At 37.2% G+C, this 107500-nt stretch overlaps 3 protein-coding genes across 5 annotated transcripts in view; all 3 read right to left on the minus strand.

Annotated features, from left to right (window-relative positions):
* LOC115226192 (adhesion G-protein coupled receptor G2) overlaps positions 1-9359 on the minus strand; it is a 25649-nt gene extending 16290 nt beyond the window's left edge. Inside the window, exon 1 of the mRNA XM_029797202.2 lies at positions 9264-9359. Within this exon, the coding sequence (XP_029653062.2) occupies positions 9264-9359 (96 nt within the window). The remainder of the gene's footprint in view (positions 1-9263) is intronic.
* An 18955-nt stretch (positions 9360-28314) lies between these two features.
* LOC115226193 (E3 ubiquitin-protein ligase MIB2-like) lies at positions 28315-43705 on the minus strand. Of its 3 annotated transcripts, XM_036514951.1 has the most exons (7): positions 43574-43705; positions 39189-39398; positions 36878-37089; positions 35393-35535; positions 32335-32406; positions 31738-31819; positions 29091-29226 (listed from the first exon to the last, which is right to left on the minus strand). In XM_036514951.1, exons 2-6 carry the CDS (start codon positions 39360-39362, stop codon positions 31785-31787), a joined length of 636 nt encoding a protein of 211 aa, XP_036370844.1. In that variant the 5' UTR covers positions 39363-39398; positions 43574-43705; the 3' UTR covers positions 29091-29226; positions 31738-31784. The 3 variants fall into 3 exon arrangements, with proteins under 3 accessions (XP_036370842.1, XP_036370843.1, XP_036370844.1); XM_036514949.1 differs by lacking the exon at positions 31738-31819 and having other exon boundaries at positions 28315-29226; XM_036514950.1 differs by lacking the exons at positions 31738-31819; positions 32335-32406 and having other exon boundaries at positions 28315-29226.
* Positions 43299-90893, minus strand: LOC115226190 (serine/threonine-protein phosphatase 6 regulatory ankyrin repeat subunit B-like). Its single transcript, XM_036514945.1, has 16 exons — positions 90757-90893; positions 80327-80427; positions 77539-77690; positions 75298-75454; positions 70784-70975; positions 70481-70681; positions 70010-70378; positions 68339-68989; positions 67047-68236; positions 66152-66188; positions 58228-58437; positions 55953-56164; positions 54974-55113; positions 53398-53466; positions 45129-45200; positions 43299-43732 (listed from the first exon to the last, which is right to left on the minus strand). Exons 2-16 carry the CDS (start codon positions 80408-80410, stop codon positions 43539-43541), a joined length of 3930 nt encoding a protein of 1309 aa, XP_036370838.1. The 5' UTR covers positions 80411-80427; positions 90757-90893; the 3' UTR covers positions 43299-43538.
* Positions 90894-107500: the final 16607 nt, after the last annotated feature.

Below are 107500 nucleotides of genomic sequence, written 5' to 3' on the forward strand. Positions count from 1 at the left end.
GTGGTGGAGGTTGATGGGCACCCTGCTCCCTCTCCCTGCTTCACGTTTGCCCAACCGTTTTAAAGCTTTTCCATCCACTCAAAGTCACTTCTACGCGGCGGAGTGCTGTCCTAGTATTGTTCTGAAAGCCTACAATGAATTTCAGCCCCTGGAACAGCTTCGGTCTTGGAAATTCAGTCACTGATCCCTGATTTTTCTTTGGGCACACTGCAAGCCATGTTTACTCTGTAACACAAGAAAGAAAACTGGAGCGATGAAAGTCACTCCTCAGTTAGGTAACTACATGAGTACAACCTTTTGTTTAGCACACGAGAGCATAAGGCAGTCCAACCACAGAAAGTTTTAGTAGATGAAGATAATTTCAAACTTTCCTTAGTAGATGAGTACGGGTGTGTATGCATATACACAGAGAACGAGAGAGAGGATGAGAGAGAGAGAGACAGAGACAGAGTAAAGGAGAGAGGGAGGGCGAGTGAATATATATATATTCATATATAAAGTCACACACATACATATCCAAACCACAGTTGCTAACCGTGAACTAAAGAATTACCTTTTCCAGCTTATCGTACTTCGATACTGGATACATTCACAAACATCTGCGCCAATAAAAATCACTGCAGTTCCTAAAGTTGTATTTTATACATTCTCCAAACAACCTTGAAGCTCACTGTCTTCCTGAACTTCTATTTTACGTATATATATATATATATATACGTTTAAATATTTGTTGTGCAAGATTTTTTATGTGAAGTCGTGTGTTGAAACAGATATTGTTATATTTCGGAATGGTCATATTGCCAGTTTAGCCAATAAAAACACACGCACTATATATTTGGTGTTATTTTGCTTCAGTGATATTTATTTTTTACATTAATCTTAATCTTATTTCGGCCAAAGTTCTTTCGTCACACTCCTGTGACCGCATCAGTGGTCCTTTGTTTTCTTCTCACTTACTTGTGTCTCTACTTACTAACCGTCAGCCATTTTATATTTCTATTGTATGTCTTCATCTGCGCATGTTTATATCTCTATGTGCGTCTATGTTTATTTAGTGTGTGTGTGGGGGGATGCCTGTAATATTTGTATCTTCTGGTTATATACATCTTGTAATTTGTATTTTGTTTTTGTTGTTGTTGCTTTTGTTCTAATTTTGTTCATGTGTTTACATCCACCCATTATTATCATTACATATGCTTGTATGTATGTATAACAACAATATTAGTAATAATAATAATAAATCTAATGGAAAAAAAAAAAAAGGAATATACATATACATATATATATATATACATACACATACATATACATATATATATATATACATATACACACACATATATACACATATACATATACATATATATACACATATACATATATATAGATATTCATTTCTATTTCTTTAATTACCTGTGTATTTATTATGTTTGCAGGATCCACTATTGTCATATGTTGTGGTGTGCGCTATTGCTCCATTCTAGTTTTCTATTCAGGCTAGGTTTATTTTCTATTATATGTGTAGCTTCTGTAATTTGTCTAATTGTTGCATCTGTTCCATGTGTGGACAATATCTTAATCTCTATGTTATTGATTGATCCCCCGTGTTCTTGTTCGGCGTGTTGGTACAGAATCGATGAGCTTTTACCTTCCTTGAGTTGTCTCCAATGTACATTCACCCGCTCACCAATGCTTCTTGCAGTTTCCCCTACGTATGTTACTGTCTTGTTACTGCATCGTCCCTCTATACATCTTATACTATAGACCACATTTCTGGCTTTACAGTTCGTTTGTGGGCTAAATCTACATACAGTGCAATAGTTATCCGTACAGAGAGTTCTACTAAAAGGATAGCTTCTACCAATTATAGATCTGATAGGGTTGCCTGGCTTTTCAACAACCTTAATTCTTAGTTTAAGTTTATCTAGGGTCCTTCTAAAGCGGTACGCTAGTTCACCTCCAGGGGTGGTGTCAACGAACATGACACTCTGGTATTTATGGCTATCATACCAAGAGTTGGCCTTCCCTATTTTCTTTTTTGTCCTTCTATAGTGTTCCATGACTTGTTCCTATAGAGTGGGCAAATCCCATTCCTATCATTACATAATATATTATCAAATTTCTTCATGGCTCCTTTGTATACTCTGATCCTTTCTTTATGGCTGTAACCTGAGAACTGCATGCGGTGAATGAAGTACTGTATGTGTCTTTTTAATTCTGTAGGCTCGCACATGCGTGACACATTTCTCATTATTCTGACGAGGTCTGCCATCAAAATATTGAATTTGGCATTGCCCGCAATGGCTGAGTTCCGGTGGATCAGGTATTTTGAGGCCATAGGTTTTGCATAGTATGAATGAAGGATTTGGTTTTTTTTTCACAATTTCTAGCCAGAGTTCAGTGTCTATTACTGGTAGTCTATGGTTGGGGTGTTTAGTGGGGTAATCTATTGTGACCTTAATACTCTGGTGGATGGAGTTAGCTATTTGCTGGATGCTCTCCATAGTATTAGTTTCTATTACTATATCAACAGTACTCTCTTGTGGGGGTGCCTTTACTACTATATTGATATCATCAACATAGCGAGAGTACATGTTTACGAGTATGGATTTCTGCAGTAGGCATTCTTTAAGCCTTCTGTCTCACCATACCATGAAGAGGTTGGCCACATCACCAGCGATACACACACACTAAATAAACATAGACGCACATAGAGATATAAACATGCGCAGATGAAGACATACAATAGAAATATAAAATGGCTGACGGTTAGTAAGGAGAGACACAAGTAAGTGAGAAGAAAACAAAGGACCACTGATGCGGTCACAGGAGTGTGACGAAAGAACTTTGGCCGAAATAAGATTAAGATTAATGTAAAAAATAAATATCACTGAAGCAAAATAACACCAAATATATAGTGCGTGTGTTTTTATTGGCTAAACTGGCAATATGACCATTCCGAAATATAACAATATATATATATATATAATATATATATATATATATATATATATATATATATATATATATATATATATATATATATATATATATATATTATATATATATATATGTATCTAATGTAGGATAAATTTTTTTTCGAAAAAATATTTTTTCGAAAAGAATTTTATGAATGGCCAGCATATTAAAAAATACCTTTAACGGTTGAATTTATAAACAATTCATAAATGAGGGCAGAGGAAAAAATTTCTAATGTCAAATATGCCGAAAAATTGGACATATTGTTCATTAACCATATTTGTTTTTCACAATACGCACGCTACTCGACAAAAGGTCGACAGAAATTTCTAAAAAATTCCATTATTACCATATCGGACCGATTTCAGAGTTAGCTACTAAGAGACCTCTCTTCGTCAGTGATACATGTGGCAAAAGAAATAAATGCGATACTTACTCATACCCATGGAAGAAGCAAATACTAAGTCATGAGCACAACTAAGTACCCCAAATACATCCAAAATAGAAATACTCCAGCCCATTCGAGACACGTGCGATTTGAACTGGGGTTCTCACAGAGTGAGCTAGTCCGGAAGTGAACGCTTAAATTTATATCTAATGTAGGATAAAATTTTTTCGAAAAAAATATTTTTTAGAAAAGAATTTTATCAATGGCCAGCATATTAAAAAATACCTTTAACGGTTAAATTTATAATCCATTCATAAATAAGGGCAAACGAAAAAATTTCTAATGCCAGATATGCCGAAAAATTGGACATAGTGTCCATTAACCATATAATTTTTTCACAATACGCACGCTATTCGAAAAAAGGTCGACAGAAATTTCTAAAAAAATTCCATTATTACCATATCTGACCGATTTCAGACACACATATAAGTACATACGTATTATATGTGTTTAGGAGAGAGGATCAGTGCATTAGTTTGTATCATTATAATTTTAAATATAATTATAATAATAATACGTAGACTTATTTATATTACATAGAAGCGTGAAATGTTTATTCGTAATTTTTCCTTATATATATGTATATATATATGTGTGTGTGTGTATATATATATATATATGTGTGTGTGTGTGTGTGCGTGTGTGTATGTGGGTATCCCGGAACGGGCTGCGTGTTGTGTTCTTGAGCAAGGCACTTTATTTCACGTTGCTCCAGTTCACTCAGCTGTAGAAATGAGTTGCGACGTCACTGGTGCCAAGCTGTATCGACCTTTGTCTTTCCCTTGGATAACACTGGTGGCGTGGAGAGGGGAGGCTGGTATGCATGGGCGACTGCTGGTCTTCCATAAACAACCTTGCCCGGACTTGTGTCTAGGAGGTTAACTTTCTAGGTGCAATCCCATGGTCATTCATGACCGAAGGGGGTCTTATATATTATATATATATATATATATATATATATATATATATATATATATATATATATATAGATATAGATATATATATATATATATATCTGTGTGTGTGTGTGTATGTATTATACTGTCCGGTAATTAACGGGCTTTAAATTTTATATTTTATGTTTTTTCATTATGTTTCCAGGTTCAAGAACTGGTAATGAAACAGAGGATAGAGCAGCAGAAACTTACTTCTGAGTGAAATCGAAAAAGAACCTCCAAGAATCGTCTTTGATTATATATTATGCCATATTTTCTCCATATATAATATAAAATAATATTTTCCCCATATATAATATAAAATGATATTTTCTCCATATATAATATAAAATAATAAAATAATATAAAATAATATTTTCTCCATATATAATATAAAATGATATTTTCTCCATATCTATATATATAAAACTCAACTTGTGTGTCTGTGTGTGTATCTGTGTGTGTGTCTGTGTGTTTAACTTCCCGGCACATCGCCTCCTAGCCAACAAATTGTAGAACCACCAAAAATGGGTCACTTAAAGTTTAGGCGAATGAAAATTGAACTGCGCTATTTCTGTTCCGAAATTCATCTCGGAAGTGCAAAAATCGATAATGTGTTTGTTTAGAGCTTATCCCAATGCATTGAATAGTGAACTTTACTCAGTCAGCTGTTTGACGTGAACTGTGTTCACCATGCGTGAAAGCATGCGTAAATTGCATGAAAAATAAAAAATCAAGATATAAAAATGAATCGCCGTAAACATTGTAGAAATTCGGCAAAGAAATGAATTTTCGGGATGTAGGGTTTTTTCGTATTAATCGTTTGGACTTTGTGAACACATACCTATTGTTTTCATAACATTTTTAACGCTTTGAATTAAATGTGACCATTTTGCGTTGAGTCTGCAGTTTGAATCACTTTAACCAAATTTTAGCAGGCCAGATTTTTGATCATCACGATACATCACCAGTGACTCCCTGAAATCCACGTTGAGAAATACTGATCTAAAAGAATAATTCAACAATGCAAAAATTTATGAAACCCTTCTACGTACTTCCTATTGAGGAAATGGAATGCATAAGCGCAAAAATAGGGGGCATTAAATGCTTGATTTTAAAACCAAAATAATTCAATTTTGATTGAACTTCATCCAAGTTTAGCTTAATTCGCTCGTGCATAGAACGCACGAGCGCACGAGCCGGGCAATAGTGCTAGTATGATATAAAATAATATTTTCTCCCTATATTATATAAAATATTTTGTCTTTGTAAAGTCACTATAATTGTACCTTTCAATACAACACTATGCATGCATGAGACTGTATAATCCACCATAATGTAATTTCCACAAGTTTCAGGGCCTCACTATGGCTTGAAACAGAAAATATTGCATGATTTGAAATTATATTGATATTCTATCTTCTTGCCAATTTAATGTAATCAATGTAAGCTTTAAAATTGTTAAATAAAGGATTAAATCTGATCTGTTGTTACCGTTCGTTTTCTAGATGAAATACTGTAATCCCGCAGACTAAGATCAAATACCACCGGAAGAGGCATTGATTCCATTTGTTATTTTAAACATTCCACTAAAATGTTAAAACTTACAAAATGTATCATGTTGATTAGATTTACGATCATATATCTAATTAGTATTATCAGGTCATTCAACTGTCATTGTTCAAGTAATCAACATTTCACAAACAGCTACATTCCAATCAAAGCACCGGACGTAGATTCGTCTTCTTCACGTTCATGTCTACTTTCACTCCATCAATGTTACACTAACACGAGACTGCGCACGCCTCAATGTCTTCATTGAAGTATTTTCTTAGTTATATTATCTACATGATATTCAGGCCCATTAGGCAGCAGTCTCTCTCGGTATCCAACAAATTCCAACACCCGGGGATAGAAGACACCCCACTAAACGAGATGCCAGTCTGTTGCAAGTCTAACCCCTGGTTGTTGCTGGTATTTCTTCTCAGATGAGTCCAGTGGAAGTGTTTTCTAGTGGACAGAACTCTCCGAGCCAATAGTCCATGTGTCTATTTCTGTGTGCGTGTGTGTGTATGTATATATGTGTGTGCTTTTTAGCCTCTTCTGTTTTCCGGATCATTTGTCGCTCTCTTGCCAGCCGGAACACCGCTACGCCCTTCTTTTATGCTCTGCTTGTTGCTGTTAAAAGATATGTAGCCGTGTATCGTAACAGCTCAGTCATTTCTACTGCTTATTACATGGCCTGTGGTTTTAGATGTCTTGGTACATTTACTGAACTAAGGAATTATCTTTTACTTTCCTTCTAATTAGATGGTCGCACCATTTCACCCTCTTCCATCTGACTACTTCAGTTCTGGTTTATTTCATGTAAATAACGTTTCTTATACAAATTACGCCACTCTCATAATAATATCTCTTTAGTTTTAAATACATCTTAATAACCTCTTACTTATGTGTTTCTAGACCCTGATTAGAGAAACAAAAATGTGCAACCTATCAATGTATCGCTGGCTGATGTCCTACAAGCTCCAGATCCTGTTTCTTAAACCTTTCAAATGCTAGCGTGACCTGTCTTTTCTAACCTGTCTGTCTAGTGTGACGGATACTACACAGCTCTCTTTGACATGTTCAACATAAGAACCATTCAGTGTGATTATTTCCTTTGCTTTGTGTAATTATTTTATATGTAATGCTATTCGTTTTCATAGCCCATTTTCCCCATTTTTCGCCTGAGACCATCAATATTAGGTTTGCTTCCCAACCACATAATTCCGTTTTTTTTTCTTGGTCTCAACGTGTGACATGGCACTTTGGGCAATTTTCACCATACTGAGAAAAAAGTACTAGGGTCAATTCGTTCGACTAAAACTTATTCCAGGGGCCCTCCACCTCCTCCAGCATGGCTGCAGTCTCATGACTGAAATAAAGGAAAAAGTTTTAAAATTTATATTTCCTCTCTTCGTTATTATCTGTGAACACATATTTTCTCTATTCTCCTTTCAGTGAAGAAAACAGATCTGTCTCCATGACATTTCTCCTTCACTCACTCTCTGTCTCTTTTGCTACTTCTCTCTCTCTCCTCTCTCTTATAGCTTTGCCTCTCCCATACACTTCCCTCATCACTCCATGCTTCTCTCTCTCTCTCTCATATCACATGTTGCTTCCCTGCGCGTGGAGAATTAAGCCAGCAAAGACGTTCAACATTTTTATAATTGTTTTTCATCTCCGCTGTTTCGTTTAACATATTTTCTCTCTTCATTGTGAACCACAAACATAATCATTCTTCATTATTTTTCATCCCATAACTTACTTCTTCATCTGTTTCTCTCTGCCTTTCGGTCCTGATATGGCCCCTCCTCCATACCGTTGCCCACAAATTCCAATATAATACTAGCACTATGACGAACAACCTGGTTATGAAACTAACTCCGCAGGTTCACAATGTTCAAAAACATATCTACAGACATCTACACATCTGTTCCATACATCAGTACGTAACACTTAACCTATAATGGGTGCTTGTCACACGTAGTTGCAGTACTTACAATCTTGTGAAAATATGACATACAACAGACAATTTGTAATACGTCCAGGCTGACAATCAAGCTTTAATACGTGACTGCACGAAAATGTTGAATTCTATACAAACACATGGAACTAGTGGAACTAGTAGATTATAAACCGTAACGGTTAGCACAAGGTTTATCGAAGAATAAAATTCTGGATTAGTTACATCCACATCTTGGCTATGGGCTCCAAGAAGGGATGTGCTGTTCCCTTGCATATTCCGCTATAATGCCTAGACGAATAGTAAAATTCTGACCAATAGCAATATTCTGAACATATGGACGTGGTAGATGTGTAGCGAGACCAATTTCTATTATTGTATATTTGAAAACATTAAGTTAGTTTCTGAAGGCTCACCACGCTACTCTGTTGAGATTGGTTAAAATAACTATCATAAAAGTCATTGGACATTTATTGAACCATGTGTTGTGACTAGCTGAGTGTTGCGCGGGCGCTGGATCGAAGGTCTAATAACGTTACGCGTTATATATTTCTGGAGCCTCATTTCTTTTCATAAATTGGTGCCATAAATTATTTACGAGTCAGAGAGGTGAGAGTCATTCATCGAGGCGAAGTATGCGGATCCTGCCGTTTTCAGCATTAAGTTGTTTGCTCCATCTAATTTTTGAGAGCGGTCGAGTTTACTTTTATTATTCTCGTTTGGGAGAGCAGTCGAGTTTATTTCAGATATTCTCATTCTAAAAATCATCTCTGGCTCATCGTTGAGAGGATGTTGGTATTGTCTCGGCGGAGGTTTGCACCTTTTAAGTGCTCTACTTATTGTTGTTGTTGTTGCTGCTGCTGCTGCTGCTGCTGATGATGATGCTGATGATATACAAGGTAATTCAGTAAACTGAAAATATCATTTCACTCACCTATTCGATTGATTATTTACAGAGTAATTCAGTTAACTGAAAGTATCTTTTCAGTTATCCATTCGGATGTTTAATTTAAAGAGTTTACAGGTTTATCCGTGATCCATCCTTACCTCATTCGTTACTGTTGTGGAAGGATTCCGACAACTCCCATATGATTAAAAGTGAATTGTCACATTTACTAGGAATAAAGAACTGTCGAGTTATCAGGAGTTGATTGGTAAGCAGTTCGCTGTGAGCCGTGTTACCTCGTATAACAGGAAGCCTCGTGCGTTCGTGTAAATACTTCGTTAAATTATTTATCAAACTTACAAGGACATAAAAGTTACTTATAAAGGAAATATACTTACACCATGCCTCACGTTTTTGACAGTATCCGCGGAAGGAAGAGACTTGTGGATGACATGAATTACATATTATGAAGCACAGAAACAAAAAGCCGATGAATCTAAGACTTACAGGAAATTCAAAATTAAGTCCTGTAACGCTCGAGTGCACATTAGGATACATGATGAAGATCATACCATAATTCAGCACATTGGTGAAGATCCTCATTGTTCATGTGCTTCAAGATCCATGTATCATATTCAGGTGGGGTTATTCAGTGTTCCGCAGTTGTTTGCATTACCCCACCCAAAAATAAACTTACACCCGCCTTTTTTATAAGCTAAATGAATTACTCCAAAGACTGAGTCCTGAAGATGTTATGAGGGATTTTGAAAAAGGTCATAGCATTGTATCTGTTTCCTACTACTTCCATCTCATGCTGTCTTTTTCATCTGTCACAAAATATATAGAGAAAACATGTGAATTTGGCTTGAAGGAAAGATACCATCATGATAATGAGTTTAGCATTAAAATCAGATGGTTTTAAGCGTTGCTAATTCTTCGTCTCGATGATGAGATTGACGGAGTCGAAAATCTTGTAGATGACGATGATCTTCCGCAAGAACTTGTGACCTACTTTGGATTATCGTACCTAAGATGAGTGCAAAGTAAAGGAATCAGACCACAAAGGACTTCTCCCTTGTTTTCCATTGGTAGTTGGAATGTCCGCTTTAAAACAGAATCGGATATGCCTCGCACTAATAACCTTTTAGAGGGATTTCACAACGCCCTACAAATTTCCTTAATTTGTTCACATCCGAATATATGGAGATAATTACTGCATTGAAAAGGGAAGAACACTTGGCACAGCTGAGAAAGGTTGAATTTGATGGAGGTGGGATCTGCAAGACCAAACAAAAATAAAAAGAAAGGATATAAGCAAACGGATAAGTATTGAGCGACATAGTCCCGAAAATAAGATGGCTTTTGTACGAGCAATAGCCCCTAACCTTCATTTTTATTGAAACTTTTAGTTTTCCTTGACTAATTATTTTATCCTTATTCAACGTTTTATTTTTTCTAATATCGGGAGTGAAACTGACTGGTAATCAAATTACCGGAGTCAAAATACCGGGGGTGAAGTTATCAGGATTCAAATTACCTATCGCCTACTCAGTCGATGTCTGAGGGATACGGGTTCGAGTGCAACTATTTCCCTTCTCATTAGGGTACCCAGTCTTTCTCTGCTATCTCTACAGCTTTACTGGGTTTGAAATGTCCTTTCTTATCTGCAAGGTATTGCGTTTGAAATGGTTTAGTATGTTACCATTTATTTATGCAGAAGAGATAAGATTACATGACAGGGAGTAGTTTTAATGGGAGAAAAACATATTCGCAAAATACATAAATTCCTACGTCTCTTATTAAGAGAGACTAATGAGTGTTTCTCTCGATGCCACAGGGAATGTTAACCATCTTCTAAATTTATGTCCCAGATTCCAGATACAGTTTTGAAGAATCACATGAATACTTTGATCACCTATAAACAAAAAGAAACTTGTTACTATGGAATTGCTTCAACGTAACCATTGGAGACCTCCGCTTCAATGAAGAAGCAGGCTGAAGCAAGAACTGACCAAATGCTATAGAAAGATAAAGCTTTAGCAAGCCAAAAGAGAAGCGAGCATAATTACTACGTTTGTGTGCAATAAGGGGTCTCATGATAACAAACACTGTGTACGGAAAAGGATGTCTGGAAGCTAAATCAATATATATAATATCCTTCAATTCATTACTTTGAACAACGATCGTCAAGTTTGCTTTGGCAATTCTAAAGATATTTTGGTGTCACGAATTGTGTCACCAAAACAGATCAAATAACCTTTAAAGTTCAATACCTGAACTTCAAGTCTTACTATCCAACATATACAAAACGCAATATCCAATACAACCTAGCCGAAAAAATGTGTACGTTTGTGGAGGATGTGAGAATCAGAGACAAAAGCCTAACAAAACTAAAAGAATCTCTACCCAAGCAAAAATATCCGTCTCTACTCATAGAAAATGGTATACAGCTTGATATAGTAATACCCATACAAGAACTTAGGGCCACCCGAGGAAGAGGAAAACGAGAACAGATCATACCAGTTATAGTGGCACACAACCCATGTTACCGGAATACCTTAAGCATTGCAAATCAAACTTGCCGATAATTATTCAAAGTAATGAATTAGAAGATATAATCACGGATGGAGTAATGGCTCTAAGTAAAAGACAGTCGAAAGACTTGAAACATTTAATAAAGGCAAAGTGTGATCTTAGCAACAATACGAATCATTCATTGTGTCTAAATACAATGATAATCGATGTGGGACATGTCAGTTCATACATATCGGTCAATATAGGAACTAAAAATAAACGGAAGAATATTTGCAAATGTAACTATGAACTGCAAAAGCAGAAATTTAATTTACTGCATCAAATGCCAGAATTCTGAAGAGATATAGGTTGGCCAGACTTGGAATGCACTAGCGGAACGTTCACGTGTGCCCCAACAGTAAATTAGAGATACTGATGTCGGCCAGATGATCCCTTTAACCGACCACTGGCAACTTGTGGTCTAAACAACTGAAGACAAGTCGAGAGAAAAGTTAGAGAAAAAATTTTATTGATAAACTGAAACTCATTTTAAATGGACAAAACTAATAATAGTTATAGTAACGGTGATGACTGGAATGATGATGATGATGATGATGATGATGATAATAATAATAATAATAATGATAATAATAATAATGATAATAATAATAATAATGATAATAATAATGATAATAATAATAATAATAATAATAATAATATAATAATAAATACTATTAATGCTACCACCACCACCACCAACAACAACAACAACAATACCACCACTTCTACCAGCTCAACCACTAACAAGAATAAGGAAAATGATGGTGATTATGATACTAGTGTTAACCATGTGAACATTGAATCGGTTGAAGTGTAAACTATTTGGGAAACTTTTGGAAAGGTTCCATTAAAGTTAAGAATCCTTGACGTGCCCACCAAACCGTGACATATAAGCTGCACACCAATTGGTTAAGATATTTCTTTGAAAGAAGTGAGGTATATGCTAACCAGGTTGGCGCAATCACCAAACCGTGACATCTAAGTCAAATACTGATTGGTCAAAATACATTTCCTAAGATTCAGCCTGCTGGAGCCCATCTAAAGTTCTTTAGAGGACAAATCTAACCATTTCCCTGCAGTTGTCAATTCTGGGACGTGACTGTCCTTACTACTAGATAAACCTGAAGACTGCGTAACGCATGAAAGCACTAGTTTTATTACGATAAATATATAATATTCTCAAGTAAAGTTGATATTCTATTATTATAAGATTGTAAAATTGTGAAAATTGTAAATATTGAAACGCGAACATCGGACTGGGTTGTAATTGCATTGATTAATATATATACGTGTGTGTGTGTGTGTGTGTGTGTGTGTGTGTGTGTGTGTGTGTGTGTAAGTACACTGGCGAAAGAGTTTATAGTTTCGTGCTTTTTGTTACTTCAACAAGCGTATTTATAAAATATACTGTGTAACTTTCAGGATCTGATTAAGCGTTATTAGAAGGTGCCTGTCTTAGAGGTTAGTGTATTCCGCTAGGGATCGAAGGGTCACGAGTTCGATTCCCGGTGGCGTGTTGTATCCTTGAGCAAGACAGTTTATTTGACGTTCCCCCAGTCAACTCAGCTTCCAAAAATGAGTATTACCTGCATTTCCAGATGGCGAGCTGGCTGAAATGTTCACATGCCACGCGAAACGCCCAGCGGTATTTCTTCTGTCTTCATGTTCTGAGTTCAAATTCCGCCGAGGTTGACTTTACCTTTCATACCTTCGGGGTCGATAAATTAAGTACCAGTGAAACTCCGGGGTCGATGTAATCGACTTAGTACCCCTCACCACAAAATCCAGGCCTTGTGCCTATAGTAAAAAAGGGATCTGTTTAAGCGTTAAATATATTTAAAAAGTCAAGGAAAATAAGAAAAAAATAATGTGGAGAGGGAGAGGATATTAGTTTTCTTGATTATTCGTGTTTCGTTTCTTCTTTCTTCAAGTTTTTTTGTCGTGTTTTATATTATTTTCTTACTGTCCAGCATTCTTGCTTCTCAAAATATATTTAAAGCATAAACAGAGGCTGAAAGGTTACTTTCTAATAAATGGCACATTTTGTAAATATGCCTGGTCATGTATGATAAAATCTTGGAACTACTAGTAGCTCTTTCGGTTGTGTATTTAAATGGATATTTATCTCTCACTTGACGAGGGACTTTTTCTGCTGATTCTTCCTCTGTTGGATCTGTAAACTATATACATATTTATATACTCTTCTTTTCTTTTACTTGTTTCAGTCATTTGGCTGCGGCCATTCTGGAGCACAGCCTTAAAGAGTTTAGGGCGTATGTTTTAAAGTCTACTATTTGTTCTATCGGTGCCATTTGCCGAAACACTAAGCTACACGCAAACACTGGTTGGCAAGTGGTGTTAGGGAAACAATCACTGACATAAAGAGACCCCGAAACGTATATATATATATATATATATATATATATATATATATATAAAGTTAATCCAAACAAGAAAGCACAAAAATCAACAACGTGAGGACGTGGAACAAATATAGTATTATTGGATGCTCAGGAAAGAAGGAAAGAAGGAGGATTTAACGTTTCGAGCGGATCTCTTCGTCGGAAACATAGGAGAAGGAAAGATCCAGAGAAGAGAAGACATAGGAAAAAAAATCGCCAACGGTACACACGAGGTCACATTTTGAAAGACCGGAAGGAAAAGGGTGAAGAAAGATGTTTTCAAAGACAGAAAGAGTAGTATTTTCAAAGACAGCAGAACGGTAGAGGGGAATGCGTGTGTAAGTGTGGATATGTGCATGCGCGGAGTTCTGCGTGTGCGTGTGCGTGTGTGTGTATATGTGTGCAATCATGACACGTGTGTGTGTGTGTGTGCGTGTGCGTGTGTATGTGTGTGTGGTTGTGGCAGTAAACAAAGGGCTAGTAGTAGGGCTAGTAGAATAAGGAGTGGTGTTATTTGTCCCTGCCACAGGTCAGTACTGTTACTTTGAAGTATGTGCGTGTGTGCGTGTATGTATATGTATCATGTGTGTGTTTTGTTTGTAGTGTGTGTGTATGCGTAGAGTTTGGGTGTGTGGTGAATAACTGTGCTTTACTTAGTGTATGTGTGCGTGTGTGCTTGTACGTGTCTATGTGTGTATACATGTATGTATAATTGTGTGCCGTTTGTATGGGATGTATGTGTGGGTTCATTTGTGTGTATGTATGTATATATGTACGTGCGTGTAGTTGTGTGTGCGTGTACATGTGCGTTTGTATGTGTGTGTGTAAGCGTATATGGATGTATATGCGTGTATCCGTGGGGTTGTGAGTTTTGTGTGTGAGTATTGTTTGTTGGAGGTATATGTGGGCATATGTGCTGGTGTGTGTGTATGTACGTGTGTATGTGAGTGTGCGTGTATTGTGTGCGTATGTACGTGCGTGTGACCGTGGAGATGTGTGTCAGGTTGTGTTCATTTTAATGTGTGTACGCGCGTGTGCTTGAGTATGTGAGTGTATGTGGCTATGTGTACGTTTATGTGTGTGTGTCTAAAGGTTTGTGTGTCTGTGTATGCTGGATGGGATAGGTTAGGTTTCTGTGCATTCTTGTGCGTGTGTGTTCGTTTGTGTACGTGTGTGTGTGTGCACGGTCATATGTGTGTGTACGCGTGTGGGTGTGTGGGTGGGTGTATTTTTGTGTGTGTGTGTGTGTGTATATGTGTGGAAGTATGTGTGCGTATATGTGCATGTATGCTGTATGTGTGTGGTGTGTTGCAAGTATGTGTGTGTTCGTGAATACGTGAGTATGCGTGTGTATGTATTTCTGTATAAGGACAATTATTTATAAAAACAATAAAATAATAAAAAAAACAATAAATAACATAAAAGACGTAATAGCACGTAAGGAAAGGAATGAAAAAAAAGGAAGAAATAAGAAATTAAAAAAGTTGCTTGTTGCGGGAGGTGGAGCGCAGTCACTAAGAGGAGGAGGCTGTGTTGAGTCCGTTCGGGGTATTAGTCTCTCTCTCTCTCTCTCTCTATATATATATATATATATAATTGCCAGCAAGCGGATACGGCACGCGAAACCGTATCCCTCAGATACCGGCTGAGTGCTCTACCATTAAGGTAAGCGGTCCATCTCTATATATTACAAAGTAAATAAGAATGTGAAGCTTGAATTAAAAGAGATTTCTACAACTAGTAATTCTAACCCGATTCATTCTTTAAAATTATCATATCGTACGAAGCCAAAAAAAATGATAGATGTTAAGATACTTTTTTACCTTCCCTTTTGCGAGTTTTGGATGCTGAAGTTTGTTTGAATGGTTGTGATGCCAGTAAGAAAGAAAGAAAGAAAGTGGAAGGGTCATGGCGGCTTATATAGATTTTTCAATAGAGGATTGTATATAGTGTGTGGTGAACCTGTTTACAGTACGAAGTGGATCCTACATATATATATTGGCGCATGGACTTTTGGTTCGGTGTGTTGTGTCTACGAGAAAGACACTTCCAGTGCACTCATCTGAAAAGAAGTACCACCAATAACCGAGGGTTAAACTTGCGACAGACTGGCATCTCGTTCGGTGGGGTTTCTTGTATCGTCGTGACTTGAAATACATTGGATACCGAGATATTCTGGGGCCTAATGAGCCTGTGGATCAGGCAGAGAATTTAACTTAGAAAATACATCAATGTAGACATACAGACATGCGCAGTCAAGTGTTTGTGTTACGTCTATCGAATGAAAGTAGACATGAATGTGAAAAACCAGAAATACTCAGTTCTTTGATTGGAATGTAGCGTTTGTGAAATGTTCATTACTGGATTAAGTTCATTGCTGGAATAATGACAGTTGCAAGACCTGATAAAGCTAATTAGATAAATGATTATAAAACTAATCAGCAAGATACATCTTGTATATTTTCAACTTTTTTGTGAAATGTTTAAAATAACTGATAAAATCAGTCTCTCCAGGCGGTATTTGAACTCAGACTGCAGTATTACAGTATTTCATCTAAAACAAAAACGAAAGTAGCAACACGTCATATTTAACCCTTTATTTAAAAAATTTAAAGCTTACATTGATGACATTAAATTGGCAATAAGAAAAAAATATTAATATACTTTCAAATCAATTAACATTTTCTATTTTCCTCTGTTTCAAGCAATAGTGGGGCCATGAAACTTGTTTAGATTACATTTATTGAAGATTATACAGTCTCTCGGTTGCCAAGTGTTGTATAAGAAGTTACAGATATAGTTTCTTTACCAGGAAATATATGTAATACTATATATATGAAAAAGATATTATTTTAACATGTAAAATATTATCAAACATGACTCTTGGAGGCTCTGTTTCGATTTCTACTTATATGTTTGTTTCTGTTGCTTTGTCCATTATTTCATTAACAGAACTTGAACCTGGAAGCACAATGAGAAAACTATATAAGATATTATATTGCTAAACTTGTCTATATCGTTAAACGTGTCTATAACGGTTGGCTTTTAGTTCTTTTGCATTAATTCTGTCGCATATCTTATTCTGGCGTTCATATCTTCTAGAATTCTTTTGCTCCCTATACCTAATTCAATATTTGCAACGTTGAAATGTCTGTATTTCGGACCTGCAACATTTGCTGCAAATACACGTGAAAGGTCGTTAATAATGTTATATGTACATGTTGGATTAGATTTAGATACATTTTAGTTATGTCGTTCCGGAAAAGCTTTTAGGTGATACCTTTGTATATTACCCAAAGATTTCACTACCAAAATATATAAGATGTCTTTGTCATTCGTACTGATTAAGTGTATGAATGTAGTTAGTAGTAACATCAAATTTCCAATGGCTGAGAATTAACATCACGCTTTGAAACTCGGGGTTCCTACGAATTTGAAACAAAATACTTTGACTCATACAGATATGAGAATATATAACTAGAAACATATATATGTATCCTTATATATATATGTATGTGTGTGTGTGTGTATGTATGTATATATATATATATATATATATATATATATATATATATATATATATATATAGTGTATGTGTGTGTTTGTATATATATATATATAAGTTTACCCACTTCTTTCTTTCTGTCTCTCTCTCTGTATATTCATTCATACGCACACATAATTATCCGCACTTTCGCCAAAACTCTCCTCATTTCGCTGCACCACCTTCTGAGCCCCTGTGCTAAAAATGTGGTTCTCTTGTAGTTACGTAACCGAGAGTTGACTGTGATCGCTCCGGTTTTTTTTCTGGCTGAGTGCACCAAAGAAGAACAGTGATCAGTGATTAGATTTGTCTAGTCTGAAGGTGTGACAGGGGCTGGAATCCGTTGCAGGCTTTCATCACAATACTTGTATAAAACTCTGTCGCGCAGAAGTGTGAATGAGTGGATTGTGAATGAGTGGATTGTGAAGTTTAAAAATGTGTGAAAAACAGTTTGACATTTTGCCATTTTAAATACATCAAAATGCATCCAAATTTCTTCATTTGTCTACTCACCCGTGTATGTATGTATGTATATATGTATGTATGTATGTAGGTATGTCTGTATGTATGTATGTATGTATGTATGTATGTATATATGTATGTATGTATATATGTATGTATGTATGTATGTATGTATGTATGTATCTATCTATCTATCTATCTATCTATCTATCTATCTATCTGTTTGTTTGTCTGTCTATCTGTCTGTGTCTCTGTCTCTATCTACCTATTATGAATGAATGAAAAGAAAGCTATCGCACTTACTTCTGCCGGCGGTAATTTTCCATTGATTTATTCTCTTTCTTTCATTTACAAACTCCCCGATTATATTTCTGGTATCTTTCTTGTATATACAATAGAATATGAAGATAAACATTCCTTGAAGTGTATTGAATATAGTAAAAAGATACTCAAACACGTTTGCTGCTTCCCTAACATCGAAGAAAGCAAAGACCAATGTGAGTCCAAGCCAAAACAGCAAACTAACCAGGCCCAGAACACGTACTTTACTTCTTTTCTGCTCAGATCCCTTATTACTTTGCATCATTATAAGGTGCCAGATAACGAGAGAAGGCATGATAATGTTGAAGATGAGACTGATCGCAACAGGAGCCAGGAAAGCAGCATAGAAAGATGGTGCGGACAACCAACAGCTACAAAGAAAATAGAAAGGCAATAAAAGAAAGAAAGTTGTCAAATGTTCAGTTAATAAAATGAAGTATCACACAAGGATTTAAGTGGAGTGATTTCGATCCAAAGAAAACGAAAAAAATTTCTCATGTTTGCGACAAATTATGTACGTTAATGAGTAGAAAATAATTATTGTACGTTTCGATATCCAGACACACAGAAACAAAGACATACACGCACACACACATACATTTATATATGCATTTACACACACACACACACACACACACACACACATACAAACACACACAGACACAGACACACACACACATATATATATATATATATATATATATATATATATATATATATATATATACGTTTAAATATTTGTTGTGCAAGATTTTTTATGTGAAGTCGTGTGTTGAAACAGATATTGTTATATTTCGGAATGGTCATTTTGCCAGTTTAGCCAATAAAAACACACGCACTATATATTTGGTGTTACTTTGCTTCAGTGTTATTTATTTTTTACATTAATTTTAATCTTGTTTCGGCGAGAGTTCTTTCGTCACACTCCTGTGACCGCATCAGTGGTCCTTTGTTTTTTTTGTTTTGTTTTCTTCTTTCTTATTTGTGTCTCTCCTTACTAACCGTCAGCCATTTTGTATTTCTATTGTATGTCTTCATTTGCGCATGCTTATATCTCTATGTTCGTCTATGTTTATTTAGTGTGTGTATGTGCGGGGATGCCTGTAATATTTGTATCTTCTGTTTGTATGTGTGTATGTGTGTGTATGTGCGGGGATGCCTGTATATTTGTATCTTCTGTTTATATATGTTCATGTAATTTGTATTTTGTTTTTTGTTTTTGTTGTTTTTGTTTATTCTTATTTTGTTCTTGTGTTTACATCCACTTACTATTATCATTACATATGCTTGCGTGTATAACAACAATACTAGTAATAATAATAATAAATCAAATCGAAAAAAATATATGAAAAAAAATAATAAAAATTTAAAAAAATTATAAATAAATAAAAATTTATAAAAAAAAAACATATATATATATATATATATATATAGTTATTTATTTCTATTAATTTATTTATCGGTGTATTTATTATGTTTTCAGGATCCTCTATCGTCATATGTTGTGGTATGAGTTAGTTTTCTATTCAGGCTAGGTTTATTTTCTATTATGTGTGTAGCTTCTGTAATTTGTCTAATTGTTGCATCTGATCTATGTGTGGATAATATTTATTACTATGTTATTGATTGATTCCCCCGTGTTCCTGTTCGGCGTGTTGGTACAGAATCGATGAGCTTTTACATTCCTTGAGTTGTCTCCAATGCCCATTTACCCGGTCTCCTATGCTTCTTGCCGTTTCCCCTATGTATGTCGTTGTCTTGTTACTGCATCGTCCCTCTATACATCTTATACTATAGACTACATTTCTGACTTTATAGTTTGTTTGTGGGCTAAATCTACATACAGTACAGTACTTATCCGTACAGGGGGTTCTACTAAAAGGATAGGTTCTACCAATTATAGATTTGATATGGTTGCCTGGCTTTTCAACAACCTTAATTCTTAGTTTAAGTTTGTCTAGAGGCCTTCTAAAACGGTACGCCAGTTCACCTCCAGGGGTGGTGTCAACGAACATGACACTCTGGTATTTATGGCTATCATACCAAGAGTTGGCCTTCCCTATTTTCTTTTTTTGTCCTTTCTATAGTGTTCCATGACTTGTTCCTATAGAGTGGGCAAATCCCATTCCTATCATTACATAATATATTATCAAATTTCTTAATGGCTCCTTTGTATACACTGATCCTTTCTTTATGGCTGTAACCTGAGAACTGCATGCGGTGAATGAAATATTGTATGTGTCTCTTTAACTCTGTAGGCTCGCACATGCATGACACATTTCTCATTATTCTGACGAGGTCTGCCGTCAAAATATTGAATTTGGCATTGTCCGCAATGGCTGAGTTCCGGTGGATCAAGTATTTTGAGGCCATAGGTTTGGCATAGTATGAATGAAGGATTTGGGTTTTATTATTCACAATTTCTGGCCAGAGTTCTGTGTCTAGTACCGGTAGTCTATGGTTGGGGGTGTTTAGTGGGGTAGTCTATTGTGACCTTAATACTCTGGTTGATGGAGTTAGCTATTTGCTGGATGCTCTCCATAGTATTAGTTTATATTACTATATCAACATTACTCTCTTGTGGGGGTGCCTTTACCATTATGTTGATATCATCAACATAGCGAGAGTACATGTTTACGAGTATGGGGTTCTGTGTTAGGCTGTACTGTATGTAGCTTTAGCCCACAAGCAAACTGTAAAGCCAGAAATGTAGTCTATAGTATAATATGTATAGAGGGACGATGCAGTAACAAGACAACGACATACGTAGGGGAAACGGCAAGAAGCATAGGAGAGCGGGTAAATGAGCATTGGAGACAACTCAAGGAAGGTAAAAGCTGATCGATTCTGTACCAACACGCCGAACAGGAACACGGGGGATCAATCAATAACATAGGAATAAAAATATTATCCACACATAGATCAGATACAACAATTAGAAAAATTACAGAAGCTACACTCATAATAGAAAATAAACCTAGCCTGAATAGAAAACTAGAATAGACCACTAACACACACCACAACATATGACGATAGGGGATCCTGAAAACATAATAAATACACAGATAAATAAACTAATGGAAATAAATAACTATATATATATATATATATATATATATATTTTTTTATAAATTTTTTTATCGATTTATAATTTTTTTTAAATTTATTTTTTATTTTTTATTTATTTTTTATTTTTTATATATTCTTAGATTCGATTTATTATTATTACTAGTATTGTTGTTATACATACAAGCATATGTAATAATAATAATAAGTGGATGTAAACACACGAACAAAATAAGAATAAACAAAAACAACAAAAACAAAATACAAAATAAAAATTACATGAACATATATAAACAGAAGATACAAATATTACAGGCATCCACCCACATACACACATTAAATAAACATAGACGCACATAGAGATATAAGCATGCGCAAATGAAGACATACAATAGAAATACAAAATGACTGAGACACAAATAAGAAAGAAGAAAAAAACCAAAAAAACAAACAAAGGACCACTGATGCGGTGACAGGAGTGTGACGAAAGAACTCTGGCCGAAACAAGATTAAAATTAATGTAAAAAATAAATAACACTGAAACAAAATAAAACCATATATATAGTGCGTGTGTTTTTATTGGCTAAACTGGCAAAATGACCATTCCGAAAAATAACAATATATATATATATATATAGCCAGATAACCGAAGAGATGGTGTTGTGGATTTCCACTTCGGCATCTGAAACTCAGAGTTTTATCTTGACTACCGAGTAATGTAACATATTGTATAGATAAATTTCCTCTATTTACATAATATTGAGGTCTCTATCTTTCTTTTGTTATCTTACCGTTTTATCAATAAATCACCTCCCGGACGACGTTATTCTCAACTAAGAGCTAATACGACCTTTTTGGGATTATCGCATAACATCGGTCGAGGACTCTCACAAACAAAAGAATCTAATATGGACGCATATCACATAGATTATTCTATGAAAAATATACCGATCCCATCAAAGGATCTTTACTCTAAGAAACTTCTGCAGAAAATTACTGATGTAATTAAGCGTATGAGATGGAAGGCTTTCTTTTTTGACACAAAAGCGAACACCAAGGACAACATTTTCTATCAAATAAAATCCAAAAAATTCCCTCCCAGGATTAAAGGCTTGGAAGATTTCGAAGCGGACCTGCTGAAAATCATGAGCAAAATAAAATTTCGTAAGTCTTTTAACGATTTCCAACATAAATTGAAAAAAGATATTAATCATATAAAAAGCTCCAAGAAAAAAGCACTTTTTTCGAATAAAACCAAGAACTTATACCTGGTAGATAACAGCAAATACACACAACTCTTACACAACAGCATCATTAATAATTACACTAAGGCTAGGGCACAGACATATAACGAAATTAATAAAGAAGCTAGCGTCATCGCCGCTAAACTTAAATTAGATAAAAAAAATAGAAGCCCTCCCCCAAAAAGAGGCCTTTATTACTAGTAAAGATCACAAAGAAAACTTCCTTTCCAACCCTAAATGTAGGCTTATCAACCCAGCCAAGTCAGAACTAGGGATTATTAGCAAAGAAATTTTAGATAAAATAAATACGAAAATTAAGACCGATACTAGGCTAGTGCAATGGTCCAATAGTATAGAAGTCGTAGACTGGTTTAAAGCTATTAAGAATAAGAAAAAAGCGAGGTTTACACAATTCGATATTGTTGATTTTTATGCCTCTATCTCTAAAGAACTGCTAGATAAAGCCCTAATCTTCGCTAGTGACTTCATAGAAATTAGTACCAATGATAAGGATATAATCTTCCATGCTAGAAAGACATTACTTTTCAGTGAGAATGCAAAGTGGGTAAAAAACACCGACACGGAGGGCGCTTTCGATGTGAGCATGGGTTCATATGATGGGGCAGGCATCTGTGATCTAATTGGACTCTTTCTCCTAGATACCTTCGGTAAGACATTCCCTAACGTACATTTCGCCATCTACAAAGATGATGCCCTCGCCTTAACAGCTAATACAAATGGACCAGCACAAGATCGTTTTAGGAAGGATATTATCCAGTTAATGAAACACTTCGGACTTAGTATAACTATAGACACTAACCTGACGGTTGTCAATTTCTTAGACGTTTCCTTAGATCTTAATAATAATAGACTTAATAGACTAAGTTATATTAATGTAGGTTCATGCCATCCCCCTATAGTATTCAAAAATTTAGTTAAAAATATTAGTAAGAGGATTTCTAGCCTCTCATCTAATGAGGACATCTTCAATAGCATTGCCCCAGTTTATAATAAAGCTTTAAAAGATAGTGGTTTTGGCGAAAAAATAAAATATACACCTATCACTAGCCCAACAGTAAGGAAAAGGAATAATAGAAATAGGAAGGTCATCTGGTTTACGCCCCCTTACTCACCCGAGGTGGCCTTCAATATAGGTAAATATTTCCTAGCACTGATAGATAGACATTTTCCAGTTAACCATGCTTATAGGAAACTCTTCAATAGACATAATTTAAAAATTAGTTTTAGTTCAACTACCAATTTTAAAAACATAATCAATCATAACATACAAAAACCACAAGAAGAAAACAGCTGTTCATGCAGGAATAAAGAATTGTGCCCGCTAAATGGAGCTTGCATGTCCAAGACCATCATATATGAAGCTACCGTAAACTCTATAACCACTAAAGACACCGTTTCAACGAAGAAATACGTGGGCCTTACAGAGGGTAATTTCAAGGCCAGGTTCAATAACCACACTTTGAGCTTTAGGCACTGGAACAAAAGAAAAGCGACACAATTATCCAATCATATTTGGTTTTTAAGAGATAAAGGTGTCGATTATAACATACAATGGAAGATTTTGGCCAGACGTAAGCCCTATACTAACGGCAGCGGAAGGTGCGGTTTATGCGACATGGAGAGATGGCTTATCTGGAAAAGCAGCTTAGACCCTACCACATGTCTAAATACAAGGACAGAGCTTTTCGGATCATGCCCACATGTGACTAAATTTCTGTTACGTTTTTGGTCCCCTAAAGAAAACGGATAGAACATGCTTTCTGTGTTATGTCCCAAGAAGAATTTATATATTTTTATATTTTTATATATTTTTATATATATATATTTTTATGTATTTTTATATAATTTTTATGACGAAAAATGCGAGCGATGTATAAGTACGCAGGCAAAGCAGAGTTATAACAGAGTAATTTCCCTTCATTTTTAACGGTATTTTTTCATAACGTTTTCAAATAGCCAGATAACCGAAGAGATGGTGTTGTGGATTTCCACTTCGGCATCTGAAACTCAGAGTTTTATCTTGACTACCGAGTAATGTAACATATTGTATAGATATATATATATATCAGCTGAACGGACGCGCTCGAAAGGTAAATATATTTTTAAAAAATAGTTTAAGTAGTAAGCCTAGTTGATGGCAAAGTGCATGTCATTAGTGTTTATATATACTATTAATTTTTCTATCAGTAATTGAAACAGCACAAAGCCTTTTCAAGGCCAATGTCAGCTCCCTCGTTGGTCAGTGTGTATTAAACACACGCTAGTTCTTTTTTGTTCCCTGATCGAACAGGAATACGAATCACTACTACTACTACTACTACTACTACTACTACTACTACTACTACTACTACTACTACTACTAGTGATGCAGCACTACAGCAACTACAATAATATCATCAACAGCACAGGAAGCAACTACAACCTGACAGCCAACCTATCCCTCTCATATCCTGTGGTTAGAGAACAAATCCAAGCTGGTGACAAAAGCAACAGCGATAAGATCACTTGCCGTGGCTACAGAAGTAAGGACAAAAAGTACGATCTTGGTTTTCTTACGCTGAATCTTCACCGAGGAAATTACAAGTGAGCAATGGACTCTCTGAGAAGTCTTTTGGCATGATAGAAAGAGTAGTTACATCTCTTTCAAATCGCACTTAACATCGCAGAGAAAAGAAAAGATCAGATAGTGGGATTCTTTATGTGGATGTCCATGTGAACAGTGCGGGCAATTGGTGCCACCTATGCCTTGCATACGCTGGTGTAACATTTCGTTTAAGGGAGGCTTGTAGCAAATTACACAGGGCTAACTTGGTGTCCAAAAACCTTGGCCAGCAATCACGTTACAGCTGGTGTTGTATCTGGGGTAGCCCTTTACATGAAAATCTCAAATAAACACAGCCACGGAGACAACTGTAAAAAATTATTACCATTCTTTGCTATAACGATAACAATTTCAAACCCAAGTAACGGTACGAACGGGAAAACTACCCTAGATGTCCAAGACACCAGATCTACTGCACCCAACAGGGTACGCTCAGAGGGCAATGAGGTGGAAGACCAGACTCCACCCTGTCGTTGTCCTTTTAATAACTGCAAACAAGACCTGCCAGAGTATGCTTTTAATGCAAAGAGACTCAACAAAATTTGGACTTAACAAAAACGGACAGGTACAAAGTAGCAAGAAAGTGGTATGAATGCAAGCCAGAGGATATGACAAAGAATAATAATTTACAGACTACTATGGGGTCTATTCATAAAGACTTGCCATACTACTGAGCCAGAACATTAGAGAGGATTTTAAAGAAGATGAAAGAATTGTAACTGTGTAAGATGATAGATTTTGCAATACTAAATGTTGGTAGAATTGATATCAAAGAGATCGAGTAAACAGAGATATCCGAAACTAATCAAAGATCTGAAGAAATTGTGAAAGACTATTGACAGTTGTTCCTGAGATTATTGATGTTCTGGTTTCGACACCCAAACTGCTTTCTAAGAAAGCGATGGTTACTGGAATGAATTGGCATCGTGTATTCTTCAAAAATGTAAAGATTTGACGAGACTTATCATAAACGCTTTAATAAGACAGGTGTGTGTCCCACACTTTCACAATTTCTTCAGATCTTTGATTAGTTTCGGATACCTCTGTTTACTCGCTCTCTTTGATATCAATTCTACCAACATTTAGTATTGCAAAATCTATCATCTTTCACTGTTACAATTCTTTCATCTTCTTTAAAATCCTCTCAACTGCTGCTCCTACTGCAGTCATTAGAAGGTGACGCCATCCCACTGTTCACCTTCTTTGTATGATCCTACTTAGTATAATGTTTGCTTACAGTAGTCTCCATACACTAAACCAAATATTAGGAGAATTATGACAGATCAGAGAACAACTACAAAATAAATAAACAAAATAAATGGCATAACTGAAATTGATTATTGGGGTTGCTTTGAAATACGCTGCCACAAGCACCGCATCATTCGCATGATGCAGAAAATATGCTACAACGTTGCTTCATCGATCATTTTTTATGTGCATTGTAGAGGTAGTCAATAATGAAGTGGAATGGATGAAGGAAGGTGGTGAGGTATTTTCATATATATCCATTAAAAATTTTAGTTTAATGTGTTTAAAGTTTAAAGTTGTACAGATTTTCTGGTTGCATGGAGAAACTAAATGAATTAAATGAATTGGTTGCAGCAGTTGGTCTTAGGAATAAATTCAAGTTGTGAGGACCAAACGAGGTTATGAGAGTGCCAGAAGTTCCAGAATTTCTCTGACATAGGAATTTCTCCCTGTAGAAAGTGTTGACGTGCTTATAAGGATGTCGCAGAAAAATACCTCTTGCTATCAGTGGGATATGTTTTATACGCTTTATACGCACCTTTGACAAGTTGTGGTGCACCTGAGCACGGTATACATTGATTTCATTATTATTATTATTATCATCTGTTGTAGAATATTTACATTGCTTATAATGGACATGTGATGCGTATGAATGAGGACAGCTGCATAAAGAAGAGCTGATCATTGAAAGTGGATGGTACCTGTGGAAGAGGGAGACCCAAGAAGACACGGCATCAAGTGATTAGGACTGATCTCAGGAAGCTGGCCCTCACAGAGGAAATGATAATGGACCAAGATGTCTGGCGATATGAATTCCTTGAGAAGACCCACCCACATCAGCAAAACTGAGTTCTGGAAGCGCTGTGTAGAGAACTTCTCCCACATTCTGCCACAACGAACCACACTTCATCTCTACATCGCTTCCTCACATTTCTACTTCATGCTCTATGCTTACCTCCCACTCCCCAATCTTGTCCCCTTGACCTGGTGCCACTTTACCATTGCCCTCTGCTTGACCCTGACCTGTGCGTTCTACCCACATGCCATGTCTCTATTATTGCCATCTGCCAGCCTCCGACCTGGGTGTTCCACACGTAACAAGAAAACGTGTCCTTCACCCAACCTCAACAAACCAATTTACATCTCTTTCTAGCATTCCTCCTTCATTCACTATGCCTAGCTCTCTCTCTCTCTCTCCTTGCCAAGCTCTCTCTCTCTCTATCTCTCCCCTTGCCTAGCTCTCTCTCTCTCCTTGCTTAGCCCTCACTCCCCTGTTCTCTCCTCACCCCCCGTGTTTCTATGCATCGTTGCCATCCAGTAGATCTTTCTTACTTTATATATACCCAGGTCCTTCACCACTTACTTGCTCTTCCTTCACAATATCCGGTCACTTGTATTATGGCATTTGAACCTCAAACCTATGCCCTGGCACTTGCTGCTATTTATATTTCTCTCTCTTCCTTCACTCAACCATCTCATTTATACTCTGAACTCCGTTCCTTGTGAGCATGACCAGCATTTTGCCATCATCTCCACCCTGCTGCCTCCCCACCCCACACACTCTCTCTCTTTCTCTCTCTCTCTCTCTCTCTCTCTCTCCTGCACTTCCCTAAGGTTGAGCAACTGTGTATTTTCTTTGTGATAGCACACCTCTTTCTGTCTTCATTCGTGATCTTTCTCTCTCCGGCTGGGTAACCTTGTACTTCCTCTTCAGCAAGATGCCTATATCTGTCTCATTATAACCTTTTCATCATCACCTCCTCTCCTTTTAGATGTTTTTTGTCATGCATGTCACCCTCTCAATGCAGGTGCCACTTAAAAAATCACCAAGTCCACACTGTAAAGTGGTTGGTGTTCGGAAGGGTATCCAGCTGTAAAAACCTTGCCAAAACTGACCTCACCTGTGCTTGCGCCACATAAAAAGCACTGAGTTCACTCTGCTGAGTGGTTGGTGCTGTGAAGGACATTCAGCTGTAAAAACCTTGCCAAAACCGACCTCACCTTTTAATTAATAAGTTACTGTTATCACTTTAGTTAGAATAAGTTTATAAGAAATTTGATACAAAATAATTTGTTTTAACATAAATAATTTTTAATTACATATTAATTTCAGAATAAAGAGTTTTGATCTAATTTGAATATTTTTTAAATATTTAATTTCAGAACAACTCTTATCACAGAAAACTACAATTCCAAACCCTGTTTCATTTCGCTTGATTTTGCAAAGGAGAGTTTCCTCTCGCATGATTTTATTGACAAAAAGAAGTCCTTCTCAGAGGTTTCGTGTGTTTTACTTAGGATGTCATCTGAGTTGATGATGTTAAAGTCTTGGAATTTAATTGCAAATTGAAATGCAATAAAAGTTCAGTTGTATGAAATATTGTAGGGAAAAAAGGGTTCATTCCCATTATCCGATGTTATTTGGAAAGAAGGTGTCATTGTGGCTTTTCTACAGTCACATGGAATTAAAATAAACAAATGTTGTGTCATTATTTCCAACAAGACAAGAGTTTTTAACACAGTTTTATTTTTGGATTTTAAAATTTTGGATTTATTTTTAAGTGTATAATCACCTCCAATAAAGGGATTTCTTTGTGGTAGATAATCTGCTAGAAGTAGTAGTCAAATCCACCACAATTCACACTTTGTCACCTTAAAGAAGAATACACTGGACAATGTTTTTCTGGCTCCTCTACATGAAGGATAAAGACAGGATGGCCATGGCTGGAATGCGTTTGATCATAGATCACTGTTTGGTTGACATGAGACTAAACATTTCCATGGGAATTCACTGAGTCTAGATATGTTAATGCCTCTTTACAATGACGTGACTTAAGAGCATTTCTGAGTGTTTCGAATGGGTGTTTCTTTGAATCACATCCCTTGAACCAATAGTGGAGCATCTGGAAAATCTGTTCTTTAGTATTTTTTGGATAGTCATTGATGATAAAGTCCAGCTCAGTTTGTGGAACTCCTAATTCCCTTCCTGCAAAACATACAAAAATAATAAATAATTGCAACAACATTAAGAATAAAATAAGAGATGCATATTGCAGATTGTAATAACTATAACAACAATATTATATCGGGAGAGAAATTTGAAAATAGGTCAGAAAAATGAAAAATATTAGACATTGTTCTCTATTTCTAGGAATGATGATTAAAAGATAACAAAGAAATTGAAATAAAGGATTGAAATTGAGAAAATTGTGTTTTAAAAGAATTGAAAATTACATTTGAGAGAATTTCTGGTAAAGAGATGGCAGGGAAAATGGTTGTGTGGGTAATAGCGTATGAGACCCTAAAGAATCAATTAATATCACCCAAAGAGTCACATTATCTCATCCATCTATTCATATTCTCTACCCTCTATTCATAAAAGGGTTGTGGGGGTAGAGTCGCCAGGGAACCCCCTTCAAAGTTACTTTCATCTTACTGTCCAGTTGGATTCTCAAGCTTGACCAATTAAGACTTTAGATATTATCCAACAATCTCATTCTTGGTCTATTCCTTGGTCTCCGGTCAAGTGGCTCAGCTTAAAGAATCCGTCTTGCAATTCTTTCTTGTGACAGTCTAATCTCATGTCCATAGAACTGGAATTGTGACCCCTCAATGCAGGGAAATAGTGGCTCAACCTGGAGAGACTCCCAAATCTCTGAGCCGTGCGCCTCCTTTTGAGTAACAGAGACCATTTAAAGGAATCCCATTTCAGCTGCTTTGAATCATCACCTGATCAATACCTGGAATAGTCATCAGTGATGTCTCTCCTACTTCTCCTACACTCACTAATTAACAATTAAAACATATCAACATTTAGAAATAACTTTAACTATCAATACCAGTAATATTAGGTACACCTGGACCAATTAAAATACAAATAAGCATGACACCAGAATGGCCTTAATTTCACAAAATACAAAATATAATACTGTTAGGTACACAACACATATTTTAAAAGACACCAACTTAACCATTTTGGGTTCATGACTCGTAATAAAGATTTCTTTTACTGGACCAATGCCACAATTTACAGAGAAGTCCGATAATGGAGAGGTTTTGGAGTAAAGCTAACAATGAGAAGAGTTTTAGTTTTGTAGGAAAGAAGACGGGGTCACCACCATCTACACCATACACATGTAGACGCTTAGGGCCTGAAGGAATCACTGCATCTACCAACCTCTACATCATCTGGTGAAGTTACCATATTTCATAAGCAGGTAGAAGGGGTTAATAGGGATTCTATACTGTGCATTCAATGCACACAATGGGTGATGTGGGGTCAGAGGCAAGTTGATGGAGAGGAAGGAGTTTGTGAGTAGTAGATATACAGGAATAGTTAGTTGTAAGAACAACTGTGAAAGGCATGGACGATAGTTTCTGTTACCTAGGTGACATAATTGGGAGTGGGGGAAACTATTCTGAAAGTAAGGTGATTAGAGAAAAAACTGAGGTGGCAAAATATACAGGGAGCTGTTATCCCTACTGACAAATAAAGAATTCTCTTTCTGAATGAAGGGTAGATTGTATGATGTATATTTGTAAAGTGCAGCGATGCATTGAATGTGGAGGATGTATGAAAACTGGCAAGAAATGAGGTGAGAATACTTCACGAGAAGTGTAATGTTAGTGTATTGGAATGCTGGAGAACAGATGAGCTGGAAGAAAAACTGGGTCTCAGTAGAATCAGAGATAGGGCACAAGAGAAGAAATGGCACAGTCATGGGAAGAGTATGGAAGATGAAAATTGGATAAAGAAGTGCCAGAATATCCAAATGGAAGAAAACAAGAGGTTAAACGTGACAAAGATTCACAGCAATTGTGGGAGAAGTCATCTAACACAAGTGTGGAGGAATGGACTTAAGATGATGATAATGAATATTATTAGGGTGTTTATTTTACCCCAGTATATGGCCGGTACATTTTGTATGACTCCCAGGGATATAAGAAATCGACATTGTCATAGATGATGTCTTCTCTAAATTCAGTCAGCTGACTGAGAGGATATTATGTTGACATCCTATGTCAGGGGTCAACTGCTCAATACCCCAGGTAAATACATCTCACTATAGGACAGTCTACTTAGATGTACACAGGTGCCATGGGCAGGTACAAGACATTGCTATAAATAATGGGAAGTTTGTATAAATCATACTTTCTGTTCTTACCCATTCACACAAAGAGAAATGGAATATTGTGATGTTCATGATTTCTAAATGATATTTGTATTGTAAAGGGTGAGGAAAAAATTTCAAATAAGAAATGAAATCAAGTTAAGTTTACAATATTTTAACATGTACAAGGAACCAATTTTTGTTAAAAATTAGGTTAAAAAAGTATGGGAGTTTCTTATACATGGATAGCATTATAATCCCTTACAAAACCTTTATGCCAAATTTTAAGCCCCAAAATTTAAAACAAGGTAATAGTTTTATAATTTGTGTTTTGTTTCATAATTTGTGTTTTGTTTCATAATTTGTGTTTTGTTTCATTAACTTACCTCGCGGAGTTCAACCCACACGCAAAAACATTCAAAGATGGGGCCTGTCAATTTAGAGACAAGGCAATAGGCTGACCTGGGGCTATAACAAAAGTAAAAAAAAACTGGTCAGGAGAGGGGCTACAACATGTCGCGCAAAAGGCACACTCTTGGGTTAACGACGTTGCATTTGATAATGAGATCCTCTTCTCCTAAGAGAAAGAATGATGCCACACCCGGAACACTTTTCTTTTGAAGACGTCTGCCAGATTAAAGCAGATATCTGCCACAACCATGACAAAAACAACCTACCAGTGAACATAGTAAAAATCTAAAAAAACGAAACCATTGACATTAACTCACCTGTTTGTATATAAACAACAACATATTTTAGATCCCTATTTTAAAAGAGAATATTAAATCTTTTGTGTCTTCAAATTAATCCATTTTACCAACCATGCAAACCTCGATTTTATGAAGTTTCTTCAATAGAATTACTTTGCAGTTAAACTTTCAATTGGAAATTAAAAGAATGGAAACTGTTCTCAATCATTCTAACAAACAGAAGCTCAAGTGAAGGCAAATTTTGTAAAAATCAATTAGGTATTAAATGCTCACCAACAAATTCCCAGTCCCTCCCTAACTTCGTTGCCACCTTATTGAGATGCATCACCTCCAGTTTTACAGACTCTGAAAATAAGATATTTCCAAATTTTACTCATCATACTTTAATTTCTCTTTCTCTATCAATGGTCGATATTTTGTCATTATTATTCACATCATCAACAGTCAACTGGTGGTCACTATGGTGTTCAACAGCATTTTTATAATTTCCATAGTGACCCCATCTAATGACACAATGTTAAGGTCCACACCAGAATGGACTAAACTTCATTTCCCTATTAAGATATCCTCCGTAATCAAATAATCTAGTAATTATCACTTCATGCCACTGTTCTCTTCTTCGTTTTGTCTTTCTTCTCTTATATCTGTGCCGAATCAATGGCCTTGTTCTCACGTCTCTTGACTTCACTAACCAGCATTCTTCTTGCTGCTTAATTCCAATGTCAACCAAATTAGTTCTTCAAAGACCTTACCACACACACATGACACACTACTTCAAGTAGGATAAACACAGACCTGATCTCTTTGTTGAAGGTTGTTGGTTGTAATCTTTTATGACCACATCACACTTCACCAGAATGTTCTCTGACTCTAGAAATATCTGAAGACATTACAATTCTAGTCAGCTTCTCTGATAATTCTACCTAGGTAGAGCAGAAGACGATGACAGGTGTCTTAAAACCCCCAGTACACATGCACAAAACCTCATCAACTACTTATATCAGTTGATCCTCGAGTTATTGCACTGAAAGTACTAGAAATGGTTCAGGAGAAATGAGACTCAAAACATTATAAGCAAGATGAGGATATATACCAAGCTGCAAGCACCAGATCTTGTATTTGTCCAGTGCTTTTGACTTAACTATTGCTTTTAACCCATTCTCAGTTCGTGCCATGGTCCATAGCATATTCCTAAACTTCTTATAGGTTTGTCTTTAACTTTTGGAATCGTTTCTACTACTACTTTGAACTTCACTTGCTTCTCATGTCCTTTGACAAATGAATGCATTAATTAATTGCCTTAAACCTCCTCCTTGAGCAAGTGATTCGTCCATACAGTCTACCCACAACTATTTGCATATCCTCTTCGTCTCATGTTAGAATTCTAATACCATCCACCATTGCCATCTTAGGTGATTCCATTTGAGACATTTCTTCTGGGAAATCTGCTAATCTAAGTAACATCTCCGTAACAGACCCAAGCCAGATGACTGATATTTGGCAAGCAACAGCAATTCCAACTTCAAGATGATGCCAGTCTGTTGTGAAACATTCTGATGTCTGCCACATCTTGAAATTGTTACAAAAGCCCCTCATTAGATCGTCAACCTTCTCCAGTGTATAAAAGAAGTCCACTGCTTCCATCAACAATTTCTTTGGTAGAGACCCATGAGTGCTTGCCAGATCAATTTATACAACATTGAAATTTTCTTGACGATATGACAAAGGTTTTACTGCTTGGGCCACAGTAAAATGCTCCCAAGGCCTTTCAAAAATGTGGTTGGTGTTAGGAAGGGCATGCCACCAGTGAAAAGCTGGACTGTTTTAAGTGAGAGATATTCTTCAGCCAACGAATAAGAGCTGACCAGGACAGTGACCACCCATCTAAAACATGAGAGTATGGAAAACATGATTAATAATGAGTACAATATCATTGATTGTATTGAATCTTGTAGCCAAAATCTGTCTTGAAGAAAGCGAGAGAGAGAGAGAGAGAGAGAGAGACTTTGATTATCTCAGTAGCAAACCAAACTCTTGTACTTGGATAAGAACAATGGATGTATTAAAAGATTTAGTATCGAAAGAAAGAAAGACATGGAAATTGCTTTTGGAACACTTTTCATCTTAAGTCTGTGAGAATATGACATCTGGCTGAACAACAACAAAAGTAAACTCTTAGAAAATTTAAAACAAACAAAAACCTTGTCAGTACTCGTTCGTTTACCCTTAAACAGCAACATATTTTATTTCCCTATTCCAAAAGACAATATTAACTCTATTTTGTCTAAACTCATTTCTCCATATTACCAAACTCAGAAGATATGTGATGAGATTTCAGTAATATTTTTAAGATTATTAATTTACATAAGAATGATCATAAATATGGAATGCAAATGTTATTCAAGCCATGTAGCAAGTGTTGATTACATGTGGTTACAAACAAGGAGTTGTGTGTTCAAATCACATTAGGAATTCCTATTTTATTCCTCTTTGTATATTTTATACGTGAACATAAATACTTTGTTTATATGTAAACATATGTTCACAGTTCAATAAAATTAATTTAACGATCAATATATTAAATTTTTTTAGTTATCACAACAATATATGTCCTAACCTGAGACATTCCGGGTACGTACCCTAACAAGAGATGACATCTCTGATCAAACAATGGACTAATATTATTGTTTAGCATTTTCATAACATGAAAAATCATGAAGAATTCCTGGAGGATAACTTTGCAAAATATGTTGAAACTATCGATGCCATCTTTCACCAAATAAACATTCACAGCAACACAAAACAATTCATTAAGCAAAACAATTCATTAAGCAAAACAATTAATTAAGCAATCAAAGCCTCTAATGTTGTTCTTTAATCGCTCAGTTGAGATTTTCTCATTGAATCTCCTATTTTACAAAAATCATTCTGATGTTCTTGTTAGTAACACTGTCTTTATCAGATACTGATAAATACTGATAAATCATTAATCCCCTCTAATCACTCGCAATTGACTGTAAAAACATGATATTTACTGAGGGAATCTGGCAGCATCATTAATATTTCTGTTAATCGCCGTTTAACTTGCTGTATCACTCATTAGTCTTATCTTGCAAACAGTATCATCTTGAAGTGCAGCAAGCCTTGTATTTGGACGAAGACAAAGTTTGGTGGATGTGGTGCTTGATAAAGTATCACAAAGAAAAGACACTTTTATTATAAATCTGCTACATTTATGACAGGTGTGACTCTACATAGTAACATGAAGTATATTATTCAACAGCATAAAGTCAATGAGACAAACAGACAGATCATCAAATAGTATTCTTACCGAATCCACGTTTGTCAACTATAACTTGTTGACACTTGGGACAATTTTTAGGCTCATTTTCTGAACAGCAATCTTTGCATGTAACAGTGTGCTCACATGGTTGAAACGTCACTGTAGCTTCACTAGATTTACACAACAGACATCTGTTGAACAAAACATAGAGGCATATCACTGATGATATTCATTTATAACGAATATTGCATTGAGTACATGTTTAGTGTACAGAATATTATGAGACACAGTAAAAGTACATAAAAATATCTTCGTTAAACAATTACGTAAATGCAAATGTCTGTGTATATGAACTCTATGCTCACACGTGTCTGTGTGTGTGTGTGTGTGGCATTAACATACATATTGTTAAATATATGTCTTGACTCTGGTACATCACAAAAAATTGCTTTACACACAACGAGCTACATATATTCCAGAAACATACTCCAATTCTTGTAGAGGGACAATTTCTTCTGAACAAAACCTAATCTGTTTAACAAGTTCTCTAAACGTAGACAATTCCTTTTGAATTGTATGGATGGACAGATAGGATACAATTGCCCTAGCTTCTTGTATTTGTGAACAATTTGTTACAAACCAGTCCACAGTTCTATAATAAAACAATACCCCAAGCAACATGCCTGATATGCACATACCAGACCTGAGGATAGTTTTGAAGACTGATGAGTTGAATGCAATAAATGTCAGCTAATCCCTTGATGATCCCAGTCTAAGAAAAAGGTAAAAAATTGTTCTATGATGGATGGGATATAGAAAACAGCCCAACTACCAAACTGGTCCTTTCAGTGCCTGACCTGTGTGTCTTTTCCAACCATGGCTGTCAAACAAAAACAACCCATTCACAGGGAAATTGCGGATATCTGACGTAACATATATACAAACAAAAACACCTTACAGAATTGCACAAATGCTCTGCATCCAAACCCGCCCCTAGTTAAAGCTGAATCCAGGTTTATAGAGAAGGCCATGTTATCTGCCATACATGATGTAATAATGTTTTTGGTGCATCTCAAGAAATCATTGATTTACAAACATTTTCTCTACAACTTGTCCACATCAAATGTGTTCCTCCAAAAACATGTTCTCTGCTTCATTAGATTGGATCAAAACCAAAATTAGTTAGATTAACCTTTTACTGAGGCATGTGCATACTGTCTAGCTTCTAATGAGGCAGAGTGTGACGAATATTTTGTTGAATCTATTTGTACGGGGGAAGTGCTTATTTACTAAGCTAAGAAACATCTTACTCGGGTTTTAACACTTAAAGAGAAATTGCAGAGTGTGGTATAACAATCAACACAACCAATCATGTGAATTTAATCAAAATAGAGTTCTTTGATTGTATTTTCTATTTCTTGTTCTTCTTACAGTTGTTGTGTGATCTTTGGTCAAAACACAGAATAACGTATTGGGAAAATTAAAACCAAGCAAAATATATGAACATGATTATGTACAGAAGGGAAAACTCACTGGTCAATCGTGACATTTTCAGTAAATACTTTCACCGGAGGTGGGAAAAGTCTTTTAATTTTTTCCTTTAAATTTGTATCCTTGATAAGATCCAGCGGCATCACATTCTGTTCGTTTCTGTGGTAAAAATTGCTTCCATTGTCGGCCAGATAACAAGCCACTGCTAGACCTGAAGGCTTGCCTCCTTTGCTAAGCTGGAGCTTCTTGTAGTACTACAAATGGTGAAATATATGAAGGACAAGTGCATTATTACACAAATATAAACGAAATCATAGCATCAAGTCAAATACAAGAAATATAATGGAAACTATGAATGTTAAAAATAACAGAGAACACACAGACTTATCCAAATATACCAACAATGTTTCCATAATTAATAAAGAAACATCTTTGGATGATGAAGGTGAAGTAAAAAAGTAAGAATTGGTGTCACGGTTGAGGAAACACACCAACACATTCTATTTGATAAACTGTTGAAACTGTTAGTCTGACAGTCAATTCCAGTAATGGAGAGAGAAGGGCATTTGACTGCCAGAATAGCTTCTTCGTATCAAAGTGGACATTTCCACAACACAAAGATGACCATCAACTGTCTGAAATACAGTCACAAATCTGTAGAGACCGTTACCCATGTGGGAATCAGTGAGTTGCTATAAGTGCGCAAAATTTTACAGTAAATACTGTTAGATCTACTGATGGTTAGATGTTGATGTATCTGTATTTTCACACACACACACACACACACACACACACACACACACACACACACACATGTATGTGAATGAAAGTAAGTGAACAAATGACAGAGGGGCACTCAAACAATTCATTGGAAGTTACATGTGTGGATCAAAACAGTTTGGATCATTAAACTATTTTGATCCATATATATATACATATATATATATATATATATTTATTATATAGAAGGAGCTTCTACAGGACTAGAACTGTTTCATTCAAGAGAAATCTTCAGGAAGCTCCTGAAGATTTCTCTTGAATGAAACAGTTCTAGTCCTGTAGAAGCTCCTTCTATATAATAAATTAATTTTACTCTACTATGTATTGAGTACCTTATTTACTGTGGTTAACCCCGAATCAACCCGGGACCTACATATATATATATATATATATATATTCAAACATATAAGGGATGGCCATAATAGGACATCCGACTCACTAGAAAGAGGAGTTAAACTCCAAACCACTAATATCGGGTAAACGTTTTTATTTCTCTTTCCATTTCAGAATTACAACTGTTAGTGTCTTGGAGTTTAACTGCTCTTTCTAGTGAGTCGGATGTCCTATTATGGCCATCCCTTATATGTTTGAATGTACATTATATAGTCTATTGACTATTTTTTCTTTCTCACTTGACCGCAGGTAGCGGATAATTTTTCTAGAATTTTTTGCTACCCTAAAATTTATTAATTAATAAAAATAAATGAATATATATATATATATATATGTGTGTGTGTGTGTGTGTGTGTGTGTATGTACATATATACTTATATATGTATATATATTATATACTCCATTACTCTTTTACTCTTTTTACTCTTTTACTTGTTTCAGTCATTTGACTGCGGCCATGTTGGAGCACCGCCTTTAGTCGAGCAAATCGACACCTGGACTTTTTCTTTGTAAGCCCAGTACTTATTCTATCCGTCCCTTTTGCCGAACCGCTAAGTGACGGGGACGTAAACATACGAGCATCGGTTGTCAATCAATGCTAGGGGGACAAACACCGACAGACAAATCACACACACACACACACACACACACACCACACACACACACACATATATATATATATATTATATATATATATACATATATACGACAGGCTTCTTTCAGTTTCCGTCTACCAAATTCACTCACAAGGCATTGGTCGGCCCTGGGCTATAGCAGAAGACACTTGCCCAAGATGTCAGGCAGTGGGACTGGACCCGGAACCATGTGGTTGGTTAGCAAGCTACTTACCACACAGCCACTATGTATATATATATATGTATGTATGTATGTATGTATATATGTACGTACGTATGTATGTATATTGCTTTATTGTATCCATTCTCTAGTGTTCTAACATTCAATATTGTTATGACATGTCCACAAGAAGCCAGAGGATAAATGTTGTGTACAAGAAGTAAGACAGGGAGCTGTTTTTTCAGAATCCCTCATAGAATGAAATGAATGTATTTATCATGGCACTTGCATTCTAAAGGTTGTCATCATGTCTCTCTGTTTCTTTTTCTATCTCTTATAAATAAATCCACACGTATATATATTTACAAATAATTCTAAAACTTACCTTATCGAAGACAGTTAAGGATTCATCCTCAGAATGGAACTCCTCTTTCCTCACCGCAAGGTGAAGACAATTGTTTCCGATATCATCGACCACATTTACGTCTGCTCCTTTAGAAATGAATTCCTGCATTATTCTGAAGTTGCCGCTAGAGACAGCTTGAAGAAATGGTGTCATATTATCACAGTTTGTTATGTTCAATTTCACCGAATCCTTTGTGGAAGTAAAAATAGAGAATGAAAATTTACATGAAAACCAGGGTGGCTATCAATGTGTCATTACTGCCTTCTACTGGGTACTTGATCAAACCGATCACGTACATTTCATGTTTGTTAGTTAAGTTAGCCTTGCATAAGGTCCCTATATAACTTGCTATGAGTGTGTTTAAGAGACATGATAAATCTATTTAGATGTCATAAACAGATTGGTTCAGCCTAATCTATGTTTGTCCCTCGCTATAGTAAGTTTTAAGGGAGTTAAACTGCACTGAGCACAAGATTAATGGATTAAGCTTGGGAAAGAACTATACGACTTTTTCTATACATTTGATGTTAATATATTAATAAGGGGCTCAGAATAGTTATATGTATATATATAGTTATATATATATATATACATATATGTCAAGAAAATCGCACAGATATACACATGGTGTGTGTGTCTTGTTAGTTCATGGGCTGGTTGCATTTTAGGTGTAAGAGAATATATTCTCAATGCGTCTGGCATTTGAAACACCTGAACGTAAGTCATAAGCAATCAAGGCAACTCACACCATATGTATGTATGTATCTGTGGTATAGCTTTAAAGAGATTTGTTATGCCATGGTGGAATAATGTGAGAAGGTACAAAGTAAACTACAAAAGGAAAAGAGTGGACTGGGTGCCCCAGCACGAGTGCTTTTTCGTGGCACCAGCACCAGCAGGGTGACCAAATAACTTGTAAGACAAAGACTACTCAGCTGAAGGAAGGAATGAAACTGTGTACCAGGCAGGAGGTTTGACCATGATAGGTGGGAGTAGAGATAGTTCTCTTATTATAGAGGAAATACTTGGCTGCCCCAGTAGGACAAGGAAGGAAAAGGGAAGATGGGAGTTATGGAGAAAATAGAGAGACAGAATGAAAGAGGAAGAGAAATAGATGGTGGTGCAGATGCATTGGGGCCTACACTAGGTGAATGGTGGGAAAGTGGAGTATAAGTATTACAAATGAGATAGAGGTTGATGTAGCATAAGAGTGTGAGGGAAGATGATTAGAGATGGGGAGGAGGGGACTGTAGCAAATGATGGAGGGAGAAACTGGAGTGGCTGGGGAGGTGGGGGTATTGGTAGATAATGTGGGAGTATTGAGTGCAGATAGGCATGTGAGGTAGAGTGGAGGGGCCTGCAGCAGGTGATGCTCACGGGTGGTGGGATGGGAAGTTGTTGGGAGGATGGGTCGTGAAGGTGTTTGGAGATTGTATGTAAGATAATTTCTCGTAACTTTGTTCCACATCTTCCTGGATCAACCTCGCCCACAGTTTCGCTCCACAATAAGAGATCAGCGATTTTTATGCAACCGTCCTCATTCATACACATCACATGACCGTACCAACGCAGTCTTCTCTCTTGCACACAACGTCTGAGACCTCTTATACCCAAGTTTTCTCTTAAATCTTTTACACTTTGTAGTATACATGCACATACATACATGCATGCATACATACATACATACATACATATATACATACATACATACATACATGCATGCATGCATACATGCATGCATGCATAGATACATACATACATACATACATACATACATACATACATACATACATACATGTATATACATTTATATACACAAACACACATACAAATGATATCTCTTAAGGTATCGTAGCCAGTTGAAAACAGCGAGAGAAGTTTTAATTACAAGAGAACAAATTAATTCGTTTTAAATATGCAAACAATTCTTCAAATTAGTTTCTGACATTAATATATTCCTCACTCATCAAATCTCAACAATTCTTCATTTTATTATATTTTTCATTGATGGAGAAGAACAATTGCTTGTTTGGTTCCTGTTCTTCAACTGGGTTTGGTACCAGATGGCATTCCATCTCAGCTATAATGAGATGGGATTTTTTTACACACAGGTTGACAATTGCAATATATTTACCTATGCTGGTGTATTTAATGGGTTTGAGGAGAAATATATTCATGTGAGTGTTTGTGTGTTTATTTGTGTGTGTGTAATATATATATATTACGTCTTCTACCTTTCCAGATGGTGGATTTTAACCTACTCAACTCTCTGCCCCATCATGTCTTCTATGTCTGTGTCAATTTTCAGCTGGATCTGACCACTGCTCTGGTCGCCAACCTCTGACGTAGCAAAATGTGCACACAATTTTGACCCAAAGACTCTTATATATATATAGATAGCAGAGAAACCCGGTCTTGCTTGGAATTAAAATAGTTTATCATTGTTTTATTTGTTTCGGTATAATAACTCGATTTCATTCGGGTCTACGCGGGCCCCACTTTAAAAGATGAGGAATTTTGCCCTAGAGGCCACACCTTTCAATTGAGCAAAAGTCAACGTTGCCATGCTAGCTCCCCAGGACTTTTAAGATAGGTGTGCAAATTTGCAGCTCAATCCGACCATATTTAGTAACATTTTTGCCTGTATAACTGCTTGTGAGCCAACGGCTGCCCTTTCCACAAATATGTAGTAGACCTACAGAGGTACCCGGCCTTGCTTGGGATTAAAATGGCATAATTTTTCATTGTTATACTTGTTTGGTTAATATAAGCCGATTTCATTCGGGTCTAATCGTGCCACATTTTAAAAGATGAGAAATTTTGTCCTAGAGGTCACGCCTTTCATTTGAGGGAAACAGTAGTTGCCATGCAAACTCGCCAGCACTTTTAACATAGGTGTGCATATTTTCAGCTCAACTGACCACATAATGCACACATAATATATATATATATATATATATGTGTGTGTGTGTGTGTGTGTGTATGCATGCGTGTGTGAGTGTGTGTGTGTGTGTGTTTCTGTGTGTACGCATTACATATACAAATGTATACAAATTATATATGTATCTATATATATATATATATCGTTTCAGCTCAGAGCTGCGCCCATATATATATATTTATATATACATACACACATACACATATAAATTAACCCAATAAATATCTGATTCATAATATTCGTTCTCATGATTGAGTGGTGGTTGTGGCGATAATAATTCTCTCTATGAATGCAGACAGAGTAGAGAGAGGGAGATAGGAGAAAGAGTGACAGAGCTGGTGAAGGTGGCGGGAGAAAGAGAGTGGAGCTGTCAAACTTCTTTATAGAGATAAAGTGGATGTAAGGGAGGAAAAAGAGAGAGAGGGACGGAGGAAAACAGGCAGATATGAGAAAGAGAGAAACGACAATTCATAATATTTGTTCTCAAGATTGTGTGGTGGTTGTGGTGATAAAACTTTCTATGAATGCAGACAGACGTACAGAGAGAGAGAGAGAGAGAGAGAGAGAGAATGGGGTAGGAGAAAGGGTGACAGAGCTGGCGAGTGTTGGGGGAAAGATAGTGTAAGGTGTCAAACGTCGTTATAGAGAGGAATTGGAGGTAAGGGGGGAAAGAAAGAGAGGCGGAGGAAGAAGGCAAAAATGGAAAAGAGAGAAACGTCAAAAACTTGTCAAAATGTGGGTGTTTTGCCCTAGTAACCACAGCTTTTGAGATAGGGATTTCTATCCTAGTCCTCTCACATCCTCGCCTTGTTTTACACGTCCCTGAGGATTTTGGAGTGAATTTGACCGCATGTAGTGCCACTTAACCCGTTCCAAAACCAAAACCAGACAAACAAACTTATCACATTTCAGCTTTATAAATAGAGCAGATATATATATATATATATATATATATATATATATATATATATATATATATACAGGGAGAGAGAGAGAGTGAGAGACAGAGAGCAGTCATTCTACTCTAAGCTAGAAATGAAGGGAGATACCTATGAATATACCAAAGTGTATTAAAATTGTCTTAGAAGAGCAGAAGTGTTTAGGGGGTTATTTAGGCATACAACAACAACAGCAACAACAACAACAAATGAACAGTTCAAAATTTAACTTTATTTCAAAAGTTAATCTCTAACAACAGGGGAGCCATACCAGTAAAGGGATTTCTTTGTGGTGAATAGATCTACTAGAAGTAGTAGCCAAATCCACTACAATTCACACCTTATCTCCGTTAAGAAGAATACATTGGACAATGCGTTTCTGAGCTATCCACATTAAAGATAAAGACTGGAAAGCATTTGATCCTAGGTGTCTATTTGGTTGCTCTGAGACTAAGAGCAACATCGAAGTGCATCGTAACACTCACATTTTGTCAAAGCTTTTCTCAAAATTTCAAGTGTACATTCCTGTGGATCACTACTTATAAACCACTCAAATAGCATCTGGAGGCCTTGTCTTTCCATACTTTGACTAAAATCATGCTTAATACAATCCAATGTCCACGATGGAATGTTTAATTCTCTTCCTGCAAAAGATATAAATAAAAAGAGAAATGATTGCAACAGCATTAACAGTAACATGAAAGATGTGTACTGCAGGTTTTAATAAATATAACAAATAAACTACATCAACAGAGAAATAATTAAAAAACATAGTAAAGAAATATGAAGATATAAGAATTTTGACAAAGAAATATAGAGAGACAGACTGCAGCATGTACAATAGACCATTGCACGTGAGTGAAGTGTAGTCCTGAACATGATGAAGACATGATATGTCTGTTTCTATGAAGCCTTGGCTTACATCTCATATCATTCAGGAAACTACATGTGTGATGGGTCTGCTTGATCAAGGTTGAGATGAGGCTACAAAACAACAACATGGAACAGTACTTGGACATTCACACACAGACCTCCGCTCAGAACTTTCTCACAGCAGAATTAACACACACACACACACCAAATTAGTAGCTTTACTGTCCATATCCACCTTAACCGTTTCTACTCTGGTCATTCCTGGGATATACACCAGCAGAGGCAAATTTCAGAAAGACATATCTGCCATGGTCTGTCTATGTCCACTATGACCACCGACATTGTGTAGAGGTATAAAACAACAGACTGGACATCAGAAGATGTGTCACATTGAAGGCTCACTGCCATCCTGCAACCCACACAACAGACCACTGCATGGTGGAGTGCCAGTGTATGGTCTTTAACACGGTGAAAGAAAGGAATACATGAAGTGCTAGGTCTGTGGTTTTCATGCTGGACTGTAATCCTCTTCTCCAATATCATTATCTTCCACGGAAGGGCTGAAGGGGAACTCTATACCAATAACCTACAACACACACATATTTGCATTTAGAGGGAGATTTGTCTCAAATCACATCCGTCCAGTAAAATCTGGGATTAAGACCACCACATCCTCGTCCCGTCTGGAAGTGAACTGTGAAACAATGACGTATGTGATTGCTTCAGCTGCTAGACATCACAGCTAAATAAACCTTAAGATGTTAAAACAAACATATTTGATAATATGCTCTGAAGAACAAATTACAGTTATCACATCTAGAGGGCCTTTCATCTTAAGTCTGCGAGATTAAAGCAGATATCTACTTAAACAACAACAGTGCCCTTTCAGTAAACTTAGTCAAAATGTAAAACAAACTAAAACATTGTCTTTTACTCAACTGTTGACCCTTAAACAATAACATATTTTAATTCCTGGGTTCTAAAAGATACTAACTCTTTTGTGTCTTCTAATTTATCCATTCCACTGACCATGCTAGACTTGGTTGATATTTTATGAAAGTTCAGTAGTATTGACATCTTTAATAGAATCATTTTACAGCTAATCTATCAAAAGCCAGAGTGAAAGGAAAGTTTATACAAATTAGTTAAATATTATTCTAAACTCACCAACTGGCTGCCATCCAAATGCTAATTTCTTTGACACCCTCGCAAGAAGTTTTCCACTAAGAATTTGAGGATCTGAAATAAATATTCCAAGTTTTAGACTTTATAGTTAAATTTCTTTGTTAATAATCAATATTTTATTATTGTGAGACATTTCTATCATTTGTAGTATCCACTATGGGTTTGGTCAACATTTTATACTTTCTACTGTGGTACCATGTAATAACTCATACATTTTGGTCCACAACAAAACAGACTAACCTCTCTAATTTTCCTGTCTCTATTAACACATCATACATAATCTCACAACGTTGTAATTATTTCACTTATTATTTGATAATAGTTTTTCTTGTTTGTTGTTAACACAACTTTTCGGCTGATATAGTCTCCAGCCTTCTCCAGGTTTCCTGGAGAAATTTCAAATCTGGTTCTCATTCCTAAGGTATCTTTTTATTTAAATATCATTATTATTATTATTATATTATTATTATTATTATTATTATTATTATTATTATTATTATTATTATTATTCAGTAGTTTTATTTTTATAGCGTGCTTTCACTTCACTACCGAGCGCAGCTCTGTGTGCCTTGGGTATGTGCTGTGATTTGTTGTGATACTCTGATGGTTATTGTATGGAACGTGTTCTGCGTAGGATGTGTGCAGTGCCTAGTAGTGCAATTTTCTGTATGTTATATGTGTTTTTAAGTCCTGGTGTTTTTGTTATGTATTTGTCTGAATACTTTTTTATCATGCCTAATGCACCTACTATGATAGGAATTGTTTCTGTTTTTAGATTCAACATTCTGGTTACCTCTATTTTCAGGTCTTTGTATTTTGAAAGTTTCTCCATTTCTTTTAGAGACACGTTGTCATCTGCCGGTATTGATACATCAATTAGAAAGCATTTTTTTCTTCATGATCTCTGACAACTATATCTGGTCTGTTGGCCTTAATTTCTCTCTCTCTGTGTATCGGCATATCCCAGAGTATGGTTGCTTTCTCGATTACTCTCACCTTTTCTGGTGTGGGCCTATACCATCATTTTTCTGTTGTTATTCCATAATGTTGGCATAGCTTCCAGTGTATGTAGGTTCCAACTCTGTCATGTCTGTGAATATATTCCTTCTTAGCCAGGACTGGGCAGCCAGAGATAATATGATTTATTGTTTCTTGTCCATCTCCACATATTCTGCAGTTACTTGTTATATTTCTTTTCATTACATGTTTTTGGTAATTTCTGGTGGGGAGGCTTTGGTCTTGTGCTGCAATTAAAATCCTTCTGAACTGCTTTGAGTCCTGAGCTTCTCAACCATTGCTGGGATTTTTCTTTGTCTATTTCTTTTGCGTTTAGTTTAGTCCAGTATTTACCATGAAGGGGCTTTTCTTGCCATCGTTTTATCATGGTTCGTTGCTGTTCTATTTTTAGTTTGGATTTCATTTGTTTTATAGCTTTTGTTGTTTCTTCATATTCTTCCCCTTCTTCTTCATATTTATTAGGTGGTATGATTTCTTATTTGCATTTGTCAGCTTCCTTAAATACTGGGAACAGTTTTTTGTTTTGCTCGTGTTTTGCAGCTATTTCTATCACTTTTCCTTGCTTCTGAAGTAGATATTTTTGCAGTCGTATGGTGGTTATTTTATAGTAGTTTTCCAGCTGTATAAGGCCTCTACCACCTTCTATACGTTGTATATATAGTCTTTCTATGTCAGATTCTGGGTGATGCATCCTAGATCCTGTCATTATTATCTTGTTTTCCTATCTATTTTGGTCAGTTCATTTAGTGTCCAGTTAAGCATAATGTAGCTGTAACTTATAACTGGGACGGCTAAAGTGTTAATACCTATTATCTTGTATTTAGTATTGAGCTCTGTTATTAGTATTGATCTAACTCGTCTATAATATTCTTTTTTTATTTTCTCTTTTATTTGTGTGTGTTGTGTCTTATCTAGTTCATGGATTCCTAAGTATTTGTAAGTTTGGCTTTGGTCTAATTCTTTTATTTCATTGGTTTTATCTAGTGTGATGTTGCTACTCTTAACTAGCTTTCCTCTTTTCAGGGTTACTTTGGCGCATTTTTCTAATCCAAATTTCATATCTATTTCTTTGGTAAACCCATGAACTGTCTTTAATAGTGTTTCCAGCTGTTTGTCATTTGCAGCGTATAGTTTTAGGTCATCCATATATAAAAGGTGGCTGATCGTTTTGCCGTAACATTTATATCCGCATCCAGTTCTATTTAGCATATCAGATAGAGGTGACAGTGCCAAGCAGAAAAGGAGTGGAGAGAGCGTGTCTCCCAGGAATATTCCTCTTCTAATGGGGATGGCTTTGGTTTTCATGAGTCCCTCTTTTGTTTGGAGCTGTAGCACTGTTTGCCATTTATTGATAGAATGCCCTATGAATTTTATAATTGTTGGTTATTATTATTATTATATTATTATTATTATTATTATTATTATTATTATTATTATTATTATTATTATTATAACTATTATTATTATTATTATCATTATTATTATTATTATTATTATTATTATTATTATTATTATTATTATTATAATGCCCACGGGCATATGGCATAGTGGTGGTTAAGAGCAAGGGCTACTAACCCCAAGACTCCAAGTTCAGTTTCAGGCAGTGACCTAAATATTAATAATAATAGTAATAATAATAGTTATAATAATAATAATAATAATAATAATAATAATAATAATAATTATAATAATAATAAAAATTAAATTATAATAAAAATTAAATAATAATAATAATAATAATAATAATAATAATAATAATAATAATATAATAATAATATAATAATATAATAATAATAATATTAATAATAATAATAATAATAATAATAATAATAATAATAATAATAATAATAATAATAATAATAATGATGATGATGATGATGATGATAATAATAGTAACATCGAAAAATACTTTAGGAATGAGAACCTAGGGTTTGAAATTTTCCTAAGACACCTGATGAAGGCTGGAGGGTATATCAGCCGAAACGTTGTGTTAACAACAAAGAAGATGTAAATAATGTATATAATTCCTCATCTCTCAAATATAGAACTGTACATGAGAATTATTGTCAAGTATTTAAAAGGATATGATTTTTAAGTTATTAGAGAAAGAAATTAATTATAGATGGTTAGCTTCACCACAAGACAATCAAAATAGCATCAAAGGGCAATAGTGGAGCAAAGAATGATAGAAACACATGAGAATTATAACAAATATTTACCAGGGTACTGTCAATTTGGATAGGTGCTCCCTCAAATGGGTCAACATTTGGCAGACTCTCCTCCTCACCATTCATTCTCCACATTCAGCAGTATTTCATAATGGCATCTCCAAGCCTCTTTCTTTGCAGACTCATTAAATGCAGACACATTTCTCTCCTAAGACATCACAATTTTCTTTCACACACTGTTTTGCAATCCAAAACTCTTTAGTTCTTTGATCCTTATGATGCTGAACATTGGCAAACTTCTTCTTTTCTGCATCTCCCTTGGCTCTATATACCTGAATCCTAGCTTCACCGTTTGGCTATCTGATACAGTTCTCTGCTGCCCCACACTTCCTGGCCTTTGAAGCCTGTTTCTTTGCTCTAACGGCCATGTTTACAGTATTGCTCCACCACCACGTTACCCTAAGTCTGGATGGCACTTTGCATCAGCCACAGATTTGGTCTGTTGCGCTCAGCAAGCTGTCTCGCAGGAATTCCCGGTTGCCCTCTGTGTCACAAGTTTGTAACTTCACCTTCTCATCAAATTTCTCAAATAGGATGTTCCTAAATCTCTGACCATATGAAGGGTCGTTAAGCTTCCAAATCCTTCTTTTCCAGATTGGACTGCTTCTTGGCATCCAATCTAAAATGCGCTAATGACTAGTCTATGCTGGGCCGGGGGGAGTGCATTCTTCACCTGGGAGAGTCATTGTATTTAAGAGCAAACGGGAATTCCTGCCTGACAGCTTGCTGAGTGCAACAGACCAAATCTGTGGCTGATGCAAAGTGCCATCCAGACTTAGGGTAACGTGGTGGTGGAGCAATACTGTAAACATGGCCGTTAGAGCAAAGAAACAGGCTTCAAAGGCCAGGAAGTGTGGGGCAGCAGAGAACTGTATCAGATAGCCAAACGGTGAAGCTAGGATTCGGGTATATAGAGAGTCATCTGATTGATAAATTATCCGTTAGCTGGCTGGCTTCCCGAAGTTGGTGTTCCAGATCAAAAGGTTATTTGCATCACAGAACTCCAGTAGCCTTGTTCCCTCTTTGTTTCGGGAACCAATTCCATGGCCCCCGTGAACACTATGGAAGATACCAGATTGCTATCCACATGCCAATTGAAATCCTCAGCCACGAAGATGAGATCAATGTCACTCGTCTTTGAGGTAGTCTACAGAAGAATATCATAAATGTGATCCTTCTATTCATTTGGTAGGACTGCTTGTGGGGCCTAGGCAGAGATAATTGTAGCTATCCCATTCTGAAAGACTAGCCTGAGCTTAAGTACTCTTTCGCACACCCTGACTGCCTCTATGAACTTATCTACCCATTTCTCTACAGGAGGTATGCCCACAACCCCTATTCCATCACTGTTACCTTCCCAGAGGAGTTTATATCTATGTGTGTTGCCTTTGAAGACCCTGACTGAAACTTCTATTGTTCTTTGCTTCACTATTACACTTTGCTGCTTTTTTTGATTTTCTTGTGGTGAAGCTAGCCATTTCTTCCATTTCTTGTTCGTGATGTGTCCAAGTCTGCAAAGAAAGCGGCTTGGAGATGCCATTATGAAGGACTGCTGAACGTGGAGAATGAATGGAAGGAGGAGAGTCTGTCAAATATTGACTCAGTTGAGGGACCATCAATCCCAAATCAACAGTACACTGGTAGATAAAGCAACTAAAGTTATGAAGACAGGGAAAGCTGCTCCCCCACCAGGTATCGTTGCTGAGATGCTTAAAACATCTGACAGTGTGGGTTATAGCGTAGTCTCTTGTATTGTAATACAAATGGTTCATGAAGGAATCATACCCAATGACTGGTGTAGCAACACCATAGTCAACTGCTACAAAGGTAAAGGTGAGGTTTTAGGTAGAAATAACCACAAGGGTATCACATTGTTGGATAAGGGGTTGAAAGTTACAGAGAGAGTCATAGCCCAACTAATTAGGAAGAAAGTTAGTCTAGATAAGATGCAGTTTGGCTTTGTGCCATGGAGAAGCGCCACTGATGCTATATTTCTGGTAAGACAACTGCAGGAGAAATATTTAGCCAAAGATAAACCTCTGTGCTTGGGTTTTGTTGATTTTAAGAAAGCCATCGACACCGTCCCTTGATTCCTCATCTAGTGGTCAACAAGGAAACAAGAGATAGATGAGTGGTTGGTGAGAGCCGCACACACCTTGTACACGGATACTACCAGTAAGATGAGGGTGGACAACGGGTACAGTGAAGAATTGAGGGCACAGGTAGGGGTTAACCAAAGATCAGTACTTAGCCCCCTCTTGTTCATCATAGTCCCCAGGCAATAACAGAGGAATTCAAGACAGGCTGCCTCTGGGAGCTTCTCTATGATGAAGACCTTGCTCTTAAAGATGAATCACTACCTGAATTAGAGAAGTTCCTGGTATAGAATCAAAGGACCTTAGAGTTAAGCTAGAAAACAACCAACGTCATAGTAAGTAGGAGAGCAGAAAAATCACAAATCCCTTCAAGTAGATGGCCCTATTCAATCTGTAGAAAAGGTGCAGGTAGAAACCTCATAAGATGAACCCAGGGTAAGCTTTGAACACATAGAAAGTGCAGCAACATCAGAGGAAGGTAGATTAAAAGAAGGTGCACAGGTACAATAAACACTGAAAATGCACAGAATATTGACTCCATCAACTGCTAGGGGAACAAGCTAGAGGTTGTAGATAGCTTCCATTATCTAGACAACCAAGTTAGTAGTGGAGGTGGATGCTAAATGAGTGTAGCTGTGAGAATAAGATTAGGCTGGGCAAAGTTCAGAGAGCTCTTACCCCTGCTGGAAATAAAGGGCTTCTCTCTCAGAGTGAAAGGCAGATTATTTAATGCCTGTGTATGAACAGCCATGCTGCATGGCAGTGAAATATGGTCTGTGACAGCCGGGGACATGCATATGCTTGAGAGAAAGGAAGCCAGTATGCTTCACTGGATGTGCAATGTCAGTGTGCATACAAGACAGAGTGTAAACATCTTGAGAGAAAAGTTAGTCATAAGAGGAATCAGATGTGGTGTGGAGGAGAGACGACTGTGCTAGTATGGTCATGTCATACATATGGACGAGGACAGCTGTGTAAAGAATGCCCATCTCTAACTGTGGAGAGAACTGTGGAGACATAGGACAAAGTGGTGAAGCATGATTTTTGAACTTTGAGCCTCAAAGTGTTGGGCCTCACGGAGGCACAGTGGCTGAGCTCCTTTCGAGTATTTGGGCTCACAGAGGCAAAGTGGCTGAGGTCTTTTCAAGCACTGGAGCTCACAGTGGCAAAGTGGCTGAGTTCGAGTGTTGGACTTTTCAGAGGCAATGAATAAAACCTCTGGCATTATGTTATGCTTGAGAAGACCCATCAAGCCAAGCAAAATTGCAGTCGTGGCAGATACCACTGTCAGTCAAATTGGCACCCATGCCATGGTACGTAAATGCACCCCAGTGTCATGCAACTGGCACCCGTGCTGGTGACACGTAAAAGCACACGTTACACTGTTGGAGTGGTTGGCATTTGGAAGGGCATGCAACTGTAGAAAACCATGCCAAATGAAACTGGAGTCTGGTGCAGTCTGCATGCCAGCCCAATCAAACCAGCCAACCCATGCCAGCACGGACAACAGCAGTTAAGTGATGATGATAATGATGATAATATATTCTACCCTGAGATAATCTGGGTATACACCCTAACAAGAGATGATATATCAAACAACAGACTACTATAACTGATTGATATTTTCATAAGATGATAAATTATGAAGAAATTCTGGAGGATAATTTTGTAAAAATATGTTGTAATTATTTATGTCACATTCTACCAACTTTCACTGCCACACAAAACAACTGATTTAACAATCAGACTCTGTTGAAGTTTTGTCATTGAATCTCGTACTTTACCAAAGCCAAAACTGATGTTCTACTAAGTTCCATTGTTTTTAATTATCAGCTTTCCAAGTTGTTAATAAATCATTAACCGCCTCTAATTGGCTCATAATTCCACGTGGCTCAGCCTGTATCATTTACTGTTGTCATCTGCCACCTTTCATTCTTATCCTTTTTGTTATCCTTGTTTCCTTGTAACTTTCAGTCCCTGCATCGTGGCTGTCCTTCTGTCATCACTTCTTCCGTTCAAAATATGTCACCTCCTGAAAACAAACCTGAGTGGTTCTAGTGCTATGATCAAATGTCCCCAGTACATATCAGGTGGTGAATGAGAGGAGACACCATAATTTAGAGAGGAACGTTTAATATTGTTGAGAACAGGACAATCTTTCCAGAGTTTGTGCCACAATAAAGTGTGCCCTGGACCCTTTATGGACTGGTTAGTGTTAGGGTGGGCAGAAATTGAATAACAGCTGATTTAGACCATGATGTTTCATACAATATAGGGCTGGGCATGGAAAGCAGATAATAAATAATGAGGCTGATATCTATTGTAATGTATTTTGTAGCCAGAATCAATCATAGAGAGAGGTAGATAGATAGATAGATAGACAAATAGAGAGAGAGAGAGAGAGTGAGAGATACACTGGGTGTCTCAGCAGCAAACCAGCACCTTCTACTTGGATAAAGACAATGTTTTGTGGATGTAATGACGGATTTCTATCAATGACAAAATGACAGGTTGGTCACATTCGGGTTGCTTCATCGTAAGTCTGCCAGATTAAAAGAAGCATCTGGTTAAACAATAACGTATCAGTAAATTTAGAAAAAGTGTAAAACAAATGAAAATATTTTCATTAAATCACTTGTTTGCCCCTAAACAATAACGTATTTTACTTCTGTGTTCCAACAGACAATATCAGATCTATTGTATCTTCCAATTCATCCATATTACCAACAATGTTAAACCTCAGTGGTTATTTTAGGAAATTTCAGTAAATTCTATGCTTCAACCGAATTACTTTAGAGCTAATCTTTCCAAGGAAAATTAGGAATGAAACCTGCCCTCAATCAATCTGACAAATAAAAATACTCATGTAAAGGTAAGATTTACAGAAATCAATTAGGTACTGTTACTTACTGACTTGCTGTGATAAAATCTGTGAACTACGTGATACCTTCGGGGCCTTCTCCATAAATTCTGAAGCCTCTGAAAGAAATATTTCCAAATTTTGCCTTTTATAGTATACTTTCTTTATCTTTATTGATACTCTATATTTTATTATTGTGAGACATTTCTATCATCAATGATCAACTGCTGACCACTATAGTTTTGGTCACCATTTTTATATTTTCTTATGTGGTACCATGTAATATATCTCAATGTTTATGTTCATAACCAAATAGATTAATCTTCCTAAGTCTCCTGTCTCTATTAAAGCATCTTGCATAATCTAACACTTCCGTAATCATCTCATTTAATTATCACTAAATCAAACCGTTTTTCTCTTACTTTAGGCTTTTCCTTTTGTCATATCCATCAAATGACATTGTGCTCTCATCCCTAGACTTCACTTACCAACATTCCTCGCATCTGCTTAATTCCAGTATCGAACACGTTGGTCAGCTAAGATCTAGCCACAAACACATGGCACTCTACTTTAAGTAGAAATAGAATACACTTGTTCCGTTTGCTAAAGGTTGCTGCTGGTAATCTTTAATTTCATTTGTCCACTTCACAGCTTACCAGAATGCCATGAACTAGCTTTTCTTCAGGTGAGCAATGATTAGCTCTATGCAGCCTGAACAGACAAGTGGTAAGAGGTATTTTAAAACATTGTACACTTTCACAAAGCCTCATGAATTACATATAACTGTTTATACATACATTATTGCAGTGAAAATATCTGAAATGGTATGAAAGAACTGATTCTGAAGAATGTAGGATATCTCTATCAAAACTCAACTATACATCAAAGCTTCTCTTGCCTTTGATGGCCCCATTATTCATGGGGTGAGCTTTAATGGGGTGTGAACCTAGTTAACGAATTTGAGGACACAAAATTTAATATTTTAATTTTGTTGTTTACCACTACAATATGCATTCCTGTCTGAGACATCCTCACATCAAATCTCAGACTACTGTGTCTAATTGAGATCTTCATAAGATGATGAATCATGAAGAATTTCTGGAGGACAACAAAATATATGATTATTCATATCATATTTCATCGATTACCAACATTCACAGCCACGAAAATCAAACAGTCAGACTCTCTAATGTTGGTCCTTAAACTCTCAGTTGAGATTTTGTCAGTGAATCTCCTACTTTACAAAAGATAACACTGATGTTCTTGTACCATTGTCTTTAATCATCAGCGTCCCATGATACTAATAAATCATCAATCACCTCTAAACACTCTTAACTGACTGAATGTGTCTACTGATAGAACCTAGGAGACATACTGATATTTCAATTAGTCACCATTTATCTTACTTTATCATTCATTAGTCTGATGTTGCAAACTGCATCCTCTTGAAATGTAACAAGTCTTCTACTTGCATAAAGACAAAGTTTCACAGAGAAAGATGACTAGAACATCTTTTCTTGTAAGTCTGCCAGATAATGATAAACCTGGATCTACACATCATGGAGTAATTTATTCCATATCATGAAATCAATGAGGCAAACACAAATCACCAAAGAGTATTCTTACCGAATCCACTTTCGTTAATCGTAACTTGACACTGGGGACACTGTTTAGATGGACTTTTGCGACAGCAATCATTACATATTACAACATGTCCACAAGGGTGAACTCTCTCTGTGTCTTTATCACCTTTGCAAAAATGACATCTGTGGAATAAAATGCGAACACATCTCATCAATAACATTCGCTTAAAACACGTATTACATTGTGAGCATGTTTAGAGTATAGAACATAATGAGGTACTAGAGTACGTCACAAGTCCTTCTTGAAGGAATTACATATGCATTCCACTTACACAAACACACATGCATGTAAACACATATTGATAAATACATGTCTTCGAACTGATACGTTACAAAAATTGCGGATATCTGACGTAACATATATAAAAACAAAAAATCTTTACAAAATTGCACAAATACCCTGCATCCAAACCCGCCCCTAGTTAAAACTGAATCCAGGTTTATAGAGAAGGCCATGTTATCTGCCATGCATGATGTAATAATGTTTTTGGTGCATCTCAAGAAATCATTGATTTATAAACATTTTCTCTACAACTTGTCCACATCAAATGTGTTCCTCCAAAAACATGTTCTCTGCTTCATTAGATTGGATCAAAACCAAAATTAGTTAGATTAACCTTTTACTGAGGCATGTGCATACTGTCTAGCTTCTAATGAGGCAGAGTGTGACGAATATTTTGTTGAATCTATTTGCACGGGGGAAGTGCTTATTTACTAAGCTAAGAAACATCTTACTCGGGTTTTAACACTTAAAGAGAAATTGCAGAGTGTGGTATAGCAATCAACACAAACAATCAATCATGTGAATGTAATCAAAATAGAGTTCTTTGATTGTATTTTCTATTTCCTGACCTTCTTGCAATTGTTGTGTGGTCTTTGGTCAAAACACAGAATACCGTTTTGGGAAAATTAAAACCAAGCAAAATATATGAACATCATTATGTACAGAATAGAAAACTCACTGGTCAATCGCGACATTTTCAGTAAATACTGTCACCGGAAGTGGGAAAAGTGTTTTAATTTTTTCCTTTAAATTTGTATCCTTGATAAGATCCAGCGGCATCACATTCCGTTCGTTTCTGTGGTAAAAGTTGGCTCCATTGTCGGCCAGATAACAAGCCACTGCTAGACCTGAAGGCTTGCCTCCTTTGCTAAGCTGGAGCTTCTTGTAGTACTACAAATGGTGAAATATATGAAGGACAAGTGCATTATTACACAAATATAAACAAAATCATAACATCAAGTCAAATACAAGAAATATAATGGAAACTATGAATGTTAAAAATAACAGAGAACACACAGACTTATCCAAATATATCAACAATGTTTCCATAATTAATAAAGAAACATCTTTGGATGATGAAGGTGAAGTAAAAAAGTAAGAATTGGTGTCACGGTTGAGGAAACACACCAACATATTCTAGTTGATAAACTGTTGAAACTTTTAGTCTGACAGAAAATTCCAGTAATGGAGAGAGAAGGGCATTTGACTGCCAGAATAGCTTCTTTGTATCAAAGTGGACATTACCACAACACAAAGATGACCATCAAATGTCTGAAATACAGTCACAAATCTGTAGAGACCGTTACTCATGTGGGAATCAGTGAGTTGCTCCAAGTGCGTAAAATTTGACAGTAAATACTGTTAAATCTGCTGATGGTTAGATGTTGAGGTATTTGTATTTTCACACACACACACACACACACACACACACACACACACACACACACACACACACACACAAACATGTACGCAAAGCATTCAAACACTGAGATTTGAAATCAGATGTCACAACAGTTCATATCATCTGTGGATAAATTTTAAAATTGATAATATCACCACCAGTGACATAGGTGGATCGCAGACGCAATAGTATTAAATAGCTATGAATTAATAATTTGCACGAAGCGTTTGGATGCTTAAGAAGCATCCACCTGCTAGAAATAAGAGCTATAGTTTTCAATTTATACACCGTACCGCAACAAGATAACAGAGGAAAAGAGTATGCAAGGAAAACAGAAAGGATTAAAACATTTAACAGCACAAATAAAGATATTATGCAATTAGGGATATCCACAAACCAGGTTTGGGCTTTTGAGTATTTAAACCCTGAGCCTCATCAGTGTGGCCTACCGAATCATAATATATATATATGCATATATATATATATATATATATATATATATATATATATATATACATATATATAGTTTAACAATTAAGGATAATCTCTTAATAAGGGATCTTAACAAGAAATTATCGGGTAGCTAGCGTGAAAACCTCATAAAAGAAAAGAATTCGAAAATAATTTTTTTCTTTTGAACAAATTAATTATATCTATATTGTATAGAGGGCATTATTACACATAAATGCCTCACACTAGGAGGGACAAAGTCATTACTACCAAAATTATACTAATCAAACCCAAATGCAGTTTTTCAAAGCAAGACATTTAAAAAAATGAATTTAGTTCTGAACTAAATTCATTTTTTTAAATGTCTTGCTTTGAAAAACTGCATTTGGGTTTGATTAGTATAATTTTGGTAGTAATGACTTTGTCCCTCCTAGTGTGAGGCATTTATGTGTAATAATGCCCTCTATACAATATATATATATATATATATATATATATATATATATATATATATATTATATATATATATATATATATACGTATATATATATATATATGCGTGAGCGGAAAAGACCACCCGAAAGACCTCCACAACGGTGGAGTGACGATTTCATGAGGACGATTGGAATCACGTGGATGAGAAAGGCGCGATACAGAGAGGAGTGGACAGCGAGCTGTGACCAGCGGTGTCAAATGGACGCCTGACGGACTGGTCGGTCAAAGTGATCAAGTGATATATATACATACATACATGCATACATACTTACATACATATGAATATATATGTGTGTGTATGTATGGCAGTACATACCAAACTTAAGTACCGGAGCACACGCAAAGGACCCTGCTTTATTGTATCCAATCTCTAGTGTTCTAACATTCAATATTGTTATGACATGTCCACAAGAAGCCAGAGGATAAATGTTGTGTACAAGAAGTAAGACAGGGAGCTGTTTTTTCAGAATCCCTCATAGAATGGAATGAATGTATTTATCATGGCACTTGCATTATAAAGGTTGTCATCATTTCTCTCTGTTTCTCTTTCTATCTCTCATAAATAAATCCACACGTATATATATTTACAAATAATTCTAAAACTTACCTTATCGAAGACGGTTAAGGATTCATCCTCAGAATGGAACTCCTCTTTCCTCACCGCAAGGTGAAGACAATTGTTTCCGTTACCATCGACCACATTTACGTCTGCTCCTTTAGAAATGAATTCCTGCATTATTCTGAAGTTGCCGCAAGAGACAGCTTGAAGAAATGGTGTCATATTATCACAGTTTGTTATGTTCAATTTCACTGAATCCTTTGTCGAAGTAAAAATAGAGAATGAAAATTTACATGAAAACCAGGGTGTCATTACTGCCTTCTACTGGGTACTTGATCAAACCGATCACGTACATTTCATGTTTGTCAGTAAAGTTAGCCTTGCATAAGGTCCCTCTATAACTTATGGCTGTGTTTAAGAGACATGATAAATCTATTTAGATGTCATAAACAGATTGGTTCAGCCTAATCTATGTTTGTCCCTCGCTATAGTAAGTTTTAAGGGAGTTAAACTGCACTGAGCACAAGATTAATGGATTAAGCTTGGGAAAAAAGAACTATACGACTTTTTCTATACATTTGATGTTAATATATTAATAAGGGGCTCAGAATAGTTATATGTATATATATAGTTATATATATTCATAATTAATCAATATAGGGTGCCAAAAAAAATTTTGTAGAATTTTTTTGCCACCAGCGGCCTAGTGGGAAAAAATTAAATAGTCATAGACCATTTTTAAGTTCAAAATCAACAATCAAGGAACGGCCATAATAGGCCATTCACCCACTAGAAATAACAGCCAAAGCTTCAACCGCAAATAAAAGTCAATTCCGTAAACAGGAGAAAATTTAAAAAACATTTACCCTGTAATTTCTTATACGGTGCACCGTTTCGTCTGCTGTTTAATGGTAAACTAACCTGATTAAATTAAATCAAGCCAATCTTCCATAGTCACCCTATATTGATTAATTATGAATTTTCTGGTTAATTCCGTAATGGAATCGACGGCTTATATTTATTTGCTGCCGATAAATTTGGCGCGAGTGCGATGATTTGAAAATTTTAGGTCAGATATTAACTTGGCAGGGTCGGAAATGCCTCGTGTAAATATCTGTTCCGACTTGTGGCTATTTCTTACTGAAGAATCTGAGGGCCTATGGAAGATTGGCTTGATTTAATTTAATCAGGTTAGTTTACCATTAAACAGCAGACGAAACGGTGCACCGTATAAGAAATTACAGGGTAAATGTTTTTTAAATTTTCTCCTGTTTACGGAATTGACTTTTATTTGCGGTTGAAGCTTTGGCTGTTATTTCTAGTGGGTGAATGGCCTATTATGGCCGTTCCTTGATTGTTGATGTTGAACTTAAAAATGGTCTATGACTATTTAATTTTTTCCCACTAGGCCGCTGGTGGCAAAAAAATTCTACAAAATTTTTTTTGGCACCCTATATTGATTAATTATGAATTTTCTGGTTAATTCCGTAATGGAATCGACGGCTTATATTTATTTGCTGCCGATAAATTTGGCGCGAGTGCGATGATTTGAAAATTTTAGGTCAGATATTAACTTGGCAGGGTCGGAAATGCCTCGTGTAAATATCTGTTCCGACTTGTGGCTATTTCTTACTGAAGAATCTGAGAGCCTATGGAAGATTGGCTTGATTTAATTTAATCAGGTTAGTTTACCATTAAACAGCAGACGAAACGGTGCACCGTATAAGAAATTACAGGGTAAATGTTTTTTAAATTTTCTCCTGTTTACGGAATTGACTTTTATTTGCGGTTGAAGCTTTGGCTGTTATTTCTAGTGGTGAATGGCCTATTATGGCCGTTCCTTGATTGTTGATGTTGAACTTAAAAATGGTCTATGACTATTTAATTTTTTCCCACTAGGCCGCTGGTGGCAAAAAAATTCTACAAAATTTTTTTTGGCACCCTATATTGATTAATTATGAATTTTCTGGTTAATTCCGTAATGGAATCGACGGCTTATATTTATTTGCTGCCGATAAATTTGGCGCGAGTGCGATGATTTGAAAATTTTAGGTCAGATATTAACTTGGCAGGGTCGGAAATGCCTCGTGTAAATATCTGTTCCGACTTGTGGCTATTTCTTACTGAAGAATCTGAGGGCCTATGGAAGATTGGCTTGATTTAATTTAATCAGGTTAGTTTACCATTAAACAGCAGACGAAACGGTGCACCGTATAAGAAATTACAGGGTAAATGTTTTTTAAATTTTCTCCTGTTTACGGAATTGACTTTTATTTGCGGTTGAAGCTTTGGCTGTTATTTCTAGTGGGTGAATGGCCTATTATGGCCGTTCCTTGATTGTTGATGTTGAACTTAAAAATGGTCTATGACTATTTAATTTTTTCCCACTAGGCCGCTGGTGGCAAAAAAATTCTACAAAATTTTTTTTGGCACCCTATATTGATTAATTATGAATTTTCTGGTTAATTCCGTAATGGAATCGACGGCTTATATTTATTTGCTGCCGATAAATTTGGCGCGAGTGCGATGATTTGAAAATTTTAGGTCAGATATTAACTTGGCAGGGTCGGAAATGCTCGTGTAAATATCTGTTCCGACTTGTGGCTATTTCTTACTGAAGAATCTGAGAGCCTATGGAAGATTGGCTTGATTTAATTTAATCAGGTTAGTTTACCATTAAACAGCAGACGAAACGGTGCACCGTATAAGAAATTACAGGGTAAATGTTTTTTAAATTTTCTCCTGTTTACGGAATTGACTTTTATTTGCGGTTGAAGCTTTGGCTGTTATTTCTAGTGGGTGAATGGCCTATTATGGCCGTTCCTTGATTGTTGATGTTGAACTTAAAAATGGTCTATGACTATTTAATTTTTTCCCACTAGGCCGCTGGTGGCAAAAAAATTCTACAAAATTTTTTTTGGCACCCTATATTGATTAATTATGAATTTTCTGGTTAATTCCGTAATGGAATCGACGGCTTATATTTATTTGCTGCCGATAAATTGGCGCGAGTGCGATGATTTGAAAATTTTAGGTCAGATATTAACTTGGCAGGGTCGGAAATGCCTCGTGTAAATATCTGTTCCGACTTGTGGCTATTTCTTACTGAAGAATCTGAGGGCCTATGGAAGATTGGCTTGATTTAATTTAATCAGGTTAGTTTACCATTAAACAGCAGACGAAACGGTGCACCGTATAAGAAATTACAGGGTAAATGTTTTTTAAATTTTCTCCTGTTTACGGAATTGACATTTATTTGCGGTTGAAGCTTTGGCTGTTATTTCTAGTGGGTGAATGGCCTATTATGGCCGTTCCTTGATTGTTGATATAGTTATATATATATATATACATATATGTCAAGAAAATCGCACAGATATACACATGGTGTGTGTGTCTTGTTAGTTCATGGGCTGGTTGCATTTTTAGGTGTAAGAGAATATATTCTCAATGCGTCTCGCGTTTGAAACACCTGAACGTAAGTCATAAGCAATCAAGGCAACTCACACCATATGTACGTATGTATCTGTGGTATAGCTTTAAAGAGATTTGTTATGCCATGGTGGAATAATGTGAGAAGGTACAAAGTAAACTACAAAAGGAAAAGAGTGGACTGGGTGCCCCAGCACGAGTGCTTTTTCTTGGCACCAGCACCAGCAGGGTGACCAAATAACTTGTAAGACAAAGACTTCTCAGCTGAGGGAAAGAATGAAATTGAGGGAAGTGGCTGTGTACCAGGCAGGAGGTTTGACCATGATAGGTGGGAGTAGAGATAGTTCTCTTATTATAGAGGAAATACTTGGCTGCCCCAGTAGGACAAGGAAGGAAAAGGGAAGATGGGAGTTATGGAGAAAATAGAGAGACAGAATGAAAGAGGAAGAGAAATAGATGGTGGTGCAGATGCATTGCGGCCTACACTAGGTGAATGGTGGGAAAGTGGAGTATAAGTATTACAAATGAGATAGAGGTTGATGTAGCATAAGAGTGTGAGGGAAGATGATTAGAGATGGGGAGGAGGGGACTGTAGCAAATGATGGAGGGAGAAACTGGAGTGGCTGGGGAGGTGGGGGTATTGGTAGATAATGTGGGAGTATTGAGTGCAGATAGGCATGTGAGGTAGAGTGGAGGGGCCTGCAGCAGGTGATGATCACGGGTGGTGGGATGGGAAGTTGTTGGGAGGATGGGTCGTGAAGGTGTTTGGAGATTGTATGTAAGATAATTTCTCATAACTTTGTTCCACATCTTCCTGGATCAATCTCGCCCACAGTTTCGTTCCACAATAAGAGATCAGCGATTTTTATGCAACCGTCCTCATTCATACACATCACATGGCCGTGCAAACGCAGTCTTCTCTCTTGCACACAACGTCTGAGACGTCTTATACCCAAGTTTTCTCTTAAGTCTTTTACAGTTTGTAGTATACATGCACATACATACACACATACATACATACATACACACATACATACATACATGCATGCATACATACATACATACATACTTACATGAATACATACATACATACATACATACATACATACATGCATACATGTATACACATTTATATACACAAACACACATACAAATGATATCTCTTAAGGTATCGTAGCCAGTTGAAAACAGCGAGAGAAGTTTTAATTACAAGAGAACAAATTAATTCGTTTTAAATATGCAAACAATTCTTCAAATTAGTTTCTGACATTAATATATTCATCACTCATCAAATCTCAACAATTCTTCATTTTATTATATTTTTCATTGATGGAGAAGAACAATTGCTTGTTTGGTTCCTGTTCTTCAACTGGGTTTGGTACCAGATGGCATTCCATCTCAGCTATAATGAGATGGTTTTAACATACAGGTTGACAATTGTAATATATTTACCTATGCTGGTGTATTTAATGGATTTGAGGAGAAATATATTCATGTGAGGGTTTGTGTATTTATGTGTGTGTGTGTGATATATATACATATATATATCATCATTATCATCCTCATATCATCATTGTTTAACATCCGTTTTCTATGCTGCTAGCATGGTTTGGACATTTCGACTGGGGTCTGGGAAGCCAGGAGACTGCACCAGGCTCCATTCTGGTCTGGCAGTGTTTCTACAACTAATACCCTTCCTAATGCCAACCATTCCGTGAGTGTAGTGGGTCCTACGCATGTAGGCTAGCAACGGTCATGATCGAATGGTGATTTCCACCTTGACCGGCACGGAGCCAGTCAAGGTGGCACTGGCATCGGCCATGTTCAGAGAGTGCTTTTTGCATGCCACCGGCACGGGTATCGCAACTACAATTTCCATTTGATTTTCACTTTGATGTTGATGTACTTGACTCAACAGGTCTCCTCAACACAGCAAGTCACCCTACGATCCAAGGTACTTCTAAATGGGCTGCGGCTGGTTACACGAAACTGGTGTAGGATACAGCCATGAATTCATTTTATTTGCTGGGTATTCACAGTCATAGGATATCTCCAGAGGTCCCGGTCTTTCGTTATAGCCTCTGTGAGGCCCAACGTACGAAGGTCATGCTTGACCACCTCATCCTATGTCTTCCTGGGTCTACCTCTACCCCAGATTCCTTCAACTGTTTGGGCGTGGCATTTCTCTCAAGGCACTTATATTCTGTCGTGTGTGCACACTGACATTACACATCCAGCGGATCATGCTAGCTTCATTTCTTTCGAGCCTACACATGTCCTCCGCAATCATGGTCCATGTTTCACTGCCGTGAAGCATGGCAGTTCCCACACATGCGTTGTACTATCTACCTTTCACTCTGATTGAGAGGCCCTTTGTCACCCGTAGGGGTAGAGGCTTTCTAAACTTTGCCCAGGCTCGTCTTACTCTAGTGGTGACATTCTCAGAGCATCAACCCCCACTTCTAACGTGGTCACTTAGGTAGCGGTAGCTATAAACTACATCTAGTGTCTCCCCCTGGAGTGTGATAGAATCTGTTTTCTGAGCATATGTGGTGTTTATTGCACCTGTGCATCTGCTGCACACGAAAGCTATCTTCCCGGTTAATCTTCCTTTGATGTTGCTGCACCTCTTATATGTCCATAGCTTACACAGGGTACGTCTTATGGAGCTTCTACCTACACCTTTTCTACAGATCGAGCAGGGCCACCTACCTGAAGAGGTGCGTGGTGGGTTTCCCTTACTACTTGCTAGAACTCTAAGGATTTTTGATTCTAAACCTTGCTTCCACACCTGAAATTTCTTCCCTAGTTCTGGTAGTGATTCTGCTATTAAGGCCAGGTCATCACCATTCTTCACTATAGTCACTGCTAATACTAACCTTACTAACACTCTCTCTGTATAGGGCCTGTACAGCCCTTATTAGCCATTCGTCAATCTCCAGTTTCCTCATCGCCCACCAGATAAGGCTTTCTCCAAGTCCACAAAATCTAAGTATAGCAGTTTATCTTTGGCTAGGTATTTCACCTGCAGTTGTCAAACCAGGAATATAGCATCATTGGTGCTTCTACCCAGCACAAAACCAAACTGCTTCTCATCTAAGAAGACTCTCTCCCTGATGAGATGGGCTGATCTCCGTGACCTGATCCAGCAGTTTGATACCCCTGTAGTTATTTCTATCTAGAGCATCACCTTTACCCTTGTAGCAGTTGACTATGGTGCTGCTACGCCAGTCGTTGGGTATGTCTCCATTATGAACTACCTGGTTTACAATGCGGGTGACTAGGCCATAGCCCACACCACCAGATATTTTAAGCATCTCAGCAATGATTCCTGATGGATCGGGGCTTTTCGTGGCTCCATACCCTTAATTGCTTGATCTACTAGGGAGCTGTCTATTCGAATAGCTGGTCCCTCTAAGGGTCGACATTTCGCAGGCTTTTCTTCTCCCATTCATTCTCCACGTTCAGCAGTCTTTCATAATGGCTTCTCGAAGACTCTTTCTTTTCCGAATCGTTAAAAGCAAGTGCACCATCATCCATGCGGACGCATTTCTCTCCTGTGACATCACAATTTTCTCTCACCCACTGTCTTGCAATCCGAAGTACCTCAGTTCTTTGGTCCTCACGTCGCTGAATATTGGCAAACTTCCTCTTTATATATACATATATATATATATATAAAATATAAATTATAGATAAAACCATTATTATGCAACTTAAACAGTGATAGACATAAACCAAAACAATATTTTATGTGTTATTTATGTATTGGCTTATGTCAATCACTGTTTGAATTGCCTAATAGTGGTTTTATCTCTAATTCATATTTTATATATTTATATTGTGAAATTTGATTTAATACTAAATTGAATTTTTCCCTGTAAGTTTGGAATTATACTCCCTATACACCCCCACACACAAACACACACACATATATATATATATTTATATATATATATATATATATATATATATACACATTGTTGTCCCTCAATGCTGCTCCCTCCTCTCGAGAGGTCATGTTCAGCAAGTTACTTGGTACCCTCACAACTGCTGGTGCCACACACAAAAAAACACCCAGTAACACTCTGTATAGTGCCAATACCAAGAGTAGAGTTTGGTGCAGTCTTCTGACTTACCAGCTCCTATCAAAACGTCCAACCCATGCCAGCATGGAAAATGGACGTTGAATGATGATGATGTTGATGGTGGTGGTGGTGGTGGTTGTGGTGGTGATGGCGAATGGCAGACATAAAATGTGATATATTTGGATTAATTTCATCATAATCGTGTACATATTTTCTATAATCTAGCCATTAAAAATGGTATTGTCTGTGGTGGTGGTCAGCTGAACTGTCTCCACACCATTACCATTACTATTATTATCATGTTTCTCCACAGACCCAAGACCTGTCATTTATAGGTCAGTGGGGTACAATTGATTAAATCTACCCCCAGTATTTCACTGGTACTCTGTTAATGTTAATATTGAGCAGATCAAAAAATACAAGAGAGTGTGTATAATATGCATATGTCAACTAACCTGGGATAGCATCAATGCCACGACATCATAGTCTTGCCTAAAAATTATAGAAAGAAGAAAGAAACATATAGAAAATACGAAAATCATAGAGGTTGAGATAATTAATAATTATTAGGTCATTAATTAGTGAAAACAGATGTAATGAGCTACCTAAAACCTGTTTACATCAATAATTATATAGACACATATAAATACAATCGATATATACACTCTAACCAGTTGATTATTCATATATACACATCTGAATAAACACCACAATGTTTTCTATGGTACAACGAACAACAAGTTGACCTCAGCAGGATTTGAACTCATAATGCAAAGTGTTGTAAATACATACCAACAGTAATAAGAAACAGGAAGAGGATAGAATCCCTGAATATTACTATTTGATATTAAATGAACCTCTAGATATCACTGGTATAGATTATATTGATCCCAGAGTGACAATAGATACTCTGGCATTATTTGAACTTGGAGCATAAAATAAACAAAAGTAAATCCTGTAAGGGGGTGGTTCTGTCATTTAACCTAGGGTCAGAGGAAAAAGGAACATTATAAGAGGGGGAGGGAGAGAGAGAGAGTATGAGAGATAGAGAAAGAGAGAGTAATTGGGGGTTTTACGTGGAATCAAACAAAGAAGACGAAGAATTTGAATCTGAAATGTTGTGGTATGGGGGATGAGGTGGAATAATGGATTTAGTCAGGTGACAAGAACAAGAATAACAATAATTATGGGGACGATTAATTAATGCTGTAGATCACAGTATCATTACACTATGAGAGAGAGTAGAAGGTTGACCCATGGTGGGAATATGATATCATTGAGTCAGTAAAACAAAACATTATTGAAAGGTAAGAAAGAGATTTGGATATTCCAGATCCAATGAGGACTTACCTGACAACTGCCCGATGTAGCGGTGTGTCACCAGATTTATTTACCATACATACGCCAATGCCACACTTCTTCAGTAGATGTTTAACAATTTCTGTGTGTCCATAAGCACTAGCGAAATGTAATGGCGTTTCACCATCATTATTCGCCGCATTTACATTAATGCTAGACTGCTTCAGTAGATGTCCAACAGTTTCTAGGTCTCCCTTCATACATGCCCGATGTAGGGGAGTGTTACCATATTTGTTTACCATACGGACGTCAATGTCGGACTTATTCAACAGATGTTTAACAATTTCTGTGTGTCCACAAGCACTAGCGAAATGTAATGGCGTTTCACCATCATTATTCGCCGCATTTACATTAATGCTAGACTGCTTCAGTAGATGTTCAACAGTCGCTAGGTGCCCCTTCATAGAGGCGAAGTGTAGTGGTGTGTCCCGATCATTATCCTCAGCATTTACATCAACATCAGCCTGCTTCAGTAGATGTTCAACAATCTCTAGGTGTCCACGAGAGCAAGCCAGATATAGAGGTGTGCCACCGTGCTTATTCTTTACGCTGACGACCATACCAGATCGCTGCAGTAGAAGTTTAAAAGTCTCTGGCTGTCCATTTATACATGCCCGATGTAAAGCTGTGTTGCCGTATTTATTTACCATACGGACGTCAATGTCAGACTTCTTCAACAGATGTTTAACAATTTCTGTGTGTCCATCAGCACTGGCCAGATGTAATGGCGTTTCACCATCATTATTCGCCGCATTTACATTAATGCTAGACTGATTCAGAAGATTTTCAACAGTCGCTAGGTGTCCTTTCATAGAGGCGAGATGTAGTGGTGTGTCCCGATCATGATCCTCAGCATTTATATCAGTATCAAATGTCTTCAACAGATGTTTAACAATTTCTGTGTGTCCATAAGCACTAGCGAAATGTAATGGCGTTTCACCATCATTATTCGCCGCATTTACGTTAATGCTAGACTGCTTCAGTAGATGTTCAACAGTTGCTAGGTGTCCATTCATAGAGGCGAGATGTAGTGGTGTGTTCCGATCGTTATCCTCAGCATTTACATCAATATCAGACTGCTTCAGTAGATGTTCAACAATCTCTAGGTGTCCACGAGCGCAAGCCAGATATAGAGGTGTGCCACCGTGCTTATTCTTTACGCTGACGACCATTCCAGATTGTTGCAGTAGCAGCTCAACAACCTGTAGGTGTCCACGAGCGCAAGCCAGTGACAGAGGTGTGTTACCGTCCTTATTCTTTACGCTGACGACCATTTCAGATCGCTGCAGTAGAAGTTTAAAAGTCTCTATCTGTCCATTTATACATGCCCGATGTAAAGCTGTGTTGCCGTATTTATTTACCATACGGACGTCAATGTCAGACTTCTTCAACAGATGTATAACAATTTCTGTGTGTCCATCAGCACTAGCGAAAAGTAATGGCGTTTCACCATCATTATCCGCCGTATTTACGTTAATGCTAGACTTCTTCAGTAGAAGTTTAACAGTTTCTGTGTGACCATCAGCAATGGCCAGATGTAATGGCGTTTCACCATCATTATTCGCGGCATTTACGTTAATGCTAGACTGCTTCAGTAGATGTTCAACAGTCGCTAGGTGTCCGTTAATAGAGGCGAGATGTAGTGGTGTGTCCCGATCATGATCCTCAGCATTTATATCAGTATCAAATGTCTTCAACAGATGTTTAACAATTTCTGTGTGTCCATAAGCACTAGCGAAATGTAATGGCGTTTCACCATCATTATTCGCCGCATTTACGTTAATGCTAGACTGCTTCAGTAGATGTTCAACAGTTGCTAGGTGTCCATTCATAGAGGCGAGATGTAGTGGTGTGTTCCGATCGTTATCCTCAGCATTTACATCAATATCAGACTGCTTCAGTAGATGTTCAACAATCTCTAGGTGTCCACGAGCGCAAGCCAGATATAGAGGTGTGCCACCGTGCTTATTCTTTACGCTGACGACCATTCCAGATTGTTGCAGTAGCAGCTCAACAACCTGTAGGTGTCCACGAGCGCAAGCCAGTGACAGAGGTGTGTTACCGTCCTTATTCTTTACGCTGACGACCATTTCAGATCGCTGCAGTAGAAGTTTAAAAGTCTCTATCTGTCCATTTATACATGCCCGATGTAAAGCTGTGTTGCCGTATTTATTTACCATACGGACGTCAATGTCAGACTTCTTCAACAGATGTATAACAATTTCTGTGTGTCCATCAGCACTAGCGAAAAGTAATGGCGTTTCACCATCATTATCCGCCGTATTTACGTTAATGCTAGACTTCTTCAGTAGAAGTTTAACAATTTCTGTGTGACCATCAGCACTGGCCAGATGTAATGGCGTTTCACCATCATTATTCACCGCATTTACGTTAATGCTAGACTGCTTCAGTAGATGTTCAACAGTCGCTAGGTGTCCGTTAATAGAGGCGAGATGTAGTGGTGTGTCCTGATAATTATCCCCAGAATTTATATCAGTATCAGACCGCTGCAGTAGATGTTCAACAGTTTTTGTGTGACCATCAGCACTGGCCAGATGTAATAGCGTTTCACCACCATTATTCGCCGCATTTATGTTAATGCTAGACTGCTTCAGTAGATGTTCAACAGTTTCTAGGTGTCCCTTCATATATGCCAGATGTAGGGTAGTGTTACCGTATTTATTTTCCATACGGACGTCAATGTCAGACTTATTCAACAGATGTTTAACAGCCTCTGTGTGACCACCAGCATTGGCCAGATGTAATGGCGTTTCACCATCATTATTTGCCGCATTTACGTTAATGCCAGACTTCTTCAGTAGATGTTTAACAATTTCTGTGTGTCCATCATCACTGGCCAGATGTAATGGCGTTTCACCATCATTATTTGCCGCATTTACGTTAATGCCAGACTTCTTCAGTAGATGTTTAACAATTTCTGTGTGTCCATTATCACTGGCCAGATGTAATGGCGTTTCACCATCATTATTTGCCGCATTTACGTTAATGCTAGACTGCTTCAGTAGATGTTTAACAGTTTCTAGGTGTCCCTTCATAGAGGCGAGATGTAGTGGTGTGTCCCGATCCTTATCCTCAGCATTTACATCAACATCAGACTGCTTCAGTAGATGTTCAACAGTCGCTAGGTGTCCCTTCATAGAGGCGAGATGTAGTGGTGTGTTCCGATCATTATCCTCAGCATTTACATCAACATCAGACTGCTTCAGTAGATGTTCAACAACCTCTAGGTGTCCACAAGCGGATGCCAGAGATAGAGGTGTGTCACCGTTCTTATTCTTTACGCTGACGACCATTCCAGATTGTTGCAGTAGCAGCTCTACAACCTCTAGGTGTCCACGAGCGCAAGCCAGTGACAGAGGTGTGTTACCGTCCTTATTCTTTACGCTGACGACCATTTCATATCGCTGCAGTAGAAGTTTAAAAGTCTCTATCTGTCCATTTATACATGTCCGATGTAAAGCTGTGTTGCCGTATTTATTTACCATACGGACGTCAATGTCAGACTTCTTCAACAGATGTTTAACAATTTCTGTGTGTCCACGAGCACTGGCCAGATGTAATGGCGTTTCACCATCATTATTTGCCGCATTTACGTTAATGCTAGACTGCTTCAGTAGATGTTCAACAGTTTCTAGGTGTCCCTTCATAGAGGCGAGATGTAGTGGTGTGTCCCGATCATTATTCTCAGCATTTATATCAGTATCAACTTTCTTCAACAGATGTTTAACAATTTCTGTGTGTCCATCAGCACTAGCGAAAAGTAATGGCGTTTCACCATCATTATTCGCCGTATTTACGTTAATGCCAGACTTCTTCAGTAGATGTCCAACAACGTGTGTGTGTCCACGAGCACAGGCCAGGTGGAGTGGTGTATCACCATCGTTATTTTGATGATTTACCTGAAAAATCAATAAAAAACACTACAAATAGTGGCTAGAAGGGGACGGGTAGAACCCTTAACGCATATTCAGAAACAGAATGTGAGGAATAAGGTGGAATGATGATGGGCGGCCTTGAGTAAGTAAATGAGCTTTGTATTGAGTTTATATTGTATTTACACACACACACAAACACACACACATTCTCTTGCTTTCAATGTTGTAGCAAGCAAGTATGTCTAGATTATGGGAAAGAAAATGAAGAGAGTGTGTTCTGGGGATTAATCTAAAACTCATCAAAGATTTTTTATTTTATTCCATCAATATAATTATCATCTACACCCTCAAAAATGAAGATTTTTCCCTAAAGAATATGAATCATTGGAAAGTTTTGAGGAAACAAAATCTTGGGGCATTAAACTATAAATAGATTAACATGCTGTTTATTTTCGTAAAATAGTGTAAGTTGTCTTTAAAAATATGAAAGTACATTTCAATAGAAACTCGAAGTAACGACAGTGACATCTTGTAATGTCCTGTAAATGGTGTATGTGACTTACAAACGTATCCAATACACAAACGGGCAGACATTTAGTGTAACATAAAAGTCGCATGTATAATTTATATAGGATGAAAAGAGTCACATTAACGAGAAAACATGACAGTCATGGATGACCGAAATGAGTTTTGTGAATAATTTTTCACAATCTCCAAATTTGTTTCGCTCCACACGGCCATGAAAACACGATGTAAATAAAACATTATTAATCCCGTTCTGTTACATAATTTTCTTTTTGGCGAACATCGATCGCCCTTCTTTAATTTGTGTCCAGATGCTGTCAGTGTTTGGATACAGAAATCTTAGACAATGGTTGACAACTTCATGAGTAGACAAGTTGCCGGGACCCACATAAAAAAGCCTATCCATTTGTTATGTGAAGGAATGAAGGGTGACATCCAAAGCAAGGAGGGGCGAGTGATGAAATTCTAATGTTTCACACTGATCAATTCCGGTTTCTATAGCAACATATTTTAAGTTTTTGACGGACAATTTGTTTTATGTAGGATGTCATCGCTACCTAATATCATGGAGAGTCCTAGAAAATTCAGACCCCTACATACACAGGGGCAAGTGTTGTAGACTGTGCATAGCCAAACGGGCGAGGATATTAAAGGACTCCCTCGACCTGGGGACACCCTTAACTCCAGAATAGAAGACTTCTCACCCAGTTGGCACTTCAGGAGATTCCTGCTGGCACCGTGGGATCCATAAGAAAACAGAGTCGATTACGAATAACAACCAAAGGAAGACAATTCCTGTTGCTGACATAGGGCAACGATGCCTTTTCCTTCTCCATTTTCTAAGGAGGACACATACTACAGGGGCCTTGTGCCAACAAGCTTCGAGGTTTGATGATACGCTGTCAAGCTAAACGCTTTATGGACGTGAAACCCAGGGTAATCTCATAGACCGGCCTTATATATCTTTATATACATATGTGTGTGCGTATTTCGCTTTTTGGATTTGGTTTGCAAGGTTCTTTATGTGAGTTAGTGTGTTGAAGCATATTTTGTTGTGTCTGGAGAGAGATTCATTCTCTTTTCGTCCTTTATTATTGAACCCCTTCACCGATTAGGTTTCCACTCATTCACTTATCTACTTTTAAAAAGATTTTCGTTGCGTCTTGTAAATTTTCAGTAGTCGTTGACACTGTTATCCGAGCTGCGCTCTTTTTGCATGTTTAGGTGCATATGTGTAGGTCAGTGTGCGTGCGCATACACATATTATGTATGTGTGTATGTATGTAAGTATGCATGTATGTGTGCGTATGCATATATGTATGTGTGCATGTTTGTATCTATGTATTCTGCATGTTCATGTGTGTGTATGCGCGTGTGTGTGTGTATGTGTGTACCTCTGTCTCATTGTGTGTGCATGTATGTGTGTGTTTGTGTTTGGGATTTTGTGGCTATGTACTGCAGCTGTTATGTATGGATGTGTGCCTCCATGTGTTTCCTTGTGTGAAGAAGTGAAGTATATGTGTGTATGGTCACGTGTTTCAGTCTTTATATTTGCGTACGTATGTGTATACGCGTGCTTGACTGTTCATATTATAGCCAGATAGGTACATAAGTAATATGAACAGACACACACACATGCACACATACATACACAAATGAAGACTGAAACACGTGACCATATACACACACACACACACACCCTTCATTTCACTTCACACAAGGTCACACATGGAGGCACACATCCATACATAACAGACGCAGTACATAGTCACACAAACCCATACACAGACACACTCAAACATGCACACACAAGAAAACGGAGGTACACACACACACACACTCCCACACATATACATACGCACACACAAACACAAACACATGACTGGGCAGAATACGTACATACAAACGTGCGCATATACATACATATATGCGTATACACACATGATGTATACAAACACATACATGCATACATATATATAGCGGGGTACGTACACTTTGTTCTCTTATATGTAAGTATATATACGTACATATGTGCATGCGCATGCACACTGACCCCCACACATGGGCATAAACAAATAAAAAGGGCAGAGTTAACGCCTATTGAGAAGGTTGCAAGACAAAACGAAAATTTTAGAAAAAATAAATAAGTTAATGAGTGGAAACTTAACCGGTGAGTGTGTTAAATAATAAGGCACTAAAAGAGAATGACTCTCCCCAGACTCAAATATATATATAGATGTATCCATACATATGGCCATAATAAGTCTAAGACTGATGATGACAGTTCTAGTCCTTCATTAATTTATTTTAAATAAAACTGTATAAAATTATTTTACTTTTTGCAGATTATGTAGAATTTTTTTCTCTTTCGAATGATATAGGCGTTATATATCTTTTTACAATTTGAATAATTTTAATGTGCAATTAATTCAAATGATTAAAAATTGTCGACAAAAATAATTCAACTCTTGCTTCTGCATCTTTGGATCGGATGGAAAAACTTATATTAGATGCCGTCCAACTGAAGAATTCCGTGTGTCAAGAAAATGGGGCAAGCGGGTGGTTAGTTGGAGTGGGGTGGGGGTCAATGTTGTGGGTCGCATTCAGCAGCTTAGGTGTCGGTCCAGTTGTTGATGGCAGACTGAACAGTGTCAGCTGTCTGCAATTAGTAAATGAAAATGTGCTGCCATATTTAAATAGTCAAATGCTACTGGGATCTATTTTGCAGCAGTACAATTGCCCCGTTCTTAATGCTAGGAAGGCTTTGCAATATTTTGAGCGCAATAATATGGAGGTTGTTGAGTGGCCTCCGCAGGGCCCGGATTTGTATCCAATAGAAAGTTTGCGGAATTATGATTCTAAAAGAGTTCATGCTAAAAAAACCCACCAAATTTGTCCCAATTATGTAATTTTATTGAAGGAATTATGGCAGAATATTCTCAGTGATTTTTATCCTCATTTGTCGAACTCCATGTCCCACCATTTTAAGGTCATAAAAGAGAATAATGGTTATGGAACTAAATACTGATAATAAATTTTTGTTGATCATTTGTGCCGTAAATTTTCAATTTAAACAAAATAATGTTGGTACTGTCTTAAACTTATTTTGCTGACAATTTTTTATCATTTGAATTAATTGCTCATTAAAATTATTCAAAGTGTAGAAAGATATATAATGCCTCTATCATTAGGAAGAGATAAAAATTCTATATACACTGTAAAAAAGTAAAATAATTTTATACAGTTTTATTTAAAATAAATTAATGAAGGAATAGAGCTATCATCATATATATATATATATATATATAAAGGTAAATTTCTTAATTTGCTTAATAGAGATATATGATCCTAGCAGGTACCGTATTTGCTTTTTCTGGTTAATATTGGTGGCTAACCTCAGTGAGTGTAGATAAACTCCAGTTAGTTTATTTAACTATTCCCTGTAGATCTTCCTATCGGTAAATCCATGTCTCTAGGTTGGTGGTAGAGAAGAAATACTGAACGAATAACGAAGGAGAAACGAGATTTATACATCCAGGTTTTATTTTGCAGTTAATCACATCTTGCCATGTTTGTACCTACATATGTTTCTGCTGCAAGTCAGTGCACACTGCAAGTTTTGCATCTTGTTGTGCAGGTTAGTGTTGATTACGGATGCTGCTTCTTTAGGGTACCATGAACTGCATTTCAGATTCCATCGGAACTAAATACAAGTCCAACCAAAATGTTTTATACATGTAGTGTTAGTATTCTAAAAAATAGCCTAAATTTTGAACTTTCCAGCTCTATATACATAGACACATGCATATACACTCACTGACCTGTAAAATGTTGTTTGCTGAGCCATTTAACAAAAATTCAACTACATCTCTACAGTTCTTCTTCACAGCCGTATGGAGAGGTGTGTTGCCTTGTAAGTCCTGCTTGTTAATATTGATTCCCTTGGAAACCAGAAGGGCCACAGCATCACGCTTATTGCTGAAAGTAAGAAATATAAACATCACAGACATTGACATAAGAATTACATTGAATCTACACGCATGTTCAGTACATAAAAATTAAACATACAGAAGTGTAAGTAATGTATAACACCACCCCAATATTTTCTGATTTATAAGGTACACACGGAAGTCACCCTTTGCATTATATGCCAAAGGTCAGGCTTTGGGTAGACTCCAACATGTTCTGGAAGCAAAATAACAGGAATGGTTGCTAGGTTGATGGGGGTGTAAGGAGAGATTGCAAGGGTGTATGGAGAAAGTAAGGAGAAGTTAGAAATGGAATAGGGGTGCGAATATGCAGAATATGCAGAATTATGGAGATGTCCAGTGGAAGTTGAGGGTGAGTATATAATGACTAGAGACTGAGAGTAGATGATGAGTAAAGATTGGAAAATGATAGTATAGGAATGAATGTTGTGGATGGTAGAGGAGTGATCAATGACTCATATGAGTTGGGGAAGGTCAGGGGGGTTAGGTGCTGATTGGCAGAATAGGAGGGTGAAGAGCAACAGGATAATAGAAATACTGTAGACAGGAGAGGCATGAGATAAAGGGAGATGATGTGTGTATGTGGTGGGTGTAGGCTACAAGAGTGTGAGTGGAGAGAAAGACTGGGAGGAAGAGTGAGAGATATATGTTAATAAGAAAAAGTCAACAAGAAGAGATTTAGTGGAAAGGAGAAAGAGAGTTAATTTCGTAGCATATAAGGGATAAGGGTGATCAATGCAAAATGTGAGTGGAGAGGGACAATGTTAAAAATGAAAGATGGATGTTACGTGAAGTGGTTCTGGCAGGTGAGAAAGATAACTGCTTTCACAGAAAAGATGATAAAATGTGTAGTTCTCTCCTCATTCAACTACACCATTAGAATAATGTACTTAGGTATATGATAGATAATGAGGGGCTGGAGAAGAAGTTTTGATGAGAAAATTAAATAAACGGTCTAATTGTGTATATAAATATTGTATTTCTGAAATTCAGTTTTGCTGAGATGGTTGGGTTTCCTTGAGCATAACATGTTACCAATCAACCCTGTCTTTTGTCATCTCACCCCTTATTTTAAATTTCATTATTCCATCCCAAGTCCTCCTGGCTCTCCATTTGCCATAAGGTCCACCCATCTTAAGTGACTGACATTTCTTTATAGAGCTTTCTGCCTCATTGCACGTCACATGACCATACCAGTGCTGTCTCCTCTCGTACACACATCATCTGATTCCATTTATACCCAATTCTTCTCTCAACACATTTGCACTTTGTCATACGTATACACTGATGTTCCACATCCAATGGAATATACTAGCTTCATTCCGTTCCAGTCTTCGTATGTCCTCTGCCGTCGAGGTTCGTGTCTCACTACCACACACCATTGCCATTTGAACAGAAATATCATACATTCTACCTTTTTCTCTAAGAGGGAAATTTCTTTCTAAATACATAGTTAGAAACTCTCTGAACTTTCTCCGTCCTATTCTTATTCCGTCAACTCTGACAATTTTGTGTGACTGTTCTTTTCAATTTGATACAAGTCTTTATTCTTCAGTTGTCCATTCTTACTCTGTGTTGACTGTATTTTCTGATAGTTTATTTCTTTGAAATATCTGTCTTCCGATGAAGTGGTAAAAAGTTGCTACAAAAACAATTGTAAAGAATGAAATTTGGAATAACTATTTCTCTCTCTTATTACAAAATATGGATTTATATTCTATGGATATTGCAAGCAACGAACATAGATATTGGAATTGTCTTCATAGCTACATTTCTGGGATTGTAATAGACTTCACTGTGTGCATGTATGTGTGTGTCTGTGTGTCCAAAATATCTCCAAAGCAACATAATTTTGGAAAGATCTATTTTGACAACAGAGCACCAAAATTGTTTTTATGATTCAAAACTAAATCATGGAGAAAATAAGAAATAGATGTTGTTGGATATTACTACTATATTGTCATCGTGTCACACTGCCATTACTATGGCATATTTGGACATTTGACCTGTTTGGAATTGGAAGAAATTTAGAAACACAACAGATCTGAAGATTTTAGTCAATTCTGAACTTACCACTCCACAGCATGATCAAGAGCTGTTTTGCCATCTCCACCCTTCATATCCAAATCAGCTCCAGCCTCGATTAAGAAACTTATAAGATCTGCTTTGCCCACTTGGCAAGCTGCCATCAGATATGTCACACCTTGTGAACTTATTTCGTTAATCTGAAGCGAAGAAAGGGAAGGCATGTAAAATATATTAAAGAGAGAAGAAGAGAGAGTACGGAGGAAGATGCTTGGGTGGGGATATAGGGATATGAAAGAGAAAGAAAGATGAAGAAGACAGATTGATATATATATATATATATATATATATATATACATACATACACACACATATATATGTCATATTGGATGGTTTCCCTCAAACTCAGATTGGACTTAGAATTCCGGTCGTCCTAAAAGGGGCAGGAGAATTCATATGTACATATACACTCTACATCTCCAGTCTGGAATCTTCATTTTTTTTTACCAGAATATCAACTTACTGGAAACTTCCAGAGATGTGCAACTACACAAATACCCTCTCTCACTCATTTATCATATCTTAAATGTATTGCTTCTCTGAGCATCAACACACAAAAATATTTCGTTTCTGGCAGCTAACTTGCTAGAATTCTACAGATTTATCCACCATCTTTCCAACAACGTTTCTGACCACCTCTGGAATTCAATACTTCTACCATTCCAGACATGCTTATAAAATCAAAAATAGCCAAGCTACAATGATTTTCAGAAACTTTTGTTTCACATTAAAAATTGCCAAAGCTTGGAACAAACTATCTACGTTGGTTGTTAGTTGAACCCTTCAAAATAGCAGACTTCCTGAAATTCATTAATACTACTTCTGATGTTTCCTATGCATCCGTTCTTCTTTCTACCCTTTTCATTGCTCCCTTTTCTGCCTATGGGTGTTTTACTCTATGTACTATGTCATACACTTTAGACTGCCATGGGTGTCTCTCTCTACATGACTTTGTGTTGCTGTCTGACCTTACATGTGATGGGGGAAGATCCATAATTAGGGGAATCATACAAATCTACCAATTCCTTTTAAATGAAAAAGTGGGGGGGAAATCACTTCACAGATCCCCCAGTATATTACTGTTACATTTGATATCAAATAGGAAGCGAAAGAAAACACTGAAAAGATTTCAAGTGTGAGACGCTGACAAGAGACACGCTGCTAAATATACAGAGACCATCTGAACAAACCAACTGTAGAGATTAGACCATAAGATGGTGTGTAAAGTAATTGAATAGGTAAAGATCTATAACGGGTGAAAAACCTTAGGAATAATTGTGGTGAGTTGATGCATAAAATCAGGAAGACATTGAAAACCTCTTTAAGTTAGTATTTGAAGCTATTACAAAGGAAATATTTGTGACTTGATATCTGTGGGAAGTTATGAAAGACATCAGGGTCTGCTAAATATGTCCAAAGTGTGAAAAAGTAGACGCAAAAGAAAGGAAGTGACAGAGAAAATTATAATATTAAGAAAGCAGAGAGTAGTTTGAGGAATCTTAAGCCAGCAGTATCAGGGCTTTCATTAGTTTGTAGTCATACGGTATGTAAAAATGTGTGAGTGGTTCATACCCAACTGTAATACAACTGTACAGACAAGCAACACTATCAACTTCACCTGGAGGAAAACACCTACCCTCACTAACTGGCAGAAATTCACCCACCGTTGAAATACATGTCTGATGGTCAACAAAAAACGTAAGGATTGTTTCTGTATTTCACCATCTGTCAGCTCTTTTCCCTCCCAAATTAGAGCCTAGATTTCTGGTCTCTTACCAAGAATTATCTCCATAAATTAAGCAGAAGCCTTTTACCCTCCACTCTTTAACTGTGGAGAGGCTCTATACCTGTAATTCTCAAAAATTTGCTATGGCCCCTTTTTCTTTTGTTAACAAATTTTCAAAAGCTTTTTCCCTTGCTATAATTCAGTGTCCCTCGTTTTAAATGTATATAATACCAGGTGAGAGTATTTTCTTTCTGGGTCCCTGTCTTGACATGGGTGAATACTAACCACAGGCCCACCCCACAATAAATGAATATTTGATACATCACGCCTTCACGTTAGTTACTGATTGAACCTTTACTCAGGTAAATATTATTTGTGTTTCATATATACATACTCCCATTTGTTCCTTGGTCTCCAGTCCTCATAAAATTTTCCACAGCCCCCAACCAGGGGTAGTATTAATCTCTTTGGAAAAGGCCTGCTCTATATTCTTGTCGAGAGTATCTCATCTGCTGACTACCAACCTATTATTCGAATGTCCAATATTTCAAATATGAAGTAAAAAGTCATAAACAGCCATCATCTTCATCCTTTCGGTATCTTCCTCTATTCAATGAACTCCAGTATAGTTCTGTAAAGCCAGATCGAGCAGATGGTAGGGTCGATTCCTATGTGACACCCCAGTGTTTTCATATATTTGACAGAAAAGAGAAATGGTGTAACCCTTGACATCAGTAAAACTTTCAATTGTTTCTGGCGAGAGAACGTCATGACAAAGTCACCACCCATCTACTGGCTCCATCTGTCCCTCATCTCTTGGACTGAATATTTCCTGCCAGAATACTCCATTGCAGTGAGTGATGATGGGCTTCTATCTCATTCACATTCCATCAACTCGGACATGCTTCAAGGTTTGGCTAAATATTTATGAAATCTAGTAATGATGATTAGAGATGAAAGAAAAGAAATACCTGTGTTTATTTAGGAACAATTAATATTGTGTTTAAAATAGCAATCGACTTTAAGAAGACAATAAACAGAACAACTTACTTTTTGTGAATTCTTTTTAATATATTTTTGAATATTTTGAGTGTCACCAAGCAAAATTTTGCTTATATTCGTATCAACTCCCATCTTTTAAAGGAAATATGCTAGAAAAAGAAAGAAATCAAAAATTTCAAAACCTTATAAAATGAGGTAAACAACAATATAAAGAAGATTGTGTTTCTCACATTTCTCATAAAATATTACAAAAATTGGAAACTTCAATTTATCTAAAGTATTATTTACATCTGGATGTTCTTCCTAGCACTAATAAACCTAACAACAGTCATTGTGTTGTGTCTCTTGGTCAGCTACATTACTCTGCTTATTACAGTCTGATTGGTGACAATTAAAACCTGAATATTGGAATGTACAATCTGTTGGTCATCCAGGTGGAGATACTGTTCATGTTGAGCTTGGATTTGTGGATCATACCTCAGCTAGGTGGAGACACTGTATACCTTGCGCTATAGATCATTCCTCGGAGAGGTGTCAATACAGTACTCTTTGAGCTGTGGGTTTATGGATAATACCTTGTTATTCAACTCACTGATTACAGGGCGCAGGTGTGTTTGATCAGAACTTACCTGGAGCTACTCAACAACAAATTCCAAGAACTTAGAAGTGATAGAAACAGTTATAAACAACCAAATGCTTTATCAATTTCGATATCATTTCCCATTCTGTGACCATCACTATGGTTCCATATTTTCAAAACACACACATATGCTTTTCGGTTATTTCTTCATGTTAGTCACTATCAGAAAGCATCACCAAAGGATGAAGTTTGCTCAACATATCAGAAGATGAGATCAATAAAGATTTTAATTACCAAGAATATTATGTTATTAAAATATATTTTATAATGAAGGATCCATCACATAGTATGAGATAATAATTTATTTATTTATTTATAGAACGGATTAAGATACAAAATACTTAATCCTTGAAGTAAGACACAAGATTTACAACAATATTAAAGCTTGAGTTGATAGAATTCTTAGGCTGCCGGACAAAATGCTTAATGGCATTTCCTCCGACTTTACATTCTGGGATCAAATGCTGTCAGGCTTCACTTTGCCTTGCATAATTTTGGATGGAATAAGTACCAGTCATGTACTGGGGTCAAGGTAATCGACTGGACCCCCTTCCTCCGAATTCCTGGCCTTGTGCCAAATCTTGAGACAAATATTAAAGCATGAAAGACAAGGAAAGATTATTTGTTCTTCAGGTCATCCGTCTTCTAGATCATTCTTGACATGACAGAAATATAGAAAGAACACAAGAAAGTAATAAAAAAAGATATTGATACCATAAAAGAAGAGAAATTTGGAGAAATTAATAAAAGAATCGATAGAAAATGGTTCATGTGCAATAAACCTTTCAGGATTCATCTTTGATTTGATCTCATCTACTTTGTTTCTAGTCTGAACCACACCACCAACAAGTGACACTATAGAGTTTCATAAAATATATCTTTAAAGTTATTAATGTAAGATGGATAATTGTTTCATAAATTTCCACACATACCCACATATGTATATATGTGCGTATATGTATTACAGATGCGTCGTAGGCAGTTTTTAGTTCAGTGCCAAGGCGTGGCACACTGGGCAAGGGTATATAGGCACACACACACACACGTACGTGTGTTTATACCTGACTCTGTGTGCGTGTGTGTGTGTGTATGTGTGTGTGTGTGTGTGCTTGTTTGTTTATGTTTTGTATCACTGAAACTTATCCAGCTCAGAATAATAATGTTCTTATTATCTTCCTTATTAGCAAAAGGAGCTTTGACAGAAGCGATCAATTAATTGAGCAGCAGATAAAGGTTCGTGTTTGGAAGGGATCAAACTGCAAACTATACCATAATGATGTATCCATCTAACCCCTGCTAGCAAAGCAGCATGAGAAAAAAGTGTAAAAATGAATAACATATATAAATATTGGTACATGCTTACATGTATATATATATATATATATATATATACACATATACATATATAATATACATGCTTACATGTATATATAATATATCTGGATATTTATATGTATATATAAGTATGTATATGTATATGTATATATATATGTATATCTATATATAGATATATATATATTAATAAATGAAATAAAACATATGCATATATATAAACATATATGTACGTACCTACCTCTACATGTACATATACACGCGTGTGTGTACCGGAGTAAACATATAATGTGAAACAAGGTGGAAAAAAGAGTACTCAAATACCAGTGTTAGAGTAATATGCTTTATTTAAAGGCAGCAGAAAATTCAACAAAACTTGTTACTCTGAGTTTCACGTATACATGCATACTATGTATATGTATGAATATGTATGTATATTGCATATAAGATATAATAAATATAATGATATATATATATATACATATATATATAATATATATATATATATATTATACATATATATATATATTGGTAAAAACGGTAAGATAACAAAAGAAAGACAGAGACCTCAATATTATGTAAATAGAGGAAATTTTATCGTAAAATAATATGTGACAATTATTCAATAGCCAGATAAAACTCTGAGTTTCAGATGCCGAGGTGGAAATCCACAACACCATCTCTTCGTTATCTGGCCATCTATATTCTATGTTCTTTCTATGTTTCTGTCATTTCAGGATAACCGAAAAGATGGTGCCGTGGATTTCTCCCTCGCATCCGAAACTCAGCGTTATGTTTTGGCTATGGATAATTGTCACATCATTTTACAGATATATATATATACATATATATATATATATATATAATATATATATTATTAGATATATAATATATATATGTATGTATTTATATATATATATACATATACATATATATATATATATATATATAAGTTATCCAAACAAGAAAACACAGAAAAAAAGAGAAAAAAAGAGAAAAAACACAGCAACGCAGGCGTGGAACATTAAAAGTATTATTGACGCTCAGGAAGAAGGGAAGGAGGGTTTTACGTTTCGAGCGAGCTCTTCGTCGGAAACAAGGATAAGGAAAGATCCCAAGGAGGGAAGACAGAGGAAAAAATATTTGAGCTGGTGGTGCTCAAGAGATCACATGTATATATATGTATATGTATATACATACATATATCTGGCTTGATTCCCCCCCCCTTGCATGTCTCAGGTCTCTCTAGCGTATAGCATTGCTGTTTGTATATATCAATCGTAGAATCGTCCTTTCACCCGGCGAGAGAAACTTTTGGTTGCCAAGGTAAAGTCCGTCTGAATTTTCACTATCATATTCTTATTCTAGCAATTACACTTTCCGTACATCTTCCCCCATTGCTAATTGGGCCCCTTAGGTAGCAAATTATTCACTAGCTCTAAAGGCTTCCGGGGGCGTGAGAAAATCGATTTCTTTGTATCTGTGGTTTTGTTTTTTGACTCCTGGGCATCTTCCACATACCAGAACTACTTTCTCTTCTAAACTTTATATTATCTTTCTGCACCTCATGTGTGTCCATTACTTACACAGGGTTCCATCGCACGCAATTCCTGTCTACATTTACGATGGAATTAGGACCCTGTCCGTGTTTATGTTTACAAGAAACTTAAATTTGAGACCCTTTGATTCCAACTAGAATTCCTTTTCTAATTCTGTTACAGAATCTTCCATGAGAGTAAGATCATCAGGGTTTAGCATTCCCAGGGGCTGTTGGTCTCAAAATCCTTTTATTAGCCTGGAGGACACGAGGAATAGGTGGGGACTGAGAGCCTAACCCTGATGAACGCCTACCAGAATACTAAATTCATAACTATACTCATTGTTAACTCTCATCTTACTGACAGAAACTCTACACATGGCCTGTGCAGCTTTCACACAAGTCACTCGTCTACTCCTCGCTTTCTCAAAGCCCACCATATCACACAGTGGGGTTATTTTAATAAAGAAATTTCTTTACCTAAGTTCGAACATCCTTCGAAGTAGCCACCATGTTCAGCAATGCATCCGTCTCAGTGTCCCTGTCACTTTTGGAATCCGGGTTGCGTGTCGTTTTCCGTAAACGAGTCGAGGATCTTCTGCGATTCGCTTTTCATTTCGACAACGGTGTTTAAACGGCGACCTTTGAACAATATTTACATCTTGCGGAAGAGATGGAAGTCAGCATGTGCTAAATCTGGCGAATAGGTCGAGATTGGAAGCGATACCATGTTGCTTTTGGCAAGAAAATCACGAATGAGGAGAACTCGGCGATAGAGGGCGTTGTCATCCTGAAGAATCCACTTCTTCGCGCTCCACAGATCCGGACGCTTTCGCCGAATGTCTTCTTTCAAAAACTCTCTAAAACGTCGCAGTAGAATTTTCGACTGACAGTCTGGCCCCGGGGCACGAATTCTTGATGCCCAATACTACATTTCCGAGGGTGATGCTTGTGCCAGGCCTTCCAGATCGCTCATCGTCTTCAAGATTGCTCATCGTCTTCTAGGGAAGTTCTTCCGCTTTTAAACATTGCGTACGACCTGTTGCCTCGTCACCGTAAGCTTGCCGAAGCATTTTCAATGTATCCGTAGCGGACTTCCAAAAGACCAGGAGTAATGCACGCGCAGAGTCAGAGTCGGTGCGTGACCTGGGAATCCACATGAGGAATGATGCAACATTCCATGTGCATATCGCCAAGATGGTAACATTGAGCTAGTGAGGAGCTAGATGGCTTCTGAGAGTATTCAGAGTCAAAGAAAAGGATGCCATACTGCACTATGACGAACTTTTGTTTTCGGTCACCGTAGAGATCCAAACAATATCGAACAGACATACACAATGTATGCGCCATTCTTCTTCTTCGCTGCTAGGCTGTCATACGACGCGCTGAAGACATCTTTCTCAAACTGTCGGGTTTGAAACTCTTGAAAGTCAGAGTCAGGCGAGACAACTCACCCTAAATCCCACACAGAAGCCAGATCATCGAGGTCTCGCACTTTTGTGATTTATCCACATCCCGTACGTGAACCGAATTGGAGGCGAAATGAGTCGCCAGTCTATGACTATATGCAATAGTACAAAAAACCATTTGCTGGTATACCACGACAATGGTTAGTAAGAATAAATTCAAATATGGATTGTGAAGCAGCGATATGGAACACGCGTAGTCAATATATGTTCTTAGCTTTGTCGACGATATGTGGTGTATGTTTCTGTGTGTGTGAGTGCGTGTACGTGTGTGTGCGCATGTGTCTGTGTATAAGCTATGTTTCTGAATGATATGTATGTACACACAACCACACCAACACACAAGAAGACGTATAGTGTATATACGCGTGTAACATTCGTGACTTCATCCATATGCCAGCTAGGGTATGCATGTCTTTATGTTCCGTAATAAAAGTGACAGTAATATGTACACAAATACCCCCCCCCCACACACACCTATATTATATATATATATATATATATATATATAAATATTAATATATATATAATACATATATATGTATATTTATATCTATAATTATGATATCTATATATATATATATATATAACTATATATATATATATAATATATGTTGTGTGTGGTGTGTGTATGTATATATATACATATTTATACATATATATTGTGGAGGGTAGCGGATGCGTGGTCGTGGGATCTCGGGCTTCGATTCACCGGACGTTGTGAGTGTTTATTGAGCGAAAACACCTAAATCTCAACGAGGCTCCGACAGGGGGTGGTAGCGAACCCTGCTGTACTCTTTCTCTCATCTCTCACAACATCTCTCTCACTCTTTCTTCCTATTTCTGTTGTACCTGTATTTCAAAGGGCCAGCCTTTTCACACACTCTGTGTCATGCCGCTCCCCGATACGTGTCTCGTGGAGTGCTCAGCCACTTGCACACGTTATTTCACGAGCAGGCTGTTTGTCGATCGGATCAACTGGAAAAACTCGTCGTCGTATCCGACGGAGTGCCACAACGACCACACACACACACACACATATCGTGTGTGTGTGTGCGTTTTCCCCCCCACCCCCGCACCATCGTTTTGACAACCGATGTGTGTTTGCCTCCCCGTAATAATCGATATGATAAATACTAGGCTTACAAAGATAAGTCCTGGGGTCGATTTGCTCGACTAAAGTGGTGCCCCAGCATGACCGCAGCCAAGTGACTAAAGAAAGTAAAAGAGTTACGGAGCAACATATATATATATATATACATGCTTACATGTATTATATATATCTGGATATTTATATGTATATATAAGTATGTATATGTATATGTATATATATATGTATATCTATATATATATTAATATATTAATAAATGAAATAAAACATATGCATATATATAAACATATATGTACGTACCTACCTCTACATGTACATATACACGCGTGTGTGTGTACCGGAGTAAACATATAAATGTGAAACAAGGTGGAAAAAAGAGTACTCAATACCAGTGTTAGAGTAATATGCTTTATTTAAAGCAGCAGAAAATTCAACAAACTTGTTACTCTGAGTTTCACGTATACATGCATACATATGTATATGTATGAATGTATGTAATGCATATATAGATATAATAAATATATGATATATATATATACATATATATATATATATATATATATATATATATATACATATATATATATATTGGTAAAAACGGTAAGATAACAAAAGAAAGAAAGAGACCTCAATATTATGTAAATAGAGGAAATTTATCTGTAAAATAATATGTGACAATTATTCAATAGCCAAGATAAAACTCTGAGTTTCAGATGCCGAGGTGGAAATCCACAACACCATCTCTTCGGTTATCTGGCCATCTATATTCTATGTTCTTTCTATGTTTCTGTCATTTCAGATAACCGAAAAGATGGTGCCGTGGATTTCTCCTCTCGCATCCGAAACTCAGCGTTATGTTTTGGCTATTGGATAATTGTCACATCATTTTACAGATATATATATAATATATATATATATATATATATATATATATATTATATATATATATATATATGTATGTATTTATATATATATATACATATACATATATATATATATATATATAAAGTTAATCCAAACAGAAAACACAGAAAAAAAGAGAAAAAAAAGAGAAAAAACACAGCAACGCAGGACGTGGAACAATTAAAGTATTATTGACGCTCAGGAAAGAAGGGAAGGAGGGTTTTACGTTTCGAGCGGAGCTCTTCGTCGGAAACAAGGAGAAGGAAAGATCCCAAGGAGGGAAGACAGAGGAAAAAATATTTGAGCTGGTGGTGCTCAAGAGATCACATGTATATATATGTATATGTATATACATACATATATACTGGCTTGATTCCCCCCACCTTTGCATGTCTCAGGTCTCTCTAGCGTATAGCATTGCTGTTTGTATATATACATCGTAGAATCGTCCTTTCACCCGGCGAGAGAAACTTTTGGTTGCCAAGAGGTAAAGTCCGTCTGAATTTTCACTATCATATTCTTATTCTAGCAATTACACTTTCCGTACATCTTCCCCCATTGCTAATTGGGCCCCTTAGGTAGCAGAAATTATTCACTAGCTCTAAAGGGCTTCCGGGGGCGTATGAGAAAATCGATTTCTTGAGTATCTGTGGTTTTTATGACTCCTGGGCATCTTCCACATACCAGAACTACTTTCTCTTCTAAACTTTATATTATCTTTCTGCACCTCATGTGTGTCCATTACTTACACAGGGTTCATCGCACGCAATTCCTGTCTACATTACGATGGAATTAGGACCCTGTCCGTGTTTATGTTTACAAGAAACTTAAATTTGAGACCCTTTGATTCCAACTAGAATTCCTTTTCTAATTCTGTTACAGAATCTTCCATGAGAGTAAGATCATCAGGGTTTAGCAGTTCCCAGGGGCTGTTGGTCTCAAATTCCTTTTATAGCCTGGAGGACAACGAGGAATAGGTGGGGACTGAGAGCCTAACCCTGATGAACGCCTACCAGAATACTAAATTCATAACTATACTCATTGTTAACTCTCAGCTTACTGACAGAAACTCTACACATGGCCTGTGCAGCTTTCACAAGTCACTCGTCTACTCCTCGCTTTCTCAAAGCCCACCATATCACACAGTGGAGTAGTTATGTTTAATAAAAGATAATTTCTTTACCTAAGTTCGAACATCCTTCGAAGTAGCCACCATGTTCAGCAATGCATCCGTCTCAGTGTCCCTGTCACTTTTGGAATCCGGGTTGCGTGTCGTTTTCCGTAAACGAGTCGAGGATCTTCTGCGATTCGCTTTTCATTTCGACAACGGTGTTTAAACGGCGACCTTTGAACAATATTTACATCTTGCGGAAGAGATGGAAGTCAGCATGTGCTAAATCTGGCGAATAGGTCGAGAGTGGAAGCGATACCATGTTGCTTTTGGCAAGAACATCACGAGTGAGGAGAACTCGGCGATAGAGGGCGTTGTCATCGTGAAGAATCCACTTCTTCGCGCGCCACAGATCCGGAGGCTTTCGCCGAATGTCTTCTTTCAAAAACTCTTCAAAAGATTGTAGTAGAATTCTCGACTGACAGTCTGGCCCCGGGGCACGAATTCTTGATGCCCAATACTACATTTCCGAGGGTGATGCTTGTGCCAGGCCTTCCAGATCGCTCATCGTCTTCAAGATTGCTCATCGTCTTCTAGGGAAGTTCTTCCGCTTTAGAACGTTGCGTACGACCTGTTGCCTCGTCACCGTAAGCTTGCCGAAGCATTTTCTCCGTAGCAGACTTCCAAAAGACCAGGAGTAGTGCACGCGCAGAGTCAGAGTCGGTGCGTGACCTGAGAATCCACATGAGGAATGATGCAACATTCCATGTGCATATCGCCAAGATGGTAACATTGAGCTAGTGAGGAGCTAGATGGATTCTGAGAGTATTCAGAGTCAAAGAAAAGGATGCCATACTGCAACTATGAAGAACTTTTGTTTTCGGTCACCGTAGATGATCAAACAATATCGAACACACATACACAATGTATGCGCCATGCTTCTTCGCTGCTAGGCTGTCATACGACGCGCTGAAGACATCTTTCTCAAAGTGTCGGGTGTTGAAACTCTTGAAAGTCAGAGTCAGGCGAGACAACTCACCCTAAATCCCACACAGGAGCCAGGATCATCGAGGTCTCGCCACTTTTGTGATTTATCCACATCCCGTACGTGAACCGAATTGGAGGCGAAATGAGTCGCCAGTCTATGACTATATGCAAATAATACAAAAACCATTTGCTGGTGTACCACGACGATGGTTAAGTAAGAATAAATTCAAATATGGAGGTAAAGCAGCGATATGGAACACGCGTAGTCAATATATGTTCTTAGCTTGTTCGACGATATATGTGTGTATGTTTCTCTGTTTGTGAGTGTGTGTACGTGTATAAAGCTATGTTTATGGATGATATGTATGTACACACACACACACACCACACACACACAGAGACGTATAGTGTATATACGCGAGTATACATTCGTGACTTCATTCATATGCCAGCTACGGTATGCATGTCTTTATGTTCCGTAATAAAAGTGACAATAATATGTACACAAATACCCCCCCCCCACACACACATATATATATATTATATATATATATATATATAATAAATATATATATTATATATATACATATATATGTATATATATATCTATATATATATATATCTATATATATATATATATATATATATCTATATATATATATAATATATGTGTGTGTGTGTGTGTGTATGTATATATATACATATTTATACATATATATTACGTGGAGGGTAGCGGACGCGTGGTCGTGGGATCTTGGCTTCGATTCTCCGACCGGACATTGTGAGTGTTTATTGAGCGAAAACACCTAAAGCCTAACGAGGCTCCGACAGGGGGTGGTAGTGGACCCTGCTGTACTCTTTCTCTCACAACATTCTCTCACTCTTTGTTCCTATTTCTGTTGTACCTGTATTTCAAAGGGCCAGCCTTTTCACACTCTGTGTCATGCCTCCCCGATACGTGTCTGTGGAGTGCTCAGCCACTTGCACACGTTAATTTCACGAGCAGGCTGTTTCGTCGATCGGATCAACTGGAAAACTCGTCGTCGTATCCGACGGAGTGCCACAACGACACACACACACACACACACATATCGTGTGTGTGTGCGTGTGCCCCCCACCCCCGCACCATCGTTTGACAACCGATGTGTGTTTGCCTCCCCGTAATAATCGATATGATAAATACTAGGCTTACAAAGAATAAGTCCTGGGGTCGATTTGCTCGACTAAAGGTGGTGCCCCAGCATGACCGCAGCCAAGTGACTAAAGAAAGTAAAAGAGTTAAGGAGCAATATATATATATACATGTATCATAGGATAACGAAACCATTTCCAGTTCCACATTGAAATTGTAACAAAAAGCTAGATTTCAGACAAGGAAATGTTTACCTTACCTTAAAAAAAAGGATCTTTCCAGTTGTGAAGATTTGTTGTAGCCGTGAGTTTGCTCTCTCCTGCGGGAATGGATAAACTGTGCCAGTCGCTTACCTTTATATCTGTCTGACAAGGTAAGTAAACCTATCAAATTACGACGCCCAGCGTATGTCACATGCATAAATGTTTGTATATATCTTTATACATGTGAGTGTGAGTGCGTGTGTGTGTGTATAGAAATAGATAGATAGAAAGAGAGAGAGAGGGGCAATCTTTTTAATTTAAGTATGTCACGAATATTTGTTGAGGGTGTTGAATCCAACATGAACATTTTATGCAAGTTTTTTATGTGAATGCTTATCCAAGTGTACCACAAACAACAATAAAAAACCTTTGTTAGCTGTTTTACTAATCGGACATAGTTATTTGTGATTTTGGAATTTCCAATTATACGCACTCAACACCCATTTATACACAGAATTTTTTCTTTCTAACAAAGCAAACAAAGCTAGTTGTGTATAGCTTTCACTTTTTACTGCTTTCGATCAGTAGACTGTGGCCATGCTGGAACCTTGTTGAATTTCAAGTCGTACGTATTGGACACAATTGAAGCTGTAGTTGGGGGACAAACATCGACACAAATATACACAAACCGACGCACATACATCGGATGGGCTTCTTTCAGTTTTAACCTTCCACATCCAATCAGAATGCCCTGGCTGGCATGAGGATTTAGTTGAAGGCAGTTACCCTAGGTTCCACTCAGGGACACATATGTATCATAGGTAACGTTGATTCCTACGTAAACCTGGATGTTCCATTAACATAAACTTTACAGCTGTAGATAACATGAGAGGAACGCATATAGAGGCTTTTAGTACCGAATGCACGATTGCTTCTATATGTATATAATAGCATATCATATATATATATATATATATATATATATATATTCGGTATGTGGTAAGGCAATTCGTTGCTAAACCCTTTATTGCTTAGTATTACTTAAATTCTCCTCGAATGAGGCTTTTACATGCCGAAGACTACTTGGTGTAATTGATAATTATTCCAAATTAATTAATTTCACCCTTCATTATTACGGATAACCATATTTTATCTCAGTAGATGACCACAGCATCTTGTTTCGGCTACACGCGGGTGGGAAGGGGCTGGTGACACAATCTTTTCATTCACGCATTGAATTTGGTGATACTAGTTGCGGATTCTAGCTCGCTCTGATACTGAGTTGAGTTGGTGCCTTCTAGTATCTCAAAATTCAATATATAATCATTTATGATTATAGTATTCTACGCTGAAGAGAAAAGAAGTTTTGGTAAGATAGAATTATTTAATATTTAATTCTTATCCTTTCCTAAAAACTTGATTTCGAAACGTACGTCCGTAGATAACTTAAAATTGTATGATAGATTGCCGTCAATTCATTCTCTCTTACCTGTTTGTGTCTGCCTTCCAATTGCTGTTTTTACTGAGATTCCCCTTTTTAGTAGAAGAAATAGCTATAACTCTTTGACTGCTATTTCTATATTCGGTATGTGGTAAGGCAATTCGTTGCTAAACCCTTTATTGCTTAGTATTACTATATATATATATATATATATATATATATATATATATATATAAAACTGAGAATGTCTGTCGGTCTGTCTGTCTATGTGAATCCCTAAAACTTGAGAACTACACAACCAATTTAATTCACATTTTACACACGCCTTACTTAGGGTCCATGAAGTGTCATGGGCAAATTTTTAACTTCTTGCCTAGGGTGAGCCCACAGCAATATCACATCTTCTCTACTATTTCAGTATAACGTGACAAAAGTGAAAGAAAAACGTCTCTCTATTGTAATGTGAGATACTTTCACTTTAATACTGAAACTATTAAAGTCAAACTATTATACAACAGAGATGAACTCTAAATGGGCATCCATTCTGCTAGAAGATCTGCTATGGTCTTATATGCCACACCACTGGTTTTAAATGCATACTAATCAAATTAATATTCAATTTTTTACCCTTATTTTAAATTTAAATTTACCTGTATATATATATATATATACATATAGATGTATATAGAGAAATGAATTATAATATCAATAATTAATTAATTAATTAATTAATTTTACACTCAAAAATTAATTAAATATAGATGTATATATATAGATGTATATATATATATATATATATATATATATATATATATTATATGTATGTATATATATGTATGTATATACATATATATACATGTATATATACATGTAAAAGTGTACATATATATACATGTATGTATAGATGTATAAGTATACATGTATATGTATACATGTATGTGTAGATGTATATATATATATATATATATATAACATGTACATATATATATATACACACATATATACATGCATACATATATACACCCATAAACACATACACACGCACATACACATATATAGGTGCAGGTGTTGCTGTTTGGTAACAAACTTGGTTCCAAAACACATGGTCCTGAGTTGATTCCCACTGTGTGGTAACTTGGCATGTGTCTTCTGCTATAGTTTCAGGCCAACCAAAGCCTTGTCAGTGGATTTTGTAGATAGAAACTGAAAGAAATCAATTGTATATATAGGTATGTATATATGTATGTCTATGTGTGTGCCTTTGTGTTTCTCTCACATCACTGCTTCACAACTGGTGTTCGTTTATTTACATCACCATAACTTACTGTTTTCACAAGAAGAAAGTGATAGAATAAGTACCAGGCTTATGAAAATAAAAAAAACACTAGGTTGTGTCTCATATTTTTGTTTGCCTACTCAGTTGTATCTATCAATTTATCTTTGTATGTGTTTGTGTATCTATATCTATCTATCTATCTATCTATCTATCTATCTATCTATCTATATATATATATATATATATATGCATACATACATACATACATACATACATATATATATAAATATACATCACGGAGATGTACTTGCATAGCGACTGACTTGATCTTAGATCGTGTGCTGGGACGAAAACTTGTAGTGAATCTAACGGTTTTGTGTGTTTCTCTAATAAATTAGAGACAAAACCACTATTATGCAAATCAAACAAAGAAAGACTTAAACCAATACATAAAATAATTTATATAAATTAAAATTTAACAAATGAATAACCACTACGATCGTTTCGTGTCGGCACATCTTAGACATTCTTCAGGTGGTTTCTAAACCTTCTTAGCGAGTTATAAACTATAGTGGTTATTCATTTGTTAAATTTTAATTAATATAAATTATTTTATGTATTGGCTTAAGTCTTTCTTTGTTTGATTTGCATAATAGTGGTTTTGTCTCTAATTTATTATAATAACACTATTTAACTCCCAAACTTTAGTCATATCTTTTAGGATCCAAAACTAGGTCAAAAGTACTGAATGAATCTTTATGAAATTTGGAAATTATATTCTATGCATAAGGGCCATAACCCCCATGACAATTCATATATTTTTGCTGTTGATGAAATTTTAACCATACATATTAGACACAAATGAAGTAATATTTATAACAATTCATCTTCTTATAAGTTAGAAAGACCTCTCCATGGGGACTTAACACCCACAATTTTGTCATCTTATCTAAGCAAAGGCGAATACAGTTGTACTATTGGAAGCTGTGGGGTCATACGAGCATAGGAGATGAGCATTATTTGTAATTCAATGGTACACCAGTCTAAGAGATTGCTTTGACATATACTTACATTGTGATTTCTGCAATGTGGTGCATAAATTGTCAAATATATGAGAGGCATCTTTGCATCCACTGATTCAGTTGCAAAGTGTTGAGTAAAGTTACTTGATTGCAGATCTCCTTTCAGTCTTTTTACTATCACTGGGTCACACATAGTAACAATGATTTGAAGGGCTTCCCAGATGAGTGACTGGTTATTCAAAGACATTTATGGTTCGTAAACTTATTCTGTCCAATTATGTATCATTATAGTGGTCATTTGCAAACTCCAGAGGTGACACTTTCATTTCTCCTTAGCCCTCACATCACACAGTTGTTAATGTTTATTTCAGTTGGGTCACGCCCTTCCAATTGCTATAGATTCGTAATGCATCTTACGGCTGTGCCTGTCAGCTGGATGGTGAGGAATCCTACATTGGGAGTGGTAACGACTAGTGTAGGGTAGCTGACTGCTTATTGTGATCATTCATCTTTTGGTTTCCTGTACCTTTGCTCTCTTTTACAAATCCAGTGAACATATATTTCCTATTTCAAAGAAATTCAAATAATAGACCCAAATGAAAAAAGATTCTCAACAATTCAAATTCTCTGGTCGACATTAAGACACTCACCCCCAATAAGGGCCTTAAATCTCACATTTAAGAGCTCCATGACCTTCAATTTTTAGGTGCAAAATCCTTTTAGCAGGTTCTATAAGACTGGAATTTTGGAATCTGCGCATAAAAATCAGTAGTATGGGATACATGTGTCATGATTACAATTTTGTTTAGGTGCGTAAGGAGGGAAATAACCCTCATCTGCAATTTTGATGAAATTCGAAGGATAGATACTCCAGTTCATTACAGGAATTATAACAGAAAAGTCTAATTCTTCAATTGCATGTAAAACGGGAAACGCCGGTTATCTCTGCTAGTATACATATATATATATATATATATATATATATATATATATATATAATATATATATATATATATATATATATATATAACGGGAAGCTTTATGAAAATAGACAAAAGACGAAGGCAGGTTTACGGAAATAAACAAAAGACGAAGGCAGGTGGAATACAAACAAACAATTGTACTAGTATGGCGCTCAGGAAATATAAATAAAACCAGTCTTTAACGTTTCGAGCCTACACTCTTCAACAGAGAAAAAAACACAGAAAGAAGGAGAGAAATATATATACATACGCACAAAAATATGTGTGTCTGTGTATACATACAGTTACGTTTCATCATTTATCCTTCATTTGTCTCATATATTTGATTGTGGTCATGCTGGGGCAATTCCCCGAAGATCTTTGAATCGAGTGAATTCAACTCATTACATATATTTAAAAGCTAGGTATTTGATTTATCGATCATTCTTGCCAAAATACTAAGTTACATGCATGTAAACACAACAACATTATTTGTCAACAGGTGGTCGGGTGGGTAGGGGGACAAACACAGACCCAAAACACACACACACATGTATATATACATAATGACTGGCTTCTCTTCATTTTCTGCCTACAAAATCCACTGAAAATGATTTGATCGGTCGAAGCCGATAATGAATGATACTTGCCCAAAGTGCCCCGAAATGGGACTGAACCTGGAAACACGCAGTTGGAAAGCAAAGCTCTTACCCTACAGTCGTGCAAATGGTGATAATGATAATGGTGATGATAATGATGATGATTGTTTACTGATTTGCGCAGTTATTCTGTTTTTTCTTTAGAAAAGTGTCTTTGTTTTAATGTTCAGTCAAACGTAATAACAACAACTAGAACATTCTTTGTAACAAAGGCAAAATATTGCACACACCCATTCATTTCCTTGAAATCGTTTGGTTAATAGACAACGATTCATGCATTCCACACGCGCTCGCGCAGACACACAAGCAAACAAACAAACAAACAATCACATATCTTCCTGGTTGTTTAGTGTTACAGAGGAGATGGTGCCATTGCAGAGACTAAATGTATGAGAGAAAAATATGAAGGATATTTTAGGAAAGAGAGAAAATTGGGATTAAAAAAGGCAGACAGAGGGATTGGAGAGTGAAAGGTGTGCGGATAAACAGGGTAAAATTAATGAAAGAAATTTCAATATATTTCAGGTATTTCGTGTTATTTCAATCAATTTGACCATGTGGCAGATAACTGTGGATTTAAATTTCCTAAAACGAAATGGTGGTGGTGGTGGGAAAGAGCATTGGTGGTGTATCGTCTGCTGTTTCTTGCAATTCACGTAGCCATTATTTAGCCGCAATGCTTTACACAGGCAAAGCAGTCCTATAAAACACTGCCCTGTCGAGTTTCATTATTCATAACTCTAAAGAAAATGGAGATTTTAAAATAAACTTTTTTTTATGAATATATCCTAATGTTGTACGTTCCAACTATATCGGATTTTCTTGTGAAAACTCATTTTTTGTTCCCGTCAAAGCCGAATCGTTTCATTTCCCAAAATTTCAGCCGAATTCCAAAACAAGCTTTCCAGAACAATTTCAAATACAATCGGACTGCAAACCTTCTGACACATTTTTGAATAAAATTTAATTGAAAACTATTATTTTTTCTGAAGGTTAGGGAACAAATTCTTTGCGGCACAGTTGTGTGGATATGGTGGTAGGTGATAATTATATAAAAATATATAGGAACATGTAGTAAGACGGATATTTCTACATTTACATTCTGACGTATAAACATAACACTCACGTAGATTTATATATGCCTATACATATGTGTGAGTATATATGTGTGTGTGTGTGTGTGTGTGTGTGAGGCGCAATGGCCCAGTGGTTAGGGCGGCGGATTCGCGGTCGTACGATCGTGGTTTCGATTCCCAGACGGGCAGTTTGAGTGTTTATTGAACGAAAACGCCTAAAGCTCCACGAGGCTCTGGCAAGGAGAGCGGTGGTGTTGATCCCTGCTGTATTCATTCGCCACAACTTTCTCTCACTCTTCCTGCTGTTAGCCTGCTCGCATAGCCAGCGCGGTAGCGACATTTGAAGGCCAAAACAATGCGAAGCGCATTGTGACCGGCGATGTGTAGCAACATCTGATAGCCTGGTCGGTCGCGGTGATCACGCTGTTAATTTCACTCTGTGGGGTGACCATAACTGCGATCAGTAATCCAGGCGACTGAAGACGAATGTCCTCTAGAGGACCATCATGGTTTCCTTCTGTCTGGTTCTGAATGTTCCCAAGATCCATCTAGCCGGTCGCCTGCACTTTGTCGTCATTCTTGTAATGTGCACTTGGAAAGAAGTATCATCGCGCACATCGATACTTATGTCCCGCACTGATTTAGGTTCTGGGATTGTAGTCCACTGGGCGTTGGTAGCGAAGTGCTTGGAATTATCCATCATGAAACTGCCTATTATTGTCCTCCGCTCATCTGTAAATTCGGTCCAACTGCTGCTGCAGGTTTGCAACATCGCCGGGGCTCTGTATTGTCTACGAGACTTTCGTATCCTCTGTGTAGCTAGCAAGGGGGCAGGGAGATAACCGGTCAGCTGGCGGCATATCTGAGAGGGCCGCTATGAAAAGCACAGTTACTTACTATTTGCGTTTACTTTGAGGTTTCTGCATTGGTCTCTGCTGCCTGACTTCTATCTTTCATAAAATCATGAAACCACTCTCCAAGTTTTCCAGCTATGCCGATATCACGCAGTTTGTGGCATATCATACCGTGATCCACTTTATCAAAAGCTTTTAGGAAGTCAACTTATATTATGTCCCAACAGCCAGTCAGAGTGTTGTAAGAGCTGTGTCAGGCAGTTTCTACCTGGTGGAAAACCATGCTGGGTATCACTCAGTAAACCGTTTTCTTCAAGAGTTGCGATTAGTTTCCCTCTGACTATCCGTTGCCAATGTGTTTGCTCTGCTTCCTCCTTTATGGACTGGAAACATTATTCCCTCCTTCAGTTTGCATGGCAACCTGCCATTTGCAAGAAAGCTCAGGAAGAGAATCCGTAGTGGTTTCGCCAGGGCACGCTTACATTATTTGAGAAGAATTACTGGGAAACCATCAAGACCAGCAGTTGAGTTTGCATCCACCGCATCTATGGCTAGTAGTATATCTTCTTCACTCATGTCGATGTAATTCATCGTAACTGCCTCGCTGGTTATAGGGGATGCGGCAAAGAAATCAATCCACCGGTTCGTTCACTTGTCTGTATTCCAACGGGATGGTAAAGACACTTTTCAATTGGCCATTCCGTACCGAGCTGATCCTTATTGGACTATAAGTGAGGAAGCCATCCTTTTGGAAGTGGAGTCCTATTGTACAGTGTACTGAGGCTGTTTCTTTGGTATAATGAGAAGGCCTTTGTGTTTGACTTAAAGTTTTTTATAACCCAGGCTTCTTTGTCTGCTCTCTCCCTCACGTAAAATTGTTGCAGGCTTTTTTCAATCTCCATCAATGTTGTTTTTAGGCGGGACCTTTCACTACTTTTGTGATGTTGATTGAAGCGATTTGCAACCTTCGTCCGTCGTCTCATGAGGGTCTTCTTTCCCCTTGGAATCTCGTCCCTATTTGTGTTGGCCTTGTGCTCTGGGACACATTTCTGGCATATTGTTTGCATAATATTCTAGTTCCATGCCAATGTCTGGTGTGGAGAGATATTTCGGTCAGTCCTATCTGAGCACCTAATTTTGGATCGATTTCCAGTCTCCTTTCTGGTAGTTCAGATTGGAGAGATTTCGGGTGCTTCTTTTAGGCTGTATGTCACAGGTTACTGTTCGTGCGTACATAGACAGCTCTATTATGTTGTGATCCAAAACTAATGTCGGTGTCACTCTCACATTATGAACGATGTCCATACTGTTATTCGCCCTAGTTGGTCTGAGTACAACTTGCTCAATGAATAAGGTCGTGGGTGAGGTTCAGCAGGGACTCCACCTGTGCTTGTCTGCAATGAGTCGTTCCTGAGATGATGACGCATTCAAGCCATTTCAGATTGGGGAAATTTAAATCGCCCATAAGAAATACGCTCACGTGATATTCCAATTTCATGAGGATTTCTTTTATTCTTGTGAGGCAAACTCGAAACTTGCCTGTATGGTTTGGAGCATCAGGTGGGCGATATGTATAGCATAGGACGGTATTGTGTTGTCTTATGTATACAATTAGAGTGTCACGTACTGAATTTGAGTACAACAGTAGGACCTGGGGTGTGAGGTCCTCGCTAATGTATACCGCAAATCCACCATGGCTCCTTTCCCTTCTGTCTGTTCGCAGTATGGCATAGTTTGGTACGTGTACTTCTGCGTCCTCTATATCAGGGTTGAGGTGAGTTTCCACGAGTGCTATGTATAGGGTTTGATTGCCTGTGGTAAGATCTCTTAGGAAAAAGATTTTGTTTTTGTTGTGATGCAACACGCCTCCAGTATTTAGTAAAAATATTGGCATGCTGACTGTGTTGTGTTAGGGAAGGTCATACCGTGTCTGTTGATTGTGGTGGTCTTGCGCAGTGGTGGGCAAGGTTCTGTGTTTGTGCTTGATGTAGCTAAGTCAGCTGCTGCACAATATTTTGCGCAATGCACAAAAAATACTCTTTCTCAGCTGCTACCTTTCGTATTACATCTGAAGAGCACACTGCATCTGCATACTTTCTTTTTTTGGAGACGATTGGTGCCTTTTCTTAGGGAAGTATTTCTGCTTAAGGCCCCTGAAATGTTGGTGAGGTTTCGGGTGAGCAAACCAGAAGTTGGCACCGTCTTCCCCATGCCAACATGGGTAAAATTTGCACGTCCTCGTCTTCACTCCAAATTTTGTCTCTCCCCTAGAGTTGCAGATTCTATTGGAGCCTTCATATTTGTGTTTTTGTTCACAGGGGTGAGGGATCCATTCTTTTGTGGGACCACTGGATCGGTGAGACTTCTGGTTCTTGCTACATTTCTCTAACCTTATCAGCCTTGCCACAATAGGTTTTCATGAGCACATCAAGAGTGTCAATGTGTGGCCTAATAAGGGTAAAGGATCAGATAAATTCGTTTTTCTTCCGCTCTATCTGCTCAATGATTCTACAGTAACCATTGTATTTCAGTAATGATGTTGTTTGATGGATCGCTGCTAGCAATAGTCCAAGCGCGCAACAGAAGATTCAGCTTTTTGCCCTCCCACTTCGATGTCATCTTCGTTTTCTAAGCCTAGGGGGGGGATAGAGAGGAAGTGAGGGAGACAAAGGAAGATATAGAAGAAGAAAGACAGACGGAGGGAGAGGGAAAGAGAGAGGGTGATATGAAGAAAGACAAAGGGGGTATGCAGTGGTAGCGAAGGGAGGGGTGGATGGGAGGGGAAGAGAGAGACGAGAGAGAATGAAGGGTGCACGAGGGAAAGGGAGAGACGGAGTGAGAGGGAGAGGAGGGAAAATGAGAAATATATGAGGGAGAGAGGGATGAGAGGGAGAGAGAAAGATGTAGAGAGAGACAAAGGAACGGAGAGAGAAGTTGGGAAAGGAAGAAAATATGAAGTGGGGAGAGATAGAGTGAAAGAGAGAGGAGAAAAAAGATGAAGGTATTAAAGAAAGAGGGAGAGTGGTAGATACATAGAGAGAGAAAGGAATGGGGAGAGAGGTGGGAAAAGGAGGCAGAAATTAAAGAGAAGGGAGACAGAGTGCGGGAGAGAGGAAAAAGAGGAATGTATGAAAAGGAGAGGGGAAGACCAGGTACGAAGATATGAAGGAAAGAGGAAAACAGAACGTCCAGAACGAAAAGGCCGCTGTATGCAAAAAAGTTAAGTAAAAACGTTAGTGAAAAGAAAGGAGAGGTTTCGGATCGAATTTGCTACCGTAAATTTTCAAATAGAATGCAAACAAGCAGTACGTCTTAACTCAAATGTTCATCCGGTATTACCAAAGATAAAAGAAAATAAACCAAATGAAGAGGACATTTATTCTCCAATCCTTGTTCTTGTACGAAGTTTTGTTTCAAAGAACAATCAATTACTCTTCACACACAGCCACTTATGAAAGTACGATTTATCAGTTTGTGCTTTCTTCAAGGATAACTCTTCCTTGCGTCGCTGACTTTAATGTAATATATTAATCTTTAATGTAAAAAATTAATGTAAAAAATTTTTATGAAATAACAAGCATTACGTTTGGTGGGTCGAGGGATCAGTTTTAGTAGATTTGGCCAGGCGAGTAAATATATACTGAGGAAGATTAATGATGGTATAAGAAGACACATGAGCCGCCCTCTATGGCGCCGCACCAATGAGTTAACCTCATGGCTAGATTTAAACAGTTCGACATTGTCGACTTTTATCCATCTATTTATAAAGAGTTATTGCTGAAGGCACTTTCTTTTGCCAAGAACTTCACCGATATTAGTAATAATGACGTTAGAGTTATCTGTCCTTAAGTTGTGCCTTTTGAACAAACGGTGTGCCCTTAGGCACATGATAAGTATATTGGCAAACGACCCTGAAACGTGGGTAGAGGCTGGTTGCTCATGCTTGGACCACAATGGCTGCCGAGTGGGTGGGAAGGGCAACATGAGGCTGACAGTGTCGTGTATGAGGCTGTGGTGGTACCCGGCCCTAACACCCTGAGTAATAGCTGCAAAAGCTCATTCAACAACATCACCGACAGAAATAGCAAGGGCGAGCGCGACATCGGGAGCAAAGCATTAGGCGGCAGAAACCCCAACGCCGACATCTACGACTGCAGCACCAACACCAGCACTACGGCCTGAGATGGTAACCTCAACAGCACCGGCAGAACAACCGGCCCCATGCTCAGAATTAATTGCCATGACACCACCGACAACAGCAGCAGTAGCAGCTGTTTCCATTCCCAGACCGGGCGTTGTGTGTGTTTATTGAGCGAAAACACCTAAAGCTCCACGAGACTCGGGCCGCGGGTGGTGGCGACCCCTGTTGTACTCTTTCGCCCCAACTTTCTCTCATTCTGTCTTCCTGTTTCTTGTCCCCGACTTCCTACGCAACCGCTGAGCCTGGAAGCGCATCATCCATCCGTCGATGCTCTCGGTGTCGGGGGTTGACCTGCTTTCTCTCCTGCGGGTCTTACGAATAGCAAAGGACCACGTTTCGGACTTCTCCCACTAATGGGACGAAGACCGCTTAGCTCAACAAACAAAGAAACAAACATCAACGGCAATAACAGTTTTACTGGACCCACTCACTGAAATATAAAAACACCGATGGTGGCTCCAACGACATCAGCGGCAACACCACCAACTTGACGCACGGGGTCAACAGAAGATGCACCAGAGAACACAACCAGCACTTGGGTTCGGAAATACATCGGCTCGACCGGAAATGCCTTTAAGCAACGCCTGAACAACCATAGGTCCTCTTTTAGAGTTCCTGAAAGACGTAACTTCATCATCATCATGACGTGGTTCTTTAAGGATGAAGGAAACCCATACGAAATAAAATGGAGGATCATAGAAAGTCCGTGGTCCAATATAAGCGGGAGCGGACGGTGCAAGATTTGCATGGCAGAGCGTCAAGAATCTTTAGAGATCCGAGTGGCTTGGAATTTTTTATTAAATTCAAGGCACGAGATATGAAGTCCCTGCTGCCATTTCAAGCGCTCCCTGCACAGGCGTTCGTCAATAAGGGTTGTATAGAATAATTTTAGACCGGAAGCAGCCTACAGGTGGAGATGCCCCTTTCATCCTCTAAGTCCACAAGATTTGCTCACTGTACAGGCCAAAGGGAGATAACCTGTCTCATCAAGGCTCAGACAGTGTAGATTATATTTTCGTTTACAAATTAAATGACCGTAACGGTTTTCTTACCTCCAGGTCAAAAAGAGAGTATATGCCAGTACGCATTGCAGTCTGACGAACCATCGGTAAAGCCAAGCGCTTTGCGGATGCTAAACCATTGGCTCTCCTACGACCGGACATATATTTAACTTCTTATATATGCATTACTGCACTAATTTTAATAGTGTGCTGCATTTCTCGATTTATGATTCACTGACGATACATATATATATATATATATATATATATATATATATATATATATATATATACACAACTTATAAATAAGGGCAAACGAAAAGATTTATGCCGAAAGTTGGACATATTGTCCATTTACCATATATTTTTTCCCAGTACTCACGTTACTCGAAAAAGGCCGACAGAAATCTCTAAAAGAATTCCATTATTACCATATCGGAGCGATTTCAGGGTTAGTTCAAAAAGAACCCTCCCTTCGTCAGTGATACATGTATCACTGACGAATGGTAAATGGACACTATATCCAATTTTCGGCATATTTGGCATTAGAAATTTTTTTGTTTGCCCTTATTTATAAGTTGTTTATAATTTAACCTTTAAAGGTATTTTTGAATATGCTGGCCATTGATAAATTTTTTTTTTCGAAAAAGTTTTATCCTACATTAGATATATATATATATATATATATATATATATATAATATATATATATATATATATTATATATATATATATATATATATATATATATATATATAACAATTGCAGCGTGGAAGGTGTTTATAAGCCATTTAAGAAACACACAAAAGCCGTTCGATTCACTTCAACATTTAAGTTTAATTTGTCAAAATATTTTCGTCGCTAAAATCCGCGACCTGTTCACTGACGAAAATCCGTGCTGCATCGGATTTTTTAAGTGAATCGAACGGCTTTTCTGTGTTTCTTAAATGGCTTATAAACACCTTCCACGCTGCAATTGTTTTTGTTTCAGCACACGATCTCAGATCTAATTACTTGCTATGCGAGTACATCTCCGTAATATATATATATAAACTTACAAAAAGTGGACAATAACGCAAAACATCCAGATAGGTGATACAAAAGAGGGACAAGAAAGCATCCAGACAGATGATACAAAGGGAATAAGGACGGGTCATTCGGAGTTTTCTTTCCTCAGTCGAGTTCCAGATTATCGTTGCAGTTTCAGCTGGTTATACTCGAGATTGCTCCAATCTGGTCACTCCCAAGGAAAAACTAAGCTAAGACCATTAGATTCCTTGGAAGAAAGCACCGAATGTATACAGAAACAAGGACGGAAAAACAGAGAAACGTTACACAAATACAAATAACAGGACATAACGTCAGGTGTCTTACGACTAAGGACGAATTAAATTAAGCTGGCGTGTGTGGAAGTAAAGCCACATGGCAGGGACATAAGATTTGAAAGGCACAGGGAGGAATATAGATCTTGCACGGATGGTAGTCGAACAAAGAAAGGAAGGATAGGCTTAGCCAAACACAGGTCACGTGAAGAGAGAAGAGAGCGAGGTAAATGCAGAGGGATAGAAGGATTAAGGAGGGGCGAGATAAAATGAAAGGGATAGAGTGAAGTGAAAGAGGAGGGAAGGTGAGCTTGAAGAGAAAGCCAGGGAATGTGAGAGAGGGAAAGCGAAAGAACGAAGAGTGTAATGAACGAAACAACTGTGAAAGTGCTGCTTCACTTCACTTCACTCTATACCTTTCATTTTTACTCGCCCCTCCTTAATTCTTCTATCCCTCTGCCTCTACATCTCTCTCTTCTCTCCCCACGTGACCGGTGTTTGGCCAAGACTATCCTTTCTTTCTTGGTTCGGCTACCATCCATGCAAGATCTATATTCCTCCCTGAGCCTGTCAAATCTTATGTCCCTGCCATAAGGCTTTACTTCCACACACGCCAGCTTAATTTAATTCGTCCTTAGTCGAAAGACACCTGTTGTTATGCCCTGTTATTTGTATTTGTGTAACGTTTCTCCGTTTTTTCCGTCCTTGTTTTCGTATAGTGCTCTTAGCTTAGTTTTTCATTTGGAGTGGCCAGATTGGAGCAATCTAGAGTATAACCAGCCGAAATTGCAAAGGTAATCTGGAACTCGACTGAGGAAAGAAAACTCCGAAAACCGTCCTTGTTTTCTTCGTATCGTCTGTCTGGATGTTTTGCGTTCTTGTCCCATTTTTGTATTTGTTATATATAAAAATATAGCGGCGTACGTACACTTTGCTCTCTCTCTCTCTCTCTCTCTCTCTGTATATATATATATATATATATATATATATTATATATATATATATATATATGGTAAATGAAAGACGGAATATGGCGTATACGAGGTTCTTTTTAATCTCCACAATTCTTTCGACACATCTAGCACCGATCCCTCAAGGGCGGAATACTTAGCAACTGGTTCAGAAGCATCCGACAGTGCAGATGTGTCTCTTCAGGTGATAAATAGACATAACTCGTCAAAATAACAGATCCGCAATTTGTCTTCTCACTTCGTGTAAAGACAAGCAGCGAATTAAAGGATATATCTTCATTTATGTAGAAGATCAATAATGAAATAGCACAAGAGAAACGGACACGCAATACAGCGCGAAAAGTGTATAGATATGTACTGCCATATATCTTTGGAAACTGCATCTCGGAGAAAAATTTTGTTTCTCTTTTGGACCCCGAACCCGAAAGTTTTGGGAAGACTGCTGCTTGATTACATCGACCCCTGTGCTCAACTGGATCTAACGAAAGACAAAGCTGAGCACGAAATGAAGAAAGCCAGAAAGAAGCTATAAGTAGCAGTAAGTAAATATCGGTTTCGATATAAGTTGATGGCTCTCCTTGAGACTCGATCTCACATCTTCTGTCTAACATGACGACGAACTTTCTACCACTGGACCAGAGTAATCCGCTGCATTGCCTATCTACAAGAGATGTGGGATCGAATTACACAGGCAGCTTGAAACTTTTCTATCCATAAGGGTTTTCCAACCCAATATATACATGCTATAATTTATAGTTGTATTTGTGCTTCGAGATCCACTATTGCACAAAAATACACTCTTCCAGAAAACAATAAACACTTGTTCTACCAAAGTTTATAAATATTTATGATATCACAACACACACACACATGCACATGTATACTCCTTTACTCTTTTACTCTTTTACTTGTTTCAGTCATTTGACTGCGGCAATGCTGGAGCAACGCCTTTAATCGAGCAACTCGACCCCGGGACTTATTCTTTTGTAAGCCCAGTACTTATTCTATCGGTCCCTTTTGCCGAACCGCTAAGTAACGGGGACATAAACACATCAGCATCGGTTGTCAAGCAATGCTAGGGGGAGAAACACAGACATACAAAACACACACACACACACACACATATATATACATATATACGAGGGGCTTCTTTCAGTTTCCGTCTACCAAATCCACTCACAAGGCTATAGTAGAAGACACTTGCCCAAGGTGCCACGCAGCGGGACTGAACACATGTGTGTACGTACACACATATATATATATATATATTATATATATACATACATACATATATATATATATATATATATACATATATATATATATATATATATATATATATATATATATATATATATATTATATATATATATATATATATCTTTACAAAATGGGACAAGAACGCAAAACATCTAGACAGTTATGTGTTTCAAGAAAGGGACAACAAAACAGACGATACAAAGAAAACAAGGACAAGTCATTCGCAGTTTACTTTCTCAGTCTAGTTCCAGATTATCTTTGCAATTTCGGCTGGTTATACACGAGATTGCTCCAATATGGCCAGCCCCAAGGAAAAACAAAGCATTAGATTCCTTGGAAGAAATCAGGGTATGTATACGAAAACAAGGACGGAAAAAACTGAGAATGTTACACAAATACAAAAAGCATGACATAACATCAGGTATCTTACGTCTAAAGGACGAATTGAATTAAGCTGGCGTGTGTAGAAGTAAAGCCATATGGCAGGGGTACAAGATTTCACGGGCACAGGGCGGAATATACATGCACCCATTGTATATAAAGAAATGTTTCTATATGCATATGTGTATGACCATCATGTTGAAGTGCATTTCTCTACGGCCTGAAGTCAACTTTGGATCTCTACTGTCCGCCAAATATTTCACCCAGAATACCCAACGATGCCGTCACCCTTCTCTCACAATCTACCCTTCTTCGCTTCTGCCCCATCTTTAAACCTTTATATGACCGGTTACATTTCGTCAAATGTACCTTGTA

This window comes from Octopus sinensis, linkage group LG29 (assembly GCF_006345805.1).
Source record: "Octopus sinensis linkage group LG29, ASM634580v1, whole genome shotgun sequence".
NCBI lineage: Eukaryota > Metazoa > Mollusca > Cephalopoda > Octopoda > Octopodidae > Octopus > Octopus sinensis.

Bases quoted from the DNA above. Each gene is read 5' to 3' on its own strand.
- LOC115226193 (XM_036514949.1), bottom strand. From the start codon at position 39,362: ATGACACCATTTCTTCAAGCTGTCTCTAGCGGCAACTTCAGAATAATG. The intron at 37,090-39,188 runs GTAAGTTTTAGA...CACCATTTGTAG, and splicing joins CCTTAACTGTCTTCGATAAG to TACTACAAGAAGCTCCAGCT. The intron at 35,536-36,877 runs GTGAGTTTTCCC...TTTGTTCAACAG, and splicing joins GAAAATGTCACGATTGACCA to ATGTCTGTTGTGTAAATCTA.
- LOC115226190 (XM_036514945.1), bottom strand. From the start codon at position 80,410: ATGGGAGTTGATACGAATATAAGCAAAATTTTGCTTGGTGACACTCAA. The intron at 77,691-80,326 runs GTAAGTTGTTCT...TCTTCGCTTCAG, and splicing joins TTAAAAAGAATTCACAAAAA to ATTAACGAAATAAGTTCACA. The intron at 53,467-54,973 runs GTAAGAATACTC...TATTTCTTTCAG, and splicing joins GATTAACGAAAGTGGATTCG to AGGCTTCAGAATTTATGGAG.